Source organism: Acanthochromis polyacanthus, chromosome 19 (genome assembly GCF_021347895.1).
Source record: "Acanthochromis polyacanthus isolate Apoly-LR-REF ecotype Palm Island chromosome 19, KAUST_Apoly_ChrSc, whole genome shotgun sequence".
Classification (NCBI taxonomy): domain Eukaryota; kingdom Metazoa; phylum Chordata; class Actinopteri; family Pomacentridae; genus Acanthochromis; species Acanthochromis polyacanthus.
Window position 1 is genome coordinate 24,158,658 of NC_067131.1, and position 121,121 is coordinate 24,279,778.

At 39.9% G+C, this 121,121-nt stretch overlaps 3 protein-coding genes across 6 annotated transcripts; all 3 read left to right on the forward strand.

Annotated features, from left to right (window-relative positions):
* The first annotated feature begins 19,347 nt into the window (after positions 1–19,347).
* On the forward strand, positions 19,348–28,319 carry LOC110971213 (sulfotransferase 2B1-like). The gene is made up of 6 exons (XM_051939128.1): positions 19,348–19,486; positions 25,966–26,177; positions 27,027–27,153; positions 27,349–27,443; positions 27,528–27,708; positions 28,210–28,319. Exons 1-6 carry the CDS (start codon positions 19,348–19,350, stop codon positions 28,317–28,319), a joined length of 864 nt encoding a protein of 287 aa, XP_051795088.1.
* Positions 28,320–40,272: 11,953 nt separating this feature from the next.
* LOC110968847 (sulfotransferase 2B1-like) lies at positions 40,273–51,242 on the forward strand. Its single transcript, XM_051939133.1, has 6 exons — positions 40,273–40,463; positions 46,805–47,016; positions 48,803–48,929; positions 49,119–49,213; positions 49,299–49,479; positions 50,218–51,242. The coding sequence occupies exons 1-6, from the start codon at positions 40,325–40,327 to the stop codon at positions 50,325–50,327; spliced, it is 864 nt and encodes a 287-aa protein (XP_051795093.1). The 5' UTR covers positions 40,273–40,324; the 3' UTR covers positions 50,328–51,242.
* Positions 51,243–57,159: 5,917 nt separating this feature from the next.
* wu:fj29h11 (uncharacterized) lies at positions 57,160–119,151 on the forward strand. 4 transcript variants are annotated; one of them, XM_051939109.1, is made up of 47 exons: positions 57,160–57,492; positions 62,432–63,246; positions 63,735–63,924; positions 64,017–64,378; positions 69,754–69,873; positions 69,957–70,154; positions 71,217–71,357; positions 72,443–72,703; positions 74,168–74,348; positions 74,469–74,635; positions 74,789–74,932; positions 75,027–75,205; positions 75,943–76,130; positions 77,093–77,317; positions 77,450–77,559; positions 78,292–78,507; positions 79,090–79,216; positions 79,340–79,526; positions 79,628–79,775; positions 80,425–80,602; positions 80,815–80,992; positions 82,934–83,060; positions 83,205–83,324; positions 83,870–84,020; positions 84,122–84,234; positions 85,175–85,325; positions 85,428–85,676; positions 86,773–86,985; positions 92,213–92,394; positions 92,564–92,747; positions 97,006–97,148; positions 98,631–98,812; positions 101,245–101,504; positions 102,606–102,843; positions 102,932–103,115; positions 104,690–104,813; positions 105,022–105,108; positions 106,844–107,026; positions 107,125–107,405; positions 112,250–112,398; positions 113,472–113,556; positions 115,113–115,227; positions 116,424–116,555; positions 116,640–116,870; positions 117,935–118,076; positions 118,220–118,376; positions 118,458–119,151. In XM_051939109.1, exons 2-47 carry the CDS (start codon positions 62,443–62,445, stop codon positions 118,863–118,865), a joined length of 8,895 nt encoding a protein of 2,964 aa, XP_051795069.1. In that variant the 5' UTR covers positions 57,160–57,492; positions 62,432–62,442; the 3' UTR covers positions 118,866–119,151. The 4 variants fall into 4 exon arrangements, with proteins under 4 accessions (XP_051795069.1, XP_051795068.1, XP_051795070.1 ...); XM_051939108.1 differs by having other exon boundaries at positions 57,180–57,269; XM_051939110.1 differs by lacking the exon at positions 57,160–57,492 and adding an exon at positions 57,510–57,733.
* The last annotated feature ends 1,970 nt before the right edge of the window (positions 119,152–121,121 follow it).

Consider the following 121,121-nt stretch of genomic DNA (forward strand, 5'->3'; position numbering starts at 1 on the left):
TAACATTCACGTCTGTTGTCCGTCTGATCAGCAGGCCACAGATTTCAAATGTCTTATGTCATCTTTTGACCTGTCAAGTATGATGCAGATGTTGAGGTCTCAGAGAGGACTCAGGCTCATTATGGCCCTAAGGTAACAAAGGTTTTGAAGCAGACAAATAAAGATCTTAAGAAGAAACATTATAAGTTAACCTTATGATTATGCTTGCTGAAATATATATATATATTTTTGAAGTGTTGATTTGATTAAAGTAATGATTCAGATGATTTATTATGTTTAACAATGAAGTATGAGTTAAGAAGTGATTCAATGTAACTGATTCTGTCTTTAACCCTTTAAGCTTCAGTCAATTCCAGCCGTTTTCAGTACAAAAAATCGCTAATATTCTATTTTTAAATTTAAAAAATGACGAAAAATACAGGGAATATTGGACGCACATCGCGAGGTGCATTTCCTTGAAAACGACCGATTCGGGGATTTTATACCGACTTCAGGACATGTTTTGGACAAAATAGTTTACTGGCTTGTGTTGTCTGGATGTAAAAGGTTGGATTATGGCCGTTTTTTGTGGAATCTTTTTTTCTGTGTGTAATAATGAACCCGGAAATGTGAGTCGCGCTGTGTGCGTTGAAGCCGTGTATAGAGAACGGATGGATGAATATTCGTTTTTGTCGGACAAATGTGTTTTTCTCACCCGCTGTGGTAATCACATCTGAAAGTGGTTTATACCGTATATATCATGAGAATCTAAGCTTTCCATCGGCGTATAGTGTTTGTATAATCGGGTTTGCAGCCGTCGGACATTCTTGAAATTCCTATGCAAATTAGTAGGTGTACCGCCGGCGGTACACCTACGACGCACTGAAGCGTAAAGGGTTAAGCTGTGACATTAAGTGTTCTGAGCTGCTTGCACAGGATGGGAAAAGCAGAAGTGAGAATGGCAGAAGTCCCCTTAGAAATGAGGAACTTGGAGTTTCCGCAGGATGACAAGATGGGCTGAGGCCTGCTAGCAGAACATTGTCATAGCAACTGAGTGTGTGTTAAATGTATTTGCTGTAAAACACATGATTCTATGCAACTGTTGTGTGTGTAACAGGAAAAAGGTTGTGTCTTAAACCTATGAGTCAAGGATATGGGCGTACCAAGAGGTAAAATTGTGTGTAAAACGGTGTATGTGTTAGTAGAAGCGAGAGAGAGTATAAAAAGGGGAGCGCAGAGACATTATAGGGGAGATGTTCGCCGGAGCTGCAAGAAGAGCTGCAAAGGGAACTTGGCCGGAGTTCTGAAGAATCTTCACCTTCCTCTATTGCCCTAGAGACGGGAAGACAACGCGGGACTTAGGCTCCAGAGATCGCTGAGGACATCGTTGGAAGCAAAGTCTTTTTCTGACTTTGTTCAACAAGCGAAGACCACACTCTGCCAAACGGAGAGTCCTAAGAGGTTCTGCAGTTATCCAGAAGAAACCAATAGAGGGAAGAACCGACTACACCCGAAGAGGCAAAGGAGGCAACAGCACCGGGCTGTTCCCCTCCCCGGGGCTGGGAGACCCAGTGACCCACTACAGCCTGAACAGACGAGGGTTTTTCCATCACCACCATACCACAGAGAAGACAGCTGGGGCGTAAGCACTAACGTTCCAGCCGATTCCAGAGATAACTGCCAGACCACGATTGGCTTACAGGACTCCTCTGCTCCCCCCTGCCGAGGGATAGGATCCTTTTGTCCACAAAGAAGACATCGTAACGAGTCCTCTGGACAACTGAGGACTCCTCCCAGACGCAAGTCAAGACCGAGTGATACGGTAGTGGCCACGCTGTTCGCTCTCTCTCCTAAATTCAATGATTAGAGAAGATTGTCAGGTACGCTCAATTTAGTTACTTTAGTCTCATTTTTAATCAGAAATAATTAATTGTTTTAATCATGAATTGATGCTGTGCCCTTGCTAAAATTGCTTAATAAAACGCTTTATTGCATTTAAAGAGAAGCCTAATGAAATTATTATAAACCACTAAAAATCTGCATAGTGGTAAAAAGTTAAGTTGATTGTGTGCATTCAATCCAATGATTCTTAAAGGTTACTTAGTCCAAAGTGAGAGTGTTTAAACATTACCCCTGAGGTTAGTTCTTTCCAAACCTCTAAAACGAACCCAGGAATAGCACCAAGTGCATGCAAGTCCTTAGAGAGAAGCTGACCGATAACGAATGTGAATGACAGATCAATTCTACTACTTAGAAAGGCTGCTTGGTGGGATAGCATTTATCAGATAAGAGGGGTGAGACATTCGGATGAAAGGCAGTCAGAACCTGGGCGAGTGTCTCTCGATTCCAGCTTAATTTATTCTGCTGAAACCTGTTAGGTGGAATACTAATAGGCAGATAGAATCTAACCCTTTAAACGGAGAGCTGGACCAAATTTAACCTGAAGTAAGGGTTAAAAAAGGCTAGACTGGCGAACAGACCACACACAAACTGTGGGCATGCATGTCCAGTGCTGGGCGCATAGTGCTGGGCATGCATGCATACATACATTGGACTTGATTACTGGATGTCAAGGGGCTAAGTTCTTGCTCCCTCCTCCACCCATTGGAAAGCCTCCTGTCCCAGCGTCTCGCCGTCGGATTATTACTTCTTCGACAGTTGCAGAGTTTGAGACTGCTTTTGTGGACTCCGAGGTTTATGCTTGCTTGTGCTGGAATTAGTCCCAGTGGATGTCCAGACCCAGCTGGGGAAAAAAAATGAGGGGCAACATTTTCCAAGCACTTTTTAGTAGTTTTGTGAACTTGTCTTATTTGCAATTTAGGAAAACACTACAATATGTGTATTTTACTGTGTTAAAATTTAGCAGGTCAGGCCAAAAAAACAAATAAAGCATAACTTATTAAAAACTTAAGTTGGAGGTGACGTGATGCACGCCGCTGAATAGTCGCATATTATTTGCCTCCTCGCTAGGTCCGAGATAAAGCTATATTTGATGTCCCAAACTTGCCGTATATTACTGAAACAGCTGTGGTAACATCTAGTGTGTCTCTGGAAAACTTTTTTCAACCTGCTGCAACAGGAAAAATGAGGAGAATGACCCGGAGAGATAATGCTAACACTGGCATAGCTTCAGCTAGCAAAGACGGCCAAGATATAGCCGAGGATGCCGAGACGGGGGCTGTGGATGACTTGGAGGATATTAATACCAAGGAAAATGCCATCGTGGTCCGAGTAACCAAGAATATAGAAGAAATGCTGAACAAACAAGTCGCTACTATTCTCAAGCCAGTAACCGAGCTCTCAGGAAAGTTTGATATTATGGCACAGAGAATGGCTCATGTTGAGCAACGAGTCTCTGATCCGGAGGATGCATCAGCTGAACACGCACCAAGGCTGGAAACAATGGAGAAGACCCTTAAAAGAACTTTGGAAAAACTTGATAACTTTAAGAACCAAAGCAGACGACAGAATATTAAAATAACTGGCTTGAAAATGGGCATAGAAGGCAGAAATCCTGTACCCTTCTTTGAAGAGTGGATCCCGAGAATCTTGGATATGGAACAAACAAGTGAAAATTGAGAGGGTTCAGCGTGTAGGCCCCCCGACTGGAAGAGATGGCAGTGATTATCCGCGTGCAGTGTTGGTGAGGCTACACGACTATACTGACAAGCTAAAGATTCTCAATGCTGCAAGAAACAAAGGTGATGTTAAAGTAGAGGATCGGGAAGTTTTCTTCTATCAAGATTTCTCAGCGGAGGTTGTCCAAAAGAGGCAGGAGTCTGCAAGCGCTCGGCGGCAACTCCGTGAGGCTGGCATTAGGTATGCATTTGTGTACCCGGCGGTGATCAAGGTTTTCAACAAAAACGGGACCACCACCTCTCTCTCCAACATGAAGGAAATAGACAACTTTCTACAATCACTCAAATGATCCCATGCAGTTTCTGCCGTGCACAGAGCGCAGAACTGATGCTTGACGTCTGAGTAAAAGACATAAAAGGTAACTACGATCAAAATAAGACTATTATTTACCTTACTTACATCGTGCATTGTTTTCCTCATTTTGAGTTAACAGACGTTGTTTTCAAAGCTAAGATTTCATTGTTTTCCTGGCAAGATACTATTGAAATCTAGTGGGGTGAGGACACTTGTTATTTTTACTGGTTTGACTCACAGCTGCTGTACTCTAGATTTGGGGTACGTCAAGAACTTTATTTACTTATTTTAAAAAAAAATTCTTGTTATTGTTTTTTCTTGTATTTTAAGCATCTTGGTTATTGAGCTATCTTGGTCCAAGCTGTGTGTTTGGTTATTGCTTGGATCTTGTTTTTGTTTGTTTACTTGCTCAACAGCACAGGGAGATTTCCAAATCAGAAATGTAGCAGTCATTATTTGTTTTATCAAACACATTTCAAATAGGAATATTGTAGTGAACTCTGTGGGAGGGGGGATTCCCTGCGCTCTGATCCCTTGGGGCGGAGATTCTGTGATCAGCTGCGCTGATTGCAATTGTTCTCAGCTGATGAAGAGGAGACGCTACTAAAAGGAGGTGCTGAGTGGCGGTGAGGGAGAGGTACCAGACAAGGACTGGAAGTGCCAGAAAAGCCCGAGGCGGAGGCTGAGGAGGCGTCACGCTGGAAAGTGTGGCTGAAGGCTGCGATCTTCTCAGCTCGGTGCTGTTCGCCACCTTTAGGGTGGCCGGCAGTAAAGACAGTTAGGTAGGGGAGCTGTTCCTGTGAGAGGAGGATAGGCTGTGTGCCTCCTTTAGATAGAGAGTGGGGGGGTTATACGTTGCCAGGCTAGTCCAGTGGTGAGCCGGGGGAGAAACAAGGACAGAATCTCCCGCAGCAGAGCAGAGCGCTGCAATCCGACTCTACTCCAGCCTGCATCTGCTGCTGTGCAGCCACCGGTCCAGATGCCCCATTCAGACCCCATGGAGGGGTCTCGTCGGCCAGGGAAGGCTAAGTTTTAAAAACGCACCACTACACTTCCATTGACTGTCGTATTTTGTGTTTCTTTTAGCTACCTTTAACTATTTTGATGTCGGCCCATTCAGTTTAGTTCCACCAGGGTTATTTAAAGTTTAGGCTGGCCCTTTGGCTCCCTCTAGTGTTGGGTGGGTTCGACCTCGGTTTTAGTGGGTCTTTGTGTGCAGTGCAGTGGTGCGGTGTCTGTGTGCAGTGTGTGTGTTTTTTTTAAAAGGGTCTTGTGTGCTCACGGGGCTTGGGTGGGACCACCCGGGCCAGGAGTGATCCCGTGGGGATTTCTTTGAAGTGTTGGTGCCAGCCAACATTTTATGTGTCCTTAATAAAGATTGTGTACTTGCATCCGTCTGTCTCTGGTTGTCCTTCTGGGTTTTACCTGACACCGGACCAGACCGGTAAAAAAAGGTGGTGGCAGCAAAAACTCATGCTACCGTAAAATACAGACTGCCATACTATAAAATTTCTTACACTGGTGGCAGCGGTGGGATCTGTATATATATTTGGTGGTGTTAGGATGTCGGAGTCGGAGAGTAACATTCCTTCTCAGTCAGGTGCCCAGGAGGCGCGGGGACCGCAAGCTCATTTTTCTGGTAGTATGGCTGATCCTTCTGGTCCTATCTCTCGCCCAGTGTTTATGCCTGACGTCTTTACAGGGGTGGGACGGGAATGGTGTGACTGGCTGGAACAGTTTGAGTTGGCTGGTAATGTAAATGGTTGGGATGAGTTGGCCAAGCTTAGGTTTATGTCTCTGCTACTGTCTGGGCATGCTCGTGAAATGTATAATGGCGTTTCAAGGGAGGCCAAGAATAATTATGCCCTTTTAAAAGCAGTGCTGACTAAGTGTTTGCAACCCTGCAGTAATGAAGAGTGGTGTAGGGTTGCCTTCTCAGAGCAGAAGAGACTGCCTAATGAAAGCGCTCAAGAGTTTGGTAATGTGCTTCGCAGATTAACTGCAAGGGCCTACCCTTCTCTAGATGATAATACGAGAGACATGTTGGCGAGAGACCATTTCATAACACATTTCACTACTGGTGACCTTCGTGTTAGCCTCCGTGCTGCAAAACCTAGGACATTAGAACTTGCCATCCACGTAGCTTCTGAGATGGAGCTTCTTAGGGAGTTAGAGCGCTCTCATGTGGTTTCTGATGCACGAGTGAGAGAGGTTACAGAGAGTGGTGAGAAGGTAGATGAACATGTTCAGTCACTATTGGGGGCAGTTGAAAGTCTGCGCCAGGAAGTTAAAACCATGCAATCGGTGGTAAAATCACTGCAACATCCTCCTAGAGCTAAAGCCCCAAATTTGCCTTCTTTGGAGGGCCAAAAGCTCTCAGGGCTAGATTTCGTTGCCCCCTCTACAAATGTCATGAGGCGTAGAGCCCAAAATCAAACAAATGTCTGTTGGGAGTGCGGATGTGATCAACACCTGCGCCGTGATTGTCCCTTTGTGTCGGGAAACTAAAGGGGGCGGGCACAGTGGGCCAACTGCCTGCCCCCTCGCCAGTGACTAGGACAGTGGCCTCTTGCAGTAGGAAAGACAGTTATATTGCTGCAAAAGTGGGGGGGCGTAGACTTTTTGGTGGTTGTGGATAGTGGAGCTGATAGATCAGTAGTGCCACATAAAGTGTGGTTGGAAATTACACAGAGGGGTTGCGATTTAGTCAAGTATCCTGATTGTGTGTTGGCCGCTAATGGAGGGGGCATGCGAATATTAGGAGTGTGGCAGTCAGTCTGCCAGTTCGGTAAACTTGCATTAGTAACTGAGTTTTTGGTTGCTGATATCCCCTCAAATGACATTTTGTTAGGATTTGATTTTTTGTCAAAGTATGGGGCAGTAATCAACTATAAAGCTCAAGTTGTTCATGTGATGGATAAAACGTTACCGTTGTTGTCTCAAGAGGATTTCATCAGGCCTCGTCCTGTCATCGTAGAGTCGGACACGGTGGTTCCTGCCCGAAGTGAGGTGATTCTCCCTGGCATTGTCACCATTCCACTCGATGACTGTGTAGATGGTATGTTGGAACCCTCATCCTCTCTATTGGACCATTGTAATGTGTTGGTCGCACGTGTGGTGTGCCAGGTGCATAGAGGAGTGGTCCCCATACGTGTTGTTAACATCACAGTGGACGGGTTGATATTAAAAGAGGGCATGAAGGTTGGCACATTACACACTGATATTGAGGTGGGGGAAGCAGGGGAACAGGTGGAAGAGGGCAGTGAGGTACTTGGCCCTAGTGCCTTATGGTCTGTTAACACCTTGATGACTAAGTTGGGGCTGGATAAGAGGGGGTGGGGTGCATCAGAACAGCAAGCGATCCATGATCTGTTATTAAGACATCTTTCTGTTTTTAGCTCCGGGGATTCAGATCTAGGGAGGACCCCCTTGGCCAAGCACAGAATAGATACTGGAGATGCAAAGCCAATTAAATTACATCCACGTCGAGTGCCTCTTCACTTGCAGGACGAATGTGCTGAACAAGTTAAGAAAATGCAAATGGATGGTATTATTCGACCTTCATGTAGTCCATGGGCGGCCCCAGTAGTTCTTATGAGGAAGCGGGATGGGGGGCTCCGTTTTTGTGTCGATTATCGTAAATTGAATGATGTTACAAGGAAGGATGCTTACCCCCTCCCGCGGATTGATGACGCTTTAGATAGCCTACATAAAGCTTGCTGGTTTTCGACCTTAGACTTGGCAAGTGGTTACTGGCAGGTCGAGGTAGATCCTAAAGACAAGCCAAAGACAGCCTTTATAACCCGCCAGGGCCTGTTTGAGTTCAATGTTCTGAGTTTTGGGCTCTGTAATGCACCAAGTACTTTTCAGAGGCTCATGGATATTATTTTGGCTGATTTACAGTGGACTACGTGTTTAGTCTACCTTGATGACATCATTGTGTTCTGCCGTACATTTTCAGAACATTTGTCACATTTGGATCAGGTGTTACTGAGGTTGTCTAAAGCCAATCTGAAAGTAAAACCTTCCAAATGTAACTTGTTTTCAACTCAAGTACACTATCTTGGTCATATAATTTCAGGGGAAGGGGTTAGTGCTGACCCATCTAAGGTTCAGGCTGTGAAGGAGTGGCCAGTGCCTAAGAATCAGACAGAGGTGAGGAGTTTTGTGGGTCTGGCATCCTATTACAGGCGGTTCATTAGGGGGTTTGCGGAGATAGCTCGTCCCCTTCATCAGCTGACCGAGAAAGGTAGGCGCTTCAAGTGGTCGGATGCTTCTCAGGTAGCTTTCGGGAAGTTAAAAAATGAATTGACTTCGGCTCCAATATTGGCCTATCCAGATCCGGCAAAGCCTTTTATTTTGGACACTGATGCCAGTGATGTAGGAATTGGGGCTGTCCTATCCCAAGAAAGTGATGGGGTCGAACAGGTGGTGGCATATGCCAGCCGAGCTTTGACTAAGCAGGAACGGAAATATGCAACAACAAAAAAAGAGCTTTTGAGTATGGTAACAATTACAAAGTATTTTAAGCACTACCTGCTAGGTAAAGAATTTATACTACGCACTGACCACAACTCCCTAAGGTGGTTAAGTAATTTTCAGGGGTTGGAGGGGCAGCTGGCCAGGTGGATGGAACAGCTGGCCAACTTCCAGTATAAAATCATTCATAGGCCAGGTAAAACACATTCAAATGCAGATGCCCTGTCCCGGTTGCCTGCCTTCGGTGCTGACATTAAGTCGGGTTGTCACCTCGGGGGGCAGCCACTTTTAAAATCGAAGGTATGTGCAGTTCAGGAGAAGGGGTCTGGGGCACAGTCAGATGATGATGGCTATGATGAGATGGTTAGTGCACAGGCTATGGATGTTGTACTAAGGCAGCTCATTTCTCTTACAAAGCTGGGCCAGGATCTCCCCCAAGATCCAGTTTTGCAAAAGTACAGTCATGTGTGGTCACAATTGCAGATTCAGGACTCTCGTCTGGTTAGAGTTCCTCCGGCAAATTCAGATGCATCAAATGCTCAGATTGTCCTTCCTCAAGCTCTAGTCCCTAATGTTTTGATGCAGTTACATAACACTCCTACTGCTGGGCATTTAGGGATCCAAAGGCTTCAGGGTAAGTTTAAGGATCGTTTCTTTTGCTTGGGATGGTTTGATGATGTGAAGAAATGGTGTCGACAGTGTGTTGATTGTGCTTCCCGAAAAAGCCAAGGTCCAGCTCCATGTGCTCCTCTTCAGTCAGTGCATGTTTCACGACCCTATGAGAGAGTGGCCTTGGACATTCTTGGTCCTTTGCCGGAGACAGGAAGTAAGAATAAGTATATTCTGGTCATAGAGATTATTTCTCCAAATGGACAGAAACATTTCCACTCCCTAATCAGGAGGCTCAGACAATTGCCAAGGTGTTGGTGGAGGAATGGGTTTGCCGATTTGGAACACCACGCAGTATTCATTCAGATCAGGGACGATCTTTTGAGTCTGCTTTGTTTAAGGATTTATGTCAACTTTTGAATATCCATAAAACAAGGACGTCCCCATATCGGCCTCAATCAGACGGTCTTATTGAATGTTTTAACTGTATAAATTACTATAAAATTTCTCACAATATGTTAACTGAGACACACTTTAATGAGTATTAAGATTTGTACATGGAATATTAAAGGGTTCAATAAACCTGCTAAGAGGAAAGCTATCTTAAATAGCTTAAAAAAGAACAGGGTCCAAATGGCGTTTTTACAAGAAACACATCTTACCAATGATGAACATAAAAAATACTTAAGGGAATGGGTGGGCCAAGTTTATTTTTCTTCATATTCAACAAACAAAAGGGGTCATAATACTAATACATAAAAATCTTCCATTTCCAGCTACAGACACATTCAAGGACACAGAGGGTAGAATTATTTTCATTAAGGGTGTTCTATATGGTGAGAATATTTTGTTTGGTAATATATATGGTCCAAATATAAATGATGAGGAATTCTTTGCGGTGCTTTTAAATCAACTTGCGGAGATGGATTGTCTAAATATGCTTATAGGAGGGGATTTTAATTGTTGTTTGTGTCCCCTTATGGACAGAAGTCCCCCACAAGATACTCAAACTAAAAATGCTAGGGCAGTTAAAAGTATTTTAGATGGATTAAATTTAATTGATACATGGAGACATTTTAACCCTGTATCGAAAAGCTTTACATTTCACTCTTTGCCGCATTCAACAATGTCCCGTATTGACTACATTTTTATGTCAAGCCACCTGATTCACTTAGCTGAAGGTACAGAAATAGGGATTATAGCACTTTCCGACCACGCACCAGTTAATTTGACAATGCTACCGCCCAGACCATTAGAACGTTCAGTTTGTTGGAGGATGAACAGATTCTTCCTCCTAAATGAAGACTTTACTAAACTCCTAGAAGAACAGACAGACTTTTACTTAAATATTAACGACAATAGCAACGTTGACCCTAGAATTTTATGGGATGCCTATAAGGCATATATGCGTGGGATAATAATATCATTCTCTAGCCTTAAAAAGAAAGAGCAATTAGCTGAACAAACAAATATTGAAAATAAAATAAAAAACTTGAAGAAGAATATATTCGATTTAAATCAGAAGACGTTTTGAGAGAATTAAAAAATGGCAGAGCATTATTATATGATATAATGACAAGAAAAGCTGAAAAGGACATACTTTTTGTAAAACAGAGGCTTTTTGAATTTGGTAATAAATCAAATAAATTTCTTGCAAGACTGGCAAATAATTCTCCTAGTAACAGTTTTATATCAGTAATACGAGATGAAAACGGTCGCCGCCATATGGATAACAAAAATATCAATGAATGTTTCAAGCAGTTTTATGAAAATTTGTATACATCCGAGGTTAATCATGACTGTATAAATAATTACAGATTTCTGAATGACTTAATTATACCTCAACTGTCATCAGAACAAGCGAAATCACTCGAAGAACCATTAACAGTACAAGAGATTGAGAAAGCCATTTTATCACTCCAATCAGGTAAATGTCCTGGAGCTGACGGATATCCTGTAGAATTTTTTAAATTGTTAAAAGGTAGAATCAGTAAATTGTTACAAAGGGTTTTTAATTCTTCTTTTGAACACTCTAAATTACCAGACACAATGTATGTTGCTAATATAATTGTGATACCAAAAAAAGACAAGGACCCAGAGCACTGTTCTTCATACCGACCAATTAGTTTACTTGGAGTAGACATGAAGATCTTGTCAAAAATACTGGCAAATCGATTAGAAAGAGTGGTGCCCTACATCATTAATATGGACCAGACCGGTTTTATAAAAGAACGTCTGTCTTCAAATAATACTAGATGCCTTATTGATATTATTCAGTATCATAACCATTGTCAAATTCCAGGTGTTATTGTCTCGATGGACGCCGAAAAGGCCTTCGACCGGATTGAATCGGAGTACATGTTCGAGGTCCTAAAAAGATTTGGCTTTCAAAGCAAATTTATAAACTGGATAAAACTTCTGTATAAAGATCCATCGGCGTCCGTCTTGACAAATGGTCTTCTTTCTGCCCCTTTTAGATTAGGAAGGGGAACTGCTCAGGGAAGTCCTCTCTCCCCTCTGCTCTTCTCTTTGGCCATAGAGCCTCTCGCAATTGCCATCAGACAAAACGAAAGAATAAAGGGAACAATAATTGGCACAAAACAGCATAAAATTCTTTTATATGCTGACGATATTCTTTTAATCCTAACAGATCCTGAGAGCTCTATCCCGGCTTTAATTGACTGTATTAAAGAGTTTGGACAAATATCTGGATATAAGGTAAATTATGGAAATCTGAAATATTGCCTTTAGGTAACTGTAATCAGGAAGAACCAGTATTTGTGAAGCCATTTCGCTGGTCTCCCAAAGGACTGAGGTATCTAGGAATAAACATTACACCAAAAACTAACCTATTGTATTCTGAAAACATCATCCCTGTAATTAATCATATTAAAGATAAGTTAACATGCTGGAAGAAGCTACCCATATCATTTTTGGGCAGGATTAATCTTATTAAAATGATTATCCTCCCTAAATTAATTTACCCCATTTCTATGACATTTGTGTTTCTAAGCTCTAAAGACCTTGCTGGTATAAATAAAGTAATTTCAAACTTCATCTGGGCAGCCAGAAAACCTAAAATTAAAATTAATATTTTACAATTACCAAAAAATCTTGGAGGATGGGGCTTACCTAAAATTGAGAATTATGTGCTGTCTCTACATGCAAGAATCATTTCATTGTGGGCTGCTCAAAAGTGTAAAGCGCCATGGTTTGAGATTGAGAAATATATTAGTAGACCATTCTGTCCTATAAATTTACTTGACAAGCAAAACAAAGAACTGCTTTCTATTATTAAAGATACTTTTCTAATTATGAATGCTATTAGGACTTGGAGGATTCTGAAGAAAATGTATGGCCAAAACAAGATGTCTTCTTTGACAACACTAGTAGGCAACCCAGACCTGTCTATGGAAGGTGTAGGCCCCAATCTTAGGCCATGGCATGAAGCTGGCATCAGGAGAATACATGACTTGTGGGATAACGGACAATTTAAAACATTTGAGAATCTACAGACACAATATAACATTGCGGTTAAAGACTGCTATAAATACCTTCAAGTAAGGCATTACGTCACAACAAAAATGAAAACCCTGGAGCTCCCAGGTGATTGCTTTCTACTTGAAAAAACAATTTTGGATTGTCAGAAACGTGAAAGATTCGTGTCAAGATTTTATTCTGAATTGCAGAGCCTACATAAAGATAGATTGGAAAACTTGCATTCAAAATGGAACACACAACTTAAAAATACAATTGATCCTGTTGTATGGGACTAAATCTTGCTCCTGCCTTCCAAGATATCAATTTGTAATCGATATAAGGAACTGCAATACAATATTTTACATAATGTATGTATATATATATATATCTCCCTACATCTACAGTAAATATACTCCAGGAATCTCTTCAAATTGTTCTAAATGTAACTCAGCTACTGGTACTAGATATCATTGTTTATGGGAGTGTAAAATTATACTGGCATTTTGGAAGGCAGTTTGCAAAGAAATTAGTTCTGTTATAAAACAGACACTTATTCCCACCCCACTTGTATGTCTCCTTGGGTTCTTACCTGATGGCCTTAAAATTCATAAAGAAATTATACAGTTTCTCCTGATGCCAGCTAGAAAGACAGTGATGATTAAATGGGTTGGTAGTGACGGGCCTTCTCTTAAGATGTGGAAAACTTTGATTTCTGAGGTCATAACTCTGGAAAGATTGAGATGTTGTTTTAATGGGAAATCCCAGGATTTCAAGAAATGGGAAAAGATCATGGATTGTCTTAAAATCACGAGCTCAGCATTTTGAAGTGCAGGTTTGCTTTTCAGGTTTATTAGGATCTCAAATTCAAATCTTTCTTATTACGTGTGCAAATGGTCTCTATGTGCTACTGGTTTGTAATAAGACCTTTGTGCTGTGCTGTCTTTTTTGTTTATTTTATTTTGTTTTTGTTAAATGAAAATGTTCAATAAACATAATATTAAAAAAATTAAAAAAAAAAAAAAACTTAAGTTGTGAACAACATCACGCTCAATAAAGTAAATTTTCTGTGTGTATATTTAAGAAATTGATTTGGATGACAAATTCATGCACTCAGTCTTTTTGATTTCAAATAAAAATTCTTTTGTATGTTTTGAAAGTCTAAATAATAATAATAATAATATTAAGTCTAAATTAGCGAGAAAGCACTAATAAAATCTGGCACGTACATTGAAGATAGAGACGCGTGACAAAGATCAAAGTAACCTTTGACCACCTGATGTAAATGTGCCCAAGGGATGATAACCAGTCTTCTTCTACTCTAACAGTGTGTATAGCTATCAAGGCTGGCCGCTCCCTCCAGTGCTGGGCTGGTCCACTCTCCTCTGCCACAGCTGATGTTTTGATGTTATCGCTCTCGTAGGAATGCTTCACCTCTGCAAAGCAAGATTAGAGACAGCACACACAACAAGCTCATGTTCTTTACTGATTATGGCTTACATCAAAAACTGTCTGTACTTTTATTATCAATCACCTTATGTCTTGATCATCCTTGCACTCAAACACATGAGTAATAAGTAAAATAAAGCATAAGCTCCTTATCGATTCTGGACTTTTCTTCTCTTTGATTCATTACAGTCACACCGTTGTAATGATGCTCTTGACCTTTCTATTCCTCAGAACCAATACAACTCTTTAATATGCACTCTTAGCAAATTATAAAACACACCGTTTCCCACACAGCGAACAACTTTAATGAATATTTCATCATATCTGTCCAGGAGCTTGGTCAGAGCTCTGTACACAACTATCCTCTTGAATCATGTGGTACTTTCCATCATGAAGCCGATCTAAATCTTAAACTCATAAATGAGGTAAAACTTTAAAAAATAATGGCATTGCTGTCAAGCTCTAGAGCTAAGGATACTCATGGACTAGACAATATATTTGTTAGAAGAATTATGCTTAGAATAGAATACTTATGCTTAGATTATCATTGATTGACTGTGAAACGTATCTGCCTTTTGAACTGATGACTCTGCATGTACCTTGAACCAGGATTTTATATGTGTTTTATGACAGAAACATGGAGACACAGCACATACCCAGAGGCGACCAGAACTCGGCCTTCTAGGTGATAAAGATAACAAAGAAAGCAGACACAAATACCACGTCTGCCTCTGAAGGTCTTTCTGTTAATATCTTACTGCTTGTGAAGAAGGTTTTTTCCATTGTCATCTCATGCTGAGTCATGGTACCACCCTCTATGTTACATTCCTGTCTGAAGCAAATAAAAAGACGCAGGGGAGACACAGGCTCTTTGAAGTTGGGTGGCTGATGCTACGGTGTGTACAGCCTGTCTCTCTCCCCTTGCGGCAAGTAAAATACAAGAGCTCGAGTACTGTCTCTTCTTCCTTGTGCTGTCTCTGTGTTTTACAGGTTTTAAACCCAACAATATTCCTAAAAAAAATATATATATAAAGATAGCTTAAATGGTCCAATTTCTAATTTCATAAACTGATCAACATGAGACGGAGTTTCCAAACCTGCCATTGTAATATGATATATCCATCTACAAAGCAGGAGATAAAAATGAAATTAGTAACTATAGACTAATCAGTATACCTCCTGTTCTCTCAAAAGTCAGTGAAAAGGTGGTTGCAGACCAATTAGTAGATCATCTTGAATCTACACACCTGCTACATCCCATGCAGTTGGGATTCAGTAAAAATCATTCAACAGAAGCAGCATGTTGTCATTTCATTCAAACAGTAAAACAGAATCTTGATATAGGGGCGGTAGTAGGTGCAATCTTTGTAGATTTATGTGTCACATGGACTGCACAGATTCAGATACTTTTTACCAGCAGTCAAAAGACTTGATTTTCCACTGTTAAAAAACATGCACAAATGCAATGGGCAATGAAGGAAATTTATTTCCTCAATTTTAAACCAGCAACACAAGATAAAAACAATCTCTTAAAAAAATAGACTAAAATCCTACTAAAATCTATAAAAAAAAAACAGTCCCGTTGGGGGCATCCGATCAGTAAAACAGAGCACACTGGTCTTTTTGAGGCTATGCTTATCTTGGCCGGTGTAATAGTCCTTCAAAGGGAATATTCTCCGGGGAACAGGCGACGCAGGGCGATGAGTGACGAGCCGCACACTTCCTCCTTGGCCTCCGTACCTCCGAGTCCTCCTCACGGCTGGTCCGACGTGATGCAGCGCTGTGGAAGAGGGAGCGTCACTCAGTTTTCGGCACACCATAAAAACAACCAACCACACACACACTGCTGGGTAGGATGGTTCGCGTCCCTTCACTTATCTGGGAATCTGCGTTGTATCAATCCTCCTCGGCATCCGTCGCTCACTTCAGCCCTCCGTTCCTGCCTCCGTGCAGCCACGACCCGACTCAGTCCGCCTCCGTCCTCTCCCCTCGAACCAGCGCTGCTTACTGCATGTAGCGTGGAGTTTCTTTGGCTCGGTCCACTCTTGTGTCGCTCCACTTTGTTCCCCGTCTGTCCCCAGTTCTACTCACGGCTGCCCTGTTACTCCTCTGCTTGGTTTCCCCCTTGTGCGCTCTGTTAGTCCTCTCCTTGTTGCACATGTGTCCCTCTTTTCTTCATCAGCTCAGGTAGCTCTGTCCAATCAGTCGCAGTCTCCGCTAAATCAGTGCCAGCTGTCTTCACTAATTACAACTCATAAAAAAAAATCACTCCACCCAGTAAACATGCACACCCAAAATAAACCCATGCAACTACAAAATAGAAACATAACAAAATAACCACTACAAACAAAACCATGCAACTATAAAATAAAAACTAAACAATTAAAATAACCACTCCAAACAATGCAACTAAAATACAAACTAACAAAAATACAACTGGTACTGTGACATATGTAAAGCTTTTGATACGATCAATCATTCAATTCTCCTCTCAAAGTTAACAAGATGCAAACTGTCCATGAGTACCCTTAGCTGGTTAAAGTCTTGGCTCTCTGGTCACTCTCAATGTGTGAATATTACCAATACTGTATCTAAAACAATGTTCTGTTCCATGGGGATACCACAGGGTTCAATTTTGGGCCTTGTGCTTTTTATTTTGTACATCTCCTATCGGTATGTAAGTTAAAACTTGAAAAAATTATGTCATCGCTGTCAAGCTCAAGAGCTAAGGATACTCATAGACTAGACATTATATTCCTGAAAAACCATAAAGATAGCTTAACTGGTCCAATCTTAAATTTAATAAACCAATCAATGTACGAGTCTGCCTTTCCAAACATTCTGAAACCTGCCATTGTAATACCCACCCACAAAGCAGAAGATGGATGTCCCAATAGCATCCTACAAACATCTACAGTTGATCCTAAATGCTGCAGCCACAGTACTGATGAGAGTTAGCAAGAGAGATCATATTTCTCCTATACCGGTTTCTCTTCATTGGCTTCCTGTAAAATCTATAACAGAATTCAAAATCCTTCTTCTAATATATAAAGCTCTTAACGACCAATCTCCATCCATATATCAGAACTCTTCATTCTCAGACTGCAGGCTTACTTGTTGTTCCTAGAATTTCTAAAAGTAGAATGGGAGGCAAAGCCTTTAGTTATCAGGCACCTCTCCTGTGGAACCAGCTCCCAGTTTGAGTTTGGGAGGCGGACACCCTCTCTATTTTTCCCCCTTTGTCCTTTTACGAGTGTCCCTGGTCCCAGAACTGGAAGCTTCATATCTGCGGTTGCTGTCCCACCAACTGGCCTTGTCTCCATCATGTCCACCTGTGGGATGGTGCTGCTGACCTTCAGCCCACTGCTTCCAGCTGCCCATTTCCTGCATCGCCTTTACAATACTGCATATGCTAATCTATGTACTGTTTGAATTTTACTACCAGCTGTATATGTAGTATACTTAATGTCAGAGCCGTACCACCATAACAGTAAACTATGAATCAGTTTCAGCGTTAGCTTGTACTTTGTATGTATCATCTCGCTAGTCATGCATGTATCCAATTGTTTGTTATATGTATCTTGTTCCCCACCCTCCTCTTCTCCCATCCTCTACCTCTCTACCTCTTCTGTCCCTCTCAACCCGCCCGGCCAGCAGGCAGATGTGTCCTCCACATAAAGAGTCGGGTTCTGCTTAAGGTTTCTTCCCTGTTAAAAGGGTGTTTTTCTTGCCACTGTTGCCTTTGGGCTCGCTCTGGGGGTTCAGGCTTTTGGGTTCTGTACAGTGTCTTGAGACAATTTGATTGTAATTGGCGCTATATAAATAAAATTGAATTGAACTGAGATTTTTTTTTAAAAGAAATTAGTAACTACAGAATATTCAGTATACTTCCTGGTCTCTCAAAAGTCATTGAAAAGGTGGTTACCCATCAATTAGTAGAACATCTTGAATCTGCACGCCTGCTACATCTCATGCAGTTGGGATTCAGGAAAAATCATTTAACAGAAACGGCATGTTCTCATTTCATTGAAACAGCATGGAGTGCCGTATCCTTTTATGTAAAACTGCCTTTGGACAACCGGCTTTTTCCCACAAAGCAATACTGGAATGGAATAAGCTCCACTCTGAGTTAAAGACAATAAAAGATTTTAAAGATTTTTCTATAGAGGCAAAAAAATGGACCAGGAGAAATCAACTCTGTCAGTACTGACAGTCCTTGCAATGACTTTTAATATGTGAACGTGAGATCTTTTTAAATGTGATGTATTGTTTTTTCTGATTTTCTGCCGTTTTCTGGTTTCTCTCTTGCCTTCTCCAAGGACTGCATATGGAAATTAGCCAATATGCTATAATCTGGTACAGAGCACCTTTGCCTTGTGTTTAATGTTCTTCTGTACATGGTCACTGTTAAATAAACTAATTAAATAAATTCAGGCAGCACCCTCATTAATTACTTTTAATTATAAATTATCCCTGACATGGATCCAGGATCTAATAGCAAGGTGTGCTGTGTACTTTTCTATACATCAGAAAAGTGAGCTGTCACACAGAGTTACAGTTTAGCAGAATATTACGATAACATTTGATCTATTCACTGAAGTCTCAATATTTTTTGGTCATATGAAGTTTTTTTTGTTGTTGTTGTTTTACTGGAGAGATTTCTCTGCTACAAAGAAGGATATTTGCAGCAGTGACATTAATCTATGCATGGGCATCTCCAGTCAATCAATAAATCAACCAATGAAGTCCAGCAGCAATGAAAACACACTTTATGTACCTTAAGGGCCGTAGTTGGACAAATTATCATCACACGCTGACAGAATACTAAGGAAGTTTTGCTCTGCACTCTTTAAACCAATGTGGTAACCGTCAGATGATTCATAGCGTATCATTACTAGCAGGAAGTAAAAATAATAATAATTTGTTATCATATCAGAATGCTTTTACTTAACTTTCATTTTGAAATAATGCAACAGCTTTTGGCTTCTGGTTTTTGTGATCCAACCCAGTATTTGCACCCTTTTTTTAATTCTATCTCCACATCCTCTTGCAATCACTTTTTGGTAAGTGGAAACCTGCATGTAATGAGTTGAAATTGAGGCTTTTTAAAAGTTATTTTTGGCCTTTTGTGCCAAGACATAGAGGCCAGTGGCGGTAGAGAGAGAGAGAGAGAGAGAGAGAGAGAGAAAGCTAGAGAGAGAGAGAGAGAGGTTCCATAGCCCTTGTATAGCCCCTACTTTGACACCTCGAAGTAGGTTGGTACTGGCAGTTGATGCAGATTAAAGCAGTTGTATGCCACATAAACCTTTGACCAGCAAAGCAGTCACTTCAGGAAGACAGTCTGGAGATACTGGACACTGGTACAGTAGAGTCCAGCAGTTTGAGCTCCTCCAGATAGACAGACTGTAGCTGCTCTGAACCATGACTGAAGCAGACTTATACACGCTGTATAAGGGCGTTTATTTGCCGACATGTCTGCATCCTCCTCAGAGCCTGCAGTACTACGAAGAGTTCACCTTCCGTCCGGATGATATCCTCATTGCAACCTACCCAAAGTCAGGTGAGTTGTCGGCTAATTTATGTACCTAAACAAACAGCGCTGTTAGCTTCACTTACTCTAATTGTAGACCTTTAAAACAACTTTTACTAACTTCTAGAACGCCAGAGGGTCTAATCTGGCCGCAGGGCGACTTTGCAAAATGTAAAAAATTCAAAGGTGATGAAAATGAATCCTTACTGTGAAAATATTTAGAGACGTTGAACGTTTTTTTTTTTATATTCTTTTAAAAAAATTTTCGTGGAACTGTTTTGTTGATGCATTGCCACAACTTTTAGGCATTGTTTGTGTATGTTTTATACATTTACAATGCAAGACGACAACTTAACCTTTTCCATAATAGTTCCCACTATAGTTTGTGTGGTGTGTCAGTTCAGGTGGTCAGGATTACTGGACAGATGTGGAAATGAATGTAAATGCAAATGTAAAATGGAAGCTTCTAACACATATTTCTGATATCATTTATGAGATTTTTTTTTTTCTTTTGTGAATGCAGTGTGCTTCTGTAAATCTAAATATCTTGGTACCAAATTTTACTCACATGAACATACCAGCAAACTACCACTGACTAATGTATTATATTAATACTCTGTGCTATAGCTTTGAAAAGTGTTCAAGATTCAAGTTTATTTACATTTAACTGTTTTTCTTTACACTACAGAATAATTTTAAGTTACTCGAGAACAGCTGCTACGATGTAATAATAAATAAATTTGACGGAAATAATTGCTTTTGTCAATATCACCAAACAATGCCTTTGAGACATCACAATTTCTCCCCCAAAAGTTAAAATTTTCCACTCAGTTTCATATCCTTTGTATCAAGTTGATCTTAGACTGTTGTAAATGCATGTTGGTCCAGCTCCCACATTTTGTCAGAATTTACTGCAAGCAGATAAAGTATGAGTAAATCATACAACATGTCCACCCTGTCAAGGACAAAGTCAAAAGAGAATAAAAAAATTTATATGACGTAGTACTTATAAAATGTACATTGTCAGAAAGTTCATTTGTCCCTTGCTCAAAAATACATTTTAGTTGATAAAAAAGTATTTTGAAAATAATAAAATTGATCTGAATAGTTTGTGTCTTCAAAGTGACAGTTGAGTTTGCTTTTCTAAATCAAATCTCTAAAAACAGCTATCTGAGCTGTCTTTCCAGCAGTATTGTTTGGCAGTGATTGGTTAATAAGGAAAATCTGAAAAGGTTTTCCTAACTTGTGATGATAACTTGTTTATTTTCATAAACAGAAAAATGACAGGGTGGACAAAAATGTGCTGACATTAGTATGTGCTTCTTAGCATCTAAGAAGCACATGGTGGACCATCAGCGAGCAAAGTGACTGATTGTTGAAGTGGACTACATGCTGTTCTTCAAAAATATTTTGAATTTCTGAAAAAAAAAAAAAGATTATCACTTTACAGACTGGACATGTTAAGCTTGCAACATCTAACTGCAAACATAATAAGGAGAACATTAAGAAATAGATATGTAGATACTGACTTGCAGTAGTTGTTTTAACCTCCATTGAAGAAAGACAAATTGGGGTCTTGATGTCACTGATTATATCACTTGGTTTATTACAGGGACAATTACTTCATGATGACAGGGTGGATGGCAGTTTTAGGGACGTGTACAAATAAAATTATTTTTGAAAAATCCAAATTACTTGTTTTACCATATAACTTGATAAGAATAGCAAAAACATTTAAAAAATGTTTTAATATTGTGTCATTATTGTCTCCTTACACTGCTTGAAGTTAGCACACTGACATGTAGGACACAGCAAAAGCAGATATACCCAACAAAAGAAAATAGTATGACATTACCAAAAGACATTTTAAGAAAATGATCCTTGTACGGATTTGTGTGTCAATGTATGGATATTTGTAATAACATCTAAACTTTTCGGGGGGGGGGGGGGGGGGGGGGGTTTGTAACATACACTACCAGTCAACACTTTGGACACACCATCTTATTTATTGGTTTTTATTTAATTATTTTATACCTTGTAGATTAATACTGTAGACATCAAAACCATCAAAGTATACATATGCAATTATGTTGTAAAAAAAAAAAAAGGGTTAATCTTCAGTATGAATTTACAATGTAGAAAATAATACAAATAAATTAAAAACACTGAATGAGAAGGTGTGTCCAACCTTTTGACTGGTAGTGTACAAATGACAACTTTGTGATTCTGATGAAGACACCAAAAGGTACGTTGTAGTGATATTATCCCGCTTACATCTTTATTTGTTAGTTTTCTCCTCAAGAAGATCTTCATTCTGCCCAAATGAAAAAGCTACAAAAGTCTGAAGGATAAAGCTGTCAATTTTTCATTTTTCTTTTATTGTCAACAATACAAAAGACAAATGATGAATTTAGTTCTCCTAAGAAGTGTTGTCTGCATGTCCAAAGTCAGATTAAGCTCATTTGTCAGTGCCACAGAGCTGCAGTATTGTCCAGTTAAAAACACATTACTGAATAGAATAGAATAGAATAGAATAGAATAGAATAGAATAGAATAGAATAGAATAGAATAGAATAGAATAGAATAGAATAGCCACTTTATTGTCATCCATAACATACTCTAGTTGGCGCACAATTGAATGAAATTTTGGTGCATTAACTTGCTAGCGGACTGGTGAAAAAAATATGCCATGTACATAATGTATGTGACGCATAATACATACATATATGAATCATGCATTCCACACATGCACATTGAAAACAGTGCCACATAGATATATAAATACATATATACATACATGCAGAGCATATATAGAGAGAGGTGCATATAGATACAAACACTTAATAGGCACATAGAAATGGATATACATGGATAGATGCACCCTTCGATACATGCATTATATGCATACAGATACAGGAAAATTCTTCTCCAAATTAATACTCAGAGTCGTCTCTCAAGTCAAAGCAAAGTTTTACTTGCGCAAGAAATCACTTGAACAGAGCAGAGTCTGAATGAGTGACTGACAATAGGTGTTTAGTTTTTAACCAGAATTGATGTTATCAGTTCCTGAGTAGCCAGTTTCAACCGGCTGCTTGCAGGACCATCTTGTTCCATTCTCTCTGCCAAAGTTAATCTTGGAAATTTACTGGGTACATTGGGTTATATGAGTTCACAGTCACACAGTTTTGCAGTAGCTCCTCTAACTTGAAATCCATTAGATTACAAATGCACTGATTGGAGGTGGCGCAGGTAGGGAGGCCAGTGAGGAGGAGCTGCTGGATAGGGTCTGCAGATCTACCGCTTTCACCACACAGAGCAAGCCGTACGTCTTATGTTAAAACGTACAGTGTTTCAAACTTAATTAGCTCTTTTAAACCTCACAATAATGACAAGATCTGGGCCGATCTCGATGTTGTGTTTTTCACTGCACTGCTACTGCTCGTTGTGGCCCTACCTGTGCGCGTCTGTTGGTTCAAAGCAATCAGTGTGGATTAAATCCTCTACAAGCATGACCATGTATAAGGAACCCTGTAGTGAGAGGACAGAGACTGACTAAAACTTTTCAAACTGTCAATCACGCAAAGTCTCTCGGGGACCCAGAATTAAAGCCACGAAGATTATTTGGTGGACATTTAAACATTAGAAGCATTGTTGCAAAGAGTGATCGGTTGATTCATTTGTTTTCGGATTCAAATCAGGACTTCCTGTGTATCTCTGAGATGTGGTTACAGCCATCCACTCCTGCTTGTGTGTTTATGATGCCAGGTTATCAGTGTTTCAGACAGAACAGATCTGTGGGAGGAGAGGAGGAGTGCTTGTTTATGTTACAATGGCATTACATGGGAACATGTTGTGTTCAAATCTCTTAGCATCCTGGATTATGTAAGTTTGAGATTAATTTTGTCCCAACAGATGTCTTTTAACATTGTGGGGATATATAGACCTCCTTCAGCAAATGACACTTTTTATGATCAGCTGACAGGAATCCTCAAGAAATGCAATCATAACAAAGAGCTTCTTCGTATGGGTGACTCAGATTCAGATAAAAAAAAAAATAGCATGCATAACAGATAAATATAACTTAGATCAGATAGTAAAAGGTGCAACAAAGATTTCAAAAATCTCAAGTACACAGCTGGACCTGATCTTCACAAGTAAAACAGAGAGAATAACAAAAAGCTATAACCTGATCACTGATTTGTCTGATCACAATCTCACCCTGACAGCAAGAAAACTGACTAGGAAAAGATTTGACTTTATTAAACAAACCTGTACAAACATGGTTCATTGCATAGCCAAAGACAAGAAAGTTGCATTTGAAACAGAAATAAATGATATAAAATGGAATGACATAATAGGCTGTGAAGATCTTGAAAAGTGTTTTAAGATTTCATGAAAAAAATTAAGTGTATAAAAGATAACTTTACTGTAAAGGTCAAGAGAAAAGTAAAAAAAAAAAAAAAAACCTACATGTCAGGCGTGGTTAATGATGCAATATGCAAGAAATGTGCTAAGTGACACCTGTGACCTTGACCTTGAGCTGCTGACCTCTAACTCCACAACTGAGCAGGGGACCTTAGACCGATCTTCACTGCCAAGCTTGATTATCCTGACTTCAGTACTTGCAGAGATATCTGAACGGACAGAGACACATACATACTTACCCAGCCAGCCAGATACCGAAGCGAATGCAGTAACCCGGCTGACGTGTACGTCAGGCGTGGTTATTAACCCGTTAAAGTACGCCGGCCCGCGGGCGGGCCGTTTTTTTATCGGTATACGCTTTTTTTAAAATAGAAGGACACTGCAAACACGATTATACAAACACTATACACACATAGAAAGCTGAGATTCTCATGAATCCGCCGGTATAAACCACTTTCAGATGTGATTACCACATCGGGTAATATAAACACATTTATCCAACAAACAACAAGTCATGTAAACGTGCACAGCTCACCTGTCGACGCAGTTTGGACGCTCGTTTCTGGTCATAAAAGAAGATAATCCACAAAAACCGGCCAGAACCCAAGCTTAGCCATCCAGAGGAAACAATCCAGTATAATACTTTGGCCAAAACATGTCTCGAAATAGGTAAAAAATCCAGAAAACGATCGGCTCCGTGCGCGTGCACGCGGCGCGTGGTGGCGCTGTGCGTTTCATATTCACTGCATCTTTCTTTTATAACTTTATCATACACGGTCCTATTTTCTTTGTTCGCGATTCAAAATGGATACTGAACGCTTCTCGACCGCTTCAAACCGGACTTCAACCAATCAGGTGACTCGTTTCCGCCTACTTCGGCGATATAGCCAACCATGGCCGAGTCTGACAGATATCGATTACATCACTTGATTGACTTGTTTCTCAGCAAATCACGCCGGAGGAAACGTTAGATTGACAGGCCTGGTAGCCAATGAGCTTGCTGAATGGCTTGAATATAAATCCCGCCTCTGCCAGCGGGTTTATATGATATTTCATTCGTGAGCTCCGGGCTCCACCTGCTGTTTCTCTGTATTCCTCTCAATCTGTGTGTGTGATCGACACTGAAGCCTATCTGAAGTGATTTTTTGAGTTCTTTATGAGTTTTTGGAATGAAAATAATGTGAAAATTAAGTGAAAATGAATTTATACCATTCTGTAAAGAGTGTGCACAGTGTATAAAGATTGTATCCAACATTGACAGGGGCGGAGCATATCAGTACAAATACATGTGTGAAACACTCATTTCTTGTAGTATTGCTCTGAAATTTTGACCTGAACTAAGTAAGACCCCAGGCTTTTGCAATATTGTGTTTTCAAGCTCTTACAGTGCTGCCACACTGATTTTCAGGTGTTTTATTAGGGAAAAAATGTAGGCGAGAAAAAAATTCATCCTAATTCAGTGTGTGCCAACATGAAATACTCTGTGCCAGTAGCACCTAGAGTAATTCTGACTGCACTGGGTGAAAATTCAGGTTGTCAGCTTTCAAATGAGACCCCAACCATGCATGTACTCCAAACAGTTCAAGAACAGCATTCAATTTACTTTCTGTAAATCTCAGTAGAAATTTCGGACGGAAATTGCCCAAACCTTAAGAAGAAGAAGAAAAAGAAGAAGAAGAATAAATGATGCAGCTTAGTTTGTGAAAGTCCATGAAAAGAGAACCGTCTGGTGATATTCACAGCAGTGGACACTGAGACTGGTTTCGACAATTTGTATTACCACATGTAGTGTTAGCAATTTTTGCAAAAGAATAATAGAAAATGGGAAGTAATGCAACCTTTAACTGGATGTGAACCCCCCAGAGAGAACTGAAACATCCAATTTATTGTTATGTGTGGTTTCTTTTCAGCTCTATATTTTCCATAAAGTGTACAAATCAAGTGGTATAGAGGTTATTGTACACTGACAGTATCTTCCATTTAGGAGGGATAAAGCTAAGAAATAAATGAAAAGATGAATAGAAAGAATGCATAAGTTGCGACTGTAACTAAACATTTTAAACAAGCTTGTTTCCTCTGTGTAGGTACGACTTGGATGCAGGAGATCGTCCCTCTGATCATGAGTGAAGGTGATTCAGCCTCTGTTGAGACTCTTCCTAACTGGGACCGTGTTCCCTGGCTGGAGGTGCTGCAAACCTGTAAACTTAACCTTGAAGAGAAGCCATCTCCGCGCATGTTTGCAACACACTTCCACAACAATATGATGCCTCCATCTTTCTTTAAAGTGAAGCCAAAGGTAAATCTGCTACATTGTACTAGTATTACATAGTGTCATGGATAATTAAGGCATTTAGGATGACTTTTAATGTTTCCTCTAATGGAAGATATGATCAAAAAATTCTAAGAGTGTGTGCCTGGAGAGCTCAACTGGTTCAGCAGGTAACCCATGAAGAGAGACTAGTCCCTGGTGCAGTGGCCTGGATTCGATTCCCGCTCACAGCCCTTTGTAGCACCCCTTGACACCCTGCCATAAATATGAGGATCTGTGTTCAGACTTTATGTGACTACTTTAAGGTACACATTTGTGATTGTAACAATTCAATTCAGCTCAGTTTTATTTATATAGTGCCAATTGCAGTTCAAATTTTCTCAAGACACTTTATAGAATCCATATACCTGGACCCCCAGAGCAAGCACTAAGGTGACAGTGGTAAGAGAAAAACTCCCTTTTAATGGGACGAAACCTTGAGCAGAACCCGGCACATTTGTATGGGGGGTGAGGTGATGTATGGAAAAATACTAACTACTCACTGACTCAAACTAACACACTTAAGTTGTTGTGTAACTGGAACTTGATTTGCAGTCTGTGGGTGTTGAAAAACATTCATGTTTACATGTTTTTATGTAAAACCACATGTAGTTGTAATTAAACATTAGAGCAGAATCACTGTTAAACTTGTTTGCTTCACCTGTGGTTGGCCCACTGTGAGAAGTGGAAGAGCCTACTATAAAAACAGGCCTGCCTCAACACGTCATACAGTCAGAGATGTCAAGAAGAACTAACATATTGGACAGAGTAGAGTAGAATGCGTGTCTGAAGACTTGTATAAATGAGTGATTACTGGATGTCATGTGATCATTGCAGGTGATATATGTCATGAGGCACCCCAAAGATGTATTTACATCTTCCTTTCACTATCATGGGATGACCTCCTTCTTGGTGAAACCAGGCCCACAGAGCGAGTTCCTCCGCAAGTTCCTTGATGGACAAGGTTGGTCTCATTGTCATATCTACAGTATACAGTGTTTTTCTATAATACAATGCAGTATGTTACAGTAACCTTCAAATGTATTTTAGACTAAGTATCACAGTTAAAGACAGCTGGTGTTCAAAGAACATAACATTGAATGGCAAGAAATGTACTTTGGCATTAGATTTTACAAGGAATACTTTCTTTTTCTTCCAGTTATGTTTGGCTCCTGGTTTGACCATGTAGAGGGCTGGCTGAATGCTGAAAATAAGGAGCATATACTCTACATCTCATATGAAGAACTGATAATGGTGAGACCTACTGCAAAGTGTTTTTTCCTTTTATTTTACAATCTTAAAAGAATAAGAGCTGAGCTGTGTTTCTGTGTGGTGCAGGACCTGAAGGACTCTGTGGCCAGAATCTCTCAGTTCTTGGAGAAATCTCTGGACGTTGAGGTGATAGACAAGATAGCAGAGCGATGTGTGTTCAAGAACATGAAGCAGAACAACATGTCCAACTACTCTACAGCTCCTCGTGAATTCATGGACCTGACAAAATCTGAATTCCTCAGGAAAGGTGGGTTTCAGTAAGTGACATTTCCAGTAGTCTTTGTGCTCCACTGCTACTGGATGTTAGGCTCTTCATGGAGTTGAACATATATTAACCGATAAGGCAGAACACTAAAGTTGTGTATTACGGAAAATGTATATAAGCTGTAGTACCTATACAATAGTGTTATTATTTAAACCGACAATTCAGAGAGAGTTTTATTACCTTGCTGACATGTTTCGACAGCCTCTGCTGTCTTCTTCAGAGTGTCATCTGACGTTTGGTGACATGTTCTTTGTTGCTGTTGAAACATGTCAGCAAGGTAATACAACTCTTTCTGAATTGTCGGTTTAACTAAGTAACACTATTGTGTAGTATATAACAACAAACTGAACCTCATCCAACAGCTGTAGTACCTGGTTACACCACCAGCTGGAGCCTTTTACGGCTGTGTTTTGTTTAAAACAATAGTATGAAATTTACATCTCCAGTTGTAATCTAAATCCTCTCTGGTATGTTGTCTTTCAGGCATTGCTGGAGACTGGAAAAATCTGCTAACAGCATCAGAATCAGAACACTTTGATGTTGTTTACAAAGACAAAATGAAAAATGTCAAATATAAGTTTGTATGGGATTAATCGAAACCTAATAAAAGTCACCAAATTGCACCAAGATACACAGAAACCTGTGAAGGAGTTCTGGCTGCCTGCCGTTTACTGAAATGGGTTATTGGTTTGTGTAAAGGCACACTGATCTTTGTATCATCAGTCAATAGATTTGCACTGATATTTACTAAAAACCATGATAATGCATGTTTTTCACCATAAACACTATCATCTGTGTCCATAATGATATTTTTTGCTAAACTTAAAAGTCACAACAAAAATGTAATTTTATGTTTGTTGCTTCCTTCCAAACAAACTTTTATTTTTAATATCCAGGAGACTTTTGTTCTCTTGAGAGGACAATGCTTTTATATCAACAGTATGAGTGTGCCATACATTGTTGTTTGTATGAAACATTGAATGGACAGTTGAAACCTGCAATATAAACATACAGTGGCTTGTGAAAGTATTCGGCCCCCTTGAACTTTTCAACCTTTCGCCACATTTCAGGCTTCAAACAAAGATATAAAATTTTAATTTTTTGTCAAGAATCAACAACAAGTGGGACACAATCGTGAAGTGGAATGAAATTTATTCGAAAATTAAACTTTTTTAACAAATAAAAACCTGAAAAGTGGGGCATGCAATATTATTCGGCCCCCTTGCATTAATACTTTGTAGCGCCACCTTTTGCTGCAATTACAGCTGCAAGTCGCTTGGGGTATGTCTCTATCAGTTTTGCACATCGAGAGACTGAAATTCTTGCCCATTCTTCCTTACAAAACAGCTCGAGCTCAGTGAGGTTAGATGGAGAGCGTTTGTGAACAGCAGTCTTCAGCTCTGCCCACAGATTCTCGATTGGATTCAGGTCTGGACTTTGACCATTCTAACACCTGGATACGTTTATTTGTCAACCATTCCATTGTAGATTTGGCTTTATGTTTTGGATCATTGTCCTGTTGGAAGAGAAATCTCCATCCCAGTCTCAGGTCTTTTGCAGACTTCAACAGGTTTTCTTCCAGAATGGTCCTGTATTTGGCTCCATTCATCTTCCCATCAATTTGAACCATCTTCCCTGTCCCTGCTGAAGAAAAGCAGGCCCAAACCATGAGGCTGCCACCACCATGTTTGACAGTGGGGATGGTGTGTTCAGGGTGATGAGCTGTGTTGCTTTTACGCCAAACATATCGTTTTGCATTGTGGCCAAAAAGTTCGATTTTGGTTTCATCTGACCAGAGCACCTTCTTCCACATGTTTGGTGTGTCTCCCAGGTGGCTTGTGGCAAACTTCAAACCAGACTTTTTATGAATATCTTTGAGAAATGGCTTTCTTCTTGCCAGTCTTCCATAGAGGCCAGATTTGTGCAGTGTACGACTGATTCTTGTCCTATGGACAGACTCTCCAACCTCAGCTGTAGATCTCTGCAGTTCATCCAGAGTGATCATGGGCCTCTTGGCTGCATCTCTGATCAGTCTTCTCCTTGTTCCAGGTGAAAGTTTAGAGGGACGGCCGGGTCTTGGTAGATTTGCAGTGGTCTGATACTCCTTCCATTTCAATATGATTGCTTGCACAGTGCTCCTTGAGATGTTTAAAGCTTGAGAAATCTTTTAGTACCCAAATCCGGCTTTAAACTTCTCCACAACAGTATCTCGGACCTGCCTGGTGTGTTCCTTGGTCTTCATGATGCTCTCTGCACTTTAAACAGAACCCTGAGACTATCACAGAGCAGGTGCATTTATACGGAGACTTGATTACACACAGGTGGATTCTATTTATCATCATCAGTCATTTAGGACAACATTGGATCATTCAGAGATCCTCACTGAACTTCTGGAGTGAGTTTGCTGCACTGAAAGTAAAGGGGCCGAATAATATTGCACACCCCACTTTTCAGTTTTTTATTTGTTAAAAAAGTATAAAATATCCAATAAATTTCATTCCACTTCATGATTGTGTCCCACTTGTTGTTGATTCTTGACAAAAAAATAAAATTTGATATCTTTATGTTTGAAGCCTGAAATGTGGCGAAAGATTGAAAAGTTCAAGGGGGCTGAATACTTTCACAAGGCACTGTATATTTTAAAATAAATGCAATGTTGGACTTAGAAGCATAATTTCTGTGTTTGCACTGACATTGTCTGAACAAATACATAGAACAACTAAAAGTTAATTTACAGTGTTAATTAAGTCGCACCACAAAGGTTTTTTGCACATGATCATTTATCAGTTGAAAAAAAGTGAATAAAATAGCATTTAAAAAATGTATTGAGTTGCATCTTAGTCCCTGTGTTCAGCCACGATCGTTGGCAATGGTCATCCCAAAGACAGTTCTTATCTCTGGAAACTGTCACTGTTGTCTGATTCCATTTCAAAGTTTGTATCTCAATTTTATCATCAGTCACATTCAGCCTTCTATTTTTCATACTTTAAAGAATATCTACAACAGCACTTACATTTTCACATTCAAGAAATGATCACCTGTCCCTCAACAACGTCACAAATATCTCCCAAAACACTGTAGTTTCTGCCTGATGCCACAAGGTCTGTGTTTTTTTTCACTGATTACATATAAAGCTTCAAATATTACAGAAAGGCTTTCAAATACTGTAAACAGACATATTTTATTCAATTGTGGCGTAATTTGTTTTTAACAAAACACATTTAGAATTTAATTAGAATGAAACATCAAAGACTTATTTGATGTCTAATTGTTCACAAGTATCTACAAAAATACATCTAAAAATATTGAAGGCCTTTTACTGAATCTTGACTTTAAGTCAGTGGCTGTTTTACATCCAGCACATGCCCTTTAATGCTGATACAGACAAAACATCAGTCCTAGTGTTACTGGACATTAGTGCAACCTTAGACACCGCTGATCGTGTTACTACTTAGACTGGAACACTGGATGTCATTCTCCACATGATGTGGTTATGAAGGGTTCTCACATCGTACAAGACAGGAGCTTATTCATCACCACTGGAAGCTAAACATGAACAGCATCATCATTGACCTGTCGTGTCTCCCCAGGGTCCCCTACAGACTGTAGACGCATTACCTAAACTAGAAAAGAACTCAGAGAGTGCAGACCTCCGCCAAGGATAGAGAGGAAAACAGGAAACCCATGCAGTAAAGGATCATGAGCTGGAATTGAACCTGCGTCTCTGACACAGTTCTGTTTATGAATTACCTTCTTAACCAGTTGAGGTATCTGAATACCTTGTTCCAATTTGTTGGGCGACATACTAACCTATGATGTTTTTGTCATATTTTGGACCAAATACTAAAACAATCAAAGTGATCCAGAATCCAGGATCCTTTCCGGATTGCCACCAAAATTAAATCAGCTCTTCCTCTTACCATAGTCTACATCCCCTCAAAATTTCATGTGAATCTGCCCAGGCATTTTTGAGTTATCTTGCTAACAGACAAACAGACAGACGGACACACAAACGCCAGGTGTCACATAACCTCCGTGGCAGAGGTAATTAAGAGCTAGATCTTTCAAAATTTCCCTCAGCTGAAAAAAAAATAGTGCTCCCTCAGATTCCAGAGCTGTACATTTTGTCATGTCACTCAACTGTTTTCATGACTTTGTTAATCACTTTTCCAATGGCTTTGTATGAATGTGTTTCTGTTATAGTTTGTGGTTTTAAAAACACATGCATTGGGGTGCTGAGCAACCCCAGTCAAAACCCTCAAGTCTATCAATGACATTTTAAAAGGGAAATGAGGGAAATAATAATAATAATAATAATAATCCATCCATTCTCTATACACCGCTTTATCTTCACTAGGGTGGCGGGGGGTGCTGGAGCTTACAGCCTTCAGCTGACTTGGGTGAAGGCAGGGAACACCCTGGACAGGTCGCCAGTCTGTCGCAGGGCTACATATACAGACAGACAATCACACTCACATTGTTACCGACGGGCAATTTAGAGTCATCAATTAACCTCAGTATATTTTTGGACTGTGGGAGGAAGCCGGAGTACCTGGAGAAAACCCACACATGCACAGGGAGAACATGCAAACTCCATGCAGAAAGATCCCAGGCCCAGCCCGGGGATCTTCTTGCTGCAAAGCAAAAGTGCTAACCACTACGCCACTGTGCAGCCCTGATAATAATAATAATAATAATAATAATAATAATAATTATTATTATTATTATTATTATTATTATTATTATTATTATTATTATTTTTAATTTCTGGAGCACACAAAATCACACATGGTTTCACAGGAGAAACAGTAACAGGACACATAGAAAAATGCAATTGCTGAGTTTGAACACTTGATGTCAGCAGAACTTCAGGTGAAGCTCTCACTTCATCACAGACATTAATGGACTGATTATTGTATAAATTCTCAGAAAGCACCTAAACCTCAGTCAGAATGCCTGGGGTGATGTCCTCAACTGTTTTGCTTTGTCCAAGACTCAAAGAGACTCAGTTCATTATCAAAAATAAATCTTGTTGTTAGATGGAAAAGGGAATGCATTTTATCTCGAATAACTTAATTTTTGAAATATTATCTGTATATCAGATAACTGATTTTAGTTCTTGAAGCTGATCTCTAACATTGTAACAGTGCTGAACTTCTTTTTACTATTTTGTCCTCCTGCTAGTTTCTAATGTGGATTTTTCAATGAAGTGCAGTGTTCAGAACATTATTCACTCCAGATCTGATTGTGACCACATCTTGAACAGACTGTATGCAGCCTCTCAGAACATGAGGATGTAAATCACACGTACACAGTGACTTTTTGGTGATTCTTGGTTGACTCCTGACCATCCTGATCAGGTGTTTCATAGCAGCAGGTGATAGTTTCTGTTTCATTTATGATTATGACACAGCTTTCATGCACTTTATACTTAAAAAGCTATCTGCACAGTTGATTTTACTTTTGAACAGATGAATTTTAAATTAATTGAGTGGGTAGATTAAAGAAACCAGCAAACTTGCCTTTACATGGAAGAATACAGAAGCGCTGGCGCCACCAAGTGGCTCCTCTAACGACAAAAATATTTTTACCAACACTACCAGTCAAAAGTTTAAGAGCACTCCAATTTTGCTGGTTCTTCATTGGAACTTTTAATGTCTCATTGGACTCTGTAATGAAAGCATAGAACAAATAAACAAATGAAGTGAAGAAAAAAAATCTATTTTAAAAACCAGAATGTATTCTAACTTTTGACTCATCAAAGTAGCCACCTTTGGCAGATATAACAGCTGAACACACTCATGGTGTTCTTTCCACAATGGAAATCAAACATTCTTCAGAATTTTTTTCCCCAACTCTGTTGCAGAAGTTCCCTTAAATATGTGGCACTTGTAGGTTGCTTTGCTTTCACTCTTCTGTCCATCCATTATCTGTACACCGCTTACTTCGCATCCTGGACACCCTGGAGAGGTCACGAGCCAATCACAGGGCTTCATATAGAGACAAATAGTCACACTCAAATTAACAATTTAGACTGATCAATTAACCTCAGCAAGTTGGACTGTGGGACGAAGCAGAGGAACCTGGAGAAAACCCACTCATGCACAGGAAGAACAAGGAAACTCCATGCAGAAATATCCTGGGAAGGCCGAGATGCGAGCCAGGGATCACATGTGAACAGACGTGGAAAAAATAATATCTACAATTAAACAAATAGGCTCAAAATATGAAATAATATGTAAGAAAAAGTCAAATTTACCCTGGTTAAACAAGATGGGGTGGAAACTTATGAAAAAGAGAGACCTAGCCCGCAAGCAAAAGCACTTTTTTTCAGAGACATAATTAAAAATGCTAAGGGAAACAATAACTAACTCTGAAAATGCATTGACAAACTTACTGGAAGAGAATATATAAAGAGTGAAGTCACACAGAATTTAAGATAAATGAAACAGTTTATACAGACGGCGTAGCCACAGCGAACAACTTTAATGAATATTTCATCATATCTGTCCAGGAGCTTGGTCAGAGCTCTGTACACAACTATCCTCTTGAATCATGTGGTACTTTCCATCATGAAGCCGATCTAAATCTTAAACTCATGAATGAGGTAAAACTTTAAAAAATGATGGCATTGCTGTCACGCTGTAGAGCTAAGGATACTCATGGACTAGACAATATATTTGTTAGAAGAATTATGCTTAGAATCCTTAGAATAGAATACTTATGCTTAGATTATCATTGATTGACTGTGAAACGTATCTGCTTTTTGAACTGATGACTCTGCATGTACCTTGAACCAGGATTTTATATGTGTTTTATGCCAGAAACATGTAGAAACAGCACATACCCAGAGGCAACCAGAACTCGGCCTTCTAGGTGATAAAGATAACAAAGAAAGCAGACACAAATACCACGTCTGCCTCTGAAGGTCTTTCTGTTAATATCTTACTGCTTGTGAAGACGGTTTTTTCCATTGTCATCTCATGCTGAGTCATGGTACCACCCTCTATGTTACATTCCTGTCTGAAGCAAATAAAAAGACGCAGGGGAGACACAGGCTCTTTGAAGTTGGGTGGCTGATGCTACGGTGTGTACAGCCTGTCTCTCTCCCCTTGCGGCAAGTAAAATACAAGAGCTCGAGTACTGTCTCTTCTTCCTTGTGCTGTCTCTGTGTTTTACAGGTTTTAAACCCAACAATATTCCTAAAAAAATATAAAGATAGCTTAAATGGTCCAATTTCTAATTTCATAAACTGATCAACACATGAGACGGAGTTTCCAAACCTGCCATTGTAATATGATATATCCATCCACAAAGCAGGAGATAAAAATGAAATTAGTAACTATAGACTAATCAGTATACCTCCTGTTCTCTCAAAAGTCAGTGAAAAGGTGGTTGCAGACCAATTAGTAGATCATCTTGAATCTACACACCTGCTACATCCCATGCAGTTGGGATTCAGTAAAAATCATTCAACAGAAGCAGCATGTTGTCATTTCATTCAAACAGTAAAACAGAATCTTGATATAGGGGTGGTAGTAGGTGCAATCTTTGTAGATTTATGTAAAGCTTTTGATACGATCAATCATTCAATTCTCCTCTCAAAGTTAACAAGATGCAAACTGTCCATGAGTACCCTTAGCTGGTTAAAGTCTTAGCTCTCTGGTCACTCTCAATGTGTGAATATTACCAATACTGTATCTAAAACAATGTTCTGTTCCATGGGGATACCACAGGGTTCAATTTTGGGCCTTGTGCTTTTTATTTTGTACATAAATGATCTCCTATCGGTGTGTGAAGATGATATGAAAATCCAAACAGGTTGCTGACAGACTAGCAGATGCAATGGTGAAAGTGACAGAATGGTTGAATGAATCATGTCTCACCTTAAACGTCAGAAAAACTACCACTATGTTTTTTCATAATAAACAAAAACAAATGGACTGTCCTAACATAGCGGTCAATGGAGAAGCCATAAATAATATCAAGTTATAAATATCTTGGTGTTGTGTTTGACTCCATGCAGCTTTTAAAAAGCACATTAAACCGTTGAGTTGGACACTGAAATATAATCCCTCTAATTTCAGAAAAATCAGAAACTCTGACTTTTGAAAGTACAAAAACCTTTTTTTATACTTCGATTATATCACATTTCTGGGCGGCTGTGGCTCAGGTGGTAGAGCAGGTTGTCCAATGATCAAGGGGTCGGTAGTTCAATTCCTGCTCTCGCCTAGTCATGTTGTGTCCTTGGGCAAGACACTTTACCCGCCTTTCCTCCAGTGCTGCTCTCACACTGGTGTGCGAATGTTGGTGGTGGTTGGAGGGGTGGTCAGCACAGATTGGCAGCCATGCTTCCATCAGTCTGCAGCTATGGCTACAAATGTAGCTTACCACCAACAGAGTGAGAATGTGTGAGTGAACGAATAAGGGATCCATTGTAAAGTGCTTTGAGTGCCTTGAAAAGCGCTATATACATCTAATCCATTATTATTTCACATATTGTATCTCATGCTGGTCACAAGCCAGCAGAACCTTGTGTTTAATGTTTTTTCTGCATATGGTCGCTGTTAAATAAACTGATTAAATAAAATAAATTTAGGCAGCACTTTCATTAATTATTTGTAATTATAAACTATCTCCAACATGGATCCAGGATCAGTCTGGCTCGAACAACAAGGTGTGCTGTCTACTTTTCTATACATCAGACGGGTGAGCTGTCACACAGAGTTACAGTTTAGCAGAATACTGAAGAAAAATTTGATCTGTTTATTGAAGTCTCAGTGTTTTTCTGCCATATTAAGTTTTGTTTTATTAGAGAGATTACTCTGCTACAAAGAAGGATATTTGCAGCAGTGACATTAATCTATGCATGGGCATCTCCAATCAGTCCGTCAATCAATCAATCAATCAATTAATGAGCCCAGCAGCAATGAAAACATACTTTATGTACCACAAGGGCAGTAGTTAAATTGTCATCACATGTTCACAGAATATTAAAAATTGAAATTATAAATAAACCATAGGTTTTGCCTTGCACCCTTTACACCAATGCATTAAAGCTGCTGTCCGGAGTTTCCGTTTGTTTTCAATTTATGTATCATTTTTTAAACAAAGCTTAAATGTGTTAGTCTAGTTCGATACTATAATATAAAGTTAGTAGAACGCGATATGAAAATTTATTCCTGAGCTCCGCCTTCCTCTCATAGACCCCCATGTTATTCCAAAAAGCGCCGGTCGCTGCCGACCAATCAAGTTCGAGCTTCAGTTTTGTCATGCTGTCAATCAACGGTTACGCGCACAGCAAGCAAGCCCATGCAGAGGTGGGCGAGCTGCGCACTACGCAACCGCGCGTACATTTGTTTTGCTTGTGGAGGAGAGAGCATCAGGGCTCAGCAACTTCCAGAAAAGTTACCAATCCCACGGCTTGTCAGGCCAAGAGACTGCAGGACGTTTTTTGGCTCGGGGTGCTCGCCTCGCTCCCCGACCACGGCCTCCATAGCCCGCCTGACGGCTTCGTTTAGATGCCCGACCTCTGGAGGAAGATGTTGGGGCGTCTGGGACATACTCTTCGTCAGAGGAGTCATGCAATTCTGAACTCTAGATAGAAATAAATAAACAATGTAACACATATACACGCGTAAATGCACTAAGTCTGATAAACAACGTAATCGAGAGGGATACACGAGTGTAATCACATATTGAAACTTTACTCGTTCGTCCTAGCAGATTAATGTTATTTTGGTATTAGGACAAGTTAGACTCAATACAGCATTCTAACGTAATTCCTTTATTATTTACTAAATGTACTAAATGTAGAAGAGGGGAAAACAGCAAAACAGGCAAGATGCTGCAGCACTCTGGGCACTTCTCTCATGTACTGCGCGCGTGCACAAATGAAGGTGTGAAATCAGAGGGACGGAGGGTGGGACCAACAGTGTTTTGGGAGATGCTGCGATTCAAACTCTGGACAGCAGCTTTAACTGTTGGATAATTCATAGCATCACATCAGATGTTAGAAAAAAAAATAACAATATTAATTTTATCAGAATGCAATTCCTTAACTCAGTGCCACCCCTGACCAAATTGGGGCCCTAAACGAAATGTTATTTGGATACAGTTCCTCTAAATTATTTTCATGGAGAAAAGACAACATCTCCAGAGCAGTTGTTTGTGGTGGCAGCTCCGGGAAGTTCATGATCTCCTGGGCCATCTCTGTGCCATCAATATCAGACTCCCCCGCTGCAGTCAGTGTCTTCTCTACCTCGGTGCAGTGTTTCTGCAAGGTGTCCTTGGCCATCCCTTTATGCTGGCTGAAGTCAAGCAGCACACCAAATTTCTCCTTAACCTGACTAAATGTCTCAAATCTGTCTTGCAGTGATGTGACAGCAGAGTCCACAACAGTGTTGAAAAATGTGACTTCAAGCTTTTTCAGAGCATCACTCATGGGCTCATCTACAGCCTCATAGGCAAACTGCCTTTTAGTACTCCTCAGCCTCTTCACTCTCAGTTCTGGCTCTGTGTTAAGGGTCTCGCAGAGTTCCTTGGCAGATGTCTGGGCGGGCATCAGCAAACCCAGACAGTCTGTACACGGAAAGAGAAGTTTTTGCACTTTTCAATGACGCACTGCGCAGTACGACTGACATCTGTTCCTTGTGACTTGCATCTGGGGTGCAGTCAAGGATAACTGAATAGTATTTTGCCTCTTGCACACAGGAGACAATGGTTTGCTGGAGTCTGTCAGCAGTTATCTGTATGAGTTCATTTTGTATTCTCTGGCCAAGATAGTGAGTGCGGGTGCTCTCATCTTTTATTCTGGCCAGGTGATTTTCCATCACTGGATCAAACTTTGCTAAGAGCTCAACTTCCTTCAAGAAGTTGCCATTATTTGGCTCATAAAGGTGTTCTGAAGAGCCCCTGAAAGCAAGATTTCTTGAGGCAAGTGACAGTGTAATGCCAATAATGCGTGTGAGGACATTTCGCCACCTGTTCCTCTCCGCCTCTATTAAAGTTAGTTCCTGATGGTCAATTGTCTGGCCCTTCCTCAAATGAAGCTCAAGTTGCTTCCATTTAAGCACTGACTTTGTGTGCTCTTGGTTGTTGTCATGACTCTTGAGAACAGCATTGATATTAGACCAATCGCTAAGGCCCTTGGTAGTCAGTTTTATGTCTTGAGCACTAAAAAGTTTGCAAGCAAAACAAAACACAGAGTTGTTGTGCTTTGAATACACAAGCCAACTTCTTGTTACCTTGTCTCCATTTGCAAGTGACCGGTAGAACAGGCTGCTATGAAAACTTCTTCCATCTGTCTTAGGGAAAGGGAAATTTGACACAACCTTAAAAGGCCCTCGCTGCACAAATTCAACCCGTTCAGCATCTGATAACTTTGCTGGCCAAAGAGCAGGATCAACTGGTTGTGCACTTGTAGGCACTTGGAGTAGCACCTGTATGTGTAAAGATGCTGCTTGATGGCCCTGGTGATGTGCTGTTAAATTTCAGCATTGAGCCTGTTATGGTAAGAAATCGAGACAAATCCATACAAGCAGATTAAGATATGTTTTGGTCTTAATGATAATCTACATGATGAAATTAATGTAAATACTAGTCTCTAAAAGATTCAAAAGCAATTAATGTGAATCATACAAAAACAACGACAACAACAACAACAACTACCACTACTACTACTAATAATAACAGTAATAATAATAATCATGATATAAACTACTGCTGTTACTACTATCTATTATTATAGACTATAATACAAATACTACTACTACCACTACTACTATTAGTACTGGCTTGGTAGTTCTACTGCTACTTCTACTAATATTAAACAAAAACTACTCATATTGCTATCTATCTATTATCATTATTATTATTATATTTTTTATTATCATTATTGTTGTCATATTGTTATTATGCTCAGACTACAGTCCAAAAAGAACATAATTCAGGATCCCTCTGTCATCAGTTACACTCTCATTTCAGTGTTTCTCTCTAATGTCTCCTCAAAAATTGACTGTGAATTAACCAACAGAGGTGATATTTATCTCCTTAATAGTCAAAAACTTCTTAAAAGCATAAACTGATATAAAACTGTACCCAATATATATATATATATATATATATATATATATATATATATATATATATTGACTAAAGTTTATAGCTTATATACGACCATCATCAACTGGTCTTTTATCACTCATTTTCACAATTTGGAGAGACAGCATAGGGCGTTAACAAGGCATTCAGTTAATGTTAATTAGGGCCGCTGGAGGAAAAAAAAATTTCCAGTCTAGACAGAGACTGATGTTTTATTTCAACAACATACCTTCAAGAGAAGGACGAGTTTCCTCGTGTTTTGCCTTTTTTTTTCTCTTGGTCGCTCCGGATTCATAATTTCTTTTCGACATGTTGAAATCTCGCCTCTGATCTGCAGCGAGAACCTGCCGGCACTCGCACATGGCACACCTTTAACCAACAGAGCGGTGACGACAGCGGAAGACAGTCTGGAGATACTGAACCCAACCCTGGTACAGTAGAGTCCAGCAGTTTGAGCTCCTCCAGAAAGACAGACAGACTGTAGTTGCTCTGAAGTATGACTGAAGCAGACTTATACACGCTGTATAAGGGTGTTTATGTGCCGACATGTCTGCATCCTCCTCAGAGCCTGCAGTACTACGAAGAGTTCACCTTCCGTCCGGATGATATCCTCATTGTAACGTATCCAAAGTCAGGTGAGTTATCGGCTAATTTATGCACCTAAACAAACAGCGCTGTTCGCTTCACTTACTCCTGTTGGAGATCTTAAAAAAACAACTTTTAGTAACTTCTATGGGTCATTCCTACTATTCGGTGCCATTTCGTCCTTGTTTAAACTATTAAAAAAAATGTTAAAATTTCCATTTTTTTCGTCTTTTATCTGAAGGATTACTTATCAAACTATAAGAACACTGGTCCAGCTCAGGATATCAATAATCTAATATTTTTACCAAATTCTTTGCATGTGACAGACGGCAAATGTCCACCCTGTTACAGGACATTCTCACATCTATTACACTATGTTTCCAAACCACTCTAGCTATAATAATTACATTTAGTAAGAGCTAAAATGTCCCTTAATTTACCCTTGAAATATCTATTTTGAGAAATATTAACAAAGAAGTATATGTACAAAAAATGTGCTCTATTGTAAGGCACAACACAATTTGAACACATTTCTTTTCAATTTTAAGATAATTTCAATGGAATCTACCTTTATTTTTTTTAGTGATTTCATTATACTAATTAGAAACTGCAAGTAAACACGAAGACATGCTAAATATTTCAGACTTTTTATCTAATTCTCATCAAAAAATAAGGTAACAGGGTGGACAGAAGAGTAACAGGGTGGACAGAAGAGTAACAGGGTGGACAAGACGTCACAGAATGGACCTAATATTTGTGAACAAAATTTTATTTAAAAAAGTAAATTTATTCAACCTTTACATGAACATTAAAATTATTTTTAAAAAATACTTCCAACAAGTAAATAAAAATATCATTAACTAGTCATATGAAAAACATCAAAAACGTCATTAGCATCAGCTTTACATACGAATTCACTGAACAATATAATTCATTAACAATTAGAAATTCATTCAATAATTTAAAATAGGAAATTCATTCAATAACTAAAAATAAAAATAAAATAATCAATTTATTACCAAAAATAATAATAGAAGACAACATATGCTGAAGAAAGATGTTGATCCACCTCTGTTATGTCCACCCTGTTACTATGTGTCCACCCTGTTACTCTACAAAACGGTAACAGGGTGGACGGTAACAGGGGGGGACATTTAATGCTAAAGCTGTCCCTTACTGCTAATGTGATGAAAAACAAACTAGCACTTAATGACAACCAAGGAAGATTTTTAACATATTTATTAACCATATTTTTGAAATTACCAAAAAATATAATTTTCTGCTATAAAACAGGGTAACAGGGTGGACATCTTATGTTTTACCACGTCAGTCAAGCATTCTAAAACACTTAAAAAAGGTTGTTTAAAGAGAGGTACTTACTTTGCTTCCATTACTTTGATTTTCCCTCCAAAAGTGTAAGCCACTTCCTGTGTCAAGTGACTAGATGATGTATTGGGGGGGGCGTGTGCAGAGATCTTTCTATCAAAGTAACAGGGTGGACAGTTGACTCAGGGACACAACATATTTTGAATATTTTAAGCAGTAAAAATGTATAAATAACAAAAAATAACATTTGGGGAGGTAGATTATAAACAAAACTGTGCAACAATAGTGAAAAGTGTTGGGTTTATTTTATTACTATTACTTTTATATGTATTTTTAATTGAGCAAACATGATTTGGGACATGGGAATTTGGCCTACTTATCCAAAAATAAGGGTAATTGTTTAAAATTGAAATATTCCTGCATACATATCATTGTATATTATGGTAGAGAACTGTTAACCATATAAGCCAGGCTTTTGAAAATTAGTATTAGAACATTTTTACCAAAAATATGCAATGCTCTGTCATGGGGACTCAAATGGCACCGAATAGTAGGAATGACCCCTCAATAGTGTGCGTTTTCTTTTGTCCAGTTCCGTATCTTGTTGTACATATGAACTATGGGTAACAAACAGCTGCTCTTCTGTAATCCTAATGTACATGATATATCTAAATAAATATGGCTTTTCAGGGGGCTTTTATTCTGAAAATCCACATCAGATTGAGCTGATTTTGAGATGGTGTCTTCCTGAAGTGGAGTACTATCAATCTGAAGTGGGACAGTTGAATAATAACAGGCAGTTTGGGAGAAATATTAATCCTAATGTACATGATATATCTAAATAAGTATGGCTTTTCTGGGGGCTTTTATTCTGAAATTCCACATCAGATTGACCTGATTTTCACTCGGTGTCTTCCTGAGTTGGAGTACTATCAATCTGAAGTGGAACAGTTGAATAATAACTGGCAGTTTGGGAGAAATATGAATGCTAATGTACATGATATATCTAAATAAATATGGCTTTTCAGGGGGCTTTTATTCTGAAATTCCACATCAGATTGACCTGATTTTGACTCGGTGTCTTCCTGAGGTGGAGTACTATCAATCTGAAGTGGAACAGTGGAATAATAACAGGCAGTTTGGGAGAAATGTGGATGTCAATGTGCACGATATATATATATATATATATATATATATATATATATATATATATATATATATATACACACGTGGACAAAATTGTTGGTACCCCTCAGTTAAAGAAGGAAAAACCCACAATTCTCACTGAAATCACTTGAAACTCACAAAAGTAACAATAAATAAAAATTTATTGAAAATTAAATAATCAAAATCAGCCATCACTTTTGAATTGTTGATTAACATAATTATTTAAAAAAACAAACTAATGAAATAGGGCTGGACAAAAATGATGGTACCCATAACTTAATATTTTGTTGCACAACCTTTTGAGGCAATCACTGCAATTAAACGATTTCTGTATTTGTCAATGAGCGTTCTGCAGCTGTCAACAGGTATTTTGGCCCACTCCTCATGAGCAAACAGCTCCAGTTGTCTCAGGTTTGATGGGTGTCTTCTCCAAATGGCATGTTTCAGCTCCTTCCACATATGTTCAATGGGATTCAGATCTGGGCTCATAGAAGGCCACTTTAGAATAGTCCAACGCTTTTCTCTCAGCCATTCTTGGGTGTTTTTGGCTGTGTGTTTTGGATCGTTGTCCTGTTGGAAGACCCATGACCTGCGACTGAGACCAAGCTTTCTGACACTAGGCAGCACATTTCTCTCCAGAATGCCTTGATAGTCTTCAGATTTCATCGTACCTTGCACACTTTCAAGACACCCTGTGCCAGATGCAGCAAAGCAGCCCCAAAACATTACTGAGCCTCCTCCATGTTTCACCGTAGGGACAGTGTTCTTTTCTTCGTATGCTTGGTTTTTGAGTCTATGAACATAGAGTTGATGTGCCTTACCAAAAAGCTCCAGTTTGGTCTCATCTGTCCAAAGGACATTCTCCCAGAAGCTTTGTGGCTTGTCAACATGCATTTTTGCAAATTCCAGTCTGGCTTTTTTATGAGTTTTTTTCAGCAGTGGTGTCCTCCTTGGTCGTCTCCCATGAAGTCCACTTTGGCTCAAACAACGACGAATGGTGCGATCTGACACTGATGTACCTTGGCCTTGGAGTTCACCTTTAATTTCTTTGGAGGTTGCTCTGGGCTCTTTGGATACAATTCCAACGATCCGTCTCTTCAATTTGTCATCAATTTTCCTCTTGCGGCCACGTCCAGGGAGGTTGGCTACTGTCCCGTGGGTCTTGAACTTCTGAATAATATGAGCCACTGTTGTCACAGGAACTTCAAGCTGTTTAGAGATGGTCTTATAGCCTTTACCTTTAAGATGTTTGTCTATAATTTTTTTTCGGATGTGCTGGGACAATTCTCTCCTTCGCTTTCTGTTGTCCATGTTCAGTGTGGTACACACCTTTTCACCAAACAGCAGGGTGACTACTTGTCTCCCTTTAAATGGGCAGACTGACTGATTATGAGTTTGGAAACACCTGTGATGTCAATTAAATGACACACCTGAGTTAATCATGTCACTCTGGTCAAATAGTTTTCAATCTTTTATAGAGGTACCATCATTTTTGTCCAGGCCTGTTTCATTAGTTTGTTTTTTTAAATAATTATGTTAATCAACAATTCAAAAGTAATGGCTGTTTTTGATTATTTAATTTTCAATAAATTTTTATTTATTGTTACTTTTGTGAGTTTCAAGTGATTTCAGTGAGAATTGTGGGTTTTTCCTTCTTTAACTGAGGGGTACCAACAATTTTGTCCACGTGTGTATATATATATATATATATATATATATATATACAAATATGGCTTTTCAGGGGGCTTTTATTCTTAAATTCCACATCAGATTGACTTGATTTTCACTCGGTGTCTTCTTGAGGTGGAGTACTATCAATCTGAAGTGGAACAGTTGAATAATAACGGGCAGTTTGGGAGAAATATGAATGCTAATGTACATGATATATCTAAATAAATATGGCTTTTCAGGGGGCTTTTATTCTGAAATTCCACATCAGATTGACCTGATTTGAGATGGTATCTTCCTGAAGTGGAGTACTATCAATCTTTTTTTTTTTTGTCCTGTCCGGCAACAGAGCAGGCAGAATGGGGATCTGGCTGCTGCATTGTGCCATACAAGTTTGCTTTTCCAAGGGGAGTTTATAAGTATAAGACTCCCCTTGATACTGTACAGTAATTTATTTAGTTTGAATACTTGTTGATTAGTTAAATATACATAAATTTGCCGGACCTGACAGGGGAAAGGCAGGAAGAGAGAAATGAGAAGAGAGGAAGAAAAAAAACAACAACAAGGGGGGATAGTGAAGACAAAAGGAAGAGTGCAAGAATACAATTATCTTTCAATTAAACCGACACAACAGACAACAAGCTAGTACACCTTAATAAAGACACACCGGAACGCATCCTACGGGTTTTGTTAGGAAACACAGCTAGTAATTATTCAAATCATCTATGTGAAACAAACAAGCTGAGGAAACATGTCTTTTGATATTTTGGCACCAGGACAAACTTAACACCCTACAAGACAACATGGTTGCTGTGTCCACATGCAGAGTACGGTGCAATTGTGACTGTGATCATGCAACTATGACCTCTGACCTCCGTGAAGGCCAGAAGCGGGCCCGAGAGCCCACAAGACCCAGGCGAGCCGGCAGCAATCACAGAGTAGAGATCCGAGCCACCAAACCACGAGGACGACCACGGATCGGCCCGGAAGGGGGAAAAGGGAGAACCCGGCCAGGACCCCCAGTGTCCAGCGGGGCCAGGCCCCAGGCGACCAAGACCGGCGGCCGCCGACCCCGCCAGGGGCCGGAGGCCCAGGACGGACCCAGCACAGGACCCTGGGTCCCAGGCATCCAAGAGGCAACCCCCGCCCCCCCAGGCAGAGGGTGAACATCGCCAGGGGAACCAGCCACCCCAGACGGCCACCCGGCATGGGCCGGCACCCCCGCCGCAGCCCAAGATCCGGGGGGCTTTTATTCTAAAATTCCACATCTGATTGTCCTGATTTTGAGGTGGTGTCTTCCTGAGGTGGAGTACTATCAATCTGAAGTGGAACAGTGGAATAATAACAGGCAGTTTGGGAGAAATATGGATGTCAATGTACATGATATATATATATATATATATATATATAAACATGGCTTTTCAGGGGGCTTTTATTCTGAAATTCCACATCAGATTGACTTGATTTTCACTCGGTGTCTTCTTGAGATGGAGTACTATCAATCTGAAGTGGAACAGTTGAATAATAACGGGCAGTTTGGGAGAAATATGAATGCTAATGTACATGATATATCTAAATAAATATGGCTTTTCAGGGGGCTTTTATTCTGAAATTCCACATCCAACCAACGTGACTCTTAGCGGATGTCACACGCTTGAATAATAACGGCAATTTAAAAAAGATCGCTCTTGACGTACTGTTTAGTATATGCGCGCACTGCTTTTCCAAGTGAGGGCTAGTTTGACCAAGCCTTTTGCAGTGAGGGCTGGCTTGACCGTGGTTAGATCATATGGTGCAGCTCAGTTTGTGAAAGTCCAGTCTGATAATGAGTGTGTTCCATGTTTTGTCTTGAAGGCAGTGACATAAAAAGAGAAACTATTAGTGATATTCACAGCAGTGGACACTGAGACTGTACATTTTTATCACCCCATGTAGTGTTAGCGATTTTTGCCAAAGAATGATTGAAAAGGGGAAGTAATGCAACCTCAAGCTGGATGTGAAGCACAAAAAAACAACTGAAACATCCTATTTATTGTTATGTGTGGTTTCTTTTCAGCTCTATATTTTCCATAAAGTGTACAATTCAAGTAGTATAGAGGTTATTGTACACTGACAATATCTTCTATTTAGGAGGGACAAAGCTAAGAAATAAATGAAAGGATGAATAGAAAATATGCACAAGTTGCGACTGTAACTAAACATTTCAAACAAGCTTGTTTCCTCTGTGTAGGTACAACTTGGATGCAGGAGATCGTCCCTCTGATCATGAGTGAAGGTGATCCAGCCTCTGTTGAGACTCTTCCTAACTGGGACCGTGTTCCCTGGCTGGAGGAGCAGCGAGCTTGCATCCTTAACCTTGAAGAGAGGCCATCTCCACGCATGTTTGCAACACACTTCCACAACAATATGATGCCTCCATCTTTCTTTAAAGTGAAGCCAAAGGTAAATCTGCTACATTGTACTAGTATTACATAGTGTCACGGATAATTAAGGCATTTAGGATGACTGTTAATGTTTCCTCTAATGGAAGATATGATCAAAAAGTTCTAAGAGTGTTTGTGTTGCGCATGCATGTAGGGAGAGATGGTAACCTTGGTCCGATGTGTCTGAGCAGTAACTTTCACAAGTCGGGATACCACTTTACACTGCTATAAACTTTGGGATCTGTGTTCACATTTTATGTGACTACTTTAAGGTACACGTTTGAAATTTTGCCACAATCCTGAAACTGAATTAGAGAGAAAAAATCCCATTCTGTGTCACTCAGCTGCCTAGATGATCCAGTCGTCAGGTCAAAAATCATCCCTGGTGACGAGACATGGATCTGTGGCTCTCACTGAGTGAAGAAACAGCAGTTTCCACAGTGGTAGAGCCCTTAGTCTGCAGAACTGGAGACTGTGGATTGTCAGGTCTGAAGCACATCTGGTGCATGCGATGTCATGTAGGAAGTTCAGTTGCTCAATGTGCCTAGTCACAGTACAGTGACCTACCCTGCATGCTATATTAGGCTCCCTGTGACATTTTCCTCTTCCTCAAAATGAATTTCAAGTTGAAGTATTGATGTTTATGACACATTTTAAGAGACTGAGTGCATACTGTAGATAGTGACCGAAGCACTGACATAATGGTACTCTCAAACATAGCCATAGCACTGGATAGCTGTATTGATGCACAAAGAAACTGTCATGAAGTTGATTGCAACCAAAATTTTAATGAGCTATGGGATTTGATCTTTATAGGCACAGTGTCGGAACTTTTTGATCACATCTCGTATACAGTATATATGAATAAAACCTGAAAGTGATGTATAGCACAATATTAATAAGCTCAGTGACTCAAACTAAAACACCTATGTTGCTGTGTAACTAGACCTTGTTTACATGTTGCTATGTAAAACCACATGTAGTTGTAATTAAACATTTAAACTTGTTTGCTTCACCTGTGGTTGGCCCACTGTGAGAAGTGGAAGAGCCTACTATAAGAACAGACCTGCCTCAACACGTCATACAGTCAGAGATTTTTAAATTTTTAAATTTTTTTAATGTTCCTTATTAATCCCACGAGGGGAAATTCTGATTTTCGAATATCCCCCATCTGGGGGGTCTGGGGGGGGTCAGAGCGCAGAGTTAGCCGCAGTACAGTGCCCCTGGAGCAGGCAGGGTTAAGGGCCTTGCTCAAGGGCCCGTCACATTCACTCATTCACACACACATTCACTAGCTGGGTTTCCATTACCCTTAGATACGCGCAAAATGTAAATAGCGCAATAAAAAACTGGTAATGGAAACACCTAAATTTCGAAAAAGGAATAAATAATTGCTAAAAAGTTTTTACGTTCTCATGAGGTGGTTTTTCAGACGTTTTATATTGAAAAATATCTTTTTCCACAATTATACATCACCGGACGTGACGTTCCTGGTCACATGACCAGTTCTCTCGGAGTAAACATGGCGCGGTACGTGTTGACAGAAGAGGAGACCGAGACTTTTCTTGCCATTATTCTTGAGAAGAACAACACTGCCAGGTGTCTTGCTCAGGGACACCTCAACATGACCATGACAGTCTGGGGATTGAACTGCAACCCTCCGGTTGCGAGACGGCCACTCTACCCACTGAGCTATGCCAACCCCCTATGATGTTAAGAAGAAGTAACATAGACAGAGTAGAGTAGAGTGTATGTCTGAAGACTGGTTTAATGAGTGATTATTGGATGTCATATGATCATTGCAGGTGATATATGTCATGAGGAACCCCAAAGATGTATTTACGTCTTCCTTTCACTATCATGGGATGACCTCCTTCTTGGTGAAACCAGGCCCACAGAATGAGTTCCTCCAAAAGTTCCTCAATGGACAAGGTAGGTCTCATTACAGTATACAGTGTTTGTGTGTAATACAGTACGTTACAGTAACCTTCAAATGTATTTCACACTAAGTAAGTTAAAGAGATACCTGGTGTTCAAAGAACATAACACTGAATGGCAAGAAATGGCAAGAAATGTACTTTGGCATTAGATTTTACAAGGAATACTTTCTTTTTCTTCCAGTTATGTTTGGCTCCTGGTTTGACCATGTAGAGGGCTGGCTGAATGCTGAAAATAAGGAGCATATACTCTACATCTCATATGAAGAACTGATAATGGTGAGACCTACTGCAAAGTATTTTTTTCCTTTTATTTTACAATCTTAAACGAATATGAGCTGAGCTGTGTTTCTGTGTGGTGCAGGACCTGAAGGACTCTGTGGCCAGAATCTCTCAGTTCTTGGAGAAATCTCTGGACGTTGAGGTGATAGACAAGATAGCGGAGCGATGTGTGTTCAAGAACATGAAGCAGAACAACATGTCCAACTACTCTACAGTTCCTCGTGAATTCATGGACCAGACAAAATCTGAATTCCTCAGGAAAGGTGGGTTTCAATTAGTAATGTGTACAGTAAATTTTAGGTTTCACTGTTACTGGATATGATTTCCAGCACAGAGCCAAGCATACTAAATATATTAACACCTATTTACCCAGATTTGATACTATATTTCTAGACAGAAACCTTCTAATAGGTACAATCTGAGGAGCAGCTTTAGCAATAGACTGATACAAACCCACTGCTCCAAGGAGTGCTACAGGAGGTCAAAGGACAATTGAGAGATGGCCGCCAGGCCATCTCTCAATTGTACAGAAAAATCCTTTACTTACTTTTGCTCTTCCGGACATCCTGTAAAAATTTGGTGAAAATCCGTCCATGACTTTTTGAGTTATGCTGTTAACAGACAGACAAACAAACAGATGGCATGGCGGAGGTCTGCGCTCTCCGAGTGCTTCTCTAGTTATATCTGTAAACTTATCTGCACCTACTTTTGTCATTTGCACATCTAAACACATTCTCATTTGCACATTTCTGTATAACTCTTGTATATTGTTGTATATTTTGTTGATTTTTTTCTTTCCATATTATATGTTCTATATTTTGATCTTACTTTACTTTGACTTTATATCCTACCCTAATATTCTGTGTTGTCTTCTTGTTAACCCCTTTGTTGAACATCCATGCAGCTGTAACAACTTAATTTCCCTCTAGGGATTCATAAAGTCAGTCTAAGTCGAATTTTCTACAACTAAATTCTAATTCCTCTCGTGTATTGTGTTTCAGGAATCATTGGAGATTGGAAAAATCAGCTGACAGTAGCAGAAGCAGAACACTTTGATGCTGTTTACAAAGAAAAAATGAAAAATGTCAAATATAAGTTTGTATGGGATTAATAGAAGCTCGGTGAACAAGCTGAGTATTAATGTTTAGAATTTAGAAACTTGCTGTGTATGATATTTGCTTTACTCTATATACTATACTGATCTTACAATGAGCATTTTTTTTTTCATCTGTTCAGTTCACATTGGAAACGTTTAGTGCAACTCCTTATGTAACTGGCTGACATACTAACAATAATCTGAAAATTGTCATTAAAACAAACAGTAGCTGCTTTCTTAAATATAATACGGAACATAGTTTATCTAACACTTTTGATTACTACATACGGCGCCCTCTATAATTATTGGCAGCCCTGGTTAAGATGTGTTGAAAACCTTAAAATATATTCAATTTTTATTGCAGAAGCGTACTCGTACACAGAAAATTTGTATGTATTATAAGAGAATATTAGGTGCTGTTTTGTTGGCAAAAGGGGGTTGTACAAAGTCTTAACATCAGTCGTGCTAATAACTGTGACACACATGTTTTGATGTAAAAGAATAATTTCTTAATGTGTGATTTTTTTCCCCCACTGAATAAATGCACTTGAATTAAAGGTTGGAGTTTCCTCTTCTTTCCATTGTGGTCCTATATTATTTAGAAAAAAAACTGAATTTATTAGAAGCTAAAGAACACATCTTAACCAGGGGTGCCAATAATTATGGAGGTAATTAATTCCAAATGTCATTTAACAGTTTTGATGTCTTCAGTTTTATCCTACTCTGTTGCAAATAGTAAAAATAAAGAAAAACTCTTCAGTGAGTGGATGTGCCAGCTGGTACAGCAATAGACGGGTGGATACATTGACAAAATAATTAACATTTTCGAACAGTCCTTAACAGATTTTTTGAACAAATTAGTTTTTAATGTGTTAATTTACTGATTTTCTGTATTTTGTTTCATTACAGATAAAGTGTTTATTTACATAAACAAACACGGTACAAAACTATAAAATTGTAAATAATATCCACATTAAAATGTACTTTTATGAATGAAATAAAATCACAGAGATCAATTCAATACACTGTTTCTATTACTAGTGATATTTAGCATAGTGCACAGTGGAACAAAGGTAAAAATATGAAGGAATGCTTCAGCAGATAGCATTTATCAGTGAGCATATGTGGGGGTTTTTCTGAACGGTTTCATGTGTGTATACAACATGCTTGACCTAATCTTAGCAGTTAAATGGTTCTAGTTGAAGGAATCCACAGCAGAAATAGAGCCAGTAAAGTCTCCCTAAGGACTGGAGGCTCTAGCTTTATTCCAGCAGTGATCGCACAGTTGATTGTTTTTCAGTTTGTCAATTTCTCCTTCTGAGAAAGCACTGCTGTGTCGTACCTCTTAAACACTAACAGCAGCTCCTTGCATTTAGCATTGACAATGCTGCACTCTGTTGGACTACACTGAAATACTTTACACCTCTTTCTCTGCCTTCACTTGATGTCACCACAGTGAAATTAAGTGTAGTCACTGATGGTTACAGACAAATGTAAGGTATTAATACCATGATCTGCATCATGCTATCTTTTTGATTTTATTATTTTTACACTTTTTTGTAATAATATTTCTTTCTCATATAACAGTGTTATCACGTGTGGCCACAACTAAAGGAAGACACACAGGCAATTACACTTACAAAGGAATAATTTGTTTGAAGTGTTTCAGTCAGGCTTCAGAGTGCATCATAGCACAGAAACAGCTCTGGTGAAAGTTACTAATGACCTTCTCATAGCATCAGATAATGGACTAGTCTCTATACTTGTTTTGTTAGATCTTAGTGCAGCATTTGACACAATCGACCACATAATTTTATTACAGCGTCTGGAACATTCAATTGGCATTAAAGGGACAGCACTGGACTGGTTTAAATCCTACTTATCAGATAGGTTCCAGTTTGTGCATGTCAACAATAACTCTTCTGAGCATACTAAAGTTAAATCATGGAGTTCCTCAGGGTTCTGTCTCAGGACCAATACTTTTCACATTATACATGCTTCCTTTAGGCAATATTTGTCACAATCTCAGAAGGCGGACCCGAACAGAAAGCCACACTACCAAGGCCGGTGGAACTGAGGAGTTTTATTGTAAGGGGGTGAATAATGGCACAGTGGGGAGAAAATCCAGGGTGCAGGAGCAGCTGGTGTAGTGGGGGGTTTTGGCCAGGAACGGGGGAGTCCAGACAGGGACAGAAGGGGTCCAGGCAGGAACGGGGGGGTCCAGGAGGGGGAAACCGGTGATGAGTTTGCTGGGGAAAACGGACGAGGGTTCTGGGTGGCTGGATCCCGGACAGCTGGGTCTGAGTAGAGGCAGGAGAAAACAAAGTAAGAAAATGGCAAACTCAACAGATAAAACAGGAGGCTAGACAGCAAACTGACTGTGAGGTCTTTGTTCAACGATCTGGCCGAGAGTGGAAGGATGAGCCGGTTCTTATTGCAGAGGTGTGTAATCAGAATGATGTTCGTCAGCTGTCCGGGAGCCGTAGAGGTGGTTGATTGCCTGAGTGGAGTCAGCTGGGAAGCCAGACTTCACTCAGGCACCGAGCTGCAGAGGGAGAGACAGGGCAGGGGAGTGGATGGGAGACAGCAAGACAGACAGGGCAGAGGAGCGGATGGGAGACCGGAGCATGAGAGGGAGAGGAACAGGAGAGGGGGAGAGGAGCATGAGAGGGAGAGAGATGGGGAAAAAGGTATTTGGGATGCCAGATGGGAAAGACAGGGGATGAGAAGGGAGCTCTGACAATATTATTAGGAAGCATTGTATTAACTTCCATTGTTATGCAGATGACACACAATTGTATTTATCTGTGAAGCCAGATGAAACTGATCAGTTAGCTAGACTGCAAGATTGTCTTAAGGACATTAAAACCTGGATGACTTTTAACTTCCTACTGCTAAATTCAGACAAAACTGAAGTCATTGTATTTGGCCCCAAACATCTTAGAAACTCGCTTTCAAAGCAAATAATTACTCTGGATGGCATCACGTTGGCCTCCAGTACTACTGTGAGGAATCTTGGAGTTATTTTTGACCAGGACATGTCCTTTAACTCACACCTAAAGCAAGTCTGTAGGACTTCCTTTTTTCACCTGCGTAATATTGTAAAAATCAGGAACATCCTGTCTCAGAGTGATGCAGAAAAACTAGTTCATGCTTTTGTTACTTCCAGGCTTGACTATTGTAATTCCTTATTATCGGGTTGTCCAAATAGCTCTCTCAAACATCTACAGTTGATCCAAAACGCTGCTGCGAGAGTACTGACAGGAGTTAGCAAAAGAGATCATATTTCCGATATACTTGCTTCTCTTCACTGGCTTCCTGTTAAATCCAGAATAGAATTTAAAATCCTTCATCTGACATATAAAGCTCTTAATAACCAATCTCCATCATATCTTAAAGCTGCTGTCCGGAGTTTCCGTTTGTTTTCAATTTATGTATCATTTTTTAACAAAGCTTAAATGTGTTAGTCTAGTTCGATACTATAATATAAAGTTAGTAGAACGCGATATGAAAATTTATTCCTGAGCTCCGCCTTCCTCTCATAGACCCCCATGTTATTCCAAAAAGCGCCGGTTGCTGCCGACCAATCAAGTTCGAGCTTCCGCTTTCTCATGCTGTCAATCAACGGTTACGCGCACAGCAAGCAAGCCCATGCAGAGGTGGGCGAGCTACGCACTACGCAACCGCGCGCACATTTGTTTTGCTTGTGGAGGAGAGAGCATCAGGGCTCAGCAACTTCCAGAAAAGTTACCAATCCCACGGCTTGTCAGGCCAAGAGACTGCAGGACGTTTTTTGGCTCGGGGTGCTCGCGTCGCTCCCCGACCACGGCCTCCATAGCCCGCCTGACGGCTTCGTTTATATGCCGTGGTCGGGGTGCTCGCGTCGCTCCCCGACCACGGCCTCCATAGCCCGCCTGACGGCTTCGTTTAGATGCCCGACCTCTGGAGGAAGATGTTGGGGCGTCTGGGACATACTCTTCGTCAGAGGAGTCATGCAATTCTGAACTCTAGATAGAAATAAATAAACAATGTAACACATATACACGCGTAAATGCAGTAAGTCTGATCAACAACGTCATCGAGAGGGATACACGAGTGTAATCACATATTGAAACTTTACTCGTTCATCCTAGCAGATTCATGTTATTTTGATATTAGGATGAGTTAGACTCAATACAGCATTCTAACGTAATTCCTTTATTATTTACTAAATGTACTAAATGTAGAAGAGGGGAAAACAGCAAAACAGGCGAGATGCTGCCGCACTCCGGGCACTTCTCTCATGTACTGCGCGCGTGCACAAATAAAGGGGCGAAATCAGAGGGACGGAGGGTGGGACCACCAGTGTTTTGGGAGACGCTGCGATTCAAACTCCGGACAGCAGCTTTAAAGATCTGTTAGTACCATATTATCCTAGTAGAACTCTTCGCTCTCAAACTGCAGGCTTACTTGTTGTTCCTAGAATTTCTAAAAGTAGAATGGGAGGCAGAGCCTTCAGTTATCAGGCGCCTCTCTTGTGGAACCTGCTCCCAGTTTGGGTTCGGGAGGAAGATACCCTCTCTATTTTTAAGACCAGGCTTAAAACGTTCCTTTTTGACAAATCTTATAGTTGGGGCTGACTGGGTGACCCACAGGGGTTCGGCTTGTGTCTTCATTTGCACAGCTGACTCCCTCTTGGACGTCCCTTCGTTCTGCCTCTGGTCATGCTGCTATAGGCCTATAGGCTGCTGGGGGACTTTTCTTGACGCACTGAGCCCTTCTCTATCTACCTTTACATTTAATATGTATACCGTTATTGCAGTACATTCACTCTGTTTCCCCCTGTGCTATTTCTCCGAGTGTCCCTGGTCCCAGAGCTGGATGCTTCAGATCTGCGGTCGATGTTCCACCAACTGGTCTAGTCTCCACCATGTCCACTGTGGGATGCTGCTGCTGACCTTCCTCCAGCCCTCTGCTTCCAATTCCCCTTTTCCACCAGTCAACTCTGCATCGCCTTCACTATACTTGTTATGCTAACTTACATACTGTTTGAATTTTACTGCTAGCTATATATGGAGTATGTTTAATGTCAGAGCCGTACATCATAAGAGTAAACTATGAGTCAGTTTTCAATGTTAGCTTATACTTTGTTTGTGTCACATATCCTGTCATGCATGTATCCAAATGTGTGTTGTATTTTCCTTGCTTTCCCACCCCTCCCTCCTCTCCCATCCCTCTTCCTTGCCCTCCTCTGTCCCTCTCAACCCGCCCGGCCAGCAGGCAGATGGGTCCCCCCTATATAAAGCCGGGTTCTGCTCAAGGTTTTTTTCCCTGTTAAAAGGGTGTTTTCCTTGCCACTGTCGCCTTTGGGCTTGCTCTGGGGGTCAGGCATATGGGTTCTGTAAAGCGTCTTGAGACAATTTGACGGTAATTGACGCTATATAAATGAAATTGAATTGAATTGAATTAAAATATTTATCTTTTAAGTGAATGGAAAAATGGAAAGCCAGACTTAAGTTTTTTCATGGTGTTGTGGAAGTCAAAGCATGAAAAATATAGGAACATAAAGAAACTCAGCTGTGAGGTGTCTGTGGAGAGAAGCAAGGAGAGCGATTAGACTGTACCTAAGTAATCCAGGGATACAGTAAGTGATGCTGACCACACTAAGCAACCAGTAGAGCCCAAAGATGTACAGGGTAACAACCGAACAGCCCGAAAGACGACCTCACAAAACAGCATGTTTGACTCATGTCCATTCAGCTAATTTGAAAACAAAGTGGAGACAGAGAGCACTGTATGAGATATTAGGTAAGTGTAAATGTTGGCACATGTAGCCCAAAGCAGCCAATGTTATTATTAAATCACTTTTTTTTTCTCAAAGAAGACCAAAAATTATAAGGCTGTATTGTTTGAGCATTTAGATATCTGAACCAAATGCAATAGCAATCCATCCAGCTGCAGTTGAGGCAGAAGATGATTACTTTTGTGCAGTTGACCACAGCAAAATGAAAATCATCAGACATGGATCTGCAGAAAAATAAAACACTTTCTGCGTCACAATCATAAAGTTTGTGGAAGCAGATGTGCTGGAGAAATAGTGTAGTTTCTCAGACATTCATGATGAGCAGGTGAAGAAGAAACGTCTGTTGACACTGACTTGCTTCATAGTAAGTTTATTGCATAGAACAGCATCGATCAGACAGAGGCTGCCTGGAAGGATTCAGCCAATATGAACCTTGTCAAGTAACATTCTGAGTTCACTTATATAGGTTTATGGTTGCTTGTAGAACCTCACCCTATGTTCTTCCATTGGTGACAGAACCCTTCTGATAGAACAAAAGTGTAATATTCAAGGCCTGGGACGTAGGAGCCAATCTCAGTCATAAAGTATCTACACATTCCTGAACATGCAGTAATTAACACATCTCAGGACAGATCCCACAATAGAAATATACTTAATAAAGGAATTTGACTGACAATTAACTTACATTTTGAATGAAACGTTTCTCTGAGATATTTCTACTTTTATCTTACACAGACCATTACCTTGGCTGAAGTGCTGTAGTGTTGAGAAGATGTGCAAATTAATCTGTCAGGGTAACACAGGTTGCAGCTCTAATTCAAACACCTTTTAACACGAAGCTGCATTCAGGCTAGCAAGCAGAAAAACCGTATAATTTTATCTCAATTAGAATCTCTCTGAATCTTTATAGTTTAGCTGTGTGTATGGGCGTAAAAAAATCTACTATTTCTTACTGAAAATAAACATAATGAAGAGATGTTATGGAGTGACGTTTCACTGTAGTGATATGCAGTGTATGAGCAACCTTTCAAATTTACTATTTTCGTCGTGCGACGTGAATGCAGCACGACGTTAGCTAGGAAAGCGGCTTCAATATTACCGCCTGATGAGTTTCGATTCCGAATTTTTTCACAAACTGTATTTAATTACAGCAGTGTTAAGTTTCCGGAACACAGGTGCTGTGACACTGGACATTTTCCTGCTCTTCACTGACCGACTAATACAATTATTTTGAGGTTCAGTCATAATACTTCTGGTATTATTTGCTAACGTTAGCTTGGCATAGCAGGTCTGCTAGCTGGTCCTCTGTTGCTCCCTCATCACAGTCTGAAGATGATGCATGAAGGCAAAGACACAAAGCCGACAACTGCAAACAAAGAGCTACTGCTGTGATAACAGGTAGCTGAAGAGTCTTCAGTGTTGCTAAATTTTAAAGTTTTGCTAGCACGTAGTTTGTCGGAATCGGGTGTTTAAAACTCTAAAAAGTTGGACTCGTTTTGTCTCGGCAGTTGTTTTGAAAGTCCACCAGTTTTTTTTGTAAATCTCCTTTTTCTATCAGCATTCTTTGTGCCAGTCAGGTTTAATTCTGAAGCACCTTGTCCTCATCATTGTACATGCTATTTGCACAGTATCATAAGCGGTGAGTTTCAGTTATAGTCGTATTTTAAGTGTTAATGGGAGATAACAGTAGTATGGCAAAGATGTATTTTGAGCACAGTTAGTTGTTTCTGTTTGACCTCACTGCACTGTAGGTGGGAAACCTCTCTGTGTTTCAGAATACTCAATCACTGACAGTTTTTATGTATCACAAGCTTGGGACAAAACTCACTCTTCCTTACAATTGTGGTGCAGTTATGATGCATATAATGTGAAACTGCAGCTGAATCATGACTAATTGTATTCTAGTTTCTGATATCTCCACTTTCATTCTGACTAGTGATAATTCTGGCAAGCCCTTTTAACAGAACACAATTATACTGGAAATGTATTGACAGATATCCATAATGTAGTTCTTTCTGGTCTAAAAGAACATTCTTCCTATAGACAATTGTCTATCTATCTATCTACACACACACATATTTCTTAAGAGGACACTGTCACTTTTGTAGTTCATGTGTATGAAGTTTCTCACTACAGTTATCCACAGTTTAAATGCACTTTGAATTGCAGCTGCATAATGACTAGTTGTACTTCCCGTTTCCCATATCAACGCTTTAATTCTGACTAATCATACTAGTTTACAATCCTTTCACTCTTCTCAATATATGATATCTGCATTTCCCTTTCTAGATTTCTTAAATCAAATTTAAACTAGTCAGAATGATGGACACTACCGGTCAAAAGTTTGGGGTCACTTAGAAAGGTCATTATTTTTGAAAGAAAAGCATTAAAAAAAAATGAAGACAACATTAAATTAATCATAAATACACTTTAGACATTGTTATTGTGGTAAATGACAAAAGAATGACTATCTGGAAAGCTGGACTAGCTGGAAAAACCTGATTTTTAATGGAATATCTACACAGGCTGCACTGAGACCCATTTCCAACAACCATCACTCCTGTGTGCTCATGCTACATTGTGCTAGCTAATTGTGCTGAAAGGCTAATTGATGATTAGAAAACTGTTATGCCATTATGTCAGCACATGAATAAAAGTGTGAGTTTTCATGGAAAACATGAAATTGCCTGGGTGACCCCAACGGTAGTGTAGAAGCTGTAATCCTGTCAAGTCAAAATTTCATGACAGATATCCTGATTCAAAGTTTTCACTCGGTGATGTAGCGTTGCAGATGTCTGTGGTAACATCAGAAGCTTTTCATACATACTGTGACAACGCAACTGTAACCACATGTAACATAATGTTGCACCACCATGTGAAAGCAGCCTGAGGAGGGAGTTCTTCACAGCTTCCTTGATGATGAACTCTTCCTTTTTCCAATGCGTTTTCTAAAGATCCAATACACCACTGCAACTGATACTACTTCTGCAAGCACTATTCAAATGTTTTTCTCGGCCAGTATCCAATGAGGAGCCTCGCATGAGCAGCATCGTACACAACCTGTGTGACGTTTCTGCTAACTCTTACTTTTACTGCTTAGTACTGAATTATGGATGTCACTGACTGTCAGAACAACAATTTAAATATCTTAAATACAATTTCTGACCAGTCACACTGTAATTATGACTTGATAATGTCAGTAATGGTAATTTTACTTCCAGTCGCACTCGGCTATTAAATGTTAAGATGACTTGGCAGGCTGTAGTGTTTGGACTGACCAGTACTCAGCTTTCTAAGATGAATTAGACAGTGGCCTGTCGCTCTTTGGCTGTTAGTTATGTCTGACACAATCTTCTGTTGCCTTTGTGTCGCTGTCATCATATGCTACTCTTAACGCCTGAACTCCAAATAGAGACAAGGAATTTGATGCACTGAGCAATATTGTCAGTGGTTTCTTTTTTACCACTTGTATTTTAAGGTTTTCCTTTCTGCACTAACTAGCTAACAAATGCCACTGGCGTCTAGCTGAGTTTAAGACAGAGCTAAAAACGTTCAGTTTCTAAGATTCATGATGAAGTCAATTAGATGCTAACCTGGAACAAGTCGGGTTCAGCAGTAGCATGGATTTTTCCATGCACTCATGCTTTTTTTTTTATTCCATGTTTTACTGTCACCGGTAAGCTGGAGGAAATGTGAGAGAATGGAATGTTCAAAGGTAAATATTGTGCTGGGAATTCTTCAGTGTCAGCCGGTAATTCTGGTTAGATTACCAAAAGATGTCGTGGGTGTGGTGATGTGACCTTGTTAAATAACCTCACAGTTATTCACAAATTGACAGATTTACATTCCTAACCTCAGTTTCATTTCCTTGGAAAGGCTTATTTTTTTTTAGAACGACAATCCAGCTTGTCATTTAAATCAGGTCACGTGGTGTATTACATACCATCTGCAGCAAGCCAGGAATGTGAAACTTAGAGCCACTGTTTCTTTTTCTTCCTTCCTCATTTACTCCTCTGTCTGCTTCTCCTCCTGATTTATCATTTACAAACCTGTTGTGCTTACTTTTATACCATGCTATCTAGTCTATAATGAGTCCTTATTAACACTGTGCCTTCTTAGATTACTTTTAAAATGCAGGCATTTGCATGACGTAGTGCCTCAGACAAATAGGTTTGTTGTGCTGTAGATCATGAAAGATTGTCTGTGTGCTGCTCACCCACACCCAGCTGCATTAGTCTGCTTTGTGGTTTCTTCCCTATCCTGCTTAACCTGTGTGTGGTGGCACCATTTACAGTAATTTGAGTGTGGCTCTGTACTTTCAGTTTCGTTTCTCTCCGAGTTTGCTTAGAATGAAACACAGCAGGGGAGGAGGGAGGAAGGGAGGGAGAATATATAACAGAGGAAGGAAAGTTGCTGTTTCATATACAGTGTTTCTTCTTGGGGAGTTGGACTGCACATCTTGTTATTTGAAAGTTTAGGTAAGATAGCGTCAAGCAACTTTCCACTCTAGTTTTTGTGTCTTGATAGTTTGTTTTTTTTAATGCTTGTGCATTATCATAGTTAATCATGTCAGTGTAAATATTATATTGTCTGCTATCGGCATTGTACAGATAGTCATAAACAAACTATCAAAGTAATGCTAATTTGTTTGGATAAGAAAATCTTCCACCTTATTCGTTAATGAGCTCTACTTGTCATTGTGCTTCATTGTGTGTTTGATTTTAAAGAGAGGTAGTTTGGTAGAGGTGAAGGATTTGTTTGTTTGAGCCTTCTGATGCAATGTTGCAAGTTTATTATTTGTCAGTGTTGACAGGAATATTAGCTGGGGCTTGGTATTAATTTACAGCACATTCTGGGTCCTGTTTAATGTGTGTTCATAGTATTGAGTATCTGTTGTGCTTCAAAACTTTTCAAATTAAATGCCAACTGATACTGGCTTTTTGGGATCAGCATTGAGACTGAATTTCGCAAGTGAAACATTCTGATATAGACTTTAACATAGATGTATTGAATGGGGGAAATAGTGAGGTCATTGTTTATTATCTTTCTTCTGAGTTTTTTCACAAGTTAGCGACTGACTGTTAAGACGTCGTTTGACTCCACTCAGCTGTGACGCACACTCTGCTACATTTGCTGCAGACAGTGCTGAGAATATTGTAAACAAATGCTCTGCAAATAATATGTTTTGTTGTTGGTGCTTTTTGGACAACATATATGCTAGTACCCCTGTATCTGTGATGGGACAATATCAGCATTAATATTAGCTGATGTGTCGGTTGGACTTCACCATGGTCAGATTATTCATCTTATTTCCAATCACACATTTCAGCAACCAAATCAGAAGACTTTGCTAGTTAAATGCTGCATTTATTATATGAAAGTGTCTTGAGATAAAATTCCGAGTTGAGTTGAAATTCAAAAGCATATTATTTTAATCGAACATTGGTGCACTGAGATTGGCCGTTTGTTAATTATATATTTTTAAGAAAATATGTTTAAATTCCTCAAAGATGACATAACTGACTTATTTATGAGTGGTTAGCAAGGTCTATTCACAGCACAGCCAGTACCTCACATTATCAACAGTAAAGTAATAACTGCTTTTTTTGCAGCTAATATTGTGAGGCAGTGTTGACTTTTGGCTACCCAATACATGTAAATCTAATTATCACTCTTGTATTTGTTTTCTGTTTTGGTTTTATGGATTTAAATTGCATTTGTCTTGACTCCAGACCATGGTTACATGGAATGGAACACAAACATATAAAACATAGGCCTGTATGAAACAGTATGTATTTCTGAAACAGAAGTAAAAAGACACCTATTACCTAGCAACCACTGGTTGCCTGATTTGACTGTTGTAGTCAAATAATTTGCTACCACCGACGACTTGCTAATTTTGTCTGTTCTTTAGGGCTGGGCAGGGAGTGTACAGTGTTTTGTAAGAACTTTAGTGCTGGCTGCTGGGTCAGCTTTAATGTGTGTTGTGTGTTACAACTAAAGAACTGCATAAGAATCTTTGACACCAAAGCCAGGCTAATACATACGATATTCATTTTTGGAAAAAAGTAGCACCAAACATTTCTGTATAAAGTGGAAATTTTATAGTTAAAAAATAAACTTTGAGGAATTATCTCTCCCCTGTTTACTGCAAATATATTCTTGCCATATCCGTACACTGGCTTCTCCTTCTTACAGTAAACAAATACTAGCTGATAAATTGCCACAATCCACTGACTGCCCGTTTTGTACACACCATTGTATGCATTTGTGAGACTAATGGCAAACTGATTAGCAGCGTGATCCATTAATGTTGATCTCTTTTCTCTCCTCATAGCATTAGTCACAATGGAGGAGGCCCAGGAAAATATAGTGGCCATGATGAAGACGCACCCAGAAGGGATCCCGCTGAAAAAGCTTGCACTGTACTACAACCAGACATATCACGAGAACCTGTCTCTGTCCGCGTTGCACTTTGATTCCATGGCCAGTCTGGTGGCTTCTCTGCATGAGGATCTGGTTGTGGAGCAGGAGGTGGTGTTTCACAAGGACCATTGCAGTGGAAGTCGAGCTGGAGCTGCATGTGGAGCATCAGCTAGTCACGAGGAATCGTCAAAAGCTTCAGAAGACAGTGAAATGCCTGAGAAAATTCTGAAAAATGTTGTGGACATGATAAAAGAACATCCAAACGGGCTTCCTCTGAAGAAGGTGACGTCCGCCTACAACCAGAAATACCACCACAAGCTGTCCTCAGCCTCTTTAGGCTACAAACGTATTTCCCGCCTGGTCAAATCTTTAGAAGATCTTGTTTTGAAGGGGGACATGGTTTTTCATAAGATTCACCATCCCCAGAATCAACCTCAAGTTGGACTATCAACAAATGCAACAGCAGACAGCAGGCCTGCAACACCACGGACACCAGAAGCCCTTACTGACAACAGGAGCAATGCCCCACTTGCTACAGTCGCACAGCCTGATGCCAGCGCTCGTTGTGGGTCACTCACACCAACAAGGATGAACTTTATAGGCTCTCCTGTGATTTCTACTGGCTCTTTCTTCTCCACCCCTTGTATTCCTGTTACACCGCTCTTTCCTGCATCCAAGCCAGCTAAGAAATTGACCCAACAGGAGCTATACCAGAGGGTCCTGGAGGTTAGTGATGTACAGCAAATTTTCAGACCACTGCGTATGCACACAGTAGAGCCAGAATTCAACGAGATTTTTTACTAGTGATCAGTCCCAGTTTCAGTCACATGTTGAGTTGATTGCAACTTTTAATCAACTGATTTGTTTTTGGTGAATTTTTAAAAATGAGATATGTAGAATCAAGTGATTTTAAGGAAAGATCACAATTTTTTGCTTCGATTTGGTAAAGTTTTCCGACAGAACAGCACATCACAGATCAGTAGTTTATGCACCATCAGAAACTCAAAAATCTGACTCATGCTTTATTTTGCAGTTTGTAGCACTGATAAATTCTATTGTTGAGAGGGTTAAGTAAGTCGTTTGCATGTAGACACTACCTCGTGTTTTTACCCTGCTCATCTGCTCTAGAAAGCACCCTTGATTTTTACAGTAGCTAATTACAATTATCTGCCTATTGAAACCAAGTGGTGAGAATTTTTTTTAATGTGTTCCAGGTGATGGGGGCTTACCACCTGAACGCTCCATCAATGGACCAGCTCCAAAGCTGCTATCTACAGCAGTTTGGCGAACAGTTTCCTCTCACACAGTATATGTCTCTGTATGATAGCTTGGAAGCTAAGAACTTGCCCTCTCAATCTGAACCAACAGCAAACCTCAACACTGCTGCATTGCAAACACCTGCAGGTAACTAAACTTTCGAGCATTCAGTGTCATGCATAATGAGCAAAGATTGTCATTGAGTCATACTTAAGAAATGCATGTGTGTTCTCCCACAGAAACACAGAATCTGGCAAAAGAGCCCAAAAGCAATCAGCAGCCGGCTGCTGGGCCCAGCTTCCTCTCTGGTGTGGACTTTCCAGAACTGGGCACAGATAGGAACTTGGCCAAAGAGCAGAAGGGAAAAGCGAGAGATGTCAATCAGCGAGAAGCCAGTGCCCCTATTTTTAGAGAATCTTATCATGCCCAGCTGAGAGAGGTCCTTGGAGATAATATGCGAGCAGTGGAGGCAATGGAGGAGGATGAGGCGCTCACAGGGAGGAGGGGGAACAGGGCCATGGATCCAGACACAGTCAACTGTCTGATGGCGGATGTGATACGAGAACTCGCTGCTGAGGGAGAACTGGTCACCAAAGAAAAGGTGAGGAGGAACAGGACACACCTTTTTTATTGTAGAGGAGTAGTTCAACATTTTGGTTTCTGTGTAAATAATGAAGCTAAATGTGGACCTACACTGCAAAAACTCAAAATATTACCAAGTCTGTCTGTCTTATTATCCCCCGCCACCACGAAGTGGAAAGGGGGATATAGGTGTGGCCTCCGTGCTTCTGTCCGTCCGTGCTTCCGTCCGTCCGTCCGTCCGTCTGAGATGAAGGGGACAGCTTTTCTCGGAAACTATTACAGCTAGGATTACGAAATTTAGTGTGTAGCTTCACACCATGGACACCTTGATCAAGTTCGAAAATGAAACCTGTGCGATAATATTAAACACAGTTATGGCCCTTGATCACTATTTTGGATATAGACTCATAGACATCACATGTGGCGGGGGATATTGATGACCATGCCGTCTTGTTTTTAGTCAAAATGTCTCATCCCGCTCGACTTAAGATAAATTCACTTAACAAGTGACATTTCAGTAAGGTGGAGGGACTTGTTTAAGTCAATGCATCTTAAATATCTTGTTAGGTCAAACAACCTTGGAATTATCTTGTTTTAACCCTCCTGTCAACCTGTGGGTCAAATTGACCCGTTTTAAAGTTTAAAAATGTGGAAAAAATATATATATTTTCACAGTGAAAACTTCCACATTTTCAAATTTTTGGGAAATTTTTGAACATTTTGTGGTGGGGAAAAAAGAAATGTTAAAAAAAAATTTCTTTAAGAACATTCATTGTCCCCCAAATGTTCTTAAAGAAAATATTACAACTTTTACTGATATATATGGAATCACTTTAGATATTTTTAGGATTTTTTGGCAATATTTTTAGGATTTTTTTTAAATATTTACAATTTTTAGATTTTTTTAATTTAAATTTTTGTTTCTTGCCAAATTTGAGGATTTTTTTTTAAAATAAAACTTTTAAGGAAAGCTTTGAAGGAATTTTCTTCCTGAAGATTTTGCAATTTTTTTTATAAATTTGGGGAATTTTTTGCAGAATTTTTTAATTTTTTTTTCAGACAAGGCAATAATATTTTTTGGTGCTGTAAATGAAGACAACAGGAGGGTTAAGACACCTAAGCTTGACAATCCTGGTAAAATATAGCTTAAAATAAGATTTCCCCGCTAATTTTAAGATGTCAGTCTTCTAAATATCATATCTTATTTCAAGTCTTACCAAGCCATTTTTCACTTGTTCTATTGGCAGATTTTTTCACTTATTTCAAGGTAAACATTCTTTGAAATAAGTTATTTTTCTTGTTTTGAGAGGGGCATTTTTTCCAGTGTAGAGGCAGGTAGTTTATATCTTAGTTTAGCTTAGCATAAATCTAGAATCAGAATTTCTCTTTTCAAAGTTTAAAAAACAGCTGACCAACACGTCTAATTTAACTTAGACTCTTTGTTTGTTTATTGGTGCAATAAGTCAGGCTACAAACACTATTTCCTCGTTGGGTGCAGTGGCGCCTGGTGTCTCACTTTAAGGCCACAGGATCATGTTGATACAAACGAGGACGGATGCAGGACAAACCTTTACATGACACATTACACACCTAGAAAATGAAATATGCAATAGTGTAACATACCTTGTGTTTGTAGGAAAATATAGTAAAATGAGAAACCATGACAGTAAACTGGCATACGTAGTAGCAGGACCTCCCTTCAGTGGAATGCAGTCATCAAGAAAACAGCTGTGCAAAACATGTCAAAATGTCTACTGTAAAACGCTGTGTAATTCCAGAGTGTTTGTATATTGACTGCTGGCTCTGACTTTCATATTTCAAGTTATGAGACCAGAGCAATATCCATCTTAATTTGTCTTGCCTTTCGAATAAAACGCACAAAACCATCCCATGCCATGAGAAGTGATTGCCCTGGAGTGCAACACAATGCTAACACTAGTAGGTTTTTTTCATCTTGAGGGCTGTACCACCAAGCAAGTTTGACAAAGCCATTCCTTGTATAAGCCAACTTGGCAAAACCTATGCTTAAGTCAGAAATGGCGCGTGTCACCACGGTGGTTATCAGCTGTCTTTGCTAACTCAGCTTTCTTCTTCAGACTGAGCATTTCTATATAAGGGGGCATTTCATATGGATCTCTTCTTCTGCACAAAATAGACTCATGGTGTTCCACCTACTTTAGTCAACAGGTTGTTTTAGTGAAGAACTACAAGGAGGGTAAAAAGTTCTGATGGCATTTAGGTCAGACACTGTCCCACAATAAAGGATATCACTTTAAATTTTAGCAAATTATTACTGAAATTAATGTTAGTGATTTAATGTGTGAGTTCAGTGTGAATGTGAGTGTGTTTGGTTGTTACTCTGTGATGGATTTTTGGCTTGTTTTGATCCTGCCTTCACCCTAAGTCTGCTGGCATAGACTCCAGTCCCCCACTGAACCTACAGAGGATAAAGCGGTTTACAGATAATGGATGGAGGGATGGATTTAATGTTCTCTGGAATAAATAATAGAATAGTCAGTTTTCCAGTCTGTGCCTACTGGCACAAAATTCAAAAAATTCTGAATTCCTAAAATTCTGTATAGTCTGTGATCCCTGCTCATCTGTTCATGTTAAATCTTAATTTTTGTTACTGTGCAGTTATGAAAAACCCACGATGATTTAACATGAATTGTCATCTTATCAGTTTGTACATGAGCTGAAGAGAATGTCCCTTTCAAACTGCATTAATACTTGACACAAAAACAATTAACGCACAAATACATTAAAAAGAAATACAAAACAGCTTTTACAATAGATTTTTTTATTACTTAACTATCAGATGTTTAGATAGTCAGAGCTGAAGCACTTGTATAGATATTATTAAAAGAAATCTCACATCCCTTTTATAGTGTTGTTAAATACTAGTAGAATTAAATCAGTCCACCAACAAAATACAATGGAGTGGATCTGTGATATGTTGTTATGCAGTTTGTGATCTGTAATACAAATGAAACCTATTCAGTCTATTGGACTTATAAACATCACCATCAACTGCACATACAGTACGTGCTGTTAGCAGAATAAACCTGCAAAATCAGACAAATAAATTCAATTCCAATTCATCTCAAGAGAACAGTTTCCGTCAGACAAGATTTTTGAGACATCTAATCTGGCCAGTTGTTATAGATCAGGTAAGGAATTTCCCATAATGCCATGAGGCAATGCTAAAGAGCTACTAAGGTGCCTGCCTTCAAAAGCTGAAGCAATCTTTAAGTTGTGATACTATCATCATCATGACGTCAAACCAGCAAGCAAATCAGACAGACATCGAGCCAACCTTCATTCTCCAGCAAATGGCAGTGATTGATTCTGTGCAGGAGGAGACGTGAAGTGAAGCAAATTTGACTACAAAAGCACTCAGAGAGCACAGTACTCTGCCACGGCTGTTCATTCTCCCATATGGCTTAGTCAGAAATACACCTGTTTCTTTTTTTTTTTAAAGAAATGCAGCATTTGTTTATTAGTTATTAATGATCAGAAATCATGACAGCATAAAATATGGCTATTTAATGTGAGTGAACCCACAAACAAAATGACATTGCGCTGAGCACAGGCATGTGTTACGCATGTGTACGTTATATACGGATACCAAATTGCGTGATCTAAATATGGAGTGGGCTCCTGGAATTGATGGAACTTGGAAACACCCTCACAATTTAGTCAATTGTTCTTTGTATCATTTCTGATGGAGAAGTCGTGATAACTCCGTAGCGGTGGATTTGTAATAGGGTTACAATCATGTGATCGTCAACAGGCAGCTGACGTGATGTTCACTTGTTGTCATAGTTACAGTGACGCTGTGCTGCTATCTGTCAATGTTCCAGAAATCTTTAACAAATCCATGGATCTAGATTATAAGCTGCATCACTGCCAAAATCTAATCACTTGGTCTTAGTGTCATTTCTGACCTTCCGTGAAAATTTCATCTCATTCTGTTTTAGAGTAGTGTTGCTAACAGACAGACAGACAAACCAAATGCTGATCGTCACATGACTCTGCAGAAGTGTACAGGGTCTGTACACTCTAACTGATGTGTGTGGAAATTCCCAAATTAAGTAAATTTATTGAAAATCTTGGACTGGCCAATGCCACGTCATGTATTTAAATGTTCTAAACAGCTGGTTTGCATCCCGCTTATATGCATTATGTGAATCTTTAGGTTAAAGTTTGAATGAAGCTCCTCCATCCAAACACACTTGGAAATATAAAAGTAGCAAATTTATGTTTTTTGGCTTCTTTTATTTCGCCGTTGCTGTTGCATTGTTGAGGTGTATTACTGACTGTATGCCAGTTAGTGGAATAACATGAGAGCGTCTGTAGATGAGAACATACTCACTGAGATATTGCTCCCAAAAGTTGTGAAAAACACGACGTTTTTGATGAAAATGTTGTGAATGGATAGATTGAAGTCTGTTCTGGGGGTCTAACACGGGCCCTTTCAGCTTATTAAAGGTCCTGTACTGGTCACTTTTCTGCTGCTGAAATTGCTTTAACTAAAAGGCCTCCTATAAACACTTAACCTCCTAAGACCCGAGCTTTGGTTTGGTTTGCATTTTAGTTTTTTTCTACTTACTTGGAATAAGGAGTAACCAATAAATATAATAACTGGATAATATGTAATATCTGATTATTATGTTTATTACATTTACATTCTCTCTCTCTCTCTCTCTCTCTCTCTCTCTCTCTAAATACATATATTACTAGATTTACATTGTTATTACTGCTATTATCCCCCGCCTCCACGAAGTGGAAAAGGGGGATATAGGTTTGGCGTCCGTGCGTCCGTCCGCCCGTCCGACATGAAGGGGACAGCTTTTCTCAGAAACTATTACAGCTAGGATTACAAAATCTAGTGTGTAGCTTCACACCATGGACACCTTCATCAAGTTCGAAAATGAGACCTGTGCGATAATATTTAACAGAGTTATGGCCCTTGATCACTATTTTGGATGTAGACTCATAGATATCACATGTGGCAGGGGATATTGATGACCATGTCGTCTTGTTATTTGTAGTAGTAGTAGAAGCAGTAATATTAGTATTATTATTAGTATTAACAATATGCCCTGTTGGGGAAAAAAAAATCAAAAAACAAAAACATGTCCACATATGTGGACGGCAGGTCTTAAGAGGTTAAATATGTCCCATTCAATAGCAAAAACCAGCCATATATCCAACCAACCAAAGCCATTTGAGTTCTTTGGGAGACACGCATAAATATGTTGACCAACAGTAGCTGCTAAATAGGAGTTTAAATGGTATAAAAACAGATAAATGCATTTGAGAATCTGTACAGCTGAGTAACGCTCTGTATTTGGTGATTGTCCTCTCACTTCCTTCCACAAATATGTCCAGGTGATGTCCCGGGTGTGCAGGCTGATTCCTTCTTTGGACCCAAGACGGATAAAACCCTGGGGTATTCCAGCTCTAAAAGACCTTCAGTACATCATGAAAGAAATCAACGTTTTCTTAGAGGTTGGAGCATGATCGTTTGGGATTAACTTGTTTTTTTCCGAATGTTATGTTGAATACTTGAATACTTCTTCTCTCTCTCTCAGTCCACTGAAGTAGTTACATCCGTCTGTACCCTGTATGAGCTCGGTCAGTCACTGGCTGGCCTAAAGGACAAGAAGCGCTATGAGGAGCTGAACCTGGGACCCCTCTGCAAACTCCCTCTCATCCACCGCATGTTCAAGATTGACAGTAACACTAAGGATGACGATATCCCACAGATCGAGACCGTAGACATCCTAAAGGTAGCACTTACATTTGAAATGACGTCTTGATTCACTTCATGAATTTGTTACCAAACTCATGAGCTGTACTGTAGATATGTTTTACTTTGTTTTGGAAACTTTTGACTAAGCTTTTCATTTAAGCTTTAAAGGCGCTTGTATTGGGCTTCTTTTTCTGCAAATTACTGAAAGTCTCATGTGCGCCTATGAAATACTAAAAGATGGTTTTTTGCACCCCTGGTTTTAATCCTGTTCTAAACTAGCTGTTTTGTTGTCTGTAGCTTTAAATGCAGCTGAGCTGCTGTTTAACCTGCCCTGTTCATGAAGAAGACTCTCTCTTGACCTGATCGAAACCAGCATAGACATGTACAAATGAGCATGATGCAAGACTTTCCATTGTTTCTACCTTTCTTTGTGAAACACCATTTTGCATTGAAGTATCCCAAAATCCACAGCACAGTTGTTGTCTTTAACTTGTGTATTGTGACTTTGTTAGACAACATTGCGGTCATACGATCAGTAGTTTAGCAGTGCAGGGCAGCGCACACAGAACACAATAAAAACAGATTTTCACCAAATGGGACCTTGAAAGTTTTATATTACATTATTAAAACTTTTTACTAGTATCTATCAACCTCAGAATGTTTAATTAAAGATGCAAATTAAATCAATAAGGCAATGTATAATACAAATGACCAAGACATCCAACAGTAGGAAATGAATTTGACTGAGGCTGCTTTGGCAATTCTTGTGAGCCACAATGTGAAGCTCAAAGGTTACAGAGGAATCTGCTAAAGGAGTCTGGTTTGAGCTGCATGTTGATCATTATTAATACTTCAAAAAGTATTATGCATCACACGAACCAAATCAGTTCAATCTATGTTCTGTACTTGGAGTTTTCTTTGTGAACGAAATACAGACAGTTCAAAAGAAAGATCAGATTTAAGCAGAAAAAAACAAACACACTAAGGTGCATTCAGAGTTCCTGATTCTGCCATACCGACAATTTCACGATTGAGCTTCCTGTAGATTTTTCTTTTAAAATATGCACCTAAATGTGTTATATCTCTTTACTTTGTTCAGCAACTTCGCATTTTTCGGAGAAAGCAAACCAAGGTAAAAATAGACCTGGCTGAGTTCCTGAAGTATCTGGCTGACCACTACAGCTGTGACTCTCCCTACGAGCTGGGCATTAGGATACATAGCATCGCGCTACCTATAGCGGTAAGAGACATCTCTATTGCAACTTTTCAAAAATGATGAGTTACCAGCAGCAGAGAGCATGTGTTGGTTTTATGTACTGTACACACATTTTTGTTTGCTCAGTCTTATGGAGGCCTGCAAGGGAACTGCTGTTATTCACCTAGATAAAAACTCAACATGAGTAAAGAAACAAGTTTACGTTTCTCCACCTTCACATCTTACTCTGCAGCTTGTAAAAGGTTAAATCCTTGCAGAGATAAGTGCAGTAGTACATTAAAGCACATTTTCATCACCCACTGTCACTCTTCCTGCCAGAATGCAATTCATCATTGCAACTGGTTTTGTTGATCTTCATACTTGATACAACATCTAATTCATAGCAGGTAGCAAAAATGTTAACAGTTTGATCACTGTGTTTGTGACATTGGTCATTTAGCCTTGAGACCAAACCAAATTTTCAGTTTATCATGGTTCGTAGTTGCTTCAGTTTCTATTTAAACTCTGTCAGCACCAACACCAATAATATGGAGAATGTCCAGGTGGAGGATCCTCGGTGTTTTTTTTTAAAAATACATACATTTTTGGCCTTTTTGCAGCTTTATATAACGGTCACAGTGAGAGGAAGACAGGAAAGTGTGTGTGTGAGTGGGGGTGGGGGGGTGGGGGTGGGGGTGGGGGGGGGGGTGGAGGAATGAGCTGCAGCAAAGAGCCGTGAGCGGGAATCAAACCCATGACTGCTGCATGGGCACTTTAGCCCCACTTTATGGGTCACCCACTCAACCTATTGAGCTACCCAGGCACCCCACAGTATTGTTTTTAATGGCAGGATATTTTGATCCCTTTCTAGTGTTGGTATTCTGCGCAACACTCCTTTGTGTTGTGTGTTATCTTATCTGCTACCACTGACAGATATGACCCCTTGGAGGATGTAGGGGTAGAAAATACTTATCAGTCACAATGTTTACCACAACTCACTTATAAGAGCTATGAAGCCTCATTTGATGAACATATAGCAGTTCCGTTGACATGAAAATAGCTTTACTATCTTTTGGATGAAATGAATGTTATATCCTGATTTAACTCTCTAACTTCTCTGTCCACCACAGACCCTTAGAAAAGTGACTCAAGGTGAGCACGCAATTTTGGAGCGTGCCAGGGAGACCATCCAGAAAGAGCTGGAGGAGGAGACCCACGAGCGGCTGAGAAAAATCAAAAAGAGCGTTTTAGAGTCAGCGCAAGTTGCAGGTTCCTTCTCCACCACAGGCAGCTTGGATCTCAGAAAAAAATACGCTTCTATGTCAGCGTCCGAGGTAGTGCTGGCAGTATTCACAAACGTACAGGAGGTGTTCAGCCCCAGGATGGCCAAGGTGGGTGCCAGACACTCACAGCTGTGTTCTAATAATGAATCTGATGCTTCCTCAAATGCATCAAAAGAACTTGCTCGATGGCAGTGTGAGAATTTTGCCTCCACTTTTTTTGGAGCTTAGTGGTTATGACACTTTGGTCTTGTTTCCTTAATACGCTTCTATAGAGTGCTGGGTGTTAATTCCACTAAGCCTCCCAACGTGAGCTGTCAGGGGGATAACAAGGAGTTTCAGGGCTGCTCTCAAGTTCTGAACTCATTAACAAAACGTCAGCTATCATACTCTCCTAATCCCTAATGAAAGCTAGTTCGAACTGATGAACGCTGGCTAGACATTAATTTGGGACTAAACTCATTTTGACACTGACCTACTTGTACATGTTTTGGGATTATCTTTACTCTGAAGAGTTTATCCTATTCATCTATAGTTTGTGATATGATCATCATTAAAATAATTTATTCTAAAGGATTCGGGTCATTCAATCTGTTTTTTTAGCATCTTATTTTGAGATGGAAAATTGGGAGCACATTTTATTGTGAAATGTTGTGTTTTAGTATGCAGTGGCTTATAGATTTCCCAAAATTAAAAGTACAGGGTTTAGCCCACACCTTGTAAACCCTCCCCATACCCGAAGTACCCACAAATGTGACCCAGTAGTGTGACAGCATGTGTCTTCTGTAGCTTGGAATTATTCCTGAAGGTATATGTAAAGGTGATACTTACTACCTGAATATTTCTTGGTTGCATATGAAAAAGATGCCACCAAATGCTGGCCTCAGAGATGTCCTCCTACTTTGGACCGTTTTAGGCACTCTAAGTCATTCTCTGTTTGAAATGTGAAATGTAGTATATCATGGTGACTTCATTTTTGACAGGAATATTCAATTCGGTAAGGTCCATGGAAAAGATGACTTACACCCCTTGTTTATAGAAAGAGAAGAGGGGAAAGTACTGGAGAAAATGCCGCTGTTACTCACAGCGAGCGCATTTTGTTCACATTTTTCTTCCTCTCTTACTTTAACCATCAATGCTTATATCTCCCTATAATGAGCTGTATCTGTCTCTGATGTTTGCTGATAGCAACCAAGACTTAATGTTCTATTATCCACATTTTTGCATATTAAAGTGGAAATGTTGTTGAAAATAAAAGTAGAAATATACAAAGAAAGACACGATTTTGCTGGAAAATGGCAAGTGTGCTTTCATCAGAAGCTGAGACATTTTTTTTTTGCTTTGTCTCCACACCTCATCTGACAGTGTCAACTGAATTGGCAACCGATGTTTATCAGACTGAATTACGATGTTGGTAAAACAGCATAATTGACAGTCGCCACAGACCGTAATGGCACGAATGTTGGCCAAATTGAATAGATTGAAGTTTGTGTGAAATAAAGTGTTGCTGTTTTACACCAGCACTCAAATATGATATAAATGATTATCATGTCGCTTGTTTATTTTCCAATGCAGCACATCCAGAACTTCTTGCTGCAGGTGTCAGGTGACCGGCTGGCAACCGCTCTGTTTCAGCTCGCCATCTGTGGAGGCTCCCTGTCTGTTCCACAGGACCTGGTGCCTAAAGACAAGGCATCCAAAACCACAGAACAAACTAAAACAGAAGACAGGTCTACCACTTCCATTCCAAGTGAAGGTTCGAATGCAGGATAGTGTTTCTGTCACACATATTTGCTAGTCTCATATTGCACACTAAACATTTAGCAAATACACGCTTTTCTATGATTAACAGGAATTTCTGCTTTGTGTCTCTCAGCCAAAGTAAAGCAGTTCCTGAAAGACAGCCTGGTTGCTCAGAACTCAGCAATCACTTTGTCCCACATTGCCTCTCTGGAGAAGAAGTTGACCAGACATTTCCATGTCAAAGATTTCCTCTCCCTAGAGCAAGGCAACTTCCTGGAGTTCCTGGAAAAACACGTTCAGGTAAATCTACTTTTTTTAATATAGTTTACTGCCAAACATCTTGAGTGTGTGCATGAGTGTGAAATCACCCTTGGAAAGACTTCAAAATGTTGTCACAGTGATATCATAACATTTGATGCCATTCTCACCCTGCCTCTGTTTGGTTGTGTGCAGCTGCTGCAGGACACACTGGGGTCTACTTTGATTCTGGGCAGCGGCAGCATGCAGCTTGCTGGCAGCGGTTTCAGACCCACCAGACAAGATGTGTTCGAGTTCATCAAACAGTGTGGCGACATAACCTCCACTGATCCAGATGAAGTGAGTCAGTTATAGGCATTAGAGCTGGCACTGTAATTTAAAATACTGTGAATGTTAAATAAGTAGAAACTCACATCCAACTTTCTTTCCCCAGCTGTCCCACATTGAGTCAGCACTGAGGTCCCACTACAGGGTCCGAGACAGTCGTGACTTGGGATATGGCACACTGCACATGCTGGCCGGCCTGGTCCAACGCCAAAGAAAGCTGGCTGGAGGAGGCCTGAGCGCCGTCTTCTATGAGTCAGCCCTATTTGCCAAACACAGCAAATCAAGGTTAGAAATCTAATTCCAGCTCTGCACCACTCAAGTGACTTTGTAATGCTCTGTCATGAAGCTGAGAGTCTTGCAAAGACAGATTTAAATAAGAACAGTAAATATCAAAACAACAGGGCTAACGTCACAGTGTCTGTTTTATTTTAATCAAGTTTATATTTTCAGTCTTTGATCATCATGTGTCAGTGGGTTGTTTTATGGCCCCGCACTTCTGTGGCTGTAGGCATTCTGTTTTCAGGTTGTCCATCCCATTCTCATGAACATATCTCTTGAATGCCTTCAAGCAATTTCTTCATATTTGGTACAAACACCCACTTAAACTCAAGGATGAGCTGATGAGAATTTAGTGTTCCGAGGTCACCATCACCTCACCAAAAATGCCTCACAATCACCACTCTGGCCGTTAGTCAACACCATACAGGAACAGAAGGGGAGACTGTGAACATAGTGCACCTTTAACACTTAAGATGTTTGAAGCACCAATGTTTGTTTGTTTTTTTTATAATTCAAAACTGTTTTTTTGTGACTCTGCGTTAGCTTCTACATTTCAAAGTCTCATCTACAGTACGTACATATGAATCTGGACAGAAATGGATGTAAACTGCAACTTGACTAATTTGACTTTGAGTATGTAACCGCATGTGTGTTTTATGTGGGAGAATAACCAAAAACTAACCTCCAATCCTTTTCACGCCCTGTTTCATTGCCGTCTGTCTTTGTTCTTCTGTCTCTCACAGCTCTCCCATGAACAGTGCTGAATGTGGACCGGAGTTAGTGGGGTGTCTCGGTGAGATGTCCAAGGACCAGGCCCTAGCAAGCCTGATCTCCTGCCCTCTGCTGGAAAATTTGAGCGACTGGAGCCAGTGGGAATTGATCTTCAAACCCATTCATGGCTGTCTCAAAGATTTCATAGAAAGAAACGCAGGTAAGCGTCAGCCATTTTGTCATTTGTAAATAAATGTAAAATTGTACTTCTGCTCCGAGTACATTAAATGTAATGTTTCCAAATGGTAAATGTGATATGTCATTCATACAGTGAAGGTGAGTTTACCACATAGTGCACTATATTTACTGTTCACCATTCTATTTGTATGTCAATTTATTCATCCTCAAAAATTCTACATTTTAATTACTGTAAAATTTACTTCTGGAGATTTTAGAGGATTGAAGCTAAATGCCTTGAGAAGCCCTCTAGTACCATTTTATTTCCAAAAGGTGCAACCAGGTAATAATCTACACAAGTATTAGATGCAAAATTATCAGAGGCTTTGCAAAGGTAGGAAAGGCTTAAAACATGACCTCAAGAAATTTCAGAATAGGAGCAGAAGAATAGATGAAGAAATAGCTAAAGACTGTTTTTAAAGGTGTTATGGACAGATGAGATAGGAGTTAAGCTTGATGAACCTTTTTCATTTAGGTTCCACCAAGGTGGGTTAGAACTAATTGTTTGATATGAACAATGATGAATTGGCCCTGTTTGAGTGGCAGATGGACTTCCAATGGACTCAAAAAATTGCTTGCGGTTTTGGGAGGATATTTAATTCAAGCACTGATACAAGAAGTCTGCAGCATCTAAGAAAAAGATGACATGTTACAGGACAGTACTCCATCAACTGCATCAAAACATTCCACTATTTGGCTAGTCAGTAAAAGCTTCAAAGAGGAGCCAATGATGACTTTGAACCCTTGCTAACCAGATTTAGATCTCACTGAACACTTATGAGCCCTCCCTAAATGTGAGATTCACATTAAAGGATAAGCAGCACATGGGGAATCTGTGGTGACTGTCAGCTAAAATAATCATGATCAAATAAACACAGTTTCAATGGAAAGCTGATGGGTGACTGTCTGACAGCTAATTTTTGTGTTTATTTTCTTGCAACACAGGTAATACAGGCCTGGCAGCGTTAGAGGTGGGACCAGGTTTACTGCTTAGGATCACCACACACACTGGAGACAAGTACTTCTCTAATGCCGCCACAGCACTGGACCCCGTCGGCACAGCCGGCCATCTTGTGTCCATGGTGGTAGCTGATGGGATCACCAACGCTCCTACAGCTCTCCTGGCCAATCACATGGAGAGCTCTCTGGCAGCAGCCGTGGGTAAAGAAGGTACTGATGCAACAGGGTGGAAAATTAAAGATCACTTTCAATTCTGTTTGAATAGCACGGAAATATGCACAAGTATTATCAAATGCAACATGACTGTGTCACTCTTCTTAAAATTCGGTTTGTGTTTTTTAGATTTGTCCCAGGCTGAACAGGATGTGCAGTGTTACAGCAGAGTGGCCACATTCCTCCTGGAATGTTTAACACGACTCCCCAGCAAAACCTGCCAGGCTCTTTTGCAGCAGGTCAGTCACACTGGATTGCCCAAATAGATTATTATTTAAGAGAAATCATATACTGTTTTAAAAAAGAAATTGCGTTAAAGATTTGTTTAAATTGTGGAGTAGAGATGGAAAGAGAAGTAGAGCTTGTTAAATTTGTCTCCCAACTTCTTAAAAAGTACTCCTCAGGCAATAAAAATGAAAACTGTGATATTCCAGAACCACACTGGTCTGCTTTTACAGTTAGCAAATAGAAAGCAATAAATAAAATGTGGAGAGTGCAGGTACTGATGCTGGGCTTTAATTTCTTTTAAAATGTCAATACTCGGACTGCGCAATAACGAAACATTCTTCTCTAGTGAACAGATGGTGGACAGCTTTTAACAAACACACACAAAAACTAGGACAGCATTTTATAACATTTAATATCTCCTTGACCAACTGAGTGGGCAGCTTTAGCTTGGGAATTTAATCAGCTCACTTCATTTGCTGAAGACTTGGTTGTCAAACTGTTGTCATGCCAAATCACTGACAATGACATAGTAGCTTTCTGGGTAGTTGCTCATTTTGGACTCACTGTTGTTTGTGCTAAAACACTCTCTTTTTGACATTAAACACAGAACCAACGCTTTTGTTTTTGAGGAAATTTTGACATTTATTTTGCGTAACAAAATGTTGAAAGGTCCAGCAGTGCATTTCTGTGGCAACTGTGATTTAGAAATGGTATTTACGCTCTTGCATGAATATGACTTCCAGGTGTTTCTGGAGCCTTTCTCCCGTGTCCTGGGCCAAGCCACGTCTAAAGAGATTCTCATCACTGTGGCTCAGTCTGACCCAAGGCACATGAACTGTCTGCATCGGCTGGGCATCCTCCTGGGGATCACAGACTGGGTCAAAGATTATCAGAAAAAGCTGAACCCACCGCAGAGCCAAGACTATAACACCTACACAGCACCCGTGGATAAGGTCAAGGTCAGAATACAGAAGAATATAAATGCAGGATTCAGATTAGAGTCATCTATAATCACAGAAATCTTAGTCCTTAAATGTATGGACTTGGTATGTTTTTCTTATAAGCACAGTAATGGGAAATAAAGCAACAGAATCAGTGAAATCAACAGACAAACTTATATTGGTGATTATCATGAGCAGTACAGGCTGCTAAAATGTTAAATAAGGCAAAATAACATCTACAAAAATTGAATGTGATCTTTGGGTTCCTACTAGTTAACGTTGCTGCCATGACTACACAGCATTTGCAGCTGCCAAACCATAATAATCAAATTTCTTTCTCATAGTGACAGCATAATGAAACCTTTTGAACAATGTCAAAAAATCACTATAACTTCATATTTTAGCTGAACATGTGGCCATGAAACGCCATGAAACACAATGTGTGGAAAATGCAAAACACATTTCACATGTAGACAAATATGGACAAATTTACAAAGGCAAAGCTGTCATATAACTGTAAGTGTGTAGCAGTAAATGTGCTGATATTTTTCTTTGATTTGGTTATCAAACTTGTTTTCTAATTTACTTTTATGACTTCAGTCTAATTTGATAGACTCTGAAAGCAGCAGTCTGTCAGCTCTCAATATGAGTGAAGACGAGTATCTTGAGGACAACGGGATGGACAGCAGCGAGACTTCCTTCCAGCTCAACCACAGCCTACAACAAGGTGACCGAAAGAAGTACTCCACAACAGCAATTGTAACTTTAATGTGAATAGAGGGCTCTACCTGCTTCCTTTTTTTCTGTTTTTTGATTACTAAGTGTTTTCTTTTACTCAATGGTCATCAAGACGTTGAGATTGAGGAAGAAGAGGATGATGAGGAGCTGTATGAGTGGGCTCCACTTCCCAACGGAGAGTTATCAGACGCGAACAGTGAAAGTGAGGGAGGCCAGGCTGAGCAACAACTTGAAAAGTCTGACATGGATGAAAAGGATGCTGCATACCATTACCAAAAAAGCATAATCGAAGAAATAAGGTTTGTCAAATCAAATTATATTTCCTCTGTCAATTTAAGTGTCATAATTTGTCCAGACTGGTAACCCATACAAGAAAAGCTAAACTGTCACTCTTTTACAGGAAAAGTGAGTTTGGTATTGGGGTGGAATTGACCGCTGAAGGCCAGAAGCTGATGCAGGTCCACCAGGAGAGACTGGGCCGCAGCCTGGACCGCCTCTCTACTGAACTGTACAGCAAAGACACACACTTTGTCCTGGAACTCATTCAGGTGGGTTCTAATTCATTCACACCTCTAAAGATGGATTCAAGTCATAAAAACTTCATAGGGACTAAATGCTACTGAGCACTAAAGAAGATATAATATTTTTTTTTAATGTTTTGCTCCTTCATATTATGATCAAGTTTGATTGAAATTCAGTGAAAGAATAAATAAAGCTACTTTAGATTTTGATAATCAATCACACCCTGGCTAGTTATCAAAGCACTTTTTAAAAAAAAAAAATTTTTTTGGACATTTTTTGGCTTTATTTGACAGGTTAAGTTGAGAGGCAGACAGGAAAGTAGAGGAGAAGAATGGTTTCGTGCGCTGGAATCGAACCCAGGCCGCTGTGTGGGGGAATCTAGCCCATGTTGAAGGGTCGCCTGCTCAACCTTTTGAGTTGTCTGGGTGCCCCATTCAGCACTTTTTTCACTATTGGTATTATTGTCTCCTTAGGATCAAGGATAAATGTTGAAAAGAAGCATATTTAAAACATAAAAAAGAAATGAACTTGATTACTAATAACCAATATTGGCCCTGAAACAGCAACGCTGGTTGACTGACCACTAATTTTGGTTTCCTTCCAAGTTTGTCTTTCATCTTAAACATTTCTGACCGCTTTTTTTTAAATCTTTTTCTTTTTTGTTCCAATTTTCAGAATGCTGATGACAACAGTTATCCATCAGAAGCTGGTGTTGTTCCAGCGCTTGCCTTTGTGGTGGAGAGAGACTGCATCACCGTCCTCAACAATGAGACCGGCTTCCAGAAGGAAAACATCAAGGCCATCTGTGATGTGGGCCGCAGCACCAAGGGCAAACATAAATACGGATACATTGGTAACTATGTGCAGGATGTCTCAAATAGTTGCATTTGGTTGACTGTTGCTTCATTAGAGGCAGGTCAATGAACTATTGTTTAATATCATTAAATACCATGAGGTGTTTTGTACAATGTTTTTCTTTTTCTTTTACATGGACTCCTTTAAGAATGTGAAGCTTGAGTCATCAACATGTTGTCTTAATACTTCTCATTACACTAATTGTTATAGGGCAAAAAGGGATTGGCTTCAAGTCAGTGTTTAAGGTCACAGACTGTCCTGAGATTCACTCCAATGGCTTCCACTTGTGCTTCGATAAGACCTGCGGGCCCATGGGATACATCCTCCCCCACTGGACTGAAGATGAGAGGCCTCTGGACACACAGCTGAAAGACATAAATCACCACAGGTTGGACGATTGAGACAAAATAGGCTTTTTCAAAGCAGACATTTTGACTTGACAGTTATCCAACATGCAAAGTCCCAGGACCCTTAAACTGAATCAGCTAACTGAAATTCATCCATTCTAAGTTTTATTTGCCACTTTTCCTGCTATGATGTATCAAAATGCGGTCTGTGAAAAAAGGCTTGTTTGATTAATGCCACCATGATATTTTAAATTTGAGGTCAAAGCTGCTGCTGCTAATTCCCTTTTGGGACTTAATTTGGGATTCAAATGGGGTTCGCTTAATCCAGAATGAAAGCCCCTATTTAACCCATTGCACTGCCACATTCCCATTTTTACAGTGTGCTGCTGCTCTGGGTGAAATGTCCTGTCATTGATGCAAAAGTCTAGTTTCCTCTCAGAATACCTGAATTAGAATATGCTGGAATGTTAGTGTAGAATGTTTGCCCGTTGATGCCAAAAAGCACAAACTTTAATTATTACACTCTTTAGAAAAATGACATTACAAATTGTAGCTTAAATCGCTCTGTATTTCTATTCTGGGCTCCATCACCATGACTGCCAAATTACAGCGGCAGGTTTTGTTCCCAACCAGAAAAAAGAATGTTTCAAATTTATTCCTGTGGTTTGTGCCTCTGATTGCATCTTAACCTTGTCACATCCTGTGCAACACCAAACCGATTGGCAAAACACACAAAACACAAAATTAAGGTAAAATTATTAATCTGTTACCCCTAACATAACCTTTCTAGGACTCTTATTATTACAGTATTATAATTAATCCTGTATTTGTGTGTTTAAAGGCATTCCAAATTTGAAATGAAATCCAAAACAAATGACTCTTGGCACATTTTCTATTCCACTGCCTAAAGAAATAGACAGATTAATTTTGACTAGGGCTGCAAGTATCGAGTATTTTAGTAATCCAGCATTCTGGCGATTTATCGAGTAATCAGATTCTGCGCTTGCCATGCATGTTACAGCATCAGAAATTGAAGTGAGTGCGCTGTGCAACAGAAATAACCATCCTGGTGGAACACAGGTGGACATCTCAGGGGTATTGTACATATACAGTATGGTACAGCAGTATTCAAATTAAAGTAAAGCCATGGGAACCCAATATTTATTTAGTTGGTAATGTAGAAAACTAATAAATCTGTTTTTATGTTTGGTCCATTTAAACTGCTGGTACTACAGCTGATAGAACACAAATAAGAAAACTGATTAGTTTATTAGTATTTAATTCAGAGAATATTTGATTCACTTTGATTTGATTCAAATTAAAGTGATTTTCTTCATTATGAGACAGTATCAGACCTTCAATGCAATATCGTGTTTGAATATAATTATTATGCTGCTGTCTGTTACAAATAATCACCTGCATTGATTGATAAAATAAAGACATTACACACATTTAGCAGTTTTCTACCAGCATTCCTGTGTCACATAATTTCCAGTAGCAACTTTGTACCATCATAAATTTACATTTTCCTCAATGTTCTCCATTAAAACAGCTGTTCACGATCGGTTCATTATATGCGAAAACAGGTCAAATGATGCGTTAAATGCTCCTGTTTGTGTGGATGAGTTTGAAACAGGAAGTCTGAGATAACATAGAAAGTTGATACCACCTTCAGACCTCTGACTGAGGTTTTTGTTGAGCCGACGTACACAAAGAAAGTCTGACTATGTTGAACTGGCTTCACAGTTCAGTTCTCTGATCTTCTAAATGCCATTAACATTAGAAAAGTTGCGCCAGATAAAATAGAAGCATCCTGTCAAATTTAAAATCCCCTCATAATTTATTGATTTTCAGTCCAGGTCCACCAGTTAGTGACCTTGGGTCTAGTAAGTAGTGGATTAAGTGAAGCCTCGATTCAGAGAATCTTGCCTCGAGAAATTTTAGTCATCAAATTACACTCAGTGCATTTGTTCTCTTTTTAGCTGGACCACTAAAATCAGCCTTCCTCTGCGTTCTGAAAACCGTCTGACCAGAAACCTGTTTAATGACGTGCACCCATCGCTGCTGCTCTTCCTGCACCGCCTGCGCTCCATCACCATCTACAATCAGGTCATCCATTTTTTCATTCCAAAGAAATAAACAAGTGTACATATGAATTTTAGCACTCCATGTGAGATGTGAATATAAACCAGCCTTAAAGGATTTAGTAAAAAATCTTCCCTAATTCTCTCCTCTACTGCTTTCTGTCAACAGAGTGAGAAACGTCACATGACAATGACTCGCAAAGACCTCAGTCACAGTGTGCTGGAGGTGGAGCACACAGAGGGCATCGAGCGCTGGCTAGTGGTCAAAACCACACTGAAGCCCAAGAAGGTGATGCACACAAATGAAATCCCATTCCATTCTGCTGCTTTGCTTTCAGATACTCAAAACAACAAGTTAGCATCTGTTTGTGCACTCAGTTCCTCCTGGGACATAAATAAAATCCACTGGAGCTTTGCATTTCTCTGACATGCTCCCAGTTTTTGGGCTTCATAAGTGTCACTCGTTCTGCTTCTCAAAGGTCTTCCTTTGTGAAAACTCATTCATTAGTCAGAGTTTTCACACACACAAGCGCATAAAGGCCACCAAAATAATTTTAATGATCTGTCAGGCTGGAACGACTCCATAATCCCCGCTACTCTTTCTTTCCTAGCTGTTCCTCTTCTATTTCCCATAGGCAGCCACCCGTTACCTGCTGTTAGGTTATGTAAGAGAAAGAACAAAGCTGAGTGAAGGAAAAATGTCTTGCAATTTTTGTACATTCTGTGCTCTAGTTTGCCATCAGCGTCACCGTTCATTGAGCAGACACCGAGATCCATTTCTCTAAAAGTCATCCTGTTTGTGAGCTGTTGCGTCTGCTGTGACATTGATTTCAGATCAAAGAGGATGTTGAGTCGACCGAGCTCGCTTTGGCTTTCCAGCTTGGCAGCGACATCACAGGAGGTGACGTTGTATGCCAGCCTCAGAAGCAACCTGTGTTTGCTTACCTGCCCCTTCGCAGTTTTGGTTTTCGTTTCATCATTCAAGGTGAGAACTGAGATTGAGATCACAGAGCAGTTTATTTCTGAGCACATTTTGTTTGTTAAAGAAAAAATTGTGCCACTAATTGATGCCCTGTTCTCCTCTAGGTGACTTTGACATTCCTTCCTCTCGTGAAGATGTTGACAGAGACAGCTCCTGGAACCAGTGGCTAAGATCTGAAATACCACAGCTCTTCCTCCAGGCCATGGATGTCTTCACTGTAAGTCAAACTTGCAGAGCTGTATGGAAAAAAACGCAACCAAGAGATGAGATGCTTATTGATTCCTGCAAAGAAAGCAGATTATTTGATGAACTAATCTCTGGGCTTTTTACGTAGACCTTCTGACAGTTCACTCTTCAATGAAGTGGGGAGGAAAGGCTTCCAACTGTTGTCTTCTATTTTTAACAAGCTTTTTATTCACTAAAACATTTCTGTGGTTTCTATTATGTTGGGGTTTTTTTAGCAATGGAAAATTAACATTCATAAATCTCAATATGTCCCACAGTTGTTTAAAATGAAAGGTTTAACAGAAATTGGAGAGTTATGCCTTTTGAACGACTGAAACATTTTAAAGCCCTTGTAAATTTATGTTTTCTGTTTTTTTTGTTTCTATTTTTTTTTCATTCATGATGTGCATGAGTCATGTTGAAATTATGATCAAGATTAAAAATCAAAATGACTTCATCTTTTTTCCTGAACCTCACCTTTGTCAAACCAGGAAAAAAAAAACTAACATTTGGTAATTTTTTTTGGCTTTATATTTCAATTTAACAGCCACATGACCCCAAGATTGAAGAAAAAAATTGCATTGTAACAATATGATAAATGTTCTTCATTTTACCTGTCAGTAGTTTTGATGTTATGTCTGATTAGTGTATTTTTAGGGCCTTTACTGTGAAGTATTTAGATAATAAATGACTGAAAATGTGTAAATAGAAATGGCTGAAAGATATGTATAATATTTAGTTCATGAATGAAACCAGTAACGTCAGAGATATTTTTAATAAATGTGATAAAACCGTTAATATGAGCCTGGTTCAAACAATGGCCTGATTGACTTTGTAGCTGAGGTGAATGAATAATGTGCGCCAGCCACAGGACATCTGAAACATGAAATAGTAATATCGTTGTCTTTTGTCCTGTCTTTTCCTTGTTCCAGGACCACCCAGAGTTCAAGGGGCTGAAGGGCCTTTGCCAGTTTCTGCAGTTTACTCCCTTGCCTGACGAGGTGCTGGACTTCTTTAAGCCCGTTGCTAGCCAGATCATTCAGCTGCTCAAGGGCAAAGCCTTCCTGCCTACACTCTGCTCAGGTATTCCCTACACCTGCAGGCTGTGCAAATGAAACCCTTAAAAACTCATGAGAATTTGAAAATACTGTGCCTAAATCTTCTACTCCATGCCGTTTTTCCCAGATGGTAAGGTTGTGTACAAGCTGCCGTCCCAAGTGGCCGTCTGTCAGGATGCTGTGATCCGTGACGTGATCGGTGGAGATGAGCTGGAAAGGCACCTGTCTCTGTCCTATCTCCATCCGGGTTTGAGCCCTGCCCCGCCCGCCTCCCTGCTCACTCACCTGGGAGTCCGATATCTGCGGGGATCAGATGTTACCACGGTAACCACAGCCATGGCCAAGGAGCTGATGAGAGTGGAGGGCATCCATTCAGGTGTGTACAGACTAGAGATTAAAGCGCAGCTAAAATGTAGTACTGTGGCATGTGTTCGAGGTAAAAATACAGCTGCTTTTCAGAAGGGATACATCTAGTTGCTTAGAGATGACATCTTCAGTAATTTTTTATGATTGCATGCAGCCTGTCATATTTTAGTCATGGTGACTGTGGGATTTTAACTGTGAGCAGAAAAAGAGGGGAAATGAGTGATGACAACATAAATGTCTTTAATGCAGTTCAATTTTTGACATGTAAATTGTATAATTTTGGCTTTATTTTACAATATTAGGAGTATTTTGTTGCATAGAAAAACATGCCAACACAAATATGGAAACTGTGAAACATTTGCTAATGAATTTGCTACTGTAATTTGCTTCATTGATAGTCTCATTAGCATACCTACTTATGTTTCAAACCACTCTGTCTGGTTTTTAAACAATAGGTACTAATTTTTTTTTTTTAGGAAACCTATGCATATCTTTCTTTATTTTGTTTTTTGTGTGTGTGAATTCATTAGAAACAAACAGCTATTTACATATATGCCTGTTTGCTCTGTAGTCTGACTGTCCAGATGTAGACTGTGGGTGTAGGCCATCATATGGCCATTGTATGGGCCTCTTCTGCTCTTCAAAATGTGCCTTAAATATGGCAAATGATAACAACCTCAGAACTGCAGCCTTCATGCTAATAACAGCAAGTTTTGATTGATTGATGTTAGATTTGGATTATACAGTAAAGCAGACATACTTGGGTCTTTGAAGTTAACATTCATAGTGATCTCTTGCATGTTTTGCCCACTAGTTGAAGAAGTTTAATTTTTACCATGTTCCTAAGAAACAGTTATACCCCAAAACACTTTATAGCAGATTTACTGAATCTACATCCTGGGTTTAGCACTGCTCAAGGGAACTGCGATTGGTTTAAAGAAACACAAACACACCAGAGTGCTTTTTTCATCTATAACAGAATGATAGCTCGGTGTAGATAGGTCTGGTGGTGTAGGACTATTTGATCTATAATTCTAACTAAATTCTGTGTGATGTACAGTATATTTCAGTAAGTTTTGGACACCAACCCTTTGTCATCATTCCAGATGGAGGTCTGCGTCGGCTGGCCAGGTTGCTGGTTTGCAACTTCCGAGCTCTCGAGCATGGCTACGGAGAGGCAGATTCTATCTTGCAAACCCTCAGAGATCTACCCATAATCCCTCTGGCTGACGGACGTGTGGTGACACTAAATGGAGAAGGAGTGTTCTTTCCTATCGAAGAAACCAAGACCAAGAAAAAGGAAGCTCAAGCTCAGACAGGTAATTCTATTACTTTGGTAATAGTAGTGACTAATGTGGTATATGTCCATTAGAAGCTTTGAAATGTGTTTGGTGATTTAATTACAATCTAAGGTCTTGTTTGCCTGACTCCATCTGAACAAGTCAATATGTTTTCATTTTTTTGCACCAACAAATATTTTACTAAGGATGGACTTCTGCTATTTATTCTTAAATATCAATATGCCAACTACCTGATCCAGCTCAGATAAAAGTGAAGATGTGAGTTCATTTGAATATATTTTCTGTGTTTGTGTATGTGTGTACACATTTGCAGTATAACTACAGCACATTACAACTATGTAATTTCACAGCTTGGCTCTTTATATAAGCTGTCTCCCCAAATAAATAGCTGAGATCTCAGAACACTGCATTGTTGCTGCAGAATAAGTCCCAGTATACATCAGCATGTACAATGGAGATTTGGGAACGAGACAGCTGCGTCTGTGCATTTTCTCAGTTTTTGTGCCCATAATTACTCTGCACCTGCAGAGAATGTATGAAGTGCATGTGCTGATTGCATAGTGCTATATCAACTGTGACAACAACAACGAACCAGCACAGCAGATGGAGCAAAGAAAGCAGTCAGAATATAGGACAATACAGTTTCACAGGTTTCCAGTTTCTAAAAATGTGATAAAGTGATGTAGATAAACAAGAACAGATAAATATGTATCACCTTAGTGACTATGAGAGGTGCGCATGTAACACTCCATCTGTGCTCATAAAGCTCAGCAGGGAAATATTTGCAAAAGCTGGAAATTATTGTGCTGTTATGTAACATAAGTAAAAATAGAACATTGAATAAATTGGTACATTCAGATGAAGGCGCTGCAGTAAACAGTCATGGTAGCACAGTTTGTGTACAACAGTGAAACATTACTTTCTGATGTCTGAGCAGGTATAGAAAAGGAGTTCATGTGAAAGTCTCTGAACTCTGAAAGAATCTGCGTCAAAAAATGTGTCTGTTCTTAGAAGTCAAAACCTCACAGACCTTTAGGGCAGCCAAGTAGGTGTATGACAAACTTGTATACAGTCTATGGACAAACCTGACCTCTTTCTAAGAATAAGCAGATATACAGCTACCTGGGTCAGAGCTGCTCATACAAAAGGGGAGGAACGTCACCCGTGTTGTGCGTCATCACATTCAAAAAGTGTACCCAAAGCAGAGGTTCAGAATGGCAAGCATGAATAATGGATTTAACCGTAAGTCACTGCAGTTTGCTGCTGGCTTTAGTAATGATGTAGTCTAAGTGGTTTGGTGTCTCTATAAGCAACTCAGAGTTTATATGTGCTATTCTTCCTCTGCACTCTATTCCATTTGGATTCAAAGCTTCACATGAGCATCACCCATGTCTTTAATTCAAAACCAGGGCAACTGATTGATCAGATCACCAAAGTACATTAAAAATGTTTCTTTCATTTCCTAATTTATATACTTCATTGTATCTGGAAATTAGTGAATTATTTGGTCTATAAAACCATATCAGTGGATTTACTTGCACCTAAGTAAAGGGATTACTGTCAGCTTTCTGCAGCAAATGATTTCTCAAACAATAAACCTGATCAGAATAGACAATTTGATAAAACCTGATTTCTTAATCAGTTTACATGCAGCAGGGTTTCTGGCTGTCTTTTTACATAGAAGAATGTGCATGACTTCAGACAAGGAAAGTGTCACTGTGACAGCAGTGCAGTTGGATTGAAGAACAGAGAACTGTAATAGTGAAATGTGTGTGGATTAAAGTCAGCAAACTTTTGAAACGGTTTTTATCATATTTAACCGGTGATTCTGTTAATGCATTTTTATGCCCAGGTGACTTTTGAAATTGTATTTGTGGCTCTTTCTCTCTTCATTAGTTTAAATAGGGAAGCGGTCTTGTTTGCTCACATACCTATCCAGGGGTGTTACCAAGATGGCTGCTCAGTGGCGAGACTTTGACTTTGATATGGTGTTAAATAGAGTGTATTTACCAGCAGGGTCTAACATTGCATTATGAGAACTATTGGATCCAGCAGTTTTATAAGATAAGATCACTGATCCCTCACCATGGAATTTTACAGAGTACAGCAGCTAGATACAAAAGAGGTTAACAATACAGATGCGATAAGGACTGTGTGCACTTTTATCATGTACAGATGAGGTATGATGAATTTACAACTTGACCCAACTTGAAGCTCTCAGCATTCTGGAGTTCTGAAACTTGTACACCGATATTTTTGCAGGTGTGTGCACTGTCTTCAATAATAGAAATGACCTTACTGGAGATGCCACTGAATCTGCAGGCACACTGAATGTAGACCAAGATAGTATGAAAGCAGAAATGTTTGTCTTTTTGTCTAAACGTTTGCAGTTGTTGCACCATTGTGTTGTGATATTGTTGCATTCTTCTTCTGAATAATTATGAAGTGATTGGTGAATCACACACAGACTGACCTGTCATCAACAAGGTGTGACTGTGGAACCACAGAGAGAGATTTCAGGTTCACAGTTTGTTGAGATTTGCAAGTATATGTGTGTGTTTGCAGTTTTTGCAAGATTTTTTTTGGTATGGCAGTACATGAAATTTGCTGTTGCGATTTCCCTTCGTCAGTATACATGGCTCTTTGTCACTGAATGCAGATAAAGAACAAAGAATGCTCGGAAAATTAGCAGAAAATAACATTGGTAGGAGTGAAGTCTTGACTTTTCAGGTCAGTGATTTCAGTTTGAAACCGCCTTCTGCGAGTGAAGCCAATGTTCAGCACCAACCTCAGGCTCTGCTTAAAGGTGAAGTCAAGTGGACAGAGTTGAGTGTGATAGCTTCAGAGAGACAGCAAAGTTAAACACTGTGTGCTTCTGAAATATTGAGCAGTACAGAGATCAGTGGGGACACGTTCCTTCAGAAGCCAGCCCCGGAAAGTAGAAAAGTAGGTCAGTGAGGGTTTTCAGTTACAGGTATTTAGTTCAGTGATTGTATGCAATTTTGTCAAAAATCATGTAATTCCTAAGAAATAGTTACGGAGAAATTATGAAATTCAAGAAACCCTGAATCCCTAGGAATTGTGTATTTCCTAAATCCATGCCACAAATACACTGGACACGAGTTATAACAATGTAATAAATTAAGCCTAATCTCTAAATGGGAAATTAGTTATGACATAAACTGGAAAAGCACTTGTTAAAGCTCGTGTCCGGAGTTTCCGTTTGTTTTCAATTTATGTATCATTGTTTAACAAAGCTTAAATGTGTTAGTCTAGTTCGATACTATAATATAATGTTAGTATGACGCGATATGAAAATTTATTCATGAGCTCCGCCTTCCTCTCATAGACCCCCATGCAGGCGTAAACTAACCATGACGTCACCTGTTGGTTTCAACGCCGAGAAAATGAAGCCCGGATTTTGCTACTTCCTGGTCGCCGTTTTGGATTTTTTGGAGCCAGTCACGTAAAAAGCGTCATCAAACAGGCTGGACTGGAGAGCAACTAGGGGCAGGATTGGCTGAAGAGTCTCTTATCCCGCCCACGTTTTACCGCAGAGGCTTCTGTTGCTGTCCATCAAGTATAGCCGCGCCCCCTGGCTCCGCCAACTTTAACGATTTATTTAAAATTCAGTATTGATTTATTTTAAGATCGGCCACCTGATCTCTCATTTTGACCATGAAAACTAACAGGAAAAAAATCCTGAGCTGTAGAAAATCAGTCTATCAAATTTTATTTTCTCCAAAAATGAATTGGGGTCTATGGAGAAAAAGCTTTTTGGAGCCAACCCTAGCGGACGGCGTGATATTGCAAGTTTTTGACACTTCCGGGTGGACTTCAATTCTGGAGCCAGATGCTACGTCCACTATATATACAGTCTATGCCCCCATGTTATTCCAAAAGGCGCCGGTCGCTGCCGACCAATCAAGTTCGAGCTTCCGCTTTGTCATGCTGTCAATCAACGGTTACGCACACAGCAAGCAAGCCCATGCAGAGGTGGGCGAGCTACGCACTACGCAACCGCGCGCACATTTGCTTTGCTTGTGGAGGAGAGAGCATCAGGGATCAGCAACTTCCAGAAAAGTTACCAATCCCACGGCTTGTCAGGCCAAGAGACTGCAGGACCTTTTTTGGCTCGGGGTGCTCGCGTCACTCCCCGACCACGGCCTCCATAGCCCGCCTGACGGCTTCGTTTAGATGCCCGACCTCTGGAGGAAGATGTTGGGGCGTCTGGGACATACTCTTCGTCAGAGGAGTCATGCAATTCTGAACTCTAGATAGAAATAAATAAACAATGTAACACATATACACGCGTAAATGCACTAAGTTTGATAAACAATGTCATCGAGAGGGATACACGAGTGTAATCACATATTGAAACTTTACTCGTTCATCCTAGCAGATTCATGTTATTTTGGTATTAGGACAAGTTAGACTCAATACAGAAATCTAACGTAATTCCTTTATTATTTACTAAATGTACTAAATGTAGAAGAGGGGAAAACAGCAAAACAGGCAAGATGCTGCAGCACTCCGGCCACTCCTGTCAGGTACTGCGCGCGTGCACAAATAAAGGGGCGAAATCAGAGGGAGGGAGGGACCAACAGTGTTTTGGGAGACGCTGCGATTCAAACTCCGGACCCGAGCTTTAATGTCAAATGAAGATTGTTACAATCCAACCTCTAGGGGGTGGCTGGATGTAACAAAAATAACCAGAATGTTGTTGGTTTAGGTGAAGGGATTTATTGCTTAGTGGCAAAGGAACATAAAAGTGAAGACAATGAACACAAGGCGAACTGGTCACAAATAGCAGCTGCCCCCAACTAACAGCATGGTTGCAGGTATATAGGCTGCAGGTGTGGCAGTGGCCGTGTCTGGTTGGTCAGAGGTGGAGGGGAGCTGGAGGGTGGCCCAATTAGGAAGGTCGGGAGGCAGGGAGAACAGGGCTGCAGTGTAGGTTGTCAGTTCCAGAGTTGTCAGTGGGAATGGCTGGCAGCTGGGGTGCTGGAGAGACTCAGCACAGCCACAGCTGAACCCACACATGCCGTGGCCGTAACAAAGATGTTCACCTAGAAGAGCTCTTAAACCTAAAACTGGTGGACATATCATCTACAATCCAATGTTGTTCACTACCACCATACTAGAACAAATATGGAGGCTGGAAAAATCCAAAAGCCTTCATCTCCCCTTTTATGTTTATGGGTATAGATTGGTGGTGTTAATCCAGCTTGTTGTCTTTTCACAGGACCACTGTCTGCATTGTACAAGGATATAAACGTGGTTCACCCCTCTTTGCTGAGCTGTTTGGAGCCTCTGGAAAGTCAGCAGATTCGAGAGCTGCTGAAAAGACTTGGGGTTCATGAGCTGGAGCCTCAAGAGGTGCTGGAGCAGCACATCTACCCATCGGTACGCAGCAACAAATGGAAGGTAATACACACATGAAACTGATTCAGCTGGTTCTACTTCTGTGTCTACTGCAGCGTAAGAAAATCTCACAAAAAAAAGAGAATTTCTTACTATGTGCCCAACGTATTTGCCCTAATTGTCTGTCTTTCCTTCTCTCTTTTATTTCACTCTTTTCTGTTTCCACCACAAGTCGAAGCCGGAGTCGGTGATTGTGAGTTACTTGGTTTTCATCAAGCAGCACTCCTCCTCCAGCCAGGAATACTCAGACATCGCAATACCCGTCCTGACCTGCAGGGGTCTGCTGTGCCCAGCCAATGAAAGGGTGCACTTCTCTGAGGAGTATGGCAACATGAACCTGCCTAAGAAACTGCCTGGTAGGGAGAAACACACACGCAGACACAGACACGCACAGATTGTTTCTGCAAAATGAAAACTATTAAACATGAACACGTCTCCTCCTCTTTAGTTATTGTTCATTGCCCATGTTTGGCCTAGAAAGCAAATAAAATATCCAATGCAATCACCAAAGCTTTTTCTTACTGTCCTCAGCTGCCATCTTCTTTTTCTTCTGGGAAAATTTGGAACATCAGCTGTGCCTGTTTTTGTGTGTGTGTGTTTTTGTGTGTGTGCGTGTGTGTGTGTGTGCGTGTGTGTGTTTTCTTTTGTGAGGAAAGTGTTTAGTGATTATGTTACGGTTTGCCTCCATTGTACTGAGCATAATAGTGTGTTTGTGTTATGTAAGTGGTCGTAAAGTGGACAACCTGTCATGGAAAATGGATCAGAACACTTGACCTGTGCTTTGAAAAGCAGAAAGAGAAACTGTGTGGACACAAACTAATGTTCTCTTCTGGCCATTTTAAAACATCCGTAGCAGCATTTTTGTCAGGATGTCCTGATGATCTGAGCCATTTTATGTTGGCACAGCTGCTCATTTTACAGTATGAAATGCAATAAACAGAATGAAAACTGTCTCATTTTGGAAAGCTGTGTATGGTGACAGCCATACTTTTAAAAAATAATCAGCTTCACGGGTTTGTGTTAACACTTGAGATACCTGTTTAACAAAATAACATAAAATAAACTTTAAACTATATAATAATTGCCCTTACAAATATAAAACACTTTATTATTGTATATGTTTTAGACTACATTATTTTTGCAAAATGCACTGCATTAGCATACACAATGTGTTCAAAGTACCTGCTGTAAAACTCATATAGAAATACAGAATCTGAGGTGTGAAGAAAACGATGTAAAAACATAAAGATGCTTAGTACTGCCATTCCTCCACTTCCCCTTCAACTACAAAGCCCTCCAGCTTTACAAGCCAGTAATAATTTTATCTTGTTTCTCTGTAGAAACTGGGTGGTTACCTAAGTTATTAAGCTAAATATTTGCATGTCATACCGCTTCGCTGACCTGCTGTCAAGGTGAACCATTCGGAATATGCAGCTGTCTCGGAGTCTGTGAGACTTATTTACTTGTTAACTCTGAAATGCTCATCAAAGAGCAAAAATACCTCAAATGTTCCATGTGTTTCACTTTGTCAGTCACTGAATTTAAAAAAAAGCAGAGAGAGTCTTCTTCCTGAAATGTGTGTGGACAGCAGCAGCTCCGCCACATGTAAGGCTACAGACGCTGAAGCAGCCTATTTAGAACAGGGATAAAACCTGAAGCTTTTACTGCATAAGTTAAATATGCCTAGGATATCTTTTCATGATTACACTGACATTATACTTACTGAATGTAAGCTAATAGGCTTATCAACATCACAGCTTTGCATAAGGCATGATACACACGTGGACAAAATTGTTGGTACCCCTCAGTTAAAGAAGGAAAAACCCACAATTCTCACTGAAATCACTTGAAACTCACAAAAGTAACAATAAATAAAAATTTATTGAAAATTAAATCATCAAAAACAGCCATTACTTTTGAATTGTTGATTCACATAATTATTTAAAAAAACAAACTAATGAAACAGGCCTGGACAAAAATGATGGTACCTCTATAAAAGATTGAAAACTATTTGACCAGAGTGACATGATTAACTCAGGTGTGTCATTTAATTGACATCACAGGTGTTTCCAAACTCATAATCAGTCAGTCTGCCTATTTAAAGGGAGACAAGTAGTCACCCTGCTGTTTGGTGAAAAGGTGTGTACCACACTGAACATGGACAACAGAAAGCGAAGGAGAGAATTGTCCCAGGACATCCGAAAAAAAAATTATAGACAAACATCTTAAAGGTAAAGGCTATAAGACCATCTCTAAACAGCTTGAAGTTCCTGTGACAACAGTGGCTCATATTATTCAGAAGTTCAAGACCCACGGGACAGTAGCCAACCTCCCTGGACGTGGCCGCAAGAGGAAAATTGATGACAAATTGAAGAGACGGATCGTTCGAATTGTATCCAAAGAGCCCAGAGCAACCTCCAAAGAAATTAAAGGTGAACTCCAAGGCCAAGGTACATCAGTGTCAGATCGCACCATTCGTCGTCGTTTGAGCCAAAGTGGACTTCATGGGAGACGACCAAGGAGGACACCACTGCTGAAAAAAACTCATAAAAAAGCCAGACTGGAATTTGCAAAAATGCATGTTGACAAGCCACAAAGCTTCTGGGAGAATGTCCTTTGGACAGATGAGACCAAACTGGAGCTTTTTGGTAAGGCACATCAACTCTATGTTCATAGACTCAAAAACCAAGCATACGAAGAAAAGAACACTGTCCCTACGGTGAAACATGGAGGAGGCTCAGTAATGTTTTGGGGCTGCTTTGCTGCATCTGGCACAGGGTGTCTTGAAAGTGTGCAAGGTACGATGAAATCTGAAGACTATCAAGGCATTCTGGAGAGAAATGTGCTGCCTAGTGTCAGAAAGCTTGGTCTCAGTCGCAGGTCATGGGTCTTCCAACAGGACAACGATCCAAAACACACAGCCAAAAACACCCAAGAATGGCTGAGAGAAAAGCGTTGGACTATTCTAAAGTGGCCTTCTATGAGCCCAGATCTGAATCCCATTGAACATATGTGGAAGGAGCTGAAACATACCATTTGGAGAAGACACCCATCAAACCTGAGACAACTGGAGCTGTTTGCTCATGAGGAGTGCGCCAAAATACCTGTTGACAGCTGCAGAACGCTCATTGACAAATACAGAAATCGTTTAATTGCAGTGATTGCCTCAAAAGGTTGTGCAACAAAATATTAAGTTATGGGTACCATCATTTTTGTCCAGCCCTATTTCATTAGTTTGTTTTTTTAAATAATTGTGTTAATCAACAATTCAAAAGTGATGGCTGATTTTGATTATTTAATTTTCAATAAATTTTTATTTATTGTTACTTTTGTGAGTTTCAAGTGATTTCAGTGAGAATTGTGGGTTTTTCCTTCTTTAACTGAGGGGTACCAACAATTTTGTCCACGTGTGTATAAGTGAAACTTCAATCACATTTAAGTTGCTTAAATATAAGTTTATTATTTTTTAGTTTTTAGTTAATTTTATATTGATATTTCAAATGGAGTTCCTCTATGCAACACTACAACAGTAGACAAGTTATTGTATATAAAGAATAAATAATCAGGTTGTAAAAAGAAAACTGTTGTCAAGGTGATGTGGAGGATGATTCCAGTTATCACACCTTTAATGTGATGTTCTTACAGTGTGTGAGCATTTGTAACAGTTTTAGTTTCATTCTTTCATTGCTTTGCGGTTTTCAATTGTTTTGGCATGTAAAAAACGAATATGAAAACATCAAAATCATAGGAAGTACAAGATGTTAACACATTCTTAAGTCTCTGTTTTAGGATTATTTCAGTATATAAAGGCCTCTAAAACCTTTTTCCCTCCTCAGAGGTCCCGTCACAGTACAATCCAGCACCGAGCTCCTTAGGGCCTTGGAAAATGGAAAAACTAAAAAAGAAAGATGGTTCCATTTTCCAAGGAAATTGATTGGTCAGTAGGCAGAGTTATACCTGTTTCTCCATTATCATAAACTTAACCTGCTCCACTGCAAGTTAAGTGTTCAGCACAAGCTGTCTTCCTGATGTTGACTTGGTGAGACATGACCTACTGTTGTAGTCCTGAAAAGCCAGACTTAAACCTGGCTACCCTCAAGTCCAGCTTTCTGTAGTACAGGCTTCTAGGGAACCATCTTTCCAGTATTTTGAGCAAAAAACCAAAACACTAAGACACATTCAGAGGACAATATCGGACCTTTTTAAAATTGAAATAATTCTCAGAATGGCTGATTGTTTCAGCTCTAAGTCAGTTAATATAGAAGCTGTCATCTTTTTTTGCTCCATTGTGTTTACTGTTGGACTTTAAAGATCAAAATATGTTGCCATGTGATTTTCTCCTTTGAGGCTTTGGCTCTTTTCTACTTACAAACCACAAAAGCATTGGTTTTGTTTGTATTAGATGCACAATGTATCAGTCTTCCTTTGGTGATAAAACAATGCAGCAGATTAATTACGCCCATGTTAGACCTTGTTCGAATGACTGAATAACCAATATCAAAAGGTAAACAGTGTGCATTACCTAGTTACACATCTTAGTCTTCCTGGTTGTGGTTTTAATAAGGCACTTCTTTATTACTCTTCCATCTGTAAATCCTGTTTCCCCTTCACCAGGCTGTGATTGGATCTTGCTGAGTCCCTGCTATGTGCAGACAGACAACGATGTAGCAGGATGGAGAGAGCTGTTCAGCAGACTGGGAGTCAGAGATGGTCTCATCATTCGCAAAGAAAGACGGACACTCACTGCTGCAGAACTGGTGAGGAGGACGTCCCTGAACTGTTACCTCAGCTATTTTGGATTACTGCTCAGCTCATGCTGCAAAGATGCAATTACGCTGGCAAAAAAAAAAACACTAGAAAAAGGTCGTGACGGCCCTACCTGTAAGCACGAATGATAAAAAGCTATGGATGTGTTGCATAAGGACACAATATTTACTGGTTGCATGGAGACCAGAGTGAGACGAGAATCTTCCTCTGCATTTGTGAGTCATCGTGACAAACAAGATAGTGATTAAAGGATGAAGATGCTAACGATTGAGTCACAGCAGGACGAGAAAGATCAATAGCTGCTTTGAGGATGAGCAGAAAAAGCAGGTGACTGATGGGACATGTCACGGATAGAACAGAGGCTGTGCAGGTCAGACATTCCTGATGCCTGTTTTAGCCTGGGCTGCAGCTACAGGGGATAATATGTGGATTTGTGTTGATACCATCAGTCACTGTGCGTGCATGCAGTTTTGGAAATATATTACTGCCATTGTTCCTCCAAAAAGTCATCATTAGTAACTTTAAAACTTGTATATTCATTTCAAGTTGATGACAACAATTATTGACATTTATCACCTTGGTCACTACCATCAAATCTTTTAATACATTGACAGGCCTTCCTAATTTGTGATTAACACTGAGGAACAAGGTCCACTTAGTAACTGCACTTGATCTTCGTATCACATGCTCGTCATCAGCAGGCGGAGCTTTCCCTGTAGGTGTCAAAATTTCAGTTTTTGTCATCTGCTGTTGAACAATAGTTTACAAACAACGATTAATTAGATCCTTTTGGTTTCTCTTCAGCAGTCAGTCACTTGTCAATGTGTTGTCAGGAAAAAAAATGACACCAGTTTGATAATTATTTAGTCCTTTTAAATCATTTTTTTAAAACAAAAAAGTACAATATATTTTGGTTTCAGCAAGTGCGAGGATGTTTTTGATTTTCTTACTTTTATAATATTGTAAAATTAGTATGTAGTATTTGAAGATGAAGAAATACAGGAACATTCACTGTTTTTTGAACTTATCTTTTAGATGACACTCTCTCTGGGAAACACAGAGACTAGAAGTTAAGCATGATACAAAACAAAAATTATGATGGTAAATAATATTGTGGGAATGTAAGCCAAGGTTTTGACCTGACTTAGTCTCACGTCAGTATTTATATCTGATCTGTGTTTACATTTACACATAACAGGATTTCATTTCCCTGACTTTGTGTGTTTTTTCTTGCCTAAAGAGGGCTTTCATGTGATCATTTTGGGGGAAAAAAATCTGCAGATAAATAAAGGATGGAGAGAGATCGGGGTTGGTTTGCTGTGATCAAACTTTCTGTTTCTGGTTTGGATTCTGCCTGCAGTGTACTCGACAGTTTCAGGCTTTTCATAGATGACAGAGTTATACCACAGAGAATGAAATCATAGCAGTTATTAACTATGAAGCGCGTTCTTTTCTCTCTCTATCTCTGCCAGTCCTCCAGTCCCTGGGCAGCTGAAAGTGTGATGCGGCCCCAAACACTAGGGGAGGGCTGTGTGCTCGATGATTACCCCTGTGAAGAGTTTCATGCCCTGGCTACAGCCCAGCTGCCCGGCTCCCTCCTGCTGCAGCAGAGAATGGCTTTGCTGGAGCTGCTGGAGACCAACTGGGACACTGGGTAATACTCACACAGTGAAAGACACACACTTAACATGCTTCTCCTCCTGTGTCATGATCTGTCCATTAAAGATTGTCCCATTTTAGCAATGAGTCCATTCACAAGGTTTGTACTAGAGATCGATCCGATATGTTTTTTTTTTTCAGACCGATACCGATTATTAGTAGTAGGAGGAGGCTGATAACCGATATTTGGAGCCGATATTCATTTGCAGTAAAAGTGTAAAAATTGGCGTAAAAAAATTTGAATAATGTAAACACTGAACTTCATTTAAATGCCTAAAGCATGTTTGTTTAATCAAACAAATAGAAAATAATAGCTCCAGAAGTGCATGGATTTCCTAGACTCAGAAGCATCTCTCATAAAGTTGAGTGAAAGCTTAAATAAATAACTCCCTAAAATTTTTCCACAGTAAATAAAGTGAAATTTAAATACAGCTATAATGACTTATCTTTGTTTTAATACGTAGGAATCTGGGGGGTAATCGATCGACCTCTAGTTTGTCCAGTATTATGTTTAGGAAACCCCTTTTCCACCGATAATGACAATGTTAGTGGCTTTACATTGTAATTCCCCCTATTTCTACTGTGGCTGTGAAATGATTACTGAAATTGACAGTTAAAAGATATTTTCTCCCTGAGAGACTCATCAGCCTTATGTTTGTAGTGACGTTGTCAGAGAGATCAAATTAATAATAAACGGCTGTTACAGTGGTCCCATCCTGTTAGTGTTGTAGATGTGTGAGCAGAGTACAGTTAAGGTAAGTAGGTCACTCATGCTCACAAACTCATACTGGAGAGCAGTAAGTTTAATTATGTCCTGTGCAACCGTTCCTAACAGCCACTCTTTTATTTCACAGTTGAATGAATAATTGAAGGATCACTCCATTATTTTTGCATTTGTCTTTAAGGCTCTACATAATTGGCAACTGTTTCCCAATACAAGCCATCAAGTGTCCATCCTGATCTTCTTAGTCTCATTTTTTAGTGGCAGACTGTTCAGCTGTTTTAGGTGTGGCTCCCAGACATCACTCAAAGGCATCACTGGCGCCATTTTTTTTTTTTTTTAAATCAGTTTTATTATACAGCCTATTAAAAACATGATAATATCACATAAAAACATCAAATCAAATGAGCAGTAAATATCCTAGTCTACCACAGAATGAGTACTAATAGAATACTAATGTCGATCTCCAGCATACTGATCAAAAATTTGGACACACCTATTCAGTCAGATGCTTTTCTTTATTTTTACATATAGCAGAACATTTATACTATGAAATAACACATGAAATTGTATAGTACGAAGAAAATAGTACAGATAACACAGATTATCATATTTGCTGTTAACACATTAGTCTTGTTAAAGTGGAGGAGTTGTTTTCTTCTGTAATGAGTCATTTAGTTGCTATGAGCTAGTCCAATGACGAGTTAATAACCTGAAGTGCTTTTCTTTTTGGAAAAAAAGGATTAACTTTACAAATTTGCCTGTCTAATTTACATATTTAAGGTTGTTTTTATCTTTTACCTGATGTTTTTTACATACTAAAAAACATGAATGAAATAAGCAGTCAGCAACATGGCTGAGCATTTCCACTTTCCACTAAAACTACATTGGACTGATGATAATCTCAAAAACATAGATTCAGACTTCAAGGGTTTCATCCAAACGTAAGGACCCAGTCCTGTCAAATTGCATCAGTTTCTGTGTTATTATTCTTCTTCAGAATCTCAGTGAGGCGAGCTGGTGGACTGAGAAAGATGCACGGACAGATGTGTTGAAGTCATAATGCTGGTTTACAGCAAGTAGTTGTGCTTTATTACTGCTTCTGCAAGAACTGTTTAGCTAAGCGCATACGAAACAACAGTCCATCATTGCTTTAGGACATGAAAGTGAGCTAGTCAAGAAAAGTTCATGAACTGAACATCACAAAAGCCATCGTCAGAGGAATTTATTGGGCCATGAAGGCTGTCAGAGAAAAACAAAGGACACTCTGCTAGTATTCATGCAAGCTGTGACTTGGAGGACTAAAAGAAATGCATAGCTGTCAGGAACATGCACAAGCTCAAATTAGTTTACTCTCTTTTTCCACTTTGTAAACGCATGGGGGGAGAAACTGCCATCTATTGCTCTGATCAGTTTGCCTTTAGAATTTCTCAGTGCATTAACTCTGATCATTAAGCACATGCAGAGCAGTGAAATGTAGGTCACACAATTCTGCCACTTTGTTGAGTCATCCTAAGTAAAAAGAGATTCACTGAGCTACAGCTTAAGAGGCTGCCATCCACACTCTGTGGTAATTACATCTCTGAAAGTATATTGTTCTATTTTAAATGTATCTTGTCCAAGAAGCCGTCATTTTGTCAGAGCATTTATCCAGTTTTTTTCCCACTGAAAAGAGGGATTGAAAACTTCTGCAACTTTTGTTCCAGACATCGCTACTCTCAGTACCTCACAGCCCAGGTGATCGACAGCGATGGGCGACAAATCAAAAGCACCAGATCTTCTTTCTACCACTACTTGTGCCGCCTTGAATGGGTGCCAGCGTATCGCCCACAGCAAGGAGAACAGTCGGAGAAAAAGTATCTGTGTCCAAGCTCAGTGTATCTGACATCACCTGAAATCACCAGCCTGCTGGGAACTCACGTCGATTATGTGGACATCCAACCCAGCGAGTTCAGCAGAACTTTAGGTAACAATGTGTCTGCCATGCACTGCAAAAACTCAAAGTCTTACCATGTCTGTTTCTTATTTTTAGTCAAAATGTCCACTTGATTTAAGATAAATTCACTTAACAAGTGACATTTCAGCAGAATGGAGGGACTTGTTTTAAGACAGTGCATCTTAAATATCTTATTAAATCAAACAATCTTGAAATTATCTTGTTTTGAGCTGAATTTTAGAAGAAAACTCAAAAAGTTTAACACTCGTGTTGTCCTGCGGGTCAAACTGACCTGTTTTAAAGTTTGAAAATGTGGAAAAATAAACATATTTTCACAGTGAAACTTCTTTTTCAACATTTTTGGGAAATCTTTGAAAATTGCTTGATGAAAAAAAGAAATGTTAAAAATGTTTCTTTAAGAAAGTATTCCAAGTTTTATTGATATATATGGAGTCACTTTAGATATTTTTAGAATTGTTTTGGAAGATTTTTACTTATTTTTTGAAAATATTTACAAGAAATTTCTTGCCAAATTTGGAGGATTTTTTAAAATAAAACTTTTAAGGGAAACTTTTAAGGAATTACTGAAATTTTCTTCCTGAAGGTTTAGCAAATTTTCAGAAATTTGGGGATTTTTTTTCTGATTTTTGAGATTTTTTTCAGACAAGGAAACAATGTTTTTTGTTGCCCGTAAATGAGGACAACAGGAGGGTTAATGCATCTCAAATTAGGAGGTAACATGAAAGCAAAAATCTAATTTTGAGTGGAAAACTGCTTTTGTTTTTTTAGCTTGTCTGGCTTATTTTAAGACACCTAAGCTTGACGATCCTGGTAAAATATAGGTTAAAATAAGTTTTCTTGGCTAAGATCTCAATATTCTAAATATCGTATTTTAACAAATCTTACCAAGGCATTTTTCGCTTGTTTTATTGGCAGATTTTTTTCCACATATTTCAAGGTAAAAGTTCCTTGAAATAATTTTTTTTTTTCTTGTTTCGAGAGGAGCATTTTTTGTGGTGGTAGAAATCTCTGCTGTCAATAGCCGTAGTTTTTGGTTGTTCTGTAATTGATGCAAGTTGAGTCCGTTACATGATATACAACATGACTGCAACTGTATCCTCCTTCTTTTAGGGATGAGAGAAACGATCTCAGTGGAAGTTCTGATTACCTACCTGAAGAAGTGGTGTGTCAAACCAGAGACAGATAACCAGGAGCAGAGAGACCCTGACGACGAGTCAGAAGGGGCAAATTTTACTTCTACAGTTAAGCACATCCACAACATCTACACCTATCTGGACACAAACTGTCCCCAGAATAGCCTCAAGGAACTGTTCCGTCATACACCTGCTGTGTTCGTGGAGTTGAACAGGTACGTCATGAACTGTATCAGCGTACTGTTCCAGGTTAATGTCAACATTTAAACACCTGAGGTCACAAGTCAGACTTTGTTTCTTCAGGCATAATGGGGACTGGTGTGCAGGACGCTTCTACCACCTGAAAGAGGTCTGCTGGAGTGACACTACAACCATGTTCCAGCGCTACAGACGGCTAACTCACGGAGCAGACAGTCCTATCCAGGAGCCCAGAGTCCTTGCTCCTTTCTACAGCCAGCTGGAAGGCATGAGAGACTTCTTCACCAGGGTAAGAAAGCCGTCAGTCCTGTGCTCGTATCACAGAACAGATAGATTTATACCCACATGAGGCGCACCTCACCCTGGAACCCAGAGTGTTTTTTTTTATGCTACATGCCTATTTATCTTTCCTCTGGTGTGCATAGTGAAGCCTAATCTCCAGAGACAGCTGTTTAAATCGCATAAATCTCCTGCTATTTATATGTTGTGAAATAATGTAATGTTATCTGTAATCGTTAATCAGGCTCCCAGTGTCACGAAGTTTTCTGGTCTCACTGACAATCAATAAACCAGCTAATCGGTACAAAACAATGCAGATTTTTTTTCTGCTGAGTCATCATGAAAACTGCTTTTCCCCATTAAATTTCTGCTGTCTGTCAGTCAGCTGAAGGTAGTTTCTCCAGACATGCACTTTTTAGCTCTTGCTGACAATCGGACACCTGGTTCTGAGGACGGAGAAGCAAAATTGAGTTTGGGTCAAGCTGTGATTGCCAGTTACTATTTTTCGAGGAATCGGTCTGTCATAGTCTTTCTTATGGCTTAATGACAGCTCACATAATTTTACCGTATGTTGAAGTGTGATTCAGGATTTCTTGGACTCATTAAGTTGTTTGCTTGCTAAGCACAACAATAGCAGTGGCTGATTTATGCTGCTCTCACGGCCCCTTGATTCCAGACAGAGGTAGGCAAAAGCAGACTTGTAGACTCAGGTGCTCAAGAAGTTTAATGTGCATAAGAAAACATCCAAGAACAGATATTCGATCTTACTTTTGTTTTAGTTACTCAAACCAACATCGCATTGAATTGTATTCAATGTCTATCGTGCCTTGATCCAAATACAAACTGGCCAAGATGAGTAATAATCTCATCTGAACTACAAGAGAAAAAAATTCAGTAATATGCTGTGGCTATTTTGAACATGTGTTTTATATCATTTCCATTAGTTAATAAAGTAATGAATGTTCAGAGTTCATTTGTGGAGAAACCACCTTTATAATACATTATTATATTTGATTAATTTTTCTGATGATTGTCATTTTTATAAATATATGGTGCTGAACAACACTTCTAATATTTTCTTTTAATATTTACTGCTGTTTGAGACACTATTTTATGGGCACAAAAGAAGCAACCTATTGTTTGTCTGATCAACTTTTCACTGCAAATAACTGTTAAAATTATAAAGTCCACAATGGATTGTTGTGTTATTTGACCAATTTCAAAGTTTTACAACATTTTGTGCTTGACATTGATCCTGAATTCAGCCTTCTGCTGGAATCAGGCTAATCCACATGTTTTGGAACACAAAAAACCCTCTGAACTTATGGAACACTTGATCCAGATCAAAACATGAACTTTATTAGCCGTCACTAGCTAGCTTACATAAACTGTATGATCTGCTGAAGAAGGACTGAGTGGGTTAGCACATGGAGTTCTGTCTGTCACCTGCTAATTGTGGTAGACATTTAGACAAGAAATTATACACAAATCTTTTCACTATGAAGGCATTTTTCTGTGTTTGTCATTATAATTAACCACACACTATGCTATAGTAATGCTTCTGTTATCATATATCTTGTATAGCTGAATGTGGATCACAGCCCCAACATGAAGCAGTATGTTGGTTTGTTGGAGCTGATCTGTTCATCATCTCCCATACCAACTGCTGAAGTGCTACAGGATGTGTCGGTACTCTATGCCAGACTTGGTAAGCACATTTCGATTGCCAGTGTTTTGTTTGATAGCTTTTCTTGCATTCAGCGACTCACACATTTCTTTACTCCGTATGCCCCATCTGTCTGCAGCTCATTATCTCTGTGTTCAACAACTGTTATGTCTCCATTTTGACTAGCTACACTTGCTGCACTATCTCTCCATTCTCTGTCTTTAGATAATAGAATATTTCTTTTTAACAGCTCAAAAGTGTAAACCTCCAGTGTCTGGAGACCATGAAAGCATGCCTCAGTTCAAACTCAATCCTGCTTACTGCTCCACTTTGAAAGGTGAGTAATAAATGTATTGTAAACATAACACGCCATTCATTACCTCTTCAATTTGTGTGTGTTACAGACTTTCTTTTGGCAATCTAGCAGCATCCACCACCAGTCAGTGTGCCACATGTTTTAAAAGCAGCTGGCAGAAATTTGTTGCTGCAGCCTGGAAATATTTCACACTGGAAACTGAAAGCACTGAGATAGCCAACTGTCCTTTCTGCGGTGAAAGTGATTGGATGTGTGGCAGCAGCAGAGTTCACAGCAGTGCTAATGTAATCAGGGACTGTAAAAACACCATCTGAAGGGAAAAAAATCCCTTTAACAGTACCTGGCATTGCCCTGTGTCCTGACAGTGGCATAAAATTGGCTTCGACTTTAACACGAGATGCCCACCCACCCCCACCACCTTGGGAGAGTTGAAGTGGAGGTGTGTTGGGAAGATGTGGTGCAAAAATAGTATGTGAGGTGAAAGACACAGGTGCATGCCGCAATTCTAAAAACAATGGGAACTTATTTATTTCGGTTTGGCTCGCTCATCAACATTGCCAGCAGTTGCAACAGCAGCTGTGACACACAGAAGCAGTTCAGGTGTAGGTACCAAATGTGTTCGACCTGCCAGATCTGCTTGGATTCCTGCGTTTACAAACGATTTACCTCCTGTTCGGCTTCACTGTTGGTTTCCACCAGAGGTAAAGTTATGTTCAGTGGCATAAACTGCTATTTATACTAACTAGCAAAGGTAGCTGATGGTATAGAAAGACACAGCCCGTGGGTTGTTGCTATTGTATTACGGGACAGATGAGATTTGGATGCTGGAGACACTACTGAGGTTTCCTCTGTCAAGACAGGCCAACCTCCTGATTTGTTACAGCTTTGACTTATTGAATTCCATTTATTGGCTGTACATGAAATTTGGCGTTTAACTTTAATAATGTCATTAATGCTCAAGGGCACAGAATTGCATAACTTAAAAAATGACAATGCTTAGTTCGTATTAAACGCTTCAGACATTGTATGCTTCTTTTGTTTTGCATTAAAGTTCCTCTCTGGTCATTGAATATAACCCCAATGACTCATCTGTATTAAAAAAAAAATGAACAAAAAAATTGTGAGAAAAGTTCCGTCCTTCCTTAAAATGGCATAGCTGTAGCTCTACATTGTAGCTTCTTCGGTTGTTTTTCTTTGCCATCAAAGTAATCCTAGTGTTTTTTGCACATGAATGGGTACACTGCTAGTAGTTACTTGTCATACTTTTAATTGTCATAGTTTTCCAAAATAGATATAAATATAAGGGGAAAAAAGATAATTTTGAAAATTTGGGATCAAGCTGTTTTCCACGGCATAAAGCGGAAAACATGATAAAACTTAGCGTTTTGGTGATGAATCCTTAACGTCAGTTGTAAAGGAGCTGCAACAAAGATATATACATTTGAAAATCATCTTCTCTGGTGAATTAATTACAGAGTAGCAACACAAAATTGCCTAAATGTAAAGGAGCTGAAATTAATTTTTTGTCTGTATGTGCTGCAATTTCTTTTTCACCTGTTTTGTTTTATGGTAATACTCTAACCTGGATTTTATTCATTTAAGCTGGCAAAATAACCAGTTGGATATGTACAAAAGTGATTAAAAACTTGACTGATTAGCTTTTATGAATCAGCTAGCATGTAACCAGGCAACGCGAGGAAAGAGAGAAATTCTAAATGTCTAAAAGTCAGTGTCTCTCCTTTTGTTTTGTATTCAGGTATGGTGTCTGATAAGAGAGTCTTTCCTACCAAAGACTCCTGGGTGAGTCTGGCTAGTAAACCCATGATTGGTGACAGTAAAGAGCTGGAGAAGATCTTTAAACCTCACAAGCAGGTGTGTCTGCTCAACCTGCCACCAGCAGAGAAGAAAGCTGCTCCCATGAGCAAGACTGGGAACTTTGGTATGTTGCTGCTACTTCATTCTTATTTAGTTGTCTATGTTAGATTACAATGTGAATTAAAAAATGATTAGGATTGTTGTTGTGTGATTGTTTACCAGGTCATACAGCCTCAGGAGAGCAAGCCATGGTTCCCAAGTTCAATGAGAAGGACAGGTTTTTGTTTCTGGAGATCTGTGGGATCCGTCGGCTGTCGAAATGTGTCAAGTCTGAGCCTCAGACTGAGAACCTGAGGCCCTGTCCGTCTATGCAGGCCATGGTTCGCTCAGCCATTCCCTACATCCAGAGGTTCCTCTACCACCACGATGAGATGAATGAAGTCTATTCAGAGCTGACTGACAACAATATAGCACAGAAAATCAAGCACCTTTATTTCGGTCAGGTGAGAACGGCAATCTGAAATAACTTTTACCCCTACACTGTTAAAAGAATCTGAGTAAGAGAAAATGTAAATGAAAAAAATATATATATATATATGTATATATGTTTGCACTTGCTTTGAGCTTTTTTTGTTCTTAATTGTCATAATAAGTTAGTAGTAACAGGGTGATAACATTTTGGTACTAGGAAAACACTCAGGGAGCGCAGTACTCCACCAAGGCTGTTCATTCCCTCATATGGCATTGTCAGAAATGCAGCATTTTTTTTTAAAATCCAACGTGTTTATTAGTTATTGATGATCAGAAATCACGACAGCATAGAATGTGGTCATTTAATACAGATGTACCTGCAAACAAAATGACCTTGCTCTGAGCACAGGCGTGTGTGATGCATGTGTACGTTACACACAGATACCAAATTGCGTGACCTAAATATGTAGCGGACGGCAGGAGTTGATGGGACGAGGAAACACCTCCACAATTTAATCAATTGTCCCAGTAAGTCTGCAGCAGTGGATTTGTGCTCGAATCACAATCATGTGATCATCAGCTGACGTAGTGTTCACTTGTAGTCATAGTTACAGTGACGCTGTGCCGCTATCTCACAATGGTACAGAAATCTTTAACAAATCTGTGGATCCACACTATTAGCCACATCACTGGAAAAATCTAATCACTTAGTCCTTGTGTCATTTCTGACCTTCCCTGAAAATTTCATTGAAATCCATTAGCCCGTTTTTGAGTAATGTGACAAACAGACAAACCAACGCTCATCGTCGCAAAACTCCACCGCGTTCCTTAGCGGAATACTAACTACATTTGATTACCTAGATTATGAAGTTATTTGATCCACACCAATACGTCCAAAGCAGCTTTGTTGAAGTCAGAATTTCTTAAATCAAGCATTTCATGCTTTTCATTTCTTCTATATACGAACAAACACTGCTCACATGGAATTCACTGTTACAACACAGCAATAGTGGTGTAATAGTGATTGTTTTCCTATCGAGGAAATGCAATACAGAATTAAAGCTGCAAGCAGCGATGGACGGGTCCTCGCATCCACGCTGGTCGTGAATCCACGCACGTCCACCAGGTGGCGCTGTGACTGAGAGTGTATGTCGGCCTCTGAATCGCATCTGGACCAGAGTCCAATCATACATTTAAAATTTCAGCCAGACTGTAGCATGTTCAGAGCAGTTATACAGCATTTCCTGCCCATCCACCACCAGGTGGCGCTGTAACTCAGAGTGTATTTCACACAGTGGATGTGATGAGGGTTGGACTCTGATCACTCATGAAAAGTTTCAGGCTGATTTGATCATGTAGAGGCCAGTTATACAGCATTTACTGTCCCTCCATCAGGTGGCGCTGCGACTGAGAGTGTCTGTTGGCCTGTAGATGTGATCAGGATTGGATTGTGATCACACATGGAAAGTTTGAGGCAGATTGGAGCATGCAGAGGAGAGTTATACAGCAGTTGATGTTTCATGGCGAAGCATCAAAACGCTGATGGTCGCCATGGCCACGCCATTTGGCTTCTGGTTAAACTTTTGATAACTTTTCCAAACCAAGTCCTGCTGTGTGGACTGACAAAATTTCAGGTCTCCTGGAATTATCCCCTAGGAGGTATTAACTCTCAAAAATGAGAAAAATCATCAAAAATCTCACAATTAATCCAAGATGGCCGACTTCCTGTTGGGTTTAGGACATGGCTCCAAGAGGCTTTTTTGTGCGTCCTGATGTGCTCTATAAGCCTCCCAAATTTCATGGATGTAGGTGAAACGTGCTGGGGGGGCTGTTTGTTAAAAATACTGTAGGGGGCGCTATAGCATGTGCAGTGCCGAGATGCATACAGTGTTGTTCCTTGGGTCGATGGTGATGTGTGTGGTAATTTTTGTGAGCATTGGAGTATTCCTAACCTATCAGAAAGGGCTTTGTTTTTCATGGCGATATTTGGTTGCTACGGCAACAGCGTTACATGAAATGTCACACCCTTCACAGTGTGTGATTGTCAAGAGGTGAAGACTCGACTGACCAATTTCCAGCATGATATCACCAAGTTTGGGGCCATTGTACCTGAAAATATAAGGCCTTAAACTTACTATTACCAACAGGTGGCGCTATGACTTTTTCAAAATTTACGAGTGTGGATGTGTTCAGACTGGACCTGGTATCCAGCATGTGAAGTCTGAGGCAGATAGGATGTTGTTCAGCTGAGATATGAATCGTTAAATTTTCATGGCGAAACATCGAAATTGGTTTGGCCGCCACAGACACGCCCTTTGATGACAAGTCACCATTTTCACTGGGATGCATCATCAATGTGTTTAGGCTGTTGTCACTGCATTTGAAGTGAATATGATCAACTGGGTAACAATAGGGCATGAAAGTGTAAAAGATGTCTATTTCCTGAAACCACAAGGTGGCGCTATGACTGTCAATGAATATCCCTATGTGGATGACATCAGGACAGGACTGTCATCATACATGTAAAGTTTCAGGCAGATTGGAGCATGTTGAGAAGAATTAGACACCACTTCCTGTTTCATGGCGAAGGATCAGTTGTTTGAGGCTCCGCCATGGCCACACCTTTTGGCTTCTGGTTGAGTTTTTGATAACTTTTCATCAGAAAGGTCTGGTGCATGTACTGGCCAAATTTCAGTTCTCTCAGACTTATCCACTAGGAGCTATAAATTTTGACAAATGTACAGCAAATTCAAGATGGCCGACTTCCTGTTGGGTTTAGGGTGTGGCTGTGATTGACTTTTTGGTGTGTCCTGATGTGGTGCATATGCCCACCAAATATTGTAGCTGTAAATAAAACATTGTGGAAGTTGGCCTAATGACCACTGTTTCAATTTTGCAGGTGGCGCTATAGAGCCATTTTTTCACACATATGCGCAACTCCCATAAAATATCAAATTTTTCGCCAGTCCTGATGTGCACGCCAAATTTCACGCGTTTTGGTTCATGATAAGGCCGCCAAAAAGGCAAGTCATTTCCCGAGGAGCGATTAAGTTTGAAAAATTTACAGCAAATTGAAGGTGGCCGACTTCCTGTTGGGTTTAGGGCGTGGCTGTAATTGACTTTTTGGTGTGTCCAGATGTTCTGCATATGCCCACCAAATATTGTAGCTGTACATGAAACATTGTGGCAGTTGGCCTAATGACTACTTTTTCAAGTTTGCAGGTGGCGCTATAGAGCCATTTTGCCACGCACATGCGCAACTCCCATAAAATATCAAATTTTTCGCCAGTCCTGATGTGCATGCCAAATTTCACGCGTTTTGGAGTATGATAAGGCCGCCAAAAAGCCAATTTACTTTACGGGAGAAAAAAAAAAAAAAAAAAAAAAAAAATAATAATAATAATAATAATAATAAACCCTAGGGTTTCAATAGGGTCCTTGGCACCGCTGGTGCCTTGGACAGTCGGTGCCCTGGCACCGCCTGTCCTTCGCACCCTCGGTGCTCGGACCCTAATAAAGGCTGTACTTAACAACGTCCTGACAACAGAACTGTATGTACAGGCCAATCCAATCACCTTTAATACATAGACATGAAGTTTGTTGTTTATTATACGCAATGTTATGCTTACTGTTTTGCCATTAAGTCTCACCTTTTCGTTTTTAGTTTGACCACCAACGGCTTTTTGTGTTGTTTTTGCATCCTTTGTTCGCCCCTTAACATGCAGTTAGAGCTTCTGAGCCCTCACTAAAGAAGTGAAGAGATATTTTAATGCATCACTGAGTGTGATATGTTGTGCATGTTGTGTCATACTGAGCTGTGCTATGTTTGTTTTATTATCTTTACAGTTCATTTGCTCATGTCGTGTTTTATTCCCCTTCATGTTGGAGTTGTGAAGCTGTGACACGATGAGTGCCGTGTGTTTTTGGGTTGATGACAGTCCTTGTTAGCACGGATAGGTGTATAAAGTGATGCTTGGCCTTTAAAGCAAAGAGCTATGAAGAGAAACTCAAACTGTCTCACTGATATCTATTAAAAGGGACTCAGCGCTCTTCACAGCGTTTAGATTCATTTCTTTCTTTCAGCAAGCCAAACTCATTTCTAGTAGGAGTACATCACTCTAGTAGGAGTTACTCTTTTGAAGCTCAATCTGCTATTTGTTGCTGTGTATCCCAGGGTATATAGCCTTATTTCAAGGTGATTGCTTTTTGATATTTGACCAAACAGTTCTTACATAATTTTTTGTACACAGTCAAATTTATGTCCTTGCTTTCCATCTGTGCTAAACGCTTGCTTGACGGCCTTGTTTAGGAAGAATCTCTTGACCATGATCACACCCACATAAGGACAGCGTTCAACATTTAGCCCTGTTCAAAAGCAGGAACTTCATTTTAGCTTCTTCATCCTTGTCTGTGCTGATTCTTTCCAGAGAAACAAATTTGCAAAAATGAAAGAGCAGTGCACAATTGCACTCAGCCTGTCTTTCAGTTTGCACTTTGTGTGTAATTAGCAGCTGATTTAATAGGACAGGAGCACATTATGCAGTCAGTGCTTGGGATTGCGTCACACGAGCATTCTTCAAGTGAAGAATAAAAGCTCAGCAGTGGATTTGTCGAAGATCCCCAAGCTCATGAAAGAAATTATGATGTGACAATCCTGATTTTCACTCATTGTTTGTATCGGCACTGTAACTGTCACTGAGGCTTGTTTAGCTTTGGTTCATACAAACGCTTGTCTTTCCGCACATGAGTGTGAGGAAACTTTAGCTGAGATGATCATAAAATACACACTCTGACACCCTGCAGCTAAAGCCAGGAACAATCCAGAAATATAATGAAAACAAATGTATGTTCTACGTTGTTGCTGGGTTGTTTACAGGTGGGTAAGCTGTACATTCACCACCAGCTGAACGTCGGTGACAGCGAGGACCCAGTGATAGAGTTGCAGGACGTCATTTGTCTGCTGAAGGACGAGAAGGAGCTCTACATCCAGAAAGATCACCTCAATGCCAAGCTGGACATCTGCAGGTTTGTGTGTGGTGGAAATCGTCCCAACATTCACTCATGCTCTCAAACTGACTTCTTATTGTCTAAATTTCAATTACCAACAACAAAGTCATCATTTTCATCTTTCTGAACCTTCATTAAATCAACAAAACTTCAAATGTTCACAAGTAAGATCGCTGTGGAGGAGTTGAGCACTAAAAGCTTATCTATCTTATGTTGGGATTCAAATTTATGGACGCAAGTTCTTTTCTCTGAACTCTACAGCCGCTAAAATTTCATCTCCCAGATTTTATGTGGGTTAATCAGAGAAAATGTTAAATACGATTCCATAGAACAGTGGAAGATTAGCAACACTTCAGAACCTCAGATTGTGAAACATTGCCATGTGTGAAGCACGATGGATTATTGACACAGATACCTGCATTTTAAACACGGAGTAGCCCGTCGATGCAGAGTGCTTTGTAATACATTTTAAAATGTTTGTGGTGTAATTTAAACAATAGATGACTTCATTATTTTTTACCAAATAAAAACAAACAAAGGATTCCTATTTATTTCAACCAGGTGTAACAGGCCAGATTAACCCTCTGGCCAAAGTATACCCCAGGGTATAAACTGACCTAGGCCTATTGACACATAAAGGTTAAGTATGTTAAACTCTAAATTGTTAAGTTATTTCTTTTCTTTTTTTACAACACTAAGAATTTCCTGTTGCTGAGGGGACAGTACCATCAGAAATAGAAGTAATTCACTGTGTTTTCAGTTCCTCAGATGCTTAGAGTGCATGAAGACTCGTGTTCACTCTTGCATTGAACAGCAGAGCGTTTGACATCCTCTGCTAGGAGTTCTTTTGTCAATATAAAATATCATTTTCATCATATGGGACCTTTAGCTCGAGCTGACACTACAGATTTTGTTCCCCATCCTTGGCATTTAAGGCACTGACCTACATTGCTCGTACATGTTGATTTTTGGAAAAACTGTGAACCTCTCATAAAGACGTCACGGTGAAAATATTGATTTGATATGTTCCGTATGCATTTTGGTGTTCGTTTTGTAGCTTATAATCTTGTTTTTGTGCGCACATGTTTCAGGGAACTGGCAACCCTGTTCTGCAGGGAGACCAGCCACAGGAAAGAGCTGATACATTTCCTGACTGGCCTGATAACCACGCTCAATGTAAGTGATATATGAGCTCTTCACACATTGATCACTAATCCATACTCAGTGAGAAAGGCCTTTGCTTGCTCGGGGCCTTTCATCCTGTCACTCTCTCTTTTCAATCACACACGCACACCGCCGCCGCTGCAGAGCTGACCGTAGCTACAACTAATGGCTATTCCCCTGGAGGGAGTCATGTTTGCATTGCATGGCAACTTGCTCTCATCTCTGTTGAACAGTGCAGCAGCAGAGGCACTTGTATTAGTCCTCAACTCTGATCCTTCTTTAGTGAATATCCATTCCTGGTTTTCATTCTGCAGCAGCTTCTTTGAGACACAGAGCAGAACTAGATCTGCATTACATAATCAAATCTGGATGACATTCTACTGAATTTTAAGGGTTAGGGTTGGATTTATCAAAGTCAATAAAGAGGAATTTTCAACTGTTTGATTAAAGGTTTTAATTATGGGATTTTGAAGTGTAACAGTCATTTAATAGACTGCAGTCAAACAGATATGAGAGGCTTAGAGGGAAATACAGACAGATCTGCCTATCAACTTATTGTATCCACTTATTGCTTTAGCTTCTAGGAAATTGATCAGTCACTGGTAGTCCATGTTAATTAGGTCATCAACATTTTAATGAGAATGTCTGCTGCTGCCACTTTAGGCAAGAGAATCTGAAAGAATAAACCCCAAATCTACTGAGCGCTCCTGGTGGTGTTTTCTAAATTAGGACTTCAGATAAATGCTCAGTGGATCAGTCCTGTGTCTGCAGTGTAAGTTTATGTGGGAAAGCAAGCCATGCAACTCTCACACTTTTTATGGGCTGAATAAAATAATGAAATCCATCTATTCTTTCAAAGAACTCAGAGATTCTTTGACAGAAAACAAATGTAATAAGAAAGGCACTCAGAGAGCGCAGTACTCCACCAAGGCTGCTCAGTCATATCATTTCCGACGGCTGAAATCTTGAAAAAATTGTGGCAGAAATCACGGCACCGTAGAATGTGGTCATTTAATATCCATGTACCCACAAACAAAATGACCACTAAGCACAGCCGTGTGTGATGCATGTGTACGTTATGTACGGATACCAAATCGCCTCACCTAAATATGTAGCGGCCGATGGGAATTGCTGGGACTCAAACATCCCCACTATTTAATCAATTTTCCCTTGTATCATTTTCAACGGATACGAATCAATAAGTCTGTGGCGCTCGATCTGTAGTAGGATCGCAATCATGTGATCGTCAGCAAGCAGCTGATGTAGTGTTCACTTGTTGTCATAGTTACAGTGTCACTGTACCGCTGTCTCACAATGATGCAGAAATCTTTAACAAATGCATGGATCCAGACTATAAGGTCTATCACTGCGAAGATCTATTCACTTGGTCCTTGAGTCATTTCTGACCGTCCCTTTCATCCATATCCCGAGTAATGTTGTAACAGACAAACGTACGCAGATCGTCACGTAACGCTGCCGCGTTCCTTGACGGAGTAGTAACCACGCCAGGATTAGATCTCAGCTTTGCTGCATTTATTAACTCTAAACTGTAGTAATTGCATGTGCAGGACCAAAGAGACTTGAAGAGATTCTTGATGAAAGAGGACATCAGAGAGCTACCCAGTGAGGAGGAGCAGTGGGAGGTCCCAGAGCCTCCCAAACCAGAGGTCACCCTGGACAGAGGTATGGCAGACATGATGCAGTCTGAGCTGGAAGATGGGGAAAAAAACCCACATCCATCCTATTATACATGAAATTTCTTCAATTCATAAGAGATAAACACACCCATGCACACGTCAGTACACAGATATTTGCTGTCACAACCTTACCTGGCCTGCCACCACCAGTAGCTTGCACAGGCTAATGTGAGCTAACTGCTGTAACTTGGAAAAATATTATTGTAAAAGTGACTTTACTGAGTCAGTATATTGACTTCTCTCTGGTTGAGCAACTGATCCACTCTATGCTAGCATGTCACAAAAAGTTTACCAATACTTGTTAGCAGATACATTGTTGTGGACACAAAAAGAGCAACAGCCTTATTTAGGATGTGGATGGTGGCATTTTCATATTTTCTAGGATCATGACAGAGTGTCACCAGCCTTAGCATTTGACCCAGAAATATGCATTCAGCTCACAGCCTGCAGAAACATCCATCCGTTCATCACTGTTTTGGCGGCGTTGCACCAATTTTTGTAAAAGGCTAAGTGCTAAAGTGTAGAATGTTTGAGAAAGACCATGAAAAATCCACAACTGCAGCTCAGTGTTTGAGAGAATCACAGTTTGATGCAGAACATCCACTCAGCGCTAGAACTGGAGCATGAGATGAATTCTAACAACTCACTGCTGCTTTCACTCCGTCTTACATCTGCAGTTCCTCCGATTCTCTTTCTGACACTTGCCCCGATTTCCATTATCATTTCATAATATTCAAAGTGTTCTTCTGAGTCTCAGCCCTGCACGAACACTCTCCTTCCACACAAACACTGAAACACACACAGTAAGATAACTGGTGTGTTTCTCCCATATGCTAATTCGGGTTTGTTCACTTTGTGTGTGGTGACATAAAAGAGCAGCTGTTGCCAAGGCTCAAAGAGCGAGAGAAGCAGATCCCTGACTGCAGCAGCGAACACACACACACACACACACACACACACACACACACACACACACACACACACACACACACACACACACACACACACACACACACATCTACAAGGATTAATATGATCAAAGGGTTTTTCATTACAAAATCTGTTTTTATTCTACAAGAGCCTTGAAACAGGCTTGTGCTGTGTGTGATTGGGGTTTTACAGCTTTTAAACCAATCATTTCCTCTTCTTTGGTTTTTAACTCTTGAAAATGTTCTTCTCCAGCCCTATTAAGGAGTTACTCCTCCATCAGCTCCCCAGAGGAGCCATCTCGCCCTGCGCAAGAGGATGGAGAACAGACTCTGGCTTGCTGGCCTCCTCGAGCATCCATGGTGAATGCAGGAAGCAGTCGCCCAGGTACTTTATAAACTTGAGAGCAAAGAAAGAATTGATTGCTTTAGCGTCTTACAACCTACAATTTCACTTCACGGTTGCCGACAGGTCAGGGAGCCAGCAGCGTTGTAGACGATGTGATGAAGATGTGGCCTCCTCCTGCTGCCCCCAAAGAGCGAGACCCAGAGAAAGAAATCGCCCCCAAGGGAAACAGCCTCGAGGGAATCCAGCAACCCAGGAGCAGCAAACCTCCAGACCAGCCCTTCCCTCAGAGAGTCCTCAGCCATCCAGTGCAGCCGAACACCACTGCTGCCATCAGCAACACCCCACGGCCTCCAGGTTACACATTCAACACTCTTTTGTCTCCCTGCAACTGATTTTTTTTTTTTTTTGCACTGCTTCAGAATTATATGTAAAATCCTGTAATTGTAGCAGAAAATTCAACCTAAAGGGGTCAATATTGTTTTATTTCCAAAATATCAAATGTGTGTGGAATGTGAAGAGGCCTGAAAAGTGAACCCACCTTCCCATCTGTGCAGCTCTGCACAGCATTGTAGAGTGTTTTGTGCTCTTTAAACTTCCTTTGTTGTCTTTTGGGTTCATAAACATATAAAGTATGTGTTCAACCACAGCAGGCATCGTTTTACTGTGAGAAGATTTCAATGTACAAACTGTACACTACCCGTTAGCTTGTATAGAAAATTGAACTGTTATTAGCCAAAATGCCACATTTTTCCCTCAGGAGTGATTGAGTACTGGATTTATGTTCATAGGTGACCACAGAGATGACTCCAAGTAACCAACTAATGTTGCTCTGCATCTGTGGATGTGTAAATTAGCCTTTTTGCTTCTGTGTTAGTGATAGTACTGTAAAAATATTGTGTTTTTTTATGCAAGTGGTCATTAAATTAATTAGTACATGTAAAGATGCTTTCGCTCAGTAAATGTAGCTGTTTTGAACTCTTTCACCTTGCTGATGATGTACAACTAGCTAATCGTGTGACCCAAAACTTCTTGATCACACCTTTTAAACAGAACAAGAGCGTTCATCTTTATTCATTTGTAATTCTTACAAGCCCATAAGATACAGATTCACCATTCAACACAATGTTGAGCTTTCAGGGGCTGAACAGCCAGCATTAGCAGGACAAGTATTTATTGGATAGTATTTCTTTTATATAGTCTTTAGTATGACAGCGTTTTAACAAGCTACAACTGTCATTTGCAATGAATTTAACAATTTCAGAGTTTAGTTCTCCATTTCAGTGTTTGTAAAAGACAGAATGGCGGAAACAAAAACTTATGCCGTCTTTCTGCACAGTGGCGTTATTCACAAGTCGTACATGTACAATCCGTCCTGTAAATGCTAAATTCTTCCATTTGGTGTTGTCTGTCACTGACAGAGCACGTTCAGCAGAGCGAGACCACTGAGTCTGACAGAGCTGAGGCTGAGAAGGAAAACCTCTCAGCTCCCAGACCAACACCAAGTCCTCCATCTGCACAGCCTGCCGAGTCCGCCAGCGACCAGCCTGTTCCAAACAGCCTGTAGGCTTCTTCTCCTCGTCCCAAAATATATTAAATATTCATACACAAAACTAATGTTGACTTTTACTGTTACTCAATGCATAATCCCAGATTCTCTTTTTGTCCCTGTCTCTCCCCACTGGTCCTTTCTTCGCTTCTATCAGCGCCACCCCTGAGGCTGTGGTTCTTTCCAGTACTTTCCAGGGGACAGCAGCTGCTGCAGAGGCTCAGCGTCCTCCTCTGAACCTGGACTTTCCTCATTGGAACAAAGTCCAGGCCACTCTGGAGGACATGGAGCTCAACTGCCAGAGACCCACCACTGTCAGTATACTTACTGCACATGTTAGTTTCCTAGCTGTTCAGTGCTATCAAGCATTTGCTAATTACGCTACTCCCTTGCAGGTGGTGTTGTCTGATGACCAAATGGACGTGGCGGCAATTGGTGAGTGGGGTGAGCAGCTGGTCAACTCTTTCCTGTGTCACTGGAGAGACAGTGGAGACCCTGGACGACCCATAAGCATCCTGTGGTGCAACCAGAGCGGAGAGACCGGCCAGCCCTATGACTTCAAATTGACCTTTGCAGGAGTACCTGAGGTGGTGTACGTGGAGGTGAAGGCGACAGTAAAGAAGGAGAAGTCGTTCATCCACCTTTCCGCCAATGAGCTGGACTTTGCACTGAAGGAGAAGGAGCGCTACCACATATTCAGAGTGTACAGCGCAGGAGACGCTCAAAACGTCCGTCTGTGTCGCATTCAGAACCTGGCACAGCATCTCCACACCAAAGATTTGGCACTTTATCTGTTTGTATAAGTCCTTTTAAAGTCTGTATCTTTTGCACTGCATCTACTCAAACAGTTCCTTACAGGTGTTTTCTATGCCTTTTAAACTTAATCTTAAATGCACTGATTTTAGTTGTTTTAAAATGTGCATTAATTTGCATCTACTGCATTATTTTACCAGTTTTTGAGCAAAAGACAAATTTTGCACTTTCTTTTGTATTTTTAAAATGGTCAGTAGTCGTACTAAATGTTTGTAGTCCCCCCTCCCTAACCTTTACTGAAGCATTCCATTGAAATAAAATCTGTGTTTTCTGCCAGCCAAAGCAGTTTTTATTCCTTAAATAATCTTTTAGATGGTTCTAGTACATCTTTAGTAATGAGGAGTTCCATCACCTTAGCCTTGCTGACAGATGAAGTGATTACAGCTGAGATTAAGTTAAATCAAGTGGAAGCAGTGCAGGCTGGACAGGTCCCTCACAGGCTCCCATCATTTCTAGTAATTACACTGTCACAGGAAACAGCCTGTACTTTGATAGTGCAGATAGTGCAGGCACATGCAACATCTATATGAAGCTCACAGAGCTCCTCTGCTCATCTTTGAACACCTACCACGCTTGTTCTGATACCAGAGTTGGTCTTCAGTGAAAGACCACATGTCATCCTGCCCACTTCCCGCCTGAACCACTTACAGCTTTTTTTAATAATGGTGTCAAAGTGGAAGCAATGCAGTAAGACAGCCTACCATTATTAGGATTCTTATTCTTTCTTTTAAATATTTCCAGACAAAAGCCTAAAATCTCCAACTTCTTATTACCCCCTGCAGCTGCGGTAGGATGGTAATCTTAGCAAAACAGGACACTTATCATGTGATGAGTGTTGGTGGAGAGATCAGAAACTGCCTGTGGGGACAGAACCTCCCTATTTTCATCCTGTGATGCAACCTCTTGGTAACCAGAGGGCTGTTTTCTGCAAAGGATCATTTATGGGGAGCGCATCACTGAGACACAAAATGTACTAAATGAACCAATAGTGGGCAGTTTATAATCAGAGCAGGGCTTATTTAGTGTGATTCTGCAAGATCTTGTGACATATCTTGTTTGTTTAGAATGCAGTTCTGGATCTTCCAGTTCTTTTCATAGGCCTCGTAAAACAGAGTGTCCTAAACAGAGAAAATGAACAGGATCATGAAGTCAGATAAGCCCAGTGTTGTGGACCACAGAGCTGAATATTGTGCTGATGTTTTGTTAGATACAGAAAGTGATAACGGGCCACAGGCATGAGTCAGAGAGGAGATGACTACCAGGTGATATTTGTTTTCACAAACATCACATTTATATTAGAAGTGGGACTCTCCTGGCGCTGCACAGCTACCCCCTCTTTACTAGACTCATGCTGCATTCATGTGTAGCTTGTAAACTCAATTTTCACTCCTTATTATAGATCATATTTTTTACACAATATAGCAAAGCTGGACCTGCTTCAGTTGGCACAGTGTCCGTGAGGCTTTGAAGCTCCTGGTTCTGCTGTTGGTAGGTTGTGTTCACTGATCTTTACAAGTACTTCACGGTAGAACATCGTATTGTACTGTTTTTATATGATGCCACATGAACTCTTCCTTGTGGCATTCTTTCAAATCAGTTTAAAAATATAATAAGCTGTTATGCAATTTGTAATTTTTCACACTAAATATTTGACCTAGTAGTTATGTGGTGAAAGTGCATGCATATAACTGCACTATTCTCCAGTTTGGTGCTCGCTGAAGGCCTTAGTTGACTGTCACCTCCATGTTTTTCTCCCTGAGCTCCATTTTTTTCCATAAGCAAATAACAGTCGAACAAAAGTCAGCATTTCAGACCAAAATCACTGCTCAGTTGTTTGTTTGTGTTCGGCACAAAGCTGGATATTCCTATTTAATGCAGTTGCCACAAAATGTTTGATGCACAGAAACCGTAGCTGTAGTTTTGTGTCACTACCTGGGTGTTGGCTGGTGTCAGTGTCTCAGTAAGTAATGAAGGTGATGCGTAAAATCTGCCATGTGTACTTGATTTAAAAGGTGAAAAGAGGTGAGGGAGGTTTTGCTTCTCAGGTGCTTAACAGGTTTTCTTCCTCCTTGTCAGATACTGGTTCTTATATTACCCACAGTGCAACTCAACTACTGACATTTCAGTCTGATATTTTGGTTTTAAAACATACTAGCAAGCCTTACCTTCAGAGTTTTCGTTAACACTTATCAATGTTCACATGAGTTTGCACAAATGTAATATTTTCATATGCAAACTATACTTGT

Excerpts from the sequence above, each read along its gene's own strand:
- LOC110971213 (XM_051939128.1), top strand. The coding sequence starts at position 19,348 with ATGACTGAAGCAGACTTATACACGCTGTATAAGGGCGTTTATTTGCCG. Across the intron at positions 26,178-27,026 it reads TCTTTAAAGTGAAGCCAAAG|GTGATATATGTCATGAGGCA; the intron begins GTAAATCTGCTA and ends TGATCATTGCAG. Across the intron at positions 27,154-27,348 it reads CAAGTTCCTTGATGGACAAG|TTATGTTTGGCTCCTGGTTT; the intron begins GTTGGTCTCATT and ends TTTTTCTTCCAG.
- LOC110968847 (XM_051939133.1), top strand. The coding sequence starts at position 40,325 with ATGACTGAAGCAGACTTATACACGCTGTATAAGGGTGTTTATGTGCCG. Across the intron at positions 40,464-46,804 it reads TGTAACGTATCCAAAGTCAG|GTACAACTTGGATGCAGGAG; the intron begins GTGAGTTATCGG and ends TCCTCTGTGTAG. Across the intron at positions 49,480-50,217 it reads ATCTGAATTCCTCAGGAAAG|GAATCATTGGAGATTGGAAA; the intron begins GTGGGTTTCAAT and ends ATTGTGTTTCAG.
- wu:fj29h11 (XM_051939108.1), top strand. The coding sequence starts at position 57,200 with ATGAGTTTCGATTCCGAATTTTTTCACAAACTGTATTTAATTACAGCA. Across the intron at positions 79,217-79,339 it reads CAACCACAGCCTACAACAAG|ACGTTGAGATTGAGGAAGAA; the intron begins GTGACCGAAAGA and ends ATGGTCATCAAG. Across the intron at positions 85,326-85,427 it reads CCTGCCTACACTCTGCTCAG|ATGGTAAGGTTGTGTACAAG; the intron begins GTATTCCCTACA and ends CGTTTTTCCCAG.